Raw genomic sequence first — 144,179 nt, 5'->3', positions numbered from 1 at the left:
CCAGGAAATCTGGAGTGGGTTGTCTTGCCCTCCTCCAGAGGATCTTCCCAACCCAGGGATTGAACCCAGGTCTCCTGCACTGCAGGTGGATATTTTACAGTCTGAGCCACCAGGAAAGTATATATATATATGATACTCGTTTTACTCTTTCCGACTTACTTTACTCTGTACGGCAGTCTCTAGGTCCATCCATATCTCTGCAAATGGCACAATTTCATCCTTTTTATGGCTGATTAATATTCTATTACATATGTGTCTATAACTTCTTTATATATTCATCTATTGATGGACACTTAGGTTTCTTTCATGTCCTGACTATTGTAAATAGAGTGCTACAATGAACACTGGGGTGCATGTATCTTTTGGAACTATGGCTTTCTCCAGATCATGCCTGGGGAAGGGTGGGAGCAGAGTATTAAATAGGAATTGTTTCTCTTCTCTCTCTCTCTGTCCTTCCAGATGTCCTCCTATGTCTAGGAGTGGGATTTCAGGATTATATGGTAACTGTATTTTTACTTTTTTAAGGAACCTCTATACTCATCCATAGTGGCTGTATCAATTTATATTCCTACCAACAGTGTAAGAGGGTCTGGTTTTCTCCACACCCTCTCCAGCATTTTTTGTTTGCATATTTTTTGATAATGGCCATTCAGATCATGAACTCCTTATTGCCAAATTAAAACTTAAATTGCAGAAAGTAGGGAAAACCACTAGACCATTAAGTATGACCTAAATCAAATCCTTTTTGATTATACAGTGGAAGTGAGAAATAGATTCAAGGGACTAGATCTGATAAACAGAGTTCCAGAACTATGGACAGAGGTTCATGACACTGTATAAGAGGCAGTGATCCTCAAGAAAGATCCTCAGGAAAGATCCTCAGATGGTCTGGTATTGCCATCTGTCTAAGAACTTGCCATCTATCTAAGATCCTCCATCCCTAAGAAAAAGAAATGCAAAAAAGGAAAATCATTGTCTGAGAAGGCCTTATAAATAGCTGAGAAAAGAAAAGTGAAAGGCAAAGGAAAAAAGGAAAGATATACTCATTTGAATTCAGAGTTCCAAAGAATAGCAAGGAGAGATAAGATAGCCTTCATCAATAATCAATGCAAAGAAATAGAGGAAAACAATAGAATGGGAAAGACTAGAGATCTCTTCAAGAAAATTAGAGTTACCAGGGAACATTTCATGCAAAGATGGGCTCAATAAAGGACAGAAATGGTATGGACCTAACAGAAGCAGAAGATATTAAGAGGTGGGAAGAATACACAGAAGAATTATACAAAAAATATCTTCACGGCCCAGATAACCACGATGGTGTGATCACTCACTGAGATCAAAACATCCTGGAATGTGAAGTCAAGTGGGCCTCAGGAAACATCACTATGAACAAAGCTAGTGGAGGTGATGGAATTCCAGGTGAGCTATTTCAAACCCTAAAAGATGATGCTGCACTCCATATGCCAGCAAATTAGGAAAACTCAGCAGTGGCCACAGGACTGCAAAAGGTCAGTTTTCATTCCATTCCCAAAGAAAGGCTTTGCCAAAGAATGTTCAAACTACTGCACAATTGCATTCATCACACATGCTAACAAAATAATGCTCAAAATTCTCCAAGCCAAGCTTCAGTAGTATCTGTGGACCAATAACTTCCAGATGTTCAATCTGGATTTAGAAAAGACAGAGGAACCCACAGATCAAATTGCCAACATGTGCTGTATCATCAAAAAAGCAAGAGAGTTCCAGGGAAACATTTACTCTGCTTTACTGACTACACCAAAGCCTTTGACTGTGTGGATTACAACCAACTGTGGAAAGTTCTTAGATAGATGGCAATACCAGACCACCTGACTTGCCTCCTGAAAAATCTGTATGCAGGTCAAGAAGCAATAGTTAGAACCGGACTTGGAACTGGTTCCATATTGGGAAAGAAGTATGTCAAGGCTGTGTATATTGTCACTCTGCTTATTTAACTTACATGCAGAGTACATCATGTGAAATGCTGGGCTGGATGAAGCACAAGCTGGAATCAAGGTTGCTGGGAGAAATATCAATAAACTTAGATATGCAGATGACACCACCCTTAGGGCAAGAAGCGAAGAAAAACTAAAGAGCCACTTGTTGAAAGTGAAAGAGGAGATTGAAAAAGTTAGCTTAAAGCTCATCATTCAGAAAGCTAAGATCATGGCCTTCATGGCAATACATGCTGAAACAATGGAAACAGTGACAGGCTATTTTGGGGGGGTCACTGCAGATGGTGATTGCAGCTATGAAGTTAAAAGATGCTTGCTACTTGGAATAAATGCTATAACCAAACTAGACAGCATATTAAAAAGCAGAGACATTACTTTGCCAACAAAGGTCCATATAATCAAAGCTTTTGTTTTTCCAGTAGTCATCTATGGATGTGAGAGTTGGACTATAAAGAAATCGGAGTGCTGAAGAACTAAGGCTTTTGAACCACGGTATTATAGGAGACTCTTGAGAGTCCCTTGGACTGAAAGGAGATCCAACAAGACCATCCTAAAGGAAATCAGCCCAGAATATTCATTGGAAGTACTGATGCTGAAGCTGAAAGTCCATTACTTTGGCCACCTGAGGCGAAGAACTGACTCATTGGAAAAGACCCTGATGCTGGGAAAGATTGAAGGTGGGAGGAGAAGGGGATGACAGAGGATGAGATGGTTGGATGGCATCACTGACTTAATGGACATGAGTTTGAGTAAACTCTGGAAGTTGGTGATAAACAGGGAAGCCTGGCGTGCTGCAGTCCATGGGGTCACAAAGAGTCAGATACTACTGAGCAACTGAACTGAAGTGATTCTGACTGGTGTGAGGTGGTACCTCACTGTATTTTTGATTTGCATTCCTCAGGATCACTAATTATTACATTAGTGATGTTAAGCATCTTGTCATGTGCCTCTTGGCCATCTGTATATCTTTTTTGGAGAAATGTCAGTTTAGGTTTTCTGTTCACTTTTGATTGGATTTTTTGGGGGAGGCGCTATTGAGCTGCATGAGCTGATTGTATATTTCAGTGATTAATCCCTTTTCAGTTGCTTCATTTGCAAATAATCTATCCCATTCTGAGAGTTGTTTCTTTATCATTTTTTTTAAACTAGTGGAGTTTTAGGCCAGAAATTCAACTGACTTTTTCATAAACTAGTCCTTAATATCAGTTTCATAAACATTCTCATTATTTTATTTCTATATATTACTTTACTTTGCTGTAACCACACTTTAAATATGTCATCAAATTAAAAAAAAATAAACTTTAGAAAGTAAAATCCAAGTTATTTAATAATTTGACATCAATTTTTTTAAATGTACAATTTCTACTTCCTGGAATATAGACGCTCCAGGATGCTTGGGGCTGGTGCCCAGAGATGATCCAGAGAGATGATATGGGGTGGGAGGTGGGAGGGGGTTCATGTTTGGGAACTCATATACACCTGTGGCGGATTTATGTCAATGTATGGCAAAACCAATACAGTATTGTAAAGTAAAATAAAGTAAACAAACAAACAAACAAAAACTAAGGTCATGGCATCTGGTCAAATCACCTCATGAAACAGTTCACTTCCCCCCCCTCAAAAAAAAAAGGAAAAATATATGAAAAATAGCCATAAAATATTGATTTTTAATTTATATCAATGTGATTTCTTAAAAAAATAAACAAAACACAAGATATTTGCATGTTTTCCACCCAGTCTGATCGTATACATCATGGTCAACACCAGAAGTTTATGTTTAAATCTGAGGGAAACTGGAAGAAGCCACTACATTTCTGTTCCTTCCTACAATTACTACATTTTGTCCAGTGCTTTAAAGTGCTCAGGGCCCGTCTTCTCCTAGGTACCCCAAATCTTATTTTAAAATATTTTAATATATCCATATGTCAAAGCACTTAATGAATTAACAGAATTAATTTTCCACATTTCCATCAAAGTGACTATTTTAAGAGAAAGAAATATTACTTGAGAGGTTAAAAGTCAATGATATTCTGAGGTCTTCTAAGGAAACACCTGCTGGGGGATCACCTGAAATTTATCATAACCCCCCACTTAAGCCTTGAACTCTGCCCTCTAAGGGCTAGTTACAGTGGCACTGAGAGAAAAGACCTAGATTTGAAATAACTAAGATATAAACAATTAAACATATAAGCTAATGCTAATTATGCTTATTTTTAAATAGAATGTGTTTACTAAGGAATTCAGAGAAGGAAGTTTTAGAGAAAGAAAAATTTACCTTATAGCTAAAGACTGGATAGGACCTGGAGAAGCAAGGTAAGGCACAGGTGAGTTCAGGGTTGTGTAATTTAAAATAGAGTGATAACATACTTTAAAAAACAAACACATTGTCACTTCAGAATAAGATGGTTTCATCATTTCCTTTTAATAAATTAGAAGACTTTAGAACAAAAAGGTTTGAAAAATCTCCCTATTCTTTTCTCCTTCAACAAGAGTGATGTGTTTATTATCAGAGACAGTTGCAAGGATTTTCAAAAAAAAATAATGTTAATTCATTCATTTTCTTATTGGAATTATCTTTTGCTCCATTCTCACATTTTACTCTGAAGAATCTAGCAGCTAGTACAGTGTAATAAAAGAACTGCCACCCACAAATAGAAACTTACCAGATTAGGAGAAAAAAGATAGATCTTCTACTTTTTGGACAGAACACATTTTTTTTTTTTTTCCCCATCAAATGACTTCTGAAAGAACAGTTTTTCTTGTTGACCTAGACAATATGAAGTAAGATATAATGGAATAACTTTATAGACCCTGAAACAGAGAAATCTTTATAGGAAACAACAAAAGCAAACCCCCAAAATAATACAAAATAACATCACTTCTCCTTACCCCTATCCTTTTGCACTCAGCAGTTCATTCTTTACAATACAAATGGTTTTCCTATGCCTTCTTCCCTAATTAACCTTAGCATTAAATTTAAATAAAATGCCCTATAACAAGGCTAGATATAAGAATATCCATGCTACTTCTCTCAAAATGTAACTCCTAAAACAGTTCAAAAACCATAAGTAAAATCTGTAAAGGTCATTTTATCTTTTAGCAGTAGCATTTTCTCACTGAGCCTTCCGAATTCTCAGACCTTTCTTCCATTTTAGTTTTCTGCCCCTTCAAGCAGGTCACACTGCAAACCTGACAGGAAAAGAAATGGGGTGCTTCGAATTCCCTGTGAGTCTACTTGTATTTCACCTTCTTCACATTTTGCCTTTTGTCAGACTCCGTTTAAAGTCAAATTGCTATTGGCCAAAGCCATGTCCACACAAAAATGGCAAAGTTAGATGTGTCCGAATAAGATCATAATTCTGCTTGGCTATAGCAGTTTACAAGACTATGTGAAATATCTGCACCACAGCTAGAAGAAAAGCCTGAAATAAGCTTTCAGAAATTAGGCCCACCAAACCTATTTTCCTTGATTTGGCCAGTGATATCTGAAATCAAGATCAATTATTATCCATAAACAAACAAAAAATGGTAAAATTTTCAAATATTTTAGAATTCTCATAAGTATGAAACACTTGGAGAGGAAGACATAAGACTACCAGTATATTTTATTACATCATTTAGATTAATTTAGGAGACGGCAATGGCACCCCACTCCAGTACTCTTGCCTGGAAAATCTCATGGACGGAGGAGCCTGGTGGGCTGCAGTCCACAGGGTTGTGGAGTCGGACACGACTGAGAGACTTCACTTTCACTTCTCACTTTCATGCACTGGAGAAGGAACTGGCAACCCACTCCAGTGTTCTTGCCTGGAGAATCCCAAGGATGGGGGAGCCTGGTGGGCTACCGTCCATGGGGTCTCACAGAGTCGGACACGACTGAAGCAACTTAGCAGCAGCAGCAGCAGTTACTCGTATAAACAAGTCTGGGCTTCCCTGGTGACTCAGAAGTAAAGAATCTGCCTGCCAATTCAGGAGATGTGGGTTCAATCCGTGGGTCAGGAAGATCCCCTAGAGAAGAAAATGGCAACTTACTCTACTATTCTTGCCTGGGAAATTACATCAACAAAAGAACCTAGTGGGCTACCATGCATGGGGTCAGAAAAGATTCGGACATGACAGCAGCTAAGCAATAATCAAGTCTAACCATCAATCAATACAGAGAGTATTCTATACATATTGTTGATGATAATTTCCACAAAAGATTTAGTTAGCATATGAGTTTTTCAAAAGGTAGCTAAAGAAGTCATCAGATATATACATAATATCTTCAAGGTTCTTTTCAGTCTAGCAAGACACACTGTATACATAAGTAAAGCATTCCACAAGCAGAGCATGATAAATTTTCTCTGCCTGTAGTCACAGTTACAAATTGTTATTGAAAATCTGTAATCAGAGACAAATATGTATATTTTAACAAAATCCTATAAATCTGAACCCAGTATGAAGAGAACTGATTCTACAAATGTAACCCAAACATGAAATTATAGGAAATAAAAATAGTACTTTCATAAAAAGAAATTCAGAATGATGTATATCTACTAAATTTTGCCTTTAATTCTTCTCACCTTTTACCTTCTATTGTTAAGGAGAGCATGTTCATTTATGTTTTCTCTGTGGCAGATGCATTGATTTTCAGTGAGGCCATGTGCTAAAATTTCAGTTCTTCTGTGATTGAAAGTCTGTTGATGTCAAAAAGAATGCATCTGTTCTACTTTTAGTATAAAGATAAGACATGAAAAATCCAGCTACTGGATAGATCTTCTGTCTACTTCTGGATGCTCTTTGGGAGCAAGTTGGAGCATAGCTATAGAACAGGTCTCTCATACTACTCCGCTGAACCATGGCTACAGCCCTCCCAATGGACTGGACTTAAACATATTCCTATCTGCCTGTGTTGGTTATTTCTGCAGTTGATCCTGATCAGATGTCAACCTCAATCATTAGCTATACTTCTCCTGTTTTTTCATTCTCTGTGAGGTTAGATGATAATAAACCTCTTTCCCTTCTAAGAAAACGGGAAACCTGCCATGGTGAAGTTACCACTGACCAGGCATTTAAGGGCAGCGATATAGTCAAATAACATCCCATTATTTCATGGAAAATAGATGGGGAAACAGTGGAAACAGTGTCAGACTTCATTTTTGGGGGCTCCAAAATCACTGCAGATGGTGACTGCAGCCATGAAATTAAAAGACGCTTACTCCTTGGAAGAAAAGTTATGACCAACCTAGATAGCATATTCAAAAGCAGAGACATTACTTTGCCAACTAAGGTCCGTCTAGTCAAGGCTATGGTTTTTCCTGTGGTCATGTATGGATGTGAGAGTTGGACTGTGAAGAAGGCTGAGTGCCAAAGAATTGATGCTTTTGAACTATGGTGTTGGAGAAGACTCTTGAGAGTCCCTTGGACTGTGAGGAGATCCAACCAGTCCATTCTGAAGGAGATCAGCGCTGGGATTTCTTTGGAAGGAATGATGCTGAAGCTGGAACTCCAGTACTTTGGCCACCTCATGTGAAGAGTTGACTCATTGAAAAAGACTGATGCTGGGAGGGATTGTGGGCAGGAGGAGAAGGGTACGACCGAGGATGAGATGTCAGGATGGCATCACTGACTCGATGGACATGAGTCTGAGTGAACTCTGGGAGTTGGTGATGGACAGGGAGGCCTGGCTTGCTGCGATTCATGAGGTCACAAAGAGTCAGACACTACTGAGTGACTGAACTGAACTGAACTGAAGCTTTTAAAAAACTTCTCTGACAGAAACGTCCACCAAAGTCCCTGGACTAAAAAATCTGGTTTAGGTTTGTAATATATAACATTATCAAAAATACCATTTACCTAATCAGAAACAGAGCTCCAGTCCTAGGAATAATTATGTGGCAGAGTTTTATCATTTATACAGTAAACGAACCTCAAACTAGAATCCAGAACTGCAGCTCACTTGAAAACTAAAACTTTATTTCTGCCACTCAAACTGTCCTTTGAGGTGCATTTTTATTTTATTTTATTTTTTTACTTTACAATACTGTATTGGTTTTGCCATACATTGACATGAATCTACCACAGGTGTACATGAGTTCCCAACCCTGAACCCCCCTCCCATCACCCTCTCCTTATCATCTCTCTGGATCATCCCAGTGCACCAGCCCCAAGCATCCTGTATTCTGCATCGAACCTGATTCGTTTCTTACATGATAGTATACATGCTTCAATGCCATTCTCCCAAATCATCCCACCCTCTCTCTCTCCCACAGAGTCCAAAAGTCTGTTCTTTACATCTGTGTCTCTTTTGCTATCTCACATACAGGGTTATCATTACCATCTTTCTAAATTACATATATATGTGTTAGTATACTGTATTGGTGTTTTTCTTTCTGGCTTACTTTGCTCTGTATAATCAGCTCCAGTTTCATCCACCTCATTAGAACTGATTCAAATTTATTCTTTTTAATTGCCGAGTAATACTCCATAGTGTATATGTACCTCAGCTTTCTTATCCATTCGTCTGCTGATGACATCTAGGTTGCTTCCATGTCCTGGCTATTATAAACAGTGCTGCGATGAACATTGTGCTACACGTGTTTCTTTCAATTCTGGTTTCCTCAGTGTGTATGCCCAGCAGTGGGATTGCTGGGTCATAAGACAGTTCTATTTCCAGTTTTTTAAGGAATCTCCACACTGTTCTCCATAGTGGCTGTACTAGTTTGTATTCCCACCAACAGTGTAAGAGTGTTCCCTTTTCTCCACACCCTCTCCAGCATTTTTTGCTTGTAGACTTTTGGATCACAGCCATTCTGACTGGTGTGAAATGGTACCTCATTGTGGTCTTTATATCACTTGTTTGTGAAAAAGTTGGATAGATGAGTTCGAGCTAGTGGCTCATCTGGTTTGTAGAAAAGACATAACTCAGCTAAAGGTAGAGCTTAGTCTCCTGATAACCGTGACCTATAGAAAGAGAGTCAGTGACTCTTCTGGTCTCTATACCTTTCATAAATTAGGTTAGGTCAACTCTTCCAAAGCCAAAATAAGGCAAATTCTTCCATATTCTGAGAAGACCTAAAATAGGACAAACATAGATGAAAGACTTTCTTTCAAAAAATTTTTTTCAGGGGGGGATAAAATTGACATATAACATTATGTCAGTTTCAGGTGTACAGCATAATGATTTGATATTTCTATATACCATGGAATGATAACCACAATAAGTCTAGTTAAAATCTATCACCATACATAATTATGTTTGTTTTTGTGATGATGACTTTTAAGATCTACTCTTAGCAATTTTTAAATATACAATTCAGTATTATAACTATAGTCACTGTGCTGTACATTACATCCTCAGGATTTATTTATTTTGTAACTGGAGGTTTGTAACTTTGACTATCATCTACTCCCTACCCCTCACTTCTGGCAAATACCAATATGTTCTTTGTATGTGTGAGCTCAGTTTTGTGTTTTTGTTGTTTTAGATTCCACATATAAATGAGGTCACACAGTATTCATCTTCTACTGTCTTATATCATTGAACATGGATGGAGAATGAGGACATTGTGCTGTTGCAAATGGTAATGTTTCCTTTATTTTTCTGGATGTACAATAAATCCCATATAAATAATGTGATATTTTTATGCCACATTTTCTTCATTCATCCATTGATGGGCAGGTAAGTTGCTTTTTTATGTTTTGGCTTTGTATTTGCCAATGATGTAATGGACATGAGGGTGAATATATTTTTCTGAATTAATGGTTTACTTTCCTTGAGATATCCAAAAAGTGAGATTGCTAGATTACATGGTAACTCTTTTTTTTTTTTTTTAATTTTTGGAGGAATGTCCATACTCTTTTCCATAGTGGCTATATGAATTTACATTCCTACCAGCAGATCATGTGTTTCTTTCCTCCACATTCTTGCCAACACTTATTTCCTGTCTTTTTTTTTTTTTTTATCACAGTTATACCAAGAACTGTGAGGTAATAACTCATTGTGGTTTTGATTTGCATTTCCCTGTTGGTTAGTAATGCTGAGCACATTTTCATGTATCCCTTCTCTATCTGTATGTCCTCTGTGGAAAAAAAAAAAAAAGTCTATTCAGATCCTCTGCCCATTTTAAATGGCATCGTTTGGTTTTTGGTATTGAGTTGCATGAGTTCTTTATATATTTTAGATATTAACCTCTTATAACATATTATAAGATGTGATTTACAAATATTTTCCCATTCATTAGGTTGCCTTTCCATTTTATCAATGACTTCATGTCTTGGAAAAAAAGGTTTTTTAGTTTTATATAGTTCCACTTGTTTATTTTTATGTTCTTTTTGACTTATTTTATTGTTTTTAAAGCCAAAAAAGTATTACTATGTTCACTGTCAAAGAGCTTACAACCCATGTTTTCCTCTAGTTTAGAAGTTCTAAGTCTTACATTCAAATCTTTAATCCATTTTCAAGTAACTTTCCTGTGTGTGTGTATATGTCAGTCCCTAAATTGTATATGACTCTTTGTGGACACAAAAATAGTCTGTCAGGCTCCTCTGTCCATGGAATTCTACAGGTAAGAATACTGGAGTGGGTTGCCATTCCCTTATCTGGGGGATCTTCCTGACCCAGGGGTTGAACCTGAATCTCCCACATTGTAGGCACATTCTTTACCATCTGAGTCATCAAAGAAGCCCATAAAATAATGGTGTAATTTCATTATTCTACAGGTGGCTGAACAGTTTTTCCAACACCATATATTAAAGAGATGTTACATCCCCATTTCATTTTCATCTTTCTCATAAATTACTTGACCACAAATATATGGGTTTATTTTGTTCCATTGATGTCTGTTTTATAAAAATACCATGCTGTTTTTATTACTATAGTTAATAATATAGTTAATATCAGAAAGCATGATGTCTCCAACTAGTCTCTTGTTTCTAAGGATTGTTTTGGTTATTCAGGGTTTTTTGGGATTCCATGAAAAATTAAGGATTATTTAATTTCTATAAACTTTTTAAAAAAATACATTTACTTATTTTAATCGGAGGTTAATTACTTCACAATATTGTATTGGTTTTGCCATACATCAACATGAATCCACCACGGGTATACATGTGTTTCCCATCCTGAAGCCCCCTCCCAACTTCCTCCCCGTACCATCCCTCTGGGTCATCCCAGTGCACCAGCCCCAAGCATCCCATATCATGCGTCGAACCTAGAATGGCGATTCATTTCATATATGATATTATACATGTTTCAATGCCATTCTCCCAAATCAACCCACCCTCACCCTCTCCCACAGAGTGCAAAAGACTGTTCTATACATCTGTGTCTCTTTTGCTGTCTCGCATACAGGGTTATTGCTACCATCTTTCTAAATTTTCGTTGAAGTATCAGTTCAGTTCAGTCGCTCAGTCACGTCTGACTCTTTGTGACCCCATGAACTGCAGCACTCCAGGCCACCCTGTCCATCACCAACTCCTGGAATCCACCCAAACCCATGTCCATTGATTTGATGATGCCACCCAAACATCTCATTCTCTGCTATCCACTTCTCCTCCTGCCCTCAATTTTTCCCAGTATCAGGGTCTTTTTAAATTAGTCAGCTCTTCAAATCAGGTGGCCAAATTATTGGAATTTCAGCTTCAACATCAGTTCTTCCAATGAACACCCAGGACTGATCTCCTTTAGGATGGACTGGTTGGATCTCCTTGCAGTCCAAGGGACTCTCAAGAGTCTTCTCCAACATCACAGTTCAAAAGCATCAATTCTTCTGCACTCAGCTTTTTTCACAGTCCAACTCTCACATCCATATATGACCATTGGAAAAACCAAAGCCTTGACTAGAAGGACCTTTGTTGAAAAAGCAATGTCTCTGCTTTTGAATATGCTATCTAGTTTGGTCTTAACTTTCCTTCCAAGGAGTAAGCATCTTAATTTCATGCCTGTAGTCATCACCTGCAGTGATTTTGGAGCCCCCAAAAGTAAAGTCAGCCACTGTTTCCAGCTTTTCCCCATCTATTTGCCTTGAAGTGATGGGACCAGATGTCATGATCTTAGTTTTCTGAATGTTGAGCTTTAAGTGAACCTTTTCACTGTCCTCTTTCACTTTCATCAAGAAGCTCTTTAGTTCTTCTTCACTTTCTGCCATAAGGATGGTGTCATCTGCATATCTGAGGTTATTGATATTTCTCCCAGTAATCTTGATTCCAGCTTGTGCTTCCTCCAGCCCAGCATTTCTCACGATGTACTCTGCATAAAAGTTAAATAAGCAGGGTGACAATATACAGCCTTGACATACTCCTTTTCCTATTTGAAACCAGTCTGTTGTTCCATATCCAGTTCTAACTGTTGCTTCCTGACCTGCATATAGGTTTCTCAAGAGGCAGGGCAGGTGGTCTGGTATTCCCATCTCTCTCAGAATTTTCCACAGTTTATTGTGATCCACACAGTCAAAGGCTTTGGTATAGTCAATAAAGCAGAAATAGATATTTTTCTGGAACTCTCTTGCTTTTTCCATGATCCAGCAGATGTTGACAATTTGATCTCTGGTTCCTCTGCCTTTTCTAAATCCAGCTTGAACATCTGGAAGCTCATGGTTCACATATTGCGGAAGCCTGGCTTGGAGAATTTTGAGCATTACTTTGTTAAAGTGTGAGATAAGTGCAAGTGTGCGGTAGTTTGAGCATTCTTTGGCATTACCTGTCTTTGTGATTAGAATGAAAACTGACCTTTTCCAGTCCTGTGGCCACTGCTGAGTTTTCCAAATTTGCTGGCATATTGAGTGCAGCACTTTCACAGCATCATCTTTCAGGATTTGAAACAGCTAAACTGGAATTCCATCACCTCCACTAGCTTTGTTTGTAGTGATGTTTTCTAAGGCCCACCTGACTTCACATCTATAGTTTCTATATAATATATATGTTACATACATGCAATATAGTGATTCATAATTTTAAAGGTTATTCTCCATTATTATATAATGTTGGCTATATTTTTCATGTTATACAATATATTCTAGTACCTTATTTTATTCTTTTTTTTTATATCTACTTGTTTTTACCTCTTGATCTCCTCTCCCTATATTCACCCCGTCCCCCATTCCTTCTCCCTACCAGTAACCACTAGTGTGTTTTATATATCTGAGTCTGCTTTTTTGTTATATTCACTAGTTTGTTGTACTTTTTAGATGCTACATATAAGTGATATCATACAGTATTTCTCCTTCTCTGATTTATTTCACTTATCATAATGCCTTCCAGGTCCATCCATCCATGCTACAACAAATGGCAAATTTTTACTCATTTTTATAACCGAGTAGTATCCAATCGTGTGTGTGTGTGTACCACATCTTCTTTATCATTTGTCAATCGACACTTCAGTTGCTTAGGTTGCTTCCACATCTTGACGATTGCAGATAATGATGTTGTGAACATTGATGTGCATGTATCAAATGAATAAGTTTGTTGTGTCCAAACTCTGTATTACCCTGCTTCATGTTCCAGTGTCAGAATAACCCCTCACTTTTAAGCAGCAAGAAAATCCATATGACTTCTTTGTGGGGACAATCACACAGCTTGACACTTAGGTTCATTATATTTCATCAATATGGATCCAGCTAACCACTTCACGTCTCTCCTACTCCTTCAACCTTGCCTTATAATCTTGGTCATACCACATCAGGGATGTTAGTTTACACTGGCTTAAATATTGTTTGATTTTAGTAAGGCATATTAAATCTAAAGGAGGCTTTAAGATTCAGGTTAAAAAAATCCCTAAGATATTGAAAAATACAGTGACAACTATTTATTGCCTTCTTAGACTTTCTTACAAGTTATTTCTTGCTAGTCTTAGCTAGGTGTTTCCTCCTGTTATACCTCAAATAATTCTCTTGGTCAGAGGGCCTTAGAAGGAAAAGATGCAAAGATATTCAAGGGGGTTCTATGCTTATTTTAAATTGTGTATATGGTGTCATATGTAGAATGAAAGAAATTTTTTCTCACATACTGCATATTTTATAAAACATTTTACCTTCAATTTTTCATTTTCCTGCATTATTTGTGTCACACAAATGTGCTTACTATGTACTTACTATAACTATGAATATTCTACACTAATAATGTAAAAATTATAATGTACAATTAGCATAATAGTTTCTAATCAATTTCACAGAGCATTGTGCTGAATTATTGTTCAACTTTTGCCTTATTTTACTTATTTATTTATTTATTTATTTTTGCAAAGCATTTGTTTCTGTTAAATAGTAAAAGGAATGAACAAGTTTCAGTATGGAGTTCTAGTACTTCAATTAATTAGGAGCTAGAAATAAAAGTCTTCATTCCTTGAACTTTCCAGTCTACAATAGTATAAGAAAATTATGTATAAACTTAGCTAAGATAAATAAACTCTCAAAGTTAACAAGGAAACTTTCATAATTCTATCAATTAGGTTAAATTATTATCTTCTTATAGACTAACAGTGAATAAGAAGAAACTAAACTTTCGTATGAGGCATCAAAGGGCAGACAGACTGAAACCACAATCACAGAAAACTAATCAATCTAATCACATGGACCACAGCCTTCTCTAACTCAGTGAAACTAAGCCATGCCATGTAGGGCCACCCAAGATGGACAGGTCATGTTGGAGAGTTCTGGCAAAATGTGGTCCACTGGAGAAGGGAATGGCAAATCAATTCAGTATTCTTGCTTTGAGAACCCCATGAAGAGTATGAAAAGGCAGAAAGATAGGACAGTGAAAGATGAACTCCTCAGGTCTGTAGGTGCCCAATATGCTACTGGAGATCAGTGGAGAAAATAACTCCAGAAAGAATGAAGGGATGGTGCCAAAGCAAAAACAACACCCAGTGTGGATGTGACTGGTGATAGAAGCAAGGTCCAAATCTGTAAAGAGCAATATTGCATAGGAACCTGGAATGTTAGGTCCATGAATCAAGCCAAATTGGAAGAGGTCAAACAGGAGATGGCAAGAGTGAACGTTGACATTCTAGGAATCAGCAAACTAAAATAGACTGGAATTGGTTAATTTAAATCAGATGACCATTGTATCTACTACAGTGGGCAAGAATCCCTTAGAAGAAATGGAGTGGGCATCATAGTCACCAAAAGAGTCCCAAATGCAGTCCTTGGATGCAATTTCAAAAATGACAGAATGATCTCTGTTTGTTTCCAAGGCAAACCATTAAAGTCTATGCCTCTACCAGTAATGCTGAAGAAGCTGAAGTTGAACGGTTCTATGAAGACCTACAAGATCTTTCAGAAGTAACACCCAAAAAAGATGTCCTTCATTATAGGATATTGGAATGCAAAAGTAGGATGTCAAGAAACACCTGGAGTAATAGGCAAATTTGGCCTTGGAGTACAGAATGGAGCAGGGCAAAGGCTAATGGAGTTTTGCCAAGAGAACACACTGGTCATAGCAAACACCCTGTTCAAACAACACAAGAGAAGACTCTACACATGGACATCACCAGATGGCTAACACCAATATCAGCTTGATTATATACTTTGCAGCCCAAGATGGAGAAGCTCCATGCAGTCAGTAAAAAAAAAAAAAAAAAAAAGACCAGGAGCTGCCTGTGGCTCAGATCATGAACCCCTTATTGCCACATTAACACTTAAATTGAAGAAAGTAGGGAAAACCATTAGACCATTCAGGTATGACCTAAATTAAATCACTTTCGATTATACAGTGGAAGTGAGAAATAGATTCAAGGAACTAGATCTGATAGACAGAGTGCATGATGAACTGTGGACAGAGGTTAGTGACATTGACAGAGACAGGGATCAAGACAGGGATCATATTGTATTTTTGAAAATCCAACCTCTTCTCTAGATTTTTAATCTTTGCTCTTCAGTTTTTGTTGTCAATTTTGTACATTTAAAAACCCAAACTTCACTACCCAAGTTTACCTGAGAGCGAGATTACAGGCTTGACCACTCTCTCCTCCTTTGGACTCTCCTTTATCTCCACCAGGTGGCCTCTGTCTCTTTCCTCCCCCATCTCTTCTCTATCCAACTCTGTGAATCTCTGTGTGTTCCAGATGGTGGAGAACACCTAAGGAACTGGTTACTGGCAGGATTTGTCTCTGTCCTTCTCATTCCTCTCTCTTATCCTCCTGGTCACCCCTGTCTACTTCCTCCCTCTCCTCTTCCCTGTATAACTCCGTAAATACCTCTGAGCGGTCCAGACTATGGAGCGCACATAAGGAAGTGACTACTGGCTAGCTTGCTCTCTCCTCTTTTGATCTCACCGCATCTCATTCCAGTCACCTCTAACTACCCCCCCCCCTTCTCTTCTCCATGTAACTCAGTGAACCTCTCTGGGTGTCCCTCAATGTGGAGAAACTTTTCGTCTTTAACCTAGATGTTTTATCATTGGTGCTGTATAGATGGAGAAGTCTAGAGGCTACTGTAAAAGTAAAACTGAAAACCAGAAGCAAGAGGCTTAAGTCCAAACCCTGAAAACATCAGAGAACTCCTGAATTCAGGGAACATTAAGCAATAGGAGCTCATCAAATGCCTCCATACCTACACTGAAACCAAGCTCCACCCAAAGACCAACAAGTTCCAGAACAAGACATACCACACAAATTCTCCAGCAACACAGGAACACACTCCTGAGCTTCAATATACAGGCAGCTCAAAGTTACTCCAAAACCTTTGATGTCTCATAACCCATTACTGGTCACTCCACTGCACTCCAGAGAGAAGAAACCCAGCTCCTCCCACCAGAACTCCAACACAAGCCTCCCTAACCAGGAAATCTTGACAAGCCACTGATACAACCCCACCCACAGTGAGGAAGCTCCGTATTAAAGAGAACTCCACAAATTACCAGCATATAAAAAGGCCACCCCAAACACAGCAATATAATCAAGATGAAGAGACAGAGGAATACTCAGCAGGTAAGGGAACAGGAGGGTGTCCCACCAAACCAAACAAAAGAGGAAGAGGTAGGGAATCTACCTGAGAAAGAATTCCAAATATTGATAGTGAAAATGATCCAAAATCTTGAAATCAAAATGGAATCACAGATAAATAGCCTAGAGACAAGGATTGAGAAAATGCAAGAAAGGTTTAACAAGGACCTAGAAGAAATAAAAAAGTCAATATATAATGAATAACGCAATAAATGAGATCAGAAACACTCTGGAAGCAACAAATAGCAGAATAATGGAGGCAGAAGATAGGATTAGTGAAATAGAAGATAGAATGGTAGAAATAAATGAATCAGAGAGGAAACATGAAAAACGAATTAAAAGAAATGAGGACAATCTCAGAGACCTCCAGGATGATATGAAACTCTCCAACATTTGATTTATAGGAGTCCCAGAAGAAGAAGACAAAAAGAAAGACCGTGAGAAAATCCTTGAGGAGATAATAGTTGAAAACTTCCCTAAAATGGGGAAGGAAATAATCACCCAAGTCCAAGAAACCCAGAGAGTTCCAAATAGGATAAACCCAAGGCGAAACACCCCAAGACACATATTAATCAAATTAACAAAGATCAAACACAAAGAACAAATATTAAAAGCAGCAAGGGAAAAACAACAAATAACACACAAGGGGATTCCCGTAAAGACAACAGCTGATCTTTCAATAGAAACTCTTCAGGCCAGGAGGGAATGGCAAGACATACTTAAAGTGATGAAAGAAAATAACCTACAGCCCAGATTACTGTACCCAGCAAGGATCTCATTCAAATACGAAGGAGAAATCAAAAGCTTTACAGACAAGCAAAAGCTGAGAGAATTCAGCACCACCAAACCAGCTCTCCAACAAATTCTAAAGGATATTCTCTAGACAGGAAACACAAAAAGGGTGTATAAACCCGAACCCATAACAATAAAGTAGATGGTAACAGGATCATACTTATCAATAATTACCTTAAACGTAAATGGGTTGAATGCCCCCAACCAAAAGACAAAGACTGGCCGAATGGATACAAAAACAAGACCCCTCTATATGCTGCTTACAAGAGACCCACCTCAAAACAAGGGACACATACAGACTGAAAGTGAAGGGCTGGAAAAAGATATACCATGCAAATAGAGACCAAAAGAAAGCAGGAGTGGCAATACTCATATCAGATAAAATAGACTTTAAAACAAAGGCTGTGAAAAGAGACAAAGAAGGCCACTACATAATGATCAAAGGATCAATCCAAGAAGAAGATATAACAATTATAAATATATATGCACCCAATATAGGAGCACCGCAATATGTAAGACAAATGCTAACAAGTATGAATGGGGAAATCAACAATAACACAGTAATAGTGGGAGACTTCAATACCCCACTCACACCTACGGACAGATCAACTAAACAGAAAATCAACAAAGAAACACAAACTTTAAATGATACATTAGATCAGTTAGACCTAATTGATATCTATAGGACATTTCACCCCAACACAATGAATTTCACCTTTTTCTCAAATGCTCATGGAACATTCTCCAGGATAGATCACATCCTGGGCCATAAACCTAAACTTGATAAATTCAAAAAAATCGAAATCATTCCAAGCATCTTTTCTGACCATAATGCATTAAGATTAGATCTCAATTACAGGAGAAAAACTATTAAAAATTCCAACATATGGAGGTTGAACAACACACTTCTGAATAACCAACAAATCACAGAAGAAATCGAAAAAGAAATCAAAATATGCATAGGAGCTAATGAAAATGAAAACACAACAACCCAAAACCTGTGGGACACTATAAAAGCAATGCTAAGAGGAAAGTTCATAGCAATACAGGCATACCTCAAGAAACAAGAAAAAAGTCAAATAAATAACCTAACTCTACACCTAAAGCAACTAGAAAAGGAAGAATTGGAGAACCCCAGAGTTAGTAGAAGGAAAGAAATCTTAAAAATTAGGGCAGAAATAAATGCAAAAGAAACAAAAGTGACCATAGCAAAAATCAACAAAGCCAAAAGCTGGTTCTTTGAAAGGATAAATAAAATTAACAAACCACTAGCCAGACTCATCAAGAAGCAAAGAGAGAAAAATCAAATCAGTAAAATTAGAAATGAAAATGGAGAGATAACAACAGACAACACAGAAATACAAAGGATCATAAGAGACTACTATCAGCAGTTATATGCCAATAAAATGGACAACGTGGAAGAAATGGACAAATTCCTAGAAAAGTACAATTTTCCAAAACTGAACCAGGGAGAAATAGAAAATCTTAACAGACCCATCACAAGCACGGAAATTGAAACTGTCATCAGAAATCTTCCGGCAAACAAAAGCCCAGGTCCAGACGGCTTCACAGCTGAATTCTACCAAAAATTTCAAGAAGAGCTAACACCTATCCCACTCAAACTCTTCCAGAAAATTGCAGAGGAAGGTAAACTTCCAAACTCATTCTATGAGGCCACCATCACCCTAATACCAAAACCTGACAAAGATGTCACAAAAAAAGAAAACTACAGGCCAATATCACTGATGAACATAGATGCAAAAATCCTCAACAAAATTCTAGCAATCAGAACCCAACAACACATTAAAAAGATCATACACCATGACCAAGTGGGCTTTATCCCAGGGATGCAAGGATTCTTCAATACCCACAAATCAATCAATGTAATTCACCACATTAACAAATTGAAAAATAAAAACCATATGATTAACTCAATAGATGCAGAGAAGGCCTTTGACAAAATTCAACATCCATTTATGATAAAAACTCTCCAGAAAGCAGGAACAGAAGGAACATACCTCAACATAATAAAAGCTATATATGACAAACCCACAGCAAACATTATCCTCAATGGTGAAAAATTGAAAGCATTTCCCCTAAAGTCAGGAACAAGACAAGGGTGCCCACTTTCACCGCTACTATTCAACATAGTTTTGGAAGTTTTGGCCACAGCAATCAGAGCAGAAAAAGAAATAAAAGGAATCCAAATTGGAAAAGAAGAAGTAAAACTTTCACTGTTTGCAGATGACATGATTCTCTACATAGAAAACCCTAAAGACTCCACCAGAAAATTACTAGAGCTAATCAATGAATATAGTAAAGTTGCAGGATATAAAATCAACACAGAGAAATCCCTTGCATTCTTATACGCTAATAATGAGAAAGTAGAAAAAGAAATTAAGGAAACAATTCCATTCACCATTGCAACGAAAATAACAAAATACTTAGGAATATACCTACCTAAAGAAACTAAAGACCTATACATAGAAAACTATAAAACACTGGTGAAAGAAATCAAAGAGGACACTAATAGATGGAGAAATATACCATGTTCATGGATCAGAAGAATCAATGTAGTGAAAATGAGTATACTACCCAAAGCAATTTACAAATTCAACACAATCCCTATCAAGCTACCAGCCATATTTTTCACAGAACTAGAACAAATAATTTCAAGATTTGTATGGAAATACAAAAAAAAAAAACCTCGAATAGCCAAAGCAATCTTGAGAAAGAAGAATGGAACTGGAGGAATCAACTTGCCGGACTTCAGGCTCTACTACAAAGCCACAGTCATCAAGACAGTATGGTACTGGCACAAAGACAGACATATAGATCAATGGAACAACATAGAAAGCCCAGAGATAAATCCACACACATATGGACACCTTATCTTTGACAAAGGAGGCAAGAATATACAATGGAGTAAAGACAATCTCTTTAACAAGTGGTGCTGGGAAAACTGGTCAACCACTTGTAAAAGAATGAACCTAGATCACTTTCTAACACCACACACAAAAATAAACTCAAAATGGATTAAAGATCTAAATGTAAGACCAGAAACTATAAAACTCCTAGAGGAGAATATAGGCAAAACACTCTCCGACATAAATCACAGCAGGATCCTCTATGATCCACCTCCCAAAATACTGGAAGTAAAAGCAAAAATAAACAAATGGGATCTAATTAAAATTAAAAGCTTCTGCACAACAAAGGAAAATATAAGCAAAGTGAAAAGACAGCCTTCTGAATGGGAGAAGATAATAGCAAATGAAGCAACTGACAAACAATTAATCTCAAAAATATACAAGCAACTTATGCAGCTCAATTCCAGAAAAATAAACGACCCAATCAAAGAATGGGCCAAAGAACTAAATAGACATTTCTCCAAAGAAGACATACGGATGGCTAACAAACACATGAAAAGATGCTCAACATCACTCATTATTAGAGAAATGCAAATCAAAACCACAATGAGGTACCACTTCACACCAGTCAGAATGGCTGTGATCCAAAAATCTGCAAGCAATAAATGTTGGAGAGGGTGGGGAGAAAAGGGAACCCTCCTACACTGTTGGTGGGAATGCAAACTAGTACAGCCACTTTGGAGAACAGTGTGGAGATTCCTTAAAAAATTGCAAATAGAACTACCTTATGACCCAGCAATCCCACTGCTGGGCATACACAACGAGGAAACCAGAATTGAAAGAGACACATGTACCCCAATGTTCATCACAGCTCTGTTTATAATAGCCAGGACATGGAAACAACCTAGATGTCCATCAGCAGACGAATGGATAAGAAAGCCGTGGTACATATACACAATGGAGTATTACTCAGCTGTTAAAAAGAATACATTTGAATCAGTTCTGATGAGATGGATGAAACTGGAGCCGATTATACAGAGTGAAGTAAGCCAGAAAGAAAAACACCAATACAGTATACTAACACATATATATGGAATTTAGAAAGATGGCAATGACGACCGTGTATGCAAGACAGGAAAAAAGACACAGATGTGTATAACGGACTTTTGGACTCAGAGGGAGAGGGAGAGGGTGGGATGATTTGGGAGAATGGCATTGAAACATGTATACTATCATGTAAGAATAGAATCACCAGTCTATGTCCGACGCAGGATACAGCATGCTTGGGGCTGGTGCACGGTGATGACCCAGAGAGATGTTATGGTGAGGGAGGTGGGAGGGGGGTTCATGTTTGGGAACGCATGTACACCCGTGGTGGATTCATGTCAATGTATGGCAAAACCAATACAGTATTGTAAAGTAAAATAAAGTAAAAAATAATAATAATAATAATAAAAGAATGTTTAAACATTGTCCATGGACGGACATAAGAGATTGTCACATTAAGTGAAGTAAGCCAGACAAAGACAAGTATTATATGATATCACTTATATGTGCAATCTAAGAGAAAAAAAAAAAAAAGCAGAGACATTATTTTCCAACAAAGGTCCGTCTAGTCAAGGCTTTGTTTTTTCCAGTAGTCATGTATGGATGTGAGAGTTGGACTATAAAGAAAGCTGAGCGCTGAGGATTGGATGTTTTTGAACTGTGATGTTGAAGAAGACTCTTGAGAGTTCCTTTCCTGCAAGGAGGTCCAAACAGTCCATCTTAAAAGAGATCAGTCCTGGAGTTCATTGTAAGGACTGATGTTGAAGCCTAAACTCCAATACATTGGCCACTTGATGCGAAGAGCTGACTCATTTAAAAAGATCCTGATGCTAAGAAAGTTTGAAGGCAGGAGGAAGAGGGGATGATAGACGATGAGATGGTTGGATGACATCACTGACTCAATGGACGTGAGTTTGGGTAAACTCTGGGAGTTGATGGTGGACAGGGAGGCCTGGCATGCCTCCCCTTGTGAACTTGTGTGGTCACAAGGAGGTGGACAGGACTGAGTGAATGAACTGAACTGAACTGAAACTTTAGCATTATTTAGGACTCTTGAATGGATGTAATTAGAATGCTTCTGTGACTAAATTTAGGACAAAGAAGAACTGAACATTTATTGACCTTAACAAGCCAAGAAAGTAAGTCTCAGTAACAGTAAGGCATTTGATACATTTCTTGATGCATCTCTCTCTCTCTCTCTCCCTTTCTCTTTCTAACTCACTTCTAGACAAATTCATTTGGTCTTACTGCCTCTTCTTTTTCCACTTGACAGAAAACATGCTGACCAACATTTCCTGAATATCACAAGTGCCTCTGTTATAGAAGGACACTATTTATAATTTTAGTTTAAAAAAAGAAATAATTGTGAGGAATTACTGTGATTGATTCACCTTGACTTCAGTGCCCACACCAGACAAATCAATAGTGGCCAGAGAAAAAGGAAAGTTTCAAATGGAACCCAAAGTAATGGTTGTAAAGGAATAGAGGTTCTGAAACCCATAATAGGGTGCTATATTCTAATGAAAGGTAGAAATGATTGGCATATAAACTTGTTCAACAACCTACACAGACTATAGCTTAATCAAAGGCTCCTGACTTCAGCTATATATTTCACTCCTTTAACCAAACTATCTACAAGTTTTGAGTCATGTTACAAGAAAACAAAAGAAAGATTTTAAACCTACAAACAAATATTTTGTGTAACAGGATTTGAAAAAGTTCACTATTTTCCTGTAGGTTTTATGTACTATAGGTTTCATGTGAAATTCTGTCCTTTAATTATTTGCATGACTGAGGGTCAATGTAGTTTATTTGTTTATATATTCGGCAGAATATATTACGATAGTATAAATTAAAATCAAGTAAAAATGAAACCACATCTTTGAAAATCAGGAAATTTAAAATCAATTTAGAAATTATGAATAAATAAAAATATATAAAGAATATTGACAATGTATACAATTCTGACCTGAAGTTAACACTTGAACACATATAAAATACCTATGGAGAGTGTTTATTGCACTCAAGTACTTCAGTTTTCAGTGTTTGGGGACAGGGAGAATAAACATGTAAATTTAGACATTTTAATAAGCATCTGCTAATTTCTTTCAAAAAAGAAATTTGTGGCTAATTTGTGTTTTTCCACAGTTGTATGGATAACACAGAATATAGAGTGGGATAAAATTAATGATGCCAAAGGAAAATGTTTTACTTTCCAGAATGTAAATCAGGGAATTTACTGTCCAAAACTTTCCATTACTTTGGCTATTTATTACAGGGAGCATTAAATAACATGAGATGAAAGTGACAGAACAGATTTTTTTGATAAGTCCACACTATTTTAAATAGTAATTTCTGATAAAATGATGTAAATCCTAAACATCTTGAAAATGAACTACACTATTTCAAGTAGCTGAGACCAAAAATGAGACATCTGCCAGAGAATCAGAAAAAGAAAGAGTGACAAGATCAACAGAAGTTGAGTGCCTGCAAGTTGTAAAACATTTTACAACATGATCTAGATGTTATTTTTTTCTTTTTTTTAAGTGAAAAATGGAAAGCAATTCCAGCATACCATATTTCTGGCATGAAGCAAAATTTTAATAGTCTAAACTTTGAAAGCCATCAAAGTGAGAGATTGCATATCTGTAGTGGTATCTTGAAAAAGGAAACAAGTCTCTCTCTCTTTTTTTTTTAATAAAAATCAACATCATTTGACAATGTTGAATAACAGATATGGAGCAAAGAAGGGAGTCTTGCAGTTAATACCTGAGGTGGAAGTGCAGAGGATAAAAGTCAGAGGTTTAGAACTTCCCATTCTGTTCAAGATCCCTTGACCTCTGCTAATTGCTTAATGCAAACTGTATATTTCAAAAGTTCTTGTATATCTCACTGCAATCAGCTAGGAAGTAACTACAGTTAAATTACTCTGGATAAATATAAGGCAGATACTATAAACTCCTTAGATTCTCCAGGCCCTAAAATTACTCTAAAATACTAGAATAAAAATGAAACTACAGAATTGTCTTCCAGATCTCTTCCTTTGCAAAAGGACACCACCATTTTTGATAGCGTAACTGCTACTTCTAATTAAAAACCTTGATCACTGGAAATTATCTCTGATTATCATTGACTGATTACTTCTGCTGAAACTGTTTGTCTCTAAACTTTACTTTGTTAAAAATTTGGCACCTTGCCTTACCACCATGGTGGTGGTGGTTTAATGGAGAAGTCATGTCCGACTCTTGAGACCCCATGGACTGTAGACCACCAAGCTCCACTGTCCATGGGATTTTCCAGGCAGGAATACTGGAGTGGTTTGACATTTCCTTCTTCAAGGGATCTTCCTGATCAAGGAATTGAACCTGGTCTGCACTGCAGACAGATTCTTCACCGACTGAGCTACAGGAAAGCCCTGAGAAACCTAAACCCACTGAAGCTGCTCCTATGTAATTGTCTCCTCCTAGCTCTTCTGTTCTCTGCTTAGACATGGTGGGGATTTGAACCCTCTGATGAGAATATTCCAGTTTTCTTGGTCAATCTATCTCTCAATTCAGTTCAGCTGCTCAGTCATGTATAACTCTTTGTGATCCCATGGAATGCAGCACCCCAGGCTTTCATGTCCATCACCAACTCCCAGAGCTTGCTCAGACACATGTCCATCGAGTCATGATGTCATCCAACTATGTCATCCTCTGTTGGTCCCTTCTCCTCCTGCCTTCAATCTTTCCCAGAATCAAGGTCTTTTCCAAGAAGTCAGTTCTTCACATCAGGTGTCCAAAGTATCGGGAGTTTCAGCTTCAGCATCAGTCTTTCCAATGAATAGTCAGGTCTAATATCCTTTAGGATGGACTGGTTGGATCTCCTTGCAGTCCGAGGGACTCTCAACACCAAGAAGACCAAGGAGTCTTTTCCAACACCCTAGTTCAAAAGCATCAATTCTTTGGCACTCAGCCTTCTTTATAGTTTAACACTCATGTTCACACACGACTACTGGAAAAACTATAGCTTTGACTAGATGGACCTCTGTTGGCAAAGAAATGTCTCTGCTTTTCAATATGCTATCTAGGTTGGTCATAGCTTTTCCTCCAAGCAGCAAGCGTCTTTTAATTTCATGGCTGCAGTCACCATTTGCCGTGATTTTGGAGTCCAAAAAAAAATAAAGTCTGGCATTGTTTCCAGTGTTTCCCCATCTATTTCCCATGAAATGATGGGACCAAATGCCATGATCTTTGTTTTCTGAATGTTGAGCTTTAAGCCAACTTTTTCACTCTCCTCTTTCACTTTCATCAAGAGGCTTTTTAGTTCCTCTTCACTTTCTGCCATAAGGGTGGTGTCACCTGCATATCTGAGTTTATTGGTATTTCTCCCGACAATCTTGATTCCAGCTTGTGCTTCTTCCAGCCCAGCATTTCTCATGATGCACTCTGCATAGAAGTTAAATAAGCAGGGTGACAATATACAGCCTTGACGTACTCCTTTTCCTATTTGGAACCAGTCTATTGTTCCGTGTCCAGTTCTAACTGTTGCTTCTTGACCTGCATACAGATTTTTCAGGAGGCAGGTTAGATGGTCTGGTATTCCCATCTTTTTAAGAATTTTCCACAATTTTTTGTGATCCACACAGTCTTCATATCTGAGCTGGCAGATTCCAAGCCATTTTCACTAACATTGACTGATATAGAATACTTCAAATATCTGCTTGCCTTCTTCCTAAAAGTTCAACTCTTTCTCTGCCCTCATTGTGGTTATGTAACTCAGTAAACAGAAAGCTGGATCAGGGTAGCCCTGGATCCTTAGCATTATTTGTAGCAGAAGGATGTCCACTAAAACTATTGATGATGTCTCTGGTCCCCAAGACTTTCTTAAGCAGCCTCTGATTACTCTACCCACCATTGGTGCATTGTTTAAGTCAAGAGCAAAAAATAATGACTTCATTCTCCCTTATTCTATCTCTTAAAAGGGCTAGTGTTATTAAATATTCCTCATAGTAACCTATAGTGATTTAACTTAGGTTTAGTGACTATAAATTACTTTATACCCTAGAAGAGAATGATGAATATTTGGTACTCATAATATATGTGAAAAGTTAACAGGTTAGAATAAAATTAATTTTGAATATTAACATGAAGAGGTACCAAAATGCAAGAATTACAAAATACATCCCTCAGTTAGCTCACTATTTTGTCCATATTTTATAGTCTGGATCATGATATTTTCAGTGAAAAATGAATAAATATTGAATAAATCCTCCTCATATAACAACTCACTAAGCTAATTTAAGCAGTAGTTGAACTAATTAAAAAGATGTTAAACCAAAGATATCTGTTTAGGTTTCTCACAATCCCATTCGGAAACTGATTACTTTATTCAGAAGATGATCCTAGAAAACTTGATTAAAATATGGCAGCATGGAACTGGAGGAGAAAAGCCAATATGGTATACTACTGAACTAGTAACCACTGCAGGTAACAGGGGCTAAGGTTTCAAACACATCTTAAAATTTCCCTCAAGATTGTGAGGAAATGTGTGTATTTATTTACCATTTCCATTCAGTTAAGATTATTTCTAGATCAGGGTTCAGTAAAAGGCAAATAGTAAATACCAGGGGCTTTGCAAACCACGTGATCTCTGTCACACTATGCAACACTGCTGTTGTAATATAACAGAATCAAACAGATAAGTGGTTAACAAATGGCTATTGCTGCATTCCTTTATTTACTAAAACAAGTAGGGAGCTGCATTTGGCTTGAGAGTCATGGCTTGACAATTCCTTCCTCTTCTAGACCATCCATCACCCTGCACAGCATAGCAGAAGATGATCTTGCAATCAGAAAAAAATCCTCAGACAGAAAGATGCAGGAAGCCATGGGCTTCTGTGGAAATTTCTATAGTGACTTCTTGGGAAATTCAAAGGATATATGTAGTAAAGATTAAGGAGATAATAAAATTTGAAGTCAGAAAAAGAAATTATTTAAAAGAAAATTAGCTACAGAACTATGTTGCATTTTAAAAATCAAGATAAAGAGAGCATCTAAATATTGTTGCTCTTTAGTCATTAAGTCATGTCTGACTCTTTTGCAACCTCATGAACTGTACCCGCCAGGCTTTACTGTCCATGGGATTTCACAGGCAAGACTACGGAGTGGATTGTCATATCCTTCTCCAGGGGATCTTCCCTACCCAAGGATCGAATCTATGTCTCTTAAGTCTCCTGCATTGGCAGATGGATTGTTTAATCACTGAGCCACCAGGGAAGCCCAATCTAAATACTGGTTGTGCCAAAATGTTCATTCAGGATTTTCCATAAGATATTATGGATATACCCAAATGAACTTCTTGGCCAACCCAATACTATGTCGGAAGTCTCAAATTATTTTATTTTAAAGATAAATATCATTATGTTGTACACCTTAAACATGTTTTATGCCAATTATATTTCAAGAAAATTAAGTCCTAGATTATAAGGGAAAGACTTTAGATCTTTTTTATCCAGAATGATTAAGCTGTAATTTTTTTTCTTTTTGATATATATAATCATATGAACACTGTATAGGAAGAATATGTTTCTCAAAACAAAACAAAGCACAGCAGCTATTGCCTACTACTTTGTTCTTTATCTGTACCATGTCAAATTAGCATCATTGCATAAAAGCATCTCTTATGTCTGCAGTGACAATTGCAGATGCTCTTATGTCTGCTGCTGCTACTAAGTCGCTTCTGTCGTGTCCGACTCTGTGTGACCCCATAGACGCAATGACAATGCAATTCTTCCTTGAAAATAATAAATTTGCAGTAAATGTGTGGGGTTTTAAAGACATTTAAAATCAGATAAAATAGGAATTAGTTAAAGATAGTGTAATGAAGCTTGAAATCCAACATCACCTTACCGAACCTCAAATATAAGTATGTGTGACCATTTTGAAATTTGTTAGTCCAAAACTGCAATTCAAGAAACTAAATTATCACTTTAGAAAATGGCTAAATAAATTACAAATTATTTACTTTTTAAAACTTAGCATTCATTTTATAGGTATTTCACATTCATATTACATGTATTTCACAAAGTAACACTTAAAAAACGAGGACTCACACAAATATTCCAGGTCAAACAAATAAAGGAAAGCTGCAGAGATGTAATTTGGGAAATTTTTAAGACACATAAATAAGGTATTTTCATTTTGTGACTTTTCTAATTTGATTTTCAGTTAGTCTCTACCTGAAGAACTTTGACTTCTAACTATATCTTTATTGAACATAATTTTAAGATAAATGAAAGATCAAAACAAAAATGTACATAAGGTAATAGCTTTTCTACTATAGCTTTAGAAGGCTGTATTAGAGTTCAGTCATAACCAACAATATTATTGCCTCATAAAATAGCCCAGTAGAGCTAGACTATTATCCCAATTGTGGCGCTATAAGACTTGATGAAAAATGTGTGCAATAACTATGAATGTAAACATGCAAGTGTATTGGATTTTTCTTTTCTTCCACATCAAGGGGTAGAAGTAGCGATACAAGAGAAAACGAATGAAAAAGTAAAGGAATCAGATGGATGAACCATAAAAACATAACCTAATAGCAAGTATTACAATGTTGCTGTGATATCTAAATAGAGGAAAATATTGGTGTTCATAATATACTTACAAATTATTGGTTCATAGAGCTCAGTAAGATGGAGCCACAACCAAGATGTTATGTAAGTCTAATGGGAAACTAGAATTATACCAAGTTTTGAAGATCTTATACCTTTAAGTCTCTAGTTCATTTACTAGTAGATAGACCAGCAGGGGAGAGATTGTGAAGGACATGGTGTGTGCATATAGACCTTATAAGATGAACTCACCTTAGAAAATAAAAATGGAAGAACAGATATCTATTTAGAATGTATATGCTATATTTTGGGGCTGAAAATACCACTTGGTTTTTGATTGCCTAGAGATTTAGTGTATATATGTATAACATATATATATGTTCGCTTGTTTTCCTAGGGAAAACTCATTCATTAAAATAGGTCTATGCATCTAGAATTTTTCATTATATATATATTGACTTTGCAGCTGTTTTACTTCCTAAAATAGGTAACAATGGCAGACACAATTCTAAAGTGACCCCAGTCACTTTAAAATCACTGAGGCTCTGCTCTCCCTTTGAGTGTGAGTACAACCATTGAATTAGATGTGATATCACTTTGGGATTCACTTACTAGTCAGCTGACTTTTACTTTAAAAAAACGGTATATGGGGGGAGATATCTCAAGTATGCATAACCTAGACAGGTGAATCCTTAAAAGAAGATGAAGCATCAGAGAAATTATCCTTTGGGCCTGAATGGAGAAATAAACCGGCAAGTTGTGAGTAGGCCTAGAGGTAGCGGCACCTAGAAATTGAGACTGACCTCAGCTGACAGCCAGCCAGAAAGAACAGGGACTTCAGAAACTACAGTCTCAAAGCACTGAATTCTGCTACACAATATGAAGGCAAGCACTTTCTAAATATTTTTGGTAATTTTATTTTTTTTACAAATAAATATTTACTCAAGATTTCTAGTGTTTTAAACTGCAGGGTAATAAGTAAATGTTAATAGCACTATTTTTCCTTACACAGCTATAACTGATGGAGAGATTTCAATATTTGACTAATTTTTGAGGACTATAGAACAGTTATACTTTTCCATTGATTATTAAGTCACTCTGCACTGTTTCATTGCTTGTTAGCTATTTGATTATGATGTAAAGTCAGGGTGTGTGTATCTGTGTGTTAAAGAAAGGGATTATCTTTTCTGAATTGTATTGAGTCTCTTGAAACTGGAAGCTTAAAATTTTCATTAAATTTGGAAAAATAATATCATTCCTTCAAATACTTTTATCTGCAAGGATAACTTTGTCTTCTCATTCTGGTACTCAAGTTGCTCATATCTTATACTGCTTGCTCCTATCTTATAAATCACTGAGGCTCTGCTCATTTTTTTTTTTTAGCTTATTTTTTTATACTTCAATTTGAACAACTTTTATTGTACTGTGTTTAAAACTCACTGGAATAGTGGAAATTTGGAGATTCTAATACATTGTTGTACTATTCAGTGAAAATTTTGTTTCTTATATTCTTTTTTTACATTTCTGGAATTTCCATCTGGTTCTTTCTTGTTGGTGGTTCTAATAGTAAATCTGAAATTTCCTCTTTACTCTTCTGTTTTCTTTTTAAATACGTCAAGATATGTCTAATAGCTTTTTAAAATTTATTTGTTTATAAATGAAACAACGGTGATAAAAGGTGCAATGATAAAAGGTACAATTCACAAAGAAGATGATAGTCAAAGTAAAGTCGCTCAGTCTTGTCCGACTCTTTGTGACCCCATGAACTTGTAACCTACCAGGCTTCCACTCCATGGAATTTTCCAGGCAAGAGTACTGGAGTGGGTTGTCATTTCCTTCTCCAGGGGATTTTCCCCACCCAGGGATTTAACCCGGGTCTCCTGCTTTGCAGGCAGACACTCTACCGTCTGAGCCACCAGGGAAGCCCATAAAGAAAATAGACAAGTGTATTTAAAATTTTGCATATTATATGTTGTTATTAGATATCCAAAGGATAAAACATTACTAAAAAATATGAACTTTGCTGAATTTCAAAACATATAATTGTTTAGCTTTTTAAATGAATGTTTTGCTATGTCCATCATTTTTGTTGTTTGTAATTTATTGGTATGGCTTATTTCCATTCCTGATAACGGATGACATTTTTTTTTTCTGTTTCTCTACTACTCGCTTATATTAAAATGTTCATACCTAGTGTGTGCTGGACATTTTGAACACTACATTGTTCAGAGTCTGGACTTTGCTTAATTAAGATAGCAAATCATTTTGTTTGAATTGGCAGTTGCTTTACTGGAGGACCACTTCATCTTTCCGAGACCTATCCTTGAGCTTTGTTAAGGTGGATCTAGAGTAGTCTCTACTTTGGGGTTATGTAGACTAACCCAAATATATGGACTCTCTGGGTTGTCTCATGAATGCCTGGAGTTCTCTATGAGGTTTCTCCAGTCTGACATGTCAGAACTCCTATTTTTCTACTCCTACGTAAAGTTCAATATTTGTTCAGCTCACAGAAATCTGGTAGTTATATTTTCCCAGTCATTATACTTTATCAGGACTTAAGGGCTTGCCTGGTGGCTCAGACAGTAAAGAATCTGCCTGCAATGCAGGAGACCTAGGTTTGATCCCTGGGTTAGGAAGATCCCCTGGAGAAGGGAATGGTTACCCAGTCCAATATTCTTGCCTGGAGAATTCCATGAACAGATGAGGCTGGTGGGGTATGAATCTCAGCCTTTGAATGTACAGCTTAGTTTTTGGCTACAAACACCATGAAGACTCTGGAGTTCCTTCTCTGCATTGTTCTTGCCACTAAAGATCCCTGTGTCCCACTGCCTCAGTGACCCTGAATCCAGTCTATCTCCTCAGCTTGATGAGTCTTCTATGTACTGTTTTGCCTTCATTTCCTATACTACAGTCAAGAAAATGCTTCCAGGCTGGTACTGATACAAGCCTAAAACTTAACTCTCATAATCTCATCCTCAATGGTCACACTCTTTATGTACAACATACAAAGAGTTATTTCATACAACTTATATATACACTTAAAATGTGTTTTTAATAGAAAGGCTAGTCCAGCAGTAGTCATTTCATCATAACCAAAGATGACAGTTCTTATTTTGAAATCTATACTGTCCTAATAGCCATATGAAATATTTCAACCTATCCCACCCCCACCCTATTCCTTTGAAATACTAACCAGCTCTGCCACAATCTTCCCTATCTATAGACCAGATTTTTAATTCACAATCTGTTTAGATCAAAACTAACTAAAGAAAGTGAAGTTTTTGTTGCTTTTCTGAGAAATGCTTCTCAAGCTTGTTTAGTGGCAACTGGGAATTATATTTACATTTGTTTCAGAATTTAAATTATTGCTATGTATCTTTTAGAAATATTTTCTTTATGAAAACTTTGACTTTTAAATCACTTTGAATATATGCATACACAAACACACAAGGCATATACACACCTCATAATCTACAGCACAGGTCCCCAACCTCCAGGATCTAATGATTGATGATCTAGAACTGATATAATAATAAAGTGCACAATAAATTTAATATGTTTGAATCATCTCAAAATCATCCCCCCTCAACCCAGTCCCTGGAAAAATTGTCCTCCGTGTAAATAGTCTCTAGTGCCAAAAAGGTTGGGAACTGTTGGACAGAGAATAACCTTTATACATTTGAATCTTCAGATATTAAAAATCTGGGAGATATTTAAGAATTTTTTCAACCCAAGATTTTATTTAGATATATACATATGTAATATATGCATACATGTGCTATGCTGTGTTCAGTTGCTTCAGTAGTGTCCAACTCTTTGTGATACTGTGGACTATAGCCTGCCAGGCTCCTCTGTCCATGGGAATCTCCAGACAAAAATACTGAAGTGGGTTGCCATGCCCTCCTCCAGGGGATCTTCCCGACACAGGGATCGAACCTGCAACTCCTGCATTACAGGCAGATTCTCTACTGTTGAACCATCAGGGAAGCCCCAATATACATACATGCTATTGTGTAAATATATAAAATATGTAGTGCATATATATTATTTGTTATATATTTAATTTGTTTTAGAATATTGAATGAAAATTGGAAAGCATTATATTGAATTCTATTTTACTAGGAAGAAAAAATTTAAAGAATAATAGAAATATATATTTCATTTTCCTCAAGCTAGATAAAAATAATGAGACTTCTAAAGTTATCTAAAGTTTGTAGAGCAGAAGAGAGCAAATGATAGGTGTAAAAATAATACAGTACTTTGAGACAAATTGAAGCAGAGATAAACAGATTAAAAATTCTGAGTTTGAAAAAAAGATACCTTTAGCAGTACTTTTCATGAAAATGAACCCCCTGCCAAATGTTGCAATATAGTATCAGAATTTGATATTCCATGTGTTAAAACCTTTCTAAGATAAATTATTGGAAAATCCAGCATAGCTAATAGGTCTCCACTGCCTTTGACAACAGAAACTTTTAGAACTGGTCTCAACTAATCCTTCATGGTGTCTTAGGGGTGGCTCAGCTATTAACTACTCTGAGTAATACAGTTTCCTTAAAAGGAGCTCAGTAGTGGGTCCCGGGAGGCAGGCAGATCAAAGGACACAGGGTAGTACTGGTGGAGCATTTTACATCACACTCAGGAGTATTACCTAACCACTTAAACAAAATAAATAAATAAATAAAAACTATCTTTAATCAAAGTCTGCAGTTTTACTGATAACTGTTAAGAAATGAGAGTTGTGATATAAACTTGTTAAAATATCACTATTCTGACAGTTTTTTGTTGCACTGTGATCAAGCTTCTATAGGGAATTGGTAGTCAACATGTTATTATTTTAAGAAATTGCTTTTGTAAGAATATCTTCATAAAAACCTGTTGAGGAGTGGGTAGTTTGAGATCTCACTAATTTATCTTGTCAAACAAGCAGAGAATTTGAAAGAGCAACAGAATTATCTCAGCTATATTTTCTCCATTTGTTTTATTTTGTAATACATTTGGGTCTATAATTAGTCATTTTTATCAACAAATATCCATCTATATTATAACCAAAATATAAATTATAGAAACGTCTTTATCAACCTAATAACAGAAGCTCATTATAGAAGTTTAAACTGTTCCTAAAAAATCAAGTTTTACTACAGAGAACATGCTGTGTTTCAGTTATTACAAAAATTTGCAATAAATTTTAGAATTATCAATAAAACTAAGATTTGTGAATAAAACCCATCATAAATATTCACCATAGTGTTATGTAAGAAAGAAGGCAATGATTTTTCTTTTTTTTTTAATTTTTATTTTTTAATTTTAAAATCTTTAATTCTTACATGTGTTCCCAAACATGAACCCCCCTCCCACCTCCCTCCCCATAACATCTCTGTGGGTCATCCCCATGCACCAGCCCCAAGCATGCTGTATCCTGTGTCAGACATAGACTGGTGATTTTTCAACATTAAGAAACAATTCCTCACATTTAAATTTTTCAACAATAAATACTAAAAAAAAATGAAAAGTATACAATGCTTCATGACATCCCTACATATGTGTATATATATGCATGTATATCTGCATATATATACACATATATTGATATCTGAGATTTTGCAGAGGTGCCAACTTAATATTCAGAATCATATTGCCTAAGTTAACTCAACTCTGTAGAAGCTGAATATTTCATACATATGAAAATGCCTAATGCAAACTGCACTGTTCTGTGTAATTAATGAATGTATAAAAGAAGAGATTGGAAAATGCAAAACATCTCCATAAAGAATGCAGAGGCAGGTGGTTTATTTGTCCATGAAATAAATCTTTAATTAGTGCTCTGGAATATGATTTTGCGAAACAATATTTGTTCCATGTTTCCTATCACTAAAAGAAAAGTCAAGATATCTGCCTTTATTCCTCTGAAATAAATCATTTCTTTATATAATGATAAATGTATACATTAAGAAAATATCACATATATTACAGCCAAAAAATCCCAACACACATGCAAAACGCACCATGATAATCTTCTTGTTATTGAACATGTACTTTAGGCTGCTTTTCTTAAAATTTGATAAACAGGAGGGCAAGAAAAGGGCAGAAAATGTAATTCTGTAGTATGAACCATATCACAAATGAGACTAGGACAGGAAGAGAATGACGAGTTGAATGTGACGGAGATACAAGTTGTAGGTTAGGAAATTCAAACAGGGTAGAGAATGAAGTGATTTAGCAAAAAAAAAAAAATTTTTTTTTTTTGGTAGAATTCATTATAGACGTTTCCACAACTCCTAAAATTTATTGCAAATACACGTTTGTAGGTAAACACTGATTATCCATTTGGTTCCTGATGTTAAAATCTGCAGCATTTAATTAACTATACTCAATCTTGGTTTGCGTGCCACATGTGCTGTTGCTGCTGCTGCTAAGTCACTTCAGTTGTGTCCTACTCCTAGCGACCCCATGGACTGCAGCCTACCACGTTTCTCTGTCCATGGGATTTTCCAGGCAAGAGTACTGGAGTGGGGTGCCATTGCCTTCTCCAGTGCCAAATGTATTGTGTGCCAGTAGTCTCATTGACTATTTGATCTGGGCCATTGCATGCTTTTTATGAGATTAAAACTAGTTGCTGCTAGGAAGACTTGTCATTTAGTAACTGGTGTTAGATTCTAGCTTCCTCTGTGTCATATGACCAAGTTCGAGGTCTGTTGGTCACGTATTTAACATTTTGAAATGAATATGTGAAAGAAGTATATTTCTGTTCCCTGGTGGCTCAGAGGTTAAAGCGTCTGCCTCCAATGCAGGAGACCCGGGTTTGATCCCTGGGTAGGGAAGATCCCCTGGAGAAGGAAATGGTAACCCACTCCAGTATTCTTGCCTGGAGAATCCCATGGATGGAGAAGCCTGGTAGGCTACAGTCCACGAGGTCGCAAAGAGTCGGACACGACTGAGCAACTTCAAGTTCACAAGGAAGACCTACTTATGTGTAATCTAGGAACAGAGTAGGCAAAATGGAGAAAGACAGGTGAAGCAGTAGCCAGCATCAAGAGTCATGAAAAGAAGTAGCAGGGACCCATTTGTGACTCAGATACAGAAACGAAATTTTCTAAATAGGTCTCTCCAATTTTGAGCTGGGTCCTTAAGGATGATTGTCAACTGGTCCCGATTTTGAGGTTGTAGTTCAGTTCAGTTGCTCAGTCATCTCCAAGTCTATGTGACACCATGGACTGCAGCATGCCAGGCCTCCTTGTCCATCACCAACTCCCGGAGTTTACTCAAACTCGTGTCCATTGAGTCGGTGATGCCATCCAACCATCTCATCCTCCGTCATTCTCCTCCTCCCTTGAATCTTTCCCAGAATCAGATTTGTTTCAAATGAGTCAGTTCTTCGCAACAGGTGGCCAAAGTATTGGAGTTGCACCTTCAGCATCAGTCCTTCCAATGAATATTCAGGACTAATTTCCTTTAGAATAGACTGGTTGGATCTCCTTGCTGTCCAATTGACTCTCAAGACTCTTCTTCAACACCATAGTTTAACAGCATCAATTCTTCAGTGCTCAGCTTTATTTACAGTGCAACTCTCACATCCACACATGACTACTGGAAAAACAATAGCCTTGACTAGACAGACCTTTGTTGGCAAAGTAATGTCTCTGCTTTTCAATATGCTGTCTAGGTTGGTCATGACTTTTCTTCCAAGCAGTAAGTGTCTTTTAATTTCATGGCTGCAGTCACTATCTGCAGTTATTTTGGAACTCCCCGCCCCCCAAAATATAAAATCTGTCACTGTTTCCCTGTCTATTTGCTATGAAGTGATTGGACCGGATGCAATGATCTTAGTTTTCTGAATGTTGAGTTTTAAGCTGACTTTTTCCACTCTCCTCTTTCACTTTCACCAAGAGTTTGTGGAGATGTACAGATTAAGTAAGACAACCTGAGAAGTTAGCTGATTCTTACTGGGGTTGAACTCACACTTTCAGGCTTATCATGTTCATCCATTGGTTTTAACTGGATGACCTCCAGTAGCTAGGAGGTGTCCCAGTAATCTTTTTTTTTTTTTCCTAATACAAGAATAAAAAAATACAGAAAGTAGTGATAAAAAATATTCTGTCCTTATTGATATAAAAGGGTCAATTTTTAAATTTTTTTTTCTAATATGATTTTTATAATGGGAAAACTAAGATTGAAGTTGGTTAGATCTACTAGAAATGCCATGGCCAGTGACAAAAGAGTGTACCATTTCTAAGACAGAAGATGAAGCAGAAAAATGGTCATAACACTGTACTTCAAAGAACAAAAGTAAAGAGCTGAATAAGTCATAAGAATATCTAGTAAACAACCAGATGGTTGCAAACACTCAACAATCAACATATTTAAATTAAACTCTTACAGTGAATCAGGTGTTATATTTGTGTAACTATGTGAACAACATATTCTCTGTTCCAAGGAGTTTAAGATATATTAAAATGTTAGCCCAAGTGAAAGTGAAAGTCACTGAGTCATGTCCAACTTTTTGCAACCCCATGGACTATACAGTCCATGGAATTCTTTAGGCCAAAATACTGGAGTGGGTAGATTTTCCCTTCTCCAGGGGATCTTCCCAACCCAGGGATCAAATCCAGGTCTCCCAAATTGCAGGTAGATTCTTTACCGACTGAGCTATCAGGGAAGCCCAAGTAGATGTGACCAAACCTGCCTTGTTTTTTGATGCTCTCCCATGTTCTTATAGCACCCTAGGGATACTGCAGATTTAGAAACCTTCACATTTATTGATGATGACATAAGGATCAAGGCAAGTGTCTTGGATTCTGAGGGTAAAAAGAAAAAGAAAGAATACACTTAGAATGTCCAGCCAATTTACTACTCTGAACTAGTAATGCAACCAGAATGGCAGGCAGAATCATAGCCAAACGTTCTCTGTTAACTAATGCAGATCTAGTTCCTATTTCCCTACTATCCTTGCTTCCCATTTGGCTGCCCATCTTCCCCTAAGACAAAGACTTAAAAATGGAAATGGAAACATAAATGTAAATTTATTCTACACTGGGACTTAGGTCAGTAGTTAAGACTTTGCCTTTCAGTGTGAAAGATGAGGGTTTGAACCGTGATCTGGGAGCTTAAATCCCACATGCCTTGTGGTCAAAAAAACAAATCATGGAACAGAAATTTTGTAAATTTCTTTAAATATTTACAGAAATATTGTAAAAATGTCTCATCTACACACAATAAAAATCTTCCTTCCTACACACATCCACTGATTGTATTTAACTTTTTATCATAACCTTGAAGATAATCTTTAAGTGTTATCCTAATAGGAAATTAGTTATGTTTTGATATAATATTTATTTGAATAGATGTAATGATAGCATTAAGGTTAAAGATGGCAGGAATTTCAAATAAGAAGTTTATGTAAAAAATACAAGCCTATTTAAAATATTTGGAAGGCTTCATTCTAGACATTCACTGCCAAATTCATAGACTGTTTTATTATATGATTTCAAGAAGGAAAGCCATAACTTTAGAATAACAAATTATTTTCATATGCATATAAATATATGTAAAATTATCATTACATATAATTTGAAAGAAAATGTTTTGTTTTATTTTGCTAGTTAATTTTAAATAGTATTAGATCCTTCAATTCTAGTTACTATTGAAGTATATGAACTAAGAGGATATTGATCAAGTGAGTCCCCTTAGACTATGATGTATGAATACTATATAATGGGTAATGCAGCAGCAGACGGCAACTAAAATAGAGTGGGGTAATAGATTTTGAATTTAAATCACTCTCTACATTTCTCACTATTTTTGAGTCTTAATTTTAGTTTGTTTAAGAAAAATGCAAGGACAGATAAAAATATAATAAAGAATGCATTGCAATAGAAACAATTTCCCTAACTCATACCTATAGAACATGAAAAAAAAACCTCACTTATTGTACTGTGGAATGAATTGCAGCTCATAGAGGTAAAGTGACAAGCTCCAGATTATACATATTTTAATAGATTTATAACAATTAGAACCAGAGTTTTTCATACTCTCAGTTCTACAGTCTTTCAAATATTTAAACAATAACTCTTAAATTGCAGAAATTATTTGTATAGAATGATACAGACTCCTCACTGTCTACAAAGCTTTAAAAACCAGTGATTATGCAGGATTTGTTTACATAAATGTAAATTTTATTAGCAATAAGATTATATGAACAATTTATTGGGGTTTTGGGGGATTTGATGAAATTAAAATTTTTATTATTTGTGATGAAGGGTTTATTAATTTTTAAAAATACTTACATATCTAAATCTCAAAGGAATTTAGTCATTGTCAATCTAACCACACAAATAAATGGATTAAATACATGAATGAGTTATTTCTTTCTGTCTGTAATACTGTCTCTCTCTTTCTATTCAATCATCCATCCACCCTAACAATTTATAGTTTTTAGCTTGAGAGAAATTGATTTGTATTCATAATTAATTCCTCACATACATAATTCACATGAAATAGTATCCATTTACTAGAGATGACTATTCAGCATCCTACAGAAGAATATTGTAAGGGCTGTGAGTTTCTTATAAGTTTTTCAAACATTCCATTCTTCTCAAAAGTTCAGAGTGTTTTATCGATATTAGCTCATTAATCTTAACAGCATCCTTGCAAAGAAGACAACAAGTATTATCACTGTTCTATGCAAGCAGTAACAAATAATAGAAAGGTCAGCTGCCTTGTCTCAGGTTTATGGTGGGCAGTCATGAATCGAAGCACAAAATGAATGCAGTGAGTGTATATACACATATCCTGAGCTAAATCCATGGGCTCTGAACTACCTAACTTCCTTAATAAGAATCGTCGGGAACTTTTATTAAAATATACATTCATCTTCAACAAACACATTGCAATGAAAAAAAAAGGAGTTTTGCAAAATATCCTATAGGTTCAGTTCAGTTCAGTCACACAGTCTTGTCTGACTCTTTGTGACCCCATAAGCCGCAGCATTCCAGGCCTCCCTATCCATCCCCAACTCCCGGAGTCCACCCAAACCCATGTCCATCAAGTCAGTGATGCTATCCAATCATCTTATCCTATGTTATCCCCTTCTCCTCCTGCCCTTAGTCTTTCCCAATATCATAGTCTTTTCAAACGAGTCTGCACTTCATATCAGGTGGCCAAAGTATTGGAATTTCAGTTTCAACATATGAACACCCAGGACCCATCCCCTTTAGGATGGACTGGTTGGACCTCCTTACAGTCCAAGGGACTCTCAAGAGTCTTCTCCAACACCACAGTTCAAAAGCATCAGTTCTAAGCTCAGCTTTCTTTATAGTCCAACTCTCATGTCCATACAAGACCACTGGAAAAACCATAGCCTTGACTAGATGGACCTTAGTCAGCAAAGTAATGTTTCTGCTTTTTAATATGCTGTCTAGGTTGGTCATAACTTTCCTTCCAAGGAGTAAGTGTCTTTTAATTTCAAGGCAGCAAGCACCACCTGCAGCGATTTTGGAGCCCTCCAAAATAAAGTCAGCTACTGTTTCCACTGTTTCCCCATCTAGTTGCCATGAAGTGATTGGACTGGATGCCATGATCTTAGTTTTCTGAATGTTGAGCTTTAAGCAAACTTTTTCACTCTTCTCTTTGACTTTCATCAAGAGGCTTTTTAGTTCTTCTTCACTTTCTGCCATAAGGGTGGTTTCATCTGCATATCTGAGGTTATTGATATTTCTCCCAGCAATCTTGATTCCAGTTTATGCTTCCACAGCCCAATGTTTCTCATGATGTACTCTGTATAAAAGTTAAATAAGCAGGGTGACAATATACAGCCTTGACATACTCCTTTTCCTATTTGGAACCAGTCTATTGTTCCATGTCCAGTTCTAACTGTTGCTTCCTGACCTGCATACAGGTTTCTTAAGAGGCAGGTCAGGTGGTCTGGTATTCCCATCTCTTTCAGAATTTTCCACAGTTTATTGTGATCCACACAGTCAAAGGTTTTGGCATAGTCAATAAAGCAGAAATAGATGTTTTTCTGGAACTCTCTTGCTTTTTCCATGATCCAGCAAATGTTGGCAATTTGATCTCTGGTTCCTCTGCCTTTTCTAAAACCAGCTTGAACATCTGGAAGTTCATGATTCATGTATTGCTAAGCCTGGCTTGAAGAATTTTAAGCATTACTTTACTAGCATGTGAGATGAGTGGTAAAAGACATCAAAGATATATAAATAAAGTGAGTTATGTAATGTTTGTTAAGATTATAATTCAGATAAACTGTAAATACATGCATTTATGAAACAATTCTAAATCTGAACAATGACCAGATATTTAACAATATTTAGTGATTATTGATGGATATCTAGGTGTGGTGATGTTATTATGGCCATTTTACAAGAAAAGAACTGTTTATGAGATATATTCTGAAATATACAGTTGAGCCTTGAACAATACATGTTTGAACTGCTCAGATCCACTCATACACAGATTTTTATCAATAATGAATACTATCATACTACACAATCTAAATTTAGTTAAATACCAGATGCCAACCAGGAGGGCAAACAAAGGAAGCACAATTATGGAGGGATGCTGCTGGTGCTAAGTTTCTTCAGTTGTGTCATACACTGTGAGACCCCATAAACTGCAGCCCACCAGGCTCCCCCATCCCTTGGATTCTCCAGGCAAGAACACTGGAGTGGGTTGCCATTTCCTTCCCCAATGCATGAAAGTAAAAAGTGAAAGTGAAGTCACTCAGTCGTGTCTGACTCTTAGAGACCCCATGGACTGTAGCCCACCAGGCTCCTCCATCCATGGCATTTTCCAGGCAAGAGTACTGGAGTGGCGTGCCACTGCCTTGGGCACCCTTAATTCCTGCGTTGTTCAAGGATCAACTGCATACGAGTGAACTGATACGATATCTGGGATGTACTTTAAAATCATACCGAATGTGGTAGGATATGGTGTGTTAAGCATTTTCTAAGCACATTTAAGCATTTCACTAAGCGCAGGTGGCGGCGGGCCGGCACACTAAGTGTGGCCAAGAGTTACCCCACATCCGAAGTCAGGGACAGTGGCCCAGAGTGCCAGGCTGCCACGGCGCAGGAACGGCCAGGAGGAGCCACCCTGCATCCGAGGTCACGGGCAGCGGCTGAGAGGAGCTACCCTGCATCTGAGGTCACTGGCGGGCCGGGAGGAGACACCCCCAGTCCGAGGTCAGGGCGGCGGCCAAGAGGATCTACCCCGCGTCTGAGGTCAGGGCGGTGGCCGAGAGGAGCTACCCCGCATCCGAGGTCAGTGGTGGGCCAGGAGGAGACACCCCAAGTCCGAGGACAGGGGCGGCGGGAAGAAGCCACCTCGTGCCCGAGGCCAGGGGCGGTGACTCTGAGGAGCCACCCTCCTCGCAGCAGCTGGGAGAAGCAACCCTAGAAGCAGTGGCTGAGCAGGCACAGGAGGACCTAGAGGAGCTATCCCACGTTGAAGGTCAGGAACCGCGGGCGGTAAGAGATACCCCTTGTCCAAGGTAAGGCACAGCAGCTGTGCTTTGCTGGAGCAGCTGTGAAGAGCTACCCGACGCCCAAGGTAAGAGAAACCCAAGTAAGATGTAGGTGTTGCAAGAGGGCATCAGAGGGCAGACAAACTGAAACCATATTCACAGAAAACTAGTCAATCTAATCACACTAGGACCACAGCCTTTTCTAACTCAATGAAACCAAGCCATGCCCCCCAGGCAACCCAAGACGGGAGGATCATAGTGGAGAGGTCTGACAGAATGTGGTCCACTGGAGAAGGGAATGGCAAGGCACTTCAGTATTCTTGCCTTGAGAACCCCATGAACAGTGTGAAAAGGCAAAATGATAGGATACTGAAAGTAGAACTCCCCAGGTCGTTAGGTGTCCAATATGCCACTAGAGATCAGTGGAGAATTAACTCCAGAAAGAATGAAGGGATGGAGCCAAAGCAAAAGCAATACCCAGTTGTAGATGTGACTGGTGATAAAAGCAAGATCTGATGCTGTAAAGAGCAATATTGCATAGGAACCTGGAATGTCAGGTCCATGAATCAAGGCAAATTGGAAGTGGTCAAACAAGAGATGGCAAGGGTTAACATTGACATTCTAGGAATCAGCGAACTAAAATGGACTGCAATGGGTGAATTTACTTCAGATGACCATTATATCTACTACTGTGGGCAGGAATCCCTCAGAAGAAATGGTAGCCATCATGGTGAACAAAAGAGTCCGAAATGCAGTACTTGGATGCAATCTCAAAAATGACAGAATGATCTCTGTTCGTCTCCAAGGAAAACCATTCAGTATCACAGTTATCCAAGTCTATGCCCCAACCAGTAATGCTGAAGAAACTTAAGTTGAACGGTTTTACGAAGACCTACAAGACCTTTTAGAACTAACACCCAAAAAAAGATGTCCTTTTCATTATAGGGGACTGGAATGCAAAAGTAGGAAGTCAACAAACACCTGGAGTAACAGGCAAATTTGGCCTTGGAATGCAGAATGAAGCAGGGAAAAGACTAATAGAGTTTTGCCAATAAAATGCACTGGTCATAGCAAACACCCTCTTCGAACAACACAAGAGAAGACCCTACACATGGACATCACCAGATGGTCAACACTGAAATCAGATTGATTATATTATTTGCAGCCAAAGATGGAGAAGCTCTATACAGTCAACAAAAACAAGACCCAGAGCTGACTGTGGCTCAGATCATGAACTCCTTATTACCAAATTCAGCCTCAAATTGAAGAAAGTAGGGAAAACCACTAGAACATTCAGGTATGACCTAAATCAAAACCCTTATGATTATACAGTGGAAGTGAGAAATAGATTTAAGGGGCTAGATCTGATAGATAGAGAGTGCCTGATGAACTATGGACTGAGGTTAATGACATTGTACAGGAGACAGGGATCAAGACCATCTGCATGGAAAAGAAATGCAAAAGAGCAAAATCGCTGTCTGGGGAGGCCTTACAAATAGCTGTGAAAACAAGAGAGGCGAAAAGCAAAGGAGAAAAAGAAAGATATAAGCATCTGAATGTAGAGTTCCAAATAATAGCCAGAAGAGATGAGAAAGCCTTCTTCTGCGATCAATGCAAAAAAATAGAGGAAAACAACACAATGGGAAAGACTAGAGATCTCTTCAAGAATATTAGAGATACCAGGGAACAATTCATGCAAAGATGGGGTCAATAAAGGACAGAAACGGTCTGGACCTAACAGAAGCAGAAGATATTAAGAACAGGTGGCAAGAATACATGGAAGAACTGTACAAAAAAGATCTTCACGACCCAGATAATCATGATGATGTGATCACTCATCTAGAGGCAGACATCCTGGAAAGTGAAGTCAAGTGGGCCTTAGAAAGCATCACTACGAACAAAGCTAGTGGAGGTGATGGAATTCCAGTTGAGCTGTTTCAAATCCTGAAAGATAATGCTGTTAAAGAGCTACACTCAATATGCCAGCAAATTTGGCAAACTCAGCAGTGGCCACAGGACTGGAAAAGGTCAGTTTTCATTCCAATCTCAAAGAAAGGCAATGCCAAAGAAAGCTCAAACTACCACACAATTGCACTCATCTCACATGCTAGTAAAGTAATGCTCAAAATTCTCCAGCCCAGGCTTCAGCAATACGTGAACCGTGAACTCCCTGATGTTCAAGCTGATTTTATAAAAGGCAGAGGAACCAGAGATCAAATTGCCAACATCTGCTGGACATGGAAAAAGCAAGAGAGTTCCAGAAAAACATCTATTTCTGCTTTATTGACTATGCCAAAGTCTTTGACTGTGTGGATCACAATAACCTGTGGAATATTCTGAAAAACATGGGCGTACCAAACCACCTAACCTGCCTCTTGAGAAATCTGTATGCAGGCCAGGAAGCAACAGTTAGAACTGGACATGGAACAACAGACTGGTTCCAAATAGGAAAAGGAGTATGTCAAGGCAGTATATTGTCACCCTGCCTATTTAACTTCAATGCAGAGTACATCATGAGAAATGGTGGACTGCAAGAAACACAAGCTAGAGTCAAGATTGCTGGGAGAAATATCAATACCCTCAGATATGCAGATGACACCACCCTTATGGCAAAAAGTGATGAGGAGCTAAAAAGCCTCTTGATGAAAGTGAAAGAGGAGAGTGAAAAAGTTGGCTTAAAGCTCAACATTCAGAAAACGATCATGGCATCTGGGGCCGACACTTCATGGGAAATAGTTGGGGAAACAGTGGAAACAGTGTCAGAGTTTATTTTTTTGGGCTCCAAAATCACTGCAGATGGCAGCCATGAACTTAAAAGACAGTTACTCCTTTGAAGAAAAGTTATGACCAAACTAGATAGCATATTCAAAAGCAGAGACATTACTTTGCCGACTAAGGTCTGTCTAGTCAAGGCTGTGGTTTTTCCTGTGGTCATGTATGGATGTGAGTGTTGGACTGTGAAGAAGGCTGTGCGCCGAAAATTTGATGCTTTTGAACTGTGGTGTTGGAGAAGACTGTTGAGAGTCGCTTGGACTGCAAGGAGATCCAACCAGTCCATTCTGAAGGAGATCAGCCCTGGGATTACTTTGGAAGGAATGATGCTGAAGCTGAAACTCCAGTACTGTGGCCACCTCATGAGAAGAGTTGACTCAATGGAAAAGGTCTGATGCTGGGAGGGATTGGGGGCAGGAGGAGAAAGGGATGACAGAGGATGAGATGGATGGATGGCATCACAGACTCGATGGACGTGAGTCTGAGTGAACTCCGGGAGTTGGTGATGGATAGGGAGGCCTGGCGCGCTGCAGTTCATGGGGTTGCAAAGAGTTGGACACGACTGAGTGACTGAACTGAACTGAACTGAACTGAACTGATTATATTGGTTTTGCCATACATCAATATGAATCCACCACAGGTGTACACGTTTCCCATCCTGAACCACCCTCCTACCTACCTCCCCGTACCATCCCTCTGGTGGTTCATCCCAGTGCACCAGCCCCAAGCATCCTGTATCATGCATCAAACCTGGACTGGCGATTCATTTCATATATGATATTTTACATGTTTCAATGCAGTTCTCCCAAATCATCCCACCCTCTCCCTCTCCTACAGAGTCCAAAAGACTTTTCTATACATCTGTGTATCTTTTGCTGTCTTGCATACAGTGTTATTGTTACCATCTTTCTAAATCCATGTTTTTTAAATAGTAAAACTATCATATTGCTGATTGAATGCAATTTAATTTAGTTGTTCGTGAACTGTTACACTTTAAGCTGACTTTAACAGATTGAATTATTAGTTAGCTAATGCCCATTTGATAGCAAAATGAGGCCATAGGAAGAACAATTGTAGGAAGATTTCTTAAAGATGATACTGTATTTTTTTTTTAATTCCATGATTATTAGGGAAATCTTTTAAACAAAGAAATATTATTACTATTCCTAAACTTCTTCAGTAACTTTTATAGCATTTTAACTTTAACTTTATATGCTTAAACTTCATATAAATGCCATCAGTTCAGTTCAGTTGCTCAGTAATGTCCGACTTTTTGAGACCCCATGAACCACAGCACTCAAGGCCTCACTGTCCACCACCAACTCCCGGAGTTCACCCAAACCCATGTCCATCGAGTCAGTGATGCCAGCCAACCATCCTCTCCTCTGTTGTTCCCTTCTCCTCCTGCAGTTAATCTTTCCCAGCATCAGAGTCTTTTCAAATGAGTCAGCTCTTTGTATCAGGTGGCCAAAGTATTGGAGTTTCAGCTTCAACATCTGTCCTTCCAATGAACACCCAGGACTGATCTCCTTTAGGATGGATTGGTTGGATCTCCTTGCAGTCCAAGGGACTCTCAGGAGTTTTCTCCAACATCACAGTTCAAAAGCATGAATTCTGAGTTCAGCTTTCTTTATAGTCCAACTCTCACATCCATACATGACTACTGGAAAAACCATAGCCTTGACTAGATGGACCTTTGCTGACAAAGTAATGTCTCTGCTTTTTAATATGCTATATAGGTTGGTCATAACTAACTTAGAGTAAGTGTCTTTTAATTTCATGGCTGCAGTCACTGTCTGCAGGGGTTTTAGAGGCCAAAAAAATAAAGTCTGTCACTGTTTCCATTGTTTCCCCATCTATTTGCCATGAAGTGATGGAACTGGATGCTGTGATCTTAGCTTTTTGAATATTTAGTTTTAAGCCAGCTTTTCCATTCTTCTTTTTCACTTTCATCAAGAAGCTCTTTAGTTCCTCTTTGCTTTCTGTCATAAAGTTTGTGTCATGTGCATATCTCTTGTTATTGCTATTTCTTCCAGCATCCTTGATTCCATCTTGTGATTCATCCAGAAGGTATTTCACATGATGTACTCTGCATGTAAGTTAAATAAACAGGGTGACAATATACAGCCTTAACGCACTTGTACATAACAGAGGGACACAATTCAGTCTATAACAGCTTCCCACCTTTTTATCAGTATTAATATTTGGCCCAATTTTCATCTTCCTTTGTGGTGTAAGTTTGTGTACTGTTTGTAGACTAAGGATTCCAAGTGAAAATTCAGAAAGACCTCGTTGAGTATTGCAGCTCCAATGCTTCACAGTTGTGGGACAAGTTAAATTTACACAGGTTGTTTCCTCTTCTCTAAATGTGGAATAACTATATATAGATGTAGATTTCCTCAGATATTAAAAGCATGTGTTTAATACAGTGCCTAGTTCTTTATAAGTATCTAATTGCTCTTTAAAACAAATTAGCAGTATAATTAACATATAACATATCAATTTCAGGTGTACAACATAATGATTGTATATTTACATATATTGCAAAATGATTGCCACCATAAGTCCAGTTAACATCTGTCACCATGATTTCAACACTTTTTCTTGTGATGAGAACTTTTAAGATCTGCTGTCTTAGCAGCTTTCAAATATGCAATACAATGTTATTAACTATAGCAATCATGCTGTACATTATCATCCCATAACCTATTTATTTAATAAGTGGAGGTTTGTACTTTGTGAACCTTATCGTCCATTTTGCCCATCCATAGCCCCTTCTCCCTCACATCAGGCTACTACTAACTTGTTCCTCTGTATCTCTGAGCTCACTTTTTTATTTGTTTCCTGGTTTGGGGTTTGTTTTGTTTTAGACTCTATGTTTAAGTGAGATCATATGGTATTAATCTTTCTCTAGTTTATTTCATTCAGCATAATGTCACTAAGTTCTGTTTCTGCTGTCATGAATGACAAGATTTTTCTCTTTTCTATAGCTGAATTATATTCCTGTGCATATGTGCATTTACCATATTTTCTTTATCAGTTTATCCATCAACAGGCATTTAGTTTCCTTCTACATCTTGGCTATTGCAAATAATGCTGCAACAAACATAGGAGTTCATACACTTTTCCAAGTGATTAATTTTGTTTTCTCTGAATAAATGCTCAGATGTGAAACTGCTAGATCATATGGTAGTTCTATTTTTAATATTTTGGTGAACACTCAAACTATTTTCCATAGTGGATGCTCCAATTTATATTCCTTTCATAGTGCACTAGGGTTTCCTTTCCTCCATATCCAGGCCAATACTTGTTTTTGTTTTCTGATCATTGGCATTTTAACAGGTGTAAGGAGTTATCTCTTTGTGTGTGTGTGTGTGTGTGTATGTATCATTTCCTTGATTATTAATTATGTTGGACAACTTTTCATGTACCTGTTGGCCATGTGTATATTCTCTTTAGAAAATGAAAATTTATACCCTTTCCCCATTTTTCAACTGATTTTTTTTAATGTTCAGTTGTATGAGTTCTTTATGTATTTTGGATACTAACCTCTTATCAGATCTATAGTTTTTCATTAAGTCAGTTGCCTTTTAATTTTGTGGATGGTTTCATTTCTATTCAGAAGCTTTTTATTTTGATGGAGTCCCATTTGTTGATTTTAGTTTTTGTTGCTTTTTATGTCAAATCCAAAAAATCATCAAGATAGATATTAAGGATCTCACCACCTAAATTTTTATAGGAGTTTTATGGTTTCAGATCTTATATTAGTCTTCAGTTCATTTTGAGTTAATTTTGGGGTATCATGTAAGATTTTGGTCCACTTTTAGTTTCTTTGGCATGTGGCTGTACATTTTCCCAACACTATTCGTGCAAGAGGCTGTTTTTTCCCCAACTGTATATTCCTGAATCCTTTCTCATGAGTTAATTGACTGTATATATGTATATTTGTAAGTTAATTAACTGTATATTTTTATCCATCCCACATTTCACATTTTTGATGCCATAATTTACCACTTTTTTTATTGTCTCTATCCATTGACAAATTATTGTAGTATAGTTGTCTTTACTAAATTTGTCTTTTACCTTTTATGCTAACTTTGTAAGTGATTAGCATATCACCTTTACCTTAGATTGTTCTGAATTTTACTATATGTTTACCTTTACTAGGAGATTTACGTGTTCATTTGTTTTCCTGTTATTGGTGTCCTTTAGTTTCAGCTTAAAGAAGTCTTTTACATATCTTATACGGCTGGTTTAGTGACAACGGATACTTTTCTTCTTTGTTTGGCTAGAAACGCCTTAATTTCTCTGACTCTGAATGTCAATTTGCAGAGTGTTCAGTTTTGGGGGTTTTGTTTTTTGTTTTTTTTTTTGTTTGTTTGTTTGTTTGTGTTTTTAGCAATACCATGTCACTCTCTTCTGGCCTTCAAAGATTCTTCTTTAAAAACTAACAGTTTTATGGCTGCTGCCTTGTATGAAATGAGTTTTTTTCTCTAGCTGCTTTTAAGTTTCTCTCCTTGTCTTTAAATTTTGACACTTTAATTATAATATGTTTGGTGTGGATGTCTTTGGGTTCCTCTTATTTGGAACTCTCTTGCCTTCCTGGATCTTGACATTTGTATTCTTCCCCAAGTTAAAAAAGTTTTTCAACTATTATTTCTTCAAATACACTTTCTCTCTTTTCTTGTTCTTCTAGGACTCCTGTGTTACAAATGTTGCTCCATTTGATTCTGTGCCATAGACGCTGAAGCTACTTTCACTTTTTTCATTCTTTTTTTCTTTCTCTTGTTCTGATAGGCTGAGATCCACTACTCTGTCTTCATTTTCACTGATATTTTTTTTCTTTTGCTTCATCTAGCTTGTTAAGTTCAGTTATTGTATTCTTCATTTTCCATCTCTTTGTTGAAGTTTTCTCTTTGCTCATTGTTTTTTTTTCCCCTGAGTTTATTGAGCCTCTTCACAACTATTGTCAGGTAAATCTCATTATCTGCGTTTCATTAAGAAACTTTTCTGGGGTTTCATCTTCTTCTTTCCTTGGAATATATTCTTCTGTTTTTTATTTTGTTTGGCTCTCTGTGTTGGTTTCTAGGGATTAGATAAAATAACTACATATCCTAGTCTTGATGGAGCGGCAACATATAGAAGATGAATTTTGTTCAACCTTGTCCTAGCACATGATTATTTCTCAAACTTCTGAAATTGTACATGCAGCCTACTTTATTCATAATGGCTCTTTGTAGTTAAGTGCATGTCAAAACACATCAGTATCCCACTGGGGAGGTTCTTAGTCAGCACCTAGATTCAGGCTGATTGAAAGTCAGACCCTCAGGCAACGGATTTTAAAGTATATTCATATATATGGTCCTGTGGGATCTCAGATGTAAGTACCACTGGCTACCTGAGCCGGGCTATCTAGAGGTATTCCTTGAGTTTCAGATGCAAAAAATTTGGATGTCACATATGGGTAAAAGTTCCTTTCTAAGAGATACCAGTGAGAGTATCCACTGACCTTCCTCCCTTGAGAACCCCTTAGTAAGCCTTTAGGTATGTGCCAGACTAGAAATCTGCCCATCAGACCAAAACTACAAAAGAGCAAATAGACTTCTTCACAGAAAAATTAGAGGTATATTTTAGTCTACTGTTTTAACTTTGTCCTATTAGTGGTAGCTGGTATATAACTCTTTCTCCATGTTACAGTCCCATGGGATCCAGGAATGCAAGTTTCACTAGCCACTAGAGCCAGGTGATCTAGCAGGATCCCCTCAGCAGCAGCCACAAAAGCCAGGATGCCAGATCCAAAATCTGGGGCACCAGAACATGCACAGTCTTCCCTCCAGGAGGTTTTGGGTCTCTGCAGTGTGCAGAGAGACAGTGTGTGTGAAGATAGCACCCACCCTGCAAGTCTGGAGGGGATCACAACTAGCCACTAGATACATGTTTAATTAGCAGCCTGACCCTCAGGCCACAGCTTTGAAGATGAGCTAATAGGCCTCTTCATAGAGAGACTGTAACCTCAATCTATTGCTTCTCTGCTTTGCCCTGGGGAGTAGTACCTGATTAAAAACTCTTTCTCTGTTTGATACTTTTCTGTGAGATTCACAAGAATTAATTCCACTGGCCATTAGATTCAGGAGATCTAGTGTTGTCCTGTGGGTGTCAACCACAGAAGTCAGGACACCAGCAGTGAGTATAAGCTCCTTTCTAGGATATACTAGCAATTTGGAGCAAGGCAAAATATCACAAAGATGATGCCAGTTATTATTCATCCCCAGAGTGTATTTCAGTAGGCCTCTACATGTGTATTAAATTAGATGTCTGCCCCTCAGGCCAGTGCTTTAAGATAAGCACATAAACCTTATTAACAGAAAGTCTGGGTGCTTTTCAGTTATCTACCTCTGCAATGGTCCCTGTGAGGGTAGAAACACATGCACAAACTCTAAAAATGTTTTCTTAGCTCACTGCAGCCTTGTTAGTCTTGTGGACTCAAGCCCTGCCATCTTTCAAAGATAGATGTTTTGGGGCTCCTCTCTCAGGTGTAGATCCTAAAATTTAGGGTACCTGATGTGAGGTTTAAACCCTTAACTCCTCAAGGAGAACGTTGGGTTTGGGAGTTCCCTTCTGATTGTGGATCAGTGACTGAAAGTGGGGTTAATAGCAAGATTCTCTCAGCCTTCCTACCTGTTTTAATGTGGATTTTCTTCTTGTTTTTCCAATATGTAGGAGTCACTTAGTTTTTAGTTATCTTTCAGAGTAAATTGTTTATGCATAGCTGTATATTTAGAGTAAGTGGGAGGATGTGAGTTTAAGTTCCTACCTCACTATCTTGAACCTGAATGCCTATATTTATTTGCTACACTATCCGACTGTCTAAGTGTAAGTGAATTATACATGGGGCTCCTTCACTCTGTGTATCTTTGTTAAATGCTCATTTGGTGTCATTCTTTGTTCTCATTGAGGATGCATCAGTGGACAAGAAAAACAATTTTTCCATTATCATCGCTTGTACTGTGAGGAAGAAAACACACAGTAAACATAAAAAGCATCACCTGATAGTGATTATTTGGCAGAAAATTATTCAAATGATGAAAGACTGTGACAGGTTTAGACTAGATAGTTAAAAAGCATCTTTAATATATGAGTACTAGGAATGAATCAATTTTGCAAATATTGGATATGACTTTCAGATAGAAGGAGAATGAATTTAGATAATTCAAATAATGAAAGAAAAGGATCAGTGCCTGAAACAAGCTGGGAATCAGTACTTTGGGAGCCTAGAACTAAACCAGTGGGACTTCAGTTCAGTTCAGACGCTCAGTCGTGTCTGACTCTTTGAGACCCCATGAATCACAGTACACCAGGCCTCCCTGTCCATCACCATCTCCCGGAGTTCACTCAGACTCACGTCCATCGAGTCAGTGATGCCATCCAGCCATCTCATCCTCTGTCGTCCCCTTCTCCTCCTGCCCCCAATCCCTCCCAGCATCAGAGTCTTTTCCAATGAGTCAACTCTTCGCATGAGGTGGCCAAAGTACTGGAACTTCAGCTTTAGCATCATTCCTTCCAAAGAAATCCCAGGGTGGATCTCCATCAGAATGGACTGGTTGGATCTCCTTGCAGTCCAAGGGACTCTCAACAGTCTTCTGTAACACCACACTTCAAACGCATCAATTCTTCAGCTCTCAGCCTTCTTCACAGTCCAACTCTCACATCCATACATGACCATTGGAAAAACCATAGCCTTGACTAGATGGACCTTTGTTGGCAAAGTAATGTCTCTGCTTTTGAATATGCTGTCTAGGTTGGTCATAACTTTCCTTCCAAGGAGCAAGTGTCTTTTAATTTCATGGCTGCAGTCGCCATCTGCAGTGATTTTGGAGCCCAAAAAAGTAAAGTCTGACACTGTTTCTACTGTTTCCCCATCTATTTCCCATGAAGTAATGGGACCGGATGCCATGATCTTTGTTTTCTGAATCTTGAGTTAAGCCAACTTATTCGCTCTCCTCTTTCACTTTCATCAAGAGGCTTTGTAGTTCCTCCTCACTTTCTGCCGTAAGGGTGGTGTCATCTGCATATTTGAGGTTATTGATATTTCTCCTGGCAATCTTGATTCCAGCTTGTGTATCTTCCAGACCAGCGGTCTCATGATGTACTCTGTATATAAGTTAAATAAGCAGGGTGACAATATACAGCCTTGACGTCCTCCTCTTCCTATTTGGAACCAGTCTGTTGTTCCATGTCCAGTTCTAACTGTTGCTTTCTGGCCTGCATACAGATTTCTCAAGAGGCAGGTTAGGTGGTCTGGTATTTCCATCTCTCTCAGAATTTTCCACAGTTTATTGTGATCCACACAATCAAAGGCTGTGGCACAGTCAATAAAGCAGAAATAGATGTTTTTCTGGAACTCTCTTGCTTTTTCCATGATCCAGTGGATGTTGGCAATTTGATCTCTGGTTCCTCTGCCTTTTCTAAAACCAGCTTGAACATCAGGGAGTTCACGGTTCATGTATTGCTGAAGCCTGGCCTGGAGAATTTTGAGCATTACTTTACTAGCATGTGAGATGAGTGCAACTGTGTGATAGTTTGAACTTTCTTTGGCATTGCCTTTCTTCGGGATTGGAATGGAAACTGACCTTTTCCAGTCCTGTGGCCACTGCTAAGTTTTCCAAATTTGCTGGCATATTGAGTGTACCTCTTTCACAGCATCATCTTTCAGGATTTGAAACAGCTCAACTGGAATTCCATCACCTCCACTAGCTTTGTTTGTAGTGATGCTTTCTAAGACCCACTTGACTTCACTTTCCAGGATGTCTGGCTCTAGATTAGTGATCACATCATCATGATTATCTGGGTTGTGAAGATCTTTTTTGTACAGTTCTTCCATGTATTCTTGCCACCTGTTCTTAATATCTTCTGCTTCTGTTAGGTCCAGACCATTTCTGTCCTTTATTGACCCCATCTTTGCATGAATTGTTCCCTGGTATCTCTAATTTTCTTGAAGAAATCTCTAATCTTTCCCATTCTGTTGTTTTCCTCTGTATCTTTGCATTGATCGCAGAAGAAGGCTTTCTCATCTCTTCTTGCTATTCTTTGGAATTCTGCATTCAGATGCTTATATCTTTCCTTTTCTCCTTTGCTTTTCCCCTCTCTTGTTTTCACAGCTATTTGTAAGCCCCCCCCCAGACAGCCATTTTGCTTTTTTGCATTTCTTTTCCATGGGGATGGTCTTGGACTTCAAGAGATAGGCAACACCTTGAAAATTTTCCTCTATCTAAGATGCAAAGGGTTTTACACAAGGAAATGCTGTTATGACAAGTTCATTTAAAAAAAAAATCACTCTGGCGTCTAGGAGAAAAATAGATTATAGACTAAGGATGTAAGAAGAAAGTGCAGCTAAGAGGCTACTGTGGTATCCATAAACATTAATGGATTACAATGAGTGACCTCTTCCAATCTACTTCAGCCAGGTCTCATCAGAGCTGTAAGGATTCTGGGGCCTAACAAATTTGTCTTTAGAAGATTATCATATATAGCACTATTCACAGCTTATAGATTACTTTCTGCTGGTATAGTTGTCAGTAGCTGGGACTTGGTACAGAGCGTGCCTTACCTATAAGTGGTGATCGAATGTTCCTACTGCCAGACTATATGACAATGGGCTCTTTGTTGTTGACTGTTGAAAATGCTATCATTTCTTCTTCATCCTCCACCTCTTCCTCTTTCCTCTTCATATGATCTTAGAAAAAAAAAAAAAACATGATGAGTAACATAGATATACCTTAAAGTTAGGGCTTCTAAGTCTCATGTTCAATCCAGTTACAAAATAATGTACATTTAAATTGTAAAGAGCTGTGACTGAGCCAGATGGTCAGATGAAGGTCATGTAGCAAGATCATTTAAATTCATTAAAATTTCATTTATTTAAATAAAAATGTATAGTATTTATTTAAAATAACAATAATATATTATTTATTTAGAAATACATAGTGTGTGGCAGGCACCTAATATAATGTAGAAAAAAAAAAAAAAAAGGTCCAAAACTTTGAAAGCTTTTACTTATGTTTTGTTATAAACAAGCATTTGCTTTATATTTAGTGGTGCTGATATTGGGGAAAATTTCAGGTGGAAGCATTTTAATTATCTCTCTTTTTTTTTAAAGCTAATAAAGAGAGTAGACACAAAGATATTCCTAGGAGACTTAAGAATTATAAATATGCCTATAGTTGTTAATACTAGTTGATCCTGTTATATTAAAAGCAAAAAATAAAAAAATAATAAAAAAAAATAAAGACACCACAAGCTAAAAGATAATAAGGGTCATTTAGTTTTCCTTCTGATTGATAAGCAACAGATTTTCATCTAAATAGTTTTAACCATGCATATCTTTCTCCTTTCCTTAATATTCACAGAAAACTCATTAAAGACTGAATACTCAACTCTAATGCAAGGTGAAAAGAAAAAGAAAATGTCTTCTACCTTTGACAGGCTGACAGTGAAGGAGTTAGAAACTTCAACAAATTATTTCAATATAATGTTCTTAGATACCTCTTTCTACACTAAACAACCAAACAAACAAAAAACCAAAAAGCTTTTCTTTCTACATTTTCTATGATCCATTGAAACCAGGCCTCTGTTTCCCTTCTAACACATTTACTTTCTGAAGTCACTTAGTACATTTTATTTTCTAAAAGTTATTCATGTCCTACATACCTGGGGAAAAAAAAAAAAAAGTTTTAAGCCCTTATTTTATGGGACCTCAAATAGCTCCTCTATTTGACTTGATATTTACTCCGTCCTTCTTTAAACTCTCAATTTCCTTGTTGTCTCCTTCACGGTATATCACTGAGTTTTGGACTGTTTGTGCATGATCCTTTCATGTTTTCTTCTTCTTTTTTAGTATCCTTTTTCTCCCCCCTACCCATCCTTGAGCTTTGAAATTAAACTTTTGCTGATTTTATTTTATTTTCTAGGCACTCTGGTTCATGAAGACTTGCCTGCAGAGGTCTCCAACATCCTCATCTCCAGCCTCTCTTCAATAAAAAAGCCAAAATAATATGAGTAAGTAAAATCAGAATTTTGTTTAAAGATTTAATGATTTTGAAGTATATATCTGTGATGCAATAGCATAATACAAAATATTAGAATTACTAACATCAAGTATATAATTTTGATTTGCACTTTACTTTTCTAATGGGAAGAAACTGAATTTGGTATATACTTGGCAGGCTTCTCATAACATGATTAAAAGTTAATATTGTGCCTAATCCTAGAAGAAGATAGTGTTAAAAATATATGCTCTATTAGAAGTGTCTCATATTAATAAATTACCATTGTTTAGAACATTACTAATGTTAACTTATGGTCTGCCTTCTTATATTCTGGAAGAAATAATTTACTTTGAGCAAACAAAAATTTACCTTTGAAACTGAGCTTTGTTTTTCTGACTGTAACCGTACCTTATATCAGCTAATTAAAGAGTGGTTTCAATGTAATTTCCTTTGAAAAAATGCTGTGCATTTGCTTAAAACATCATGAGAGTGTGTGTATATATAGGGATTTAAGAGAAAGCTCTCAAGAGAAGATAAGGAAACAGAAATTTGGTGATTATTATGCTTGTCTGTGTCTTTACATGAGTATCATTCCATATTCAGATCTAGATAAACCATTTAGAATGTGTAGATGGTCCTCAATTCAATTTCACAATTTCTCAATTTGTTCACTAAGTTGTCAAACATTTTTGGATACCTATTACTAGCCATAATGATAGTTTTCACATCAAATGTGGTGACAGAGGCCCAGTACTGCAAATGCTGACTGCTGTCACAGTGGCTAAATACAGGAGATCAGTGAGCAGCATCTGACCTGCAGATGTGCTTGTTTAGCCTACTTACATCACCACCATCCCCTTCACTCTTTACTGCTCCTCATTCCTGTCTCGGCCTTATACCATTAAGTTTACAGTATCTAATCATCCTGTGTTCAGCCTTGTGGATGGGCTGAAACATCAGTTCAGTTCAGTTCAGTTCAGTTCAGTCACTCAGTCATATCTGATTCTTTGCGACCCCATGAGCTGCAGCACACCAGGCCTCCCTGTCCAACACCAACTCCCGGAGCCCACCCAACTCATGTCCATTGAGTTGGTGATGCCATCCAACCATCTCATCCTCTGTTGTCCCCTTTTCCTCCTGCCCTCAATCTTTCCCAGCATCCAGGTTTTTTCAAATGAGTCAGCTCTTCGCATCAGGTGGCCAAAGTATTGGAATTTCAGCTTCAGCATCAGCCCTGCCAATGAACACCCAGGAATGATCTCCTTTAGGATGGACGGGTTGGCTCTCCTTGCAGTCCAAGGGACTCTCAAGAGTCTTCTCCAACACCACAGTTCAAAAGCATCAATTCTTAGGCACTCAGCTTTCTTCCTAGTCCAACTTTCACATCCATACATGACACTAGAAAAACCATAGCTTTGACTAGACTGAGCTTTGTTGACAAAGTAATGTCTCTGCTTTTTAATATGCTGTCTAGATTGGTCTTAACTTTCCTTCCAAGGAGTAAGCGTCTTTTAATTTCATGGCTGCAACCACCATCTGCAGTGATTTTGGAGCCCCCCCAAATAAAGTCAGCCACTGTTTCCACTGTTTTCCTATCTAGTTGCCATGAAGTGATGGGACCAGATGCCATGATCTTAGATTTCTGAATGTTGTACTTTAAGCCAACTTTTTCACTCTTCTCTTCACATTCATCAAGAGGCTCTTTAGTTCCTATTCACTTTCTGCCATAAGCGTTGTGTTATCTGCAGATCTGAGGTTATTGATATTTCTCCCAGCAGTCTTGATTCCAGCTTGTGCTTCCTCCAGCCCAGCATTTCTTATGATGTACTCTGCATAAAAGTCAAATAAGTAGGGTGACAATATACTGCCTTGACATATTCCTTTTCCTATTTGGAACCAGTCTGTTGTTCCATGTCCAGTTCTAACTGCTGCTTCCTGACCTGCATACAGGTTTTAACAAGAGGCAGGCCATATGGTCTGGTATTCCCATCTCTTTCAGAATTTTCCACAGTTTATTGTGATCCACAGAGTCAAAGGCTTTGGCATAGTCAATAAAACAGAAATCGATGTTTTCCTGAAACTCTCTTGCTTTCTCAATGATCTAGCGGATGTTGGCAATTTAATATCTGGCTCCTCTGCCTTTTCTAAAACTAGCCTGAACATCTGGAAGTTCATGGTTCACATATTGCTGAAACATACCCTGCAGGAAAAAATAGGGAGAGAGAAATAAACTATCACCAGGTCAGTTCAGTCACTCAATCCTCTCTGACTCTGTGACTCCATGTACTGCAGCACACCAAGCTTCCCTATATATGACTAAGAGCGTGCTCAAATTCACGTTCACCGAGTGGGTAATGCCATCCAACCGTCTCCTCCTCTGTCTTCCCCTTCTCCTCCTGCCTTCAATCTTTCTCAGCATCAGGGTCTTTTCCAATGAGTCAGTTCTTTGAATTAGGTGGCCAAAGTATTGGAGTTTCAGCTTCAGCATCAGTCCTTCCAATGATTATTTGGACTATTTTCCTTTAGCACTGACAGATTTGATCTCTTTGCTGTCCAAGGGACTCTCAATAGTCTTCTCCAACACCATAGTTCAAAAGCACCAATTCTTTGTCACTTGGCTTTCTAAATTGTCATGGAATAGCCCAAATACTAAAGTGAAAGAATATGGTGAATTTGGATTTGATTTATAGATTTTATTTATTCAATTACTTATCTAATTCATAAACCTGAGAGAAAAGTTGCTGCATTTAAACTGATGAAAACGAATGAAATCATCTAGGAGGTGGTGTACTTTTGTTTTTAACCCATAAACTTTTTATGGTAAATACATCTAGAAACAAATGTATAATGCTGGTAAAAGTGAAGTTACCATGATTGAGATGTATTATGGGAGTATGTGCACTCTATGTGTAGAGTCTGGAAACCATAGGAAGAAAAAAATGTCTAGAATGGAGCTTGGGTCTTTCCTGGTGTTCCAGTGGCTAAGACTCCCTGCTCCCAATGAAGGGGGCTAGGTTTGATCCCTGGTCAGGGAACTAGATCCCACATTCTTGGAAAATAAATGATCCCTTATGCCACAACTAAGACTCAACATTTTCTTTTAAAAAATAATGGAACTCTATGGGAGAAGGCAATGGCAACCCACTCCACTACTCTTGCCTGGAAAATCCCATGGATGGAGGAGCCTGGTAGGCTACAGTCCATGGGGTCACTAAGAGTCGGGCATGACTGAGCGACTTCACCTTCACTTTTCACTTTTATGCATTTAAGAAGGAAATTGCAACCCACTCCAGTATTCTTTCCTGGAGAATCCCAGGGACAGAGGAGCCTGGTGGGCTACCGTCTATGCGGTCTCACAGAGTCGGACATGACTGAAGTGACTTAGCAGCAGCAGCAGCATGGGATATCTACATTTGTGTGTCAAAAAGAAAGGAGAACCAGCTGTTGGGGAAATCTGAAAGTGAATGTTCAGTGTAATAGAAAGAAAACCAAAAATTGGGATGGAAGGGAGTTTTGAAAAAAAAAAGGCATTTGATCCGACAAGGAAATTGAGACCTTTGCATTTAGCTATTTATTCACCAAATAAAAAGAGAAAATTAAATGAGATGGAAAGAAATCAGATAGCAATGTTTCTAGGAGTAAAGGAAGTTGAGAAAGTAGAATTTTGTAATAGAGAAGAATTTAGTGGCAACAGCTTGAAGAAAAGTAGAGTCAAGAGACAGGTTTGTTGTTTTACTTTAGCATGTTTATGGTTTGAAGGAAAGGGAAAATATGAAGAATTAAAGCAACAGAAGAAAGGGTGAGAATAAGCATAGCTTGATTAGATAAGAGGTTTAGGGATACACAAAGCAAACAAAGGGATTCACATTTATAAAGGACAGTTATTTATGCATTTATGAAAGAAGGAAATGATGGACAATTTGAAGATCAGAGGAGTTCATAATGGATAGTCTTTATTGTCCTTGTGATATAGAGTACACAGAACTTGTTAGAATGAAGTAGATTCAGTCTATAAAATAACCTTATGAAATTTAGAATATTTAAAATAAGGATTGAGGAATTTCCTGCAATAAAGACACTAAATATTATAGCCTATAATGAAATACTCAGATGGTTAAAGACTGTTCTAGTGAAGCCAAGGTCATAGATCCATATAAAGGACAGTTCAGTTCAGTTCAGTTCAGTCACTCAGTCGTGTCTGACTCTTGTGACCCCATGAATCGCAGCACGCCAGGCCTCCCTGTCCATCACCAACTCCCAGAGTTCACTCAAACTCACATCCATTGAGTCGGTGATGCCACCCAGCCATGTCATCCTCTGTCATCCCCTTCTCCTCCTGCCCCCAATCCTTAGTTTTGCATTAAAGAAAAACACAAAATCCTCCTCATGATAATGGATGCTACTCATAATCAAAATCTTTGCAAAATATGTGCTACAGACTCATTACAAGGAGCAAGAGACTGAATCACCTCAGAGCATGCATATAGAGACCTGGAAAAAGTATTAATAATTTACAGTATTTTTCAGATAGTCATGGTACAATAGTAAAGAATCTGTCTGCTAGTGCAAGACATGCATAATAATCTAATTGAAAAACAAGTCAAGTAACTAAGTAGACTTTTCTTTTTTCCCCCACAGGTAAACAAAAATTTGTTCAAAAAGATATTTGCACCCCTAAATAATAGCAGAATTATTTGTAATAGCCAAAATATGTAAAGGAGCTAAGTATTCATTGATGGATGAATGGATAAAGAGTAGAAGTTATCCTGGATCCCTGGTGTCTCAGCTGGTAAAAAATTTGCCTGCAGAGCAGGAAACTCGGGTTCAATCACTGGGTCAGGAAGATCCCCTGGAGAATGGAATGGCTACCCACTCCAGTATTCCATGGAGAATTACATGAACAAAATAGCCTGACAGACTACAGTCCATAGGGTCACAAAGAGCCAGACATGACTGAGCAACTAACACTACTACTACTACTATTTTCAAGTTAGTGCCTTTATTTCCTCTAGGTAAATACCCCAAAGTGAAATTTCTGGATCATATGGAAATTCTATTTTTAATTATTTAAAGAACCTCCATACTGTTACCTTCAGTGACTAAGCAAATATACATTCTGACACAGAGTGCACAAAGCTCCCTTGTTTCCACATTCTCTCCAGTATTTGTTATCTCTTGTCTCCTTGATTCCATCCATTCTAGCAGGCATGAGATGGTATTGTGCTTTTGAAGACTAGTGATATTGAGCTCCTTTCCATATACCTCATGACCATTTAATTTCTTTGGGGAAAAAAGTCTGTTTAGAATTATTAATTTTCTTGTTACTGGGTTATATGAGTTTTATTATTTTGGATATTAATCTATTCTCTGATATATGGTTTGTAAATCTATTTTCATATTCTGTAGGTTGACTTTTATTTTGTTGATCAGTTCTTTTACTATGCAGAACCTTAGGTTTTACATGAAAGTGCAAGTTGCTCAGCCGTGTCCAACTCTTGCGACCCCATGGACTATACAGTCCATGGAATTCTCCAAGCTAGAATACTGGAGTGGGTAGACTTTCCCTTCTCCAGGGGATCTTCCCAACCCAGGGATCGAACCCAGATCTCTCTCATTGTAGGTAGATTCTTTACCAGCTGAACCACAAGGGGAAACCAAGAATGCTGGACTGGGGAGCCTATCCCTCCTCCAGAGGATCTTCCCAACCCAGGATTTGAACCAGGGTCTCCTGCATTGCAGGGAAATTCTTTACCAACTGAGCTATGTAGTCCCACTTGTTTGTTTTTGTTTGCTTGTTTCTTTAATTGCTCATGCTGTAGATGTCATATCCAAAGAACCATTGCCAACATTCATGGAAAAAAGCGTTTTTCCTCTCTTTTCTTCTAGAAATTTTACGATGTTCAGCCTTACATTTAATTCTTTCATTCACTTTGAGTTTATTTTTTGTGGTGTGATAGGTGTCTAGCTTCATTCTACTACACGTGAATATCTGATTTTCTCAGCACAGTTTATTGAAAGAGCTCTTTTTCTCCATTGAGTAGTCTTTGCCCCCTTGTCAAATATCTGTTGCCCATATATGTATGGGTTTATTTCTGGGCTCCCAATTCTTTCCCTTTGTCTACGTGTCTGTTTTTATGCCAGTACAATACTGTTTTGATTATTATAGCTGTTTAATATAGCTTGATTTCAAGAAGTATGATGTCTCTAGCTTTGTGCTTCTTCCTCAGGAATGATTTGGATATTCAGTGTCTTTTCTGGTTCCAAACAAATTTTAGGATTTTATTTTAACTTCTGTAAGAAAATCCCATTGGAATACAAATCAAGATTGCATTAATTCTATTAACAGCTTTGCATACTATGGGCATTTTAAGAATATTCATTATACCAATTTATAAACATTAGGATTGTTATCATTCAGTCACTAAGCTGTGTCCAACTATTTTTGACTTCATGGATGAAGCATGACAGGCTTCCCTGTCTTTCACTATCTCCTGAGTTTGCTCAGATTCATGTCCACTGAATGAGTGATGCTTTCTAACCATCTGATCATCTGGCATCCTCTTCTCTTTTTGCCTTCAATCTTTCCTAGCACTGGGGTCTTTTCCCATGAATCAGCTCTTTGCATCAGATGGCCAAAGTATTGGAGCTTCAGCATCAGTCCTTCCAATGCATATTCAGAGTTGATTTCCTTTAGAATTGACTGATTTGATCTCCTTGTAGTCCAAGAAAATCTCAAGAGTCTTCTCCAGCACCACAATTTGAAAGTATCAATAGTATATAGGAACCTGGAAGGTTAGGTCCATGAATCAAGGTAAATTGGACGTGGTCAAGTAAGAGATACCAAGAGTGAATATCAACCTCTTAGGAATCAGTGGACTCAAATGGATTGGAATGGACAAATTTAAGTCAAATAAGTATTGTGGGTAAAAATCCCTTAGAAGAAAGGGAGTAGTCCTCATAGTCAACAAAAGAGTCCAAAATGCAGTACTTGCATGCAATCTCAAAATAACAGAATGATCTTGTTTCATTACAAACCAAACTGTTCAACATCACAGTAATCCAAGTCTGTGCCCAAATCACTAATGCTAAAGAAGCTGAAGTTGCCTGGTTCTATGAAGTCCTATAAGACCTTCTAGAACTAACACACACTCAAAAAAAAAGTCCTTTTCATCATAGGAAATTGGAATGCAAACAGTAGGAAATCAAGAGATACCTGGAGTGATAGGCAAGTTTGGCCTTGGAGCAGATATTGAACAGGGCAAAGGCTAACAGTTGCATCAAGAGAACATATTGGTCACAGCAAACATGGGATACATTTCCATTTATTTGTATCTTTAATTTCTTTTATGAGTGTCTAGAAATTTCTGAGTAAAAACTTCTCACTTCCTTGGTTAAAGTTATTCTTAAGTATTTTATTGTTTTTGGTGCTACCGTAAATAGAATTGTTTTTGTTCTTTTTCAGTTAATTTTTTGTTAGTTCATATAAACTGTTGTACTTTTTGTATGTTAATTTCATATCCTGGCGAGTCTTTAGAATCAGTCATCTCCAAATACAGCCAGTTGCACTTCCTTTCCAGTTCGTATCTTTTACTTACCTGATTTTTTCTGGTGGAACTGTTAGTCCTATGTTGAATAGGAATGGTGAAAGTGGGCATCCTTGACTTGTACCTGATCTTAATAATGTTTCAAACTTTTATTGTTGAATATAATGTTAACTGTGAGCTTGTAACATATGGACTTTATTATGTTGAGGTACATTCCTACTACACCTAACTTTTAAGAGTTTTTACAATGAACAATTGTTTAATTTTGCCAAATATGTTTTGTCAATTGAGATGATCATATAATTTTAAAATTTAATTTTGTGAATGTGATGTATCACATTGTATGATTTCTGTATGTTGCATCCTCCTTGCATCATAAGAATCAATTCTACTTGATCATGGGGAATAATCCTTTAAATATGCTGCTTAATTCTGTTTGCTAGTTTTTTATTGAGGATTTTTGCATCTATATTCACCAAGGATATTATTAAGCAGCTTCTTTCTTTTATTATCCTTCTGTGGCTTTATTATCAGTGTGGTAGTGGATTTGTAAAATGAGTTTGGAAATGTTCCCAACTCTTCAACTTTTGGGAAGAATTTCAGAAGGATTGCCTTAATTCTTCTTTAAGTGTTTGGTTAAAATTTCCAAGTACTTCTGGTCCTGGATTTCCCTTTCTTGGAAGATTTTTTATTACAAATTCAATATCCTTTAAGAACATTTCATCTACTGATATTTTCTATATCTTTCTAATCAGTCTTGGTAAATTATATGATTCTGAGAATTTCATTTTATCTAGGTTGTGAAATTTCTTCATAGTAGCCTTTTGCAATTCTTTGATCTTTAATCTGTTTGATCTGTTAGGTTTTGCTATTTTAAGTGATCTAATATCAGTTTCATAAATATTTATAATTGTTATATGTTCTTGATGAATCAGTCTATCATTATATAATGACCTTCTTTTTCTTGTTTTGCCATTTTTAAAGTCTATTTTGTTTGATAAAAGTACAGCTTACAATTTGCTTTAAATATATTTTTCAGTCTTTTATTCTCAGTACATGTGAGTCTTCAAGAATATTTTATACATAGCATATTGTTGGATTTTCCTTTAATCCATTCACCTATTCTATGTTTTCTGATTGGAGAAAACATTTTATATTTCTATTTTTTAATCTTTTTACATTTATAATAGTAATTAATAGGTAAGGGCTTACTATTGTCATTTTGTTCATTGTTTTGGCTGTTTTGAAGATTTATCATTCCTCATTTCTTGCTCATTGTTTTGTGCCTTAATGATTTTTTGGCATCATTATGCTTTACATTCTTTACCATGTTTTGCTACAGATTTTAATTTTGTGGTTACCATCAGGCATACATAAAGTGTCTTATAATACGCTATTTAAACTGACAACAACTCAACTTGAATAGTATTTTAAACTTTCCACTTTTACTTCTCTTAATTTACTTTACTTTACTTTTACTTCTCTCCCAATATATTTTTTGTTATTGCTGTTATAGTTTGCATATTTTACGCTGTGCATCCAGTAACAGATTGTGGAAATTATCACTATTTTTACTGTTTTGTTTTTTTTTAAATAGAGTTGTAAATGAATTGCACACAACTGTTACCATATTTAAAAATCTAACTTTGACTCTATATTTAGCATTACCAGTGAGCTTTATGCTACTTCTTATATTTTTATGATACTAATTATCATCTTATGCTTCGATTTTAAAAATGTTTAGGAATTTTTGTAAGGTTAATCTAGTAGTGATAAACACATTCATCTTTTGTTTATTTGGAAAGACCTTTATCTTTTCTTCATTTTTGAAGGACAGCTTTGCTGAGAATACAATTCTTAACTGACAAATTTTTTCCCCCTTTCAATATATCATTCCATTTTCTCCTGACCTGAAAGTTTCTGGTGTGAAATCCACATGCAGACTTATTGGATTTCCCTTTCATGTAACTTTTGTCTCTTCTCTTCCTGCTTTCAAAGTTCTTTCTTTCACTTTTAACAATTTCTTGTCATCTGTTTTGGTGTAGCCCTGTGAAACTCAGCTGTGTCCGATTCTTTGTACACCCATGGACTATAGCCCTCCATGCTCCTCTGTCCATGGAATTCTCCAGGCAAGAATACTGGACTGGGGAGCCATTCCCTTCTCCAGGGAATCTTCCCAACACAGGGATCAAACCCAGGTCTCCTGCTTTTCAGGGAGATTCTTTATCATCTGAGCCACCAGGGAAGCTGGCCCTAATCAGATCCAAACACTTTGGGGTCCCTAGGGCCCCATGAACCTGGATGTCCATTTCCCTTTTCAGGTTTGAAAAATTATCAGTTATTGTTGCTTTAAATATACTATTTGTCCTTTTCTCATTCTCTTCTGCATCTAAAATTTCCATAATGCATATATTACTTCTTTTGATTGTGCCCCTTAAGGCTCATCAGCTTTCTTTACTCTTTTCAAAAAAAAAATTTTCTCTACTGAATGGATAATTTCAAATGCGTTGTCTTCTAGGTCACTAAACTTTTTGCATAGTTAACTCTGCTTCTGAAGGTTTATATTGAATTTTTTCAGTTCAGTCATTGCATATTTTAACTCCAACATTTATTTACTTTTTTGGTGGAAGTACTTTCTATTTTATTGTTGAACTTATTTGTTGATGAATTATTTTCCTAATTTTACTGAGTTATCTGTGTGTTCTTTTAGTTAAGCAAATTTCTTCAAGAGAATCATTCAGAATTATTTATCTGACATTTAATATAGCTTCATTTTTTTTAAGTGAATTATTGAAATTTCATTAGTTTCCTTTTGTGGTGCCATGTTTACTTGACTTCCCATGATCTTTAATTTCTTACATTGGTATCTGTGCATTTGAGTAAGTGGTTAAGTAGTTTCCTCTTTCGGACTTGACAGTCTTGCTTTAGCAGAGACAGTTCTTCAAAAGTCAACTCAGTTTGGTTTTCTAGATGTGTCCACTGATAATGTTCTTGGGCAGGTAAGCTTGATATTAGGTCCTATTTTGGGGTGAGGCCACCACTGATACTCTGAGGTTAGAGGTGAAGTGTGTGCCACTGGCTGAGAACAGTTTGGTGAGACTGTTGGCTTGGTTCCCTCCTAAGCAAGGATGGGGATGGTATCCACAGTTGCCTGAGTTCTCTGCTGAGGCTTACTAGATGGTCAGACTAAATATTGTACTCATTAGTAGGTTAGACTATAAATTAGCTTCCTTGCTTTGTAAGGGCAGCAAAAGAGTCCCTAGGGCCTACATGGTCCATTGGTTAGGGATGCAAATCAAGTAAGACCATTCACAGACTTCCCTGGCCAGATGGCACATTTGGTTTTGATCTGCAGACAGGGAAAGCTGTGGGTTGTGGTCTCTGTTCAAGTGCCACTGTGTAAGCAAGACTCCTGGATGAGCTAGACAGTTTCCCATGTGCTCTGCTTAAGTTCCTTGGTGGGGTGGACTGAGTACAATATTCAGTAATGGCCAGGGCTAACAATTAGCTTCCCTGACCAGGTTGAGATCGAAAACCATCTCCAAGTTTAACAAAGCTCTTTATATGTGTCTTGGCTCAAACTAACCAATGCTTGAAGTTCATTACTGGACAATGCCGCTAACTTTGTTCTATGGACAACCAGCCCTGCCTATGGTACTCTCTGCTCAAATTTACTGGGCTACATATCTTCCAGGTGTTCTTGCCAGTCTTTACGATTGAGTGGGCCCAGGAATTACATTTAATTATGACCTAGCTATGATTCAGCTCCCTTGTGTTGGCTTCCCCTCCTAAGCAAGAAACAGACCAGGCTCCAAGGTCAACAAGATTCTTCATTTAAGGACACATATCAAGCAGATCTGCACCCTGCTGAGTTCCCTGGTCAGACCATGTCATTGTTTTGACTCTGCAGATGAGCAAAGAAGCTGGCTGGAACTACTACTTGGGTGGTTCAAGGAGGAAATTTATTTTCAAAGATCCAAGTGCTAATGATTGCAAGACCCTCCCCACTATTCTTGTCACAATCCAGTTCTCAGTGGTTAAGCCCTACAGATTGCCTTGAAATCTTCATGAAGTGAGACTGGAATGGGGGCTCCCAAGAAGTGACCAACATGCTTAGAGAGTTAGATCTCCACCTTGTGCTCTTTTGCCACTGAAGGACTCATCATCTCAGAGGAGTTCTCTCCGTGGGGTGGTGCTCCACAATCCTGGGAAAAGAGCAATGTAGTCAGTGTGTAGCCGCTCTTTTTACCCACTAACACAGTCTGTCTTTGTCTCTGTGGTGAAGGGAGGCATGCTCCAGCTTCATTCCATGTTCTAGGATTTATTCAGTGGTGTCTTGTCCATGAATTATAGTTAGTTGTAATTCTTGTGAGAGGAAGCATGTCGAGAATGTCCAGTGTTATCATCATAGTGACATCACTCTCATGCATTTATGATAAGGAGTCTTGGGACAGAACTTTGACTTTGATTCATGATCTTCAAATATAGTATGTGTTATATTTTCTCCATTTTCATTAAATTAATTAGCCCTCTTCCAATAAATACATATTAGAAGAAGTTGTACATCAGCATTTGGTGACTTGCTTATTCTGTTCAGGTGTGTGTTTCCATGGTTTAAGGAAGTTTAATTTTCACTCTTCCTTTCAATGATTTTTATTTAGTGTCTATAAGGCCTAGTACTAGGACTAAGTGTGCAGCACTGAGTAACAAACAATGACTGTTATGGGAATTATAATCTGAACCTTTATTAAGCATTCTTATCCTCTGTTAAGTATTAGAAAGGAAACAAAACAAAAAATATAATGCCTTCAAATTATAATGAGTGCCATGAAGACAGTAAAAATTGTTGGGAAAGAGAGTAAATTGAGTGGCAGTTTACTTGTAGAAATCTTCAAGATGAAATTTCAAAGTGGGGAATGTATTCCTTTCAAAGGAAACAAAATATTGATGCAGTCACTGGAGGTGGAAAAGGACTTGTTACATTAAAGGAAACTGTAAAAATCCAGGATGGTTTTAGGACACATTTTCATGTCCAGGTAGTGACATTTAAAGGCGGCCAGTGGCTAGAATCATATGGCCCATGCGAGTGGTTTTGGAAAACAATCAAGGAGTATTTTTTTTTAATCACATAATGTTCTATAAGGGTACTAAAAGTGTTGTGTGTAAATGGGGACTAGAATCCATTAATCTCAAAAATAACGTCTTAATTGAGATAAAAAAAAATCCAGATATAAACAAATGGCATGATACTCTTAGCTATAAAACTTTAAAAAGGCATGAAAAGACAAATTATATTTAGGGATATGCAACACATAAATACAAAAATATTTTGAAAATCAAAGCAAATTAAGGATGCTGTGTGCTGTGCTCAGTTGTTTCAGTCGTATGAGACTCTTTGTGATCCCACAGACCATAGCCCACCAGACTACTCTGTCCATGGGATTTTCGAGGCAAGAATACTGGTGTGGGTTTCCATGACCTCCTTCAGGGGATCTTCCCCTCCCAGGGACTGAACCCACATCTCCTGCATCTCCTGTATTGCAGATAGATTCTTTACATACTGAACCATCAGGGAAGGCCTAAGTTAAGAATAATGGTAACCTCTGAGAGAAGGCAGGGTGTAGGATAATACAATACTTTTAGTAGCATTTGAGTGCTTAATTTTCGTATCTATTCAATGTTGATTATATTATTTTGATCTCTGATTTTCTAAATTACTATTAGTGTTTTAAATATATCAATGTTCACTTTTAAAGTAGACATTAATAAATCAGTTAGGAGGTCTGTTAATTTGGTCTTGACTAGATTGAGTAGGTGAGGGAGGGGAATGGGTCAAGGACAGTTTCTAGGTATGTGGTTCTATTAACAGGAGGAAGGGTGTCACCTCTTCCTGAAATGGAGAAGATTAAAGGAGGTCTAAGAAAGACAAAATATCTGGTTTGGTTTTGAACATCTTGAACTTGAGGGACCCATCTTAGCAGAGATGTGCAGCAGGAGATGGGGCTTAGAAATCTTTCACTCAGAAAAAATGTCTGAAGATGTACATTCAGAAGCCACAAGTTTATAGAATGCATCTGAGGTCATAAAAATAGATATATAAGAGGGAGAGGAAGAAGAGGAGGAAGAAAAGATAGAGAAGAGAATTCCAGCTTTAGAAATCCTTTGAGGGAGGAGCTGAATTTGAAAAAGAAGACTAAAGGGGTGACCCTAAATACAGGGAGGATTATGCAGAGAGTTTTGTTTCAAGTATTCCAAGGGAAAAGTCTGTCTTAAGAAGGAAGAAGTGTTTAACTTTGTTGAATGCTCTTGATAAATCTAAAAATGACAAAAGTAATATTTCTACTTCATTTTACAGTACTGAAATAAAAATTGTATTACGAGTTTTGGTACAAAGCGAACAGATTCCAGATTGGAATGAGTTGAAGAATAAATGGAACATAAGAATATGGAAGGTGAGCTTTAAAAGCATCTGGAGAGATAGAATAGTAAATGGAATTGTTTTGTTATTGTCATAATATTAGAGATTCTAAATGTGCAATGATAATAGAAACAGGTTGATAATGCCAATGGGTGATAGTCAGTAGTAGTAATTTCTGGAAGCTAATAGGACTGATGGGATATAAATATAATGGGATATAAGTGGAATATCTCATATAAATGGGATATAAATCTTACTGACCTTTGAATAAAAGAGAAATATATCCAGAGTACAATGATGAAAAACTGGGATATATGTGAATATGACTAAATTTGTAGTATTTGAAGCAAAATTTATTATTTGGGGGATATTCTCCTTTCAGTGAAGTAAAGATAAAATTGAGGGTAAGGAAGGAAAAGGAATACAGTAGCTTTGAATCAGTAGGTAAGGCACCGTGGACTAGAGATAAAGAATAAGTTAAACATAGATCATGTAGCACTGTTGCTTGACCTGAAGTAACTTCAGAGCTTTGTGGTTATTCTCAATCCACCTGGTCTTGATGCCTCTCCTGGAATCTCAAATAGTAAGTCATCGCTCATCACGCCATAATAAGCTTTTTATCCTTATCTATCATTTTCTATTAGTACCATCATCATTATCCAAGTCACCCAAATTCCAAACCCTAGAGACACTGATATCTTCACTTACTGGCAGCCAATCAGTTCTTAAGTATAATTGTACCTCAACAACTTGCATGTCTTTAATCTTTTTTTCCTTACACAGGTACCACATCAGCTTAGAATCTTATTAGTTCTTACCTAGTCTCCCAAATTCCATTTAATCCACTTGAATACTGTGTTTATATTGTTTAAAATGCAGACTGAGTAAATTTCATTTCTTTACTGAAAATCTTTCTATGGTTTTCTACATCACCTATAACCCCTTAGTCTTATATACCTGGATCTTGGTGATATAATTCAATTCTGTTTTACAGTCTCATCTTTTTTTCAGTGCTTATACCCCATGATTATGCCAAGTAAATATATATCTTATTACTTATAATATCTGACATTTTTATTAAATAATTTTTCACTAAGTTCTGGGTCTTATAATTGTTATACTCCTACCTTCTAAGCTAATTTTTTCCATCTGTATTTTAAAACCAAATTCAAATCCCATCTTCATTATGCTGTATTTTCTCTACACTTCTATTCCCTTCCCCCAGTTTCCTATAGTCTTAATTTGTGCTTTTGCATGTTTGTTAATTGTCATAATCACCTCCTTCAAACTAGATGAGATGGATTCAAATGTTTTTGTTGTTAAGTCGCTCAGTCATGACCGACTCTTTGCAACCCAATAGACTGCAGCACACAAGGATTCCGTGACCTTCACCATCTCCTGGAGCTTGCTCAAACTCATGTCTATTGAGTTGGTGGCCATCCAATCTTTGAATCCTCTGCTGTCTCCATCTCCTCCTGCCTTCAACGTTTCCCAGCACCAGGGCCTTTTCTATGTCAGCTCTTCACATCAGGTGGCCAGAGTATTGGAGCTGCATCATCAGTCCTTCCAATGAATATTCAGGGTTGATTTCTTTTAGGATTGACTGGTTGGATCTCCTTGCAGTCCAAGGGACTCCCAGGAGTCTTCTCCAGCACCACAGTTTGAACGAACCAATTTTTGGTGCTCAGCCTTTTTTATTGTTCAGCTCTCAAATCTATACATGACTACTGGGGAAACCATAGCTTTGATTATATGGATCTTTGTCAGCAAATTAATGTCTCTGCTTTTGAATATGCTGTCTACTTTGTCATAGCTTGTCTTCCAAGGAACAAACATCTTTTAATTTTATAGCTGCACTCACTGTCTGCAGTGATTTTGGAGCCCAGGAAAATAAAGACTGTCACTATTTCCATTGTTTCCCCTTCTATTTGCCATGAAGTGATGGGACCAGATGCTATGATCTTGGTTTTTTGAATTATGAGTTTGAAGCCAGCTGTTTCACTCTACTCTTTCACTTTCATCATGAGACTCTTTAATTCCTCTTCACTTTCTGCCATTACATTGGTGACATCTGCATATCTGAGGTTATTGATATTTCTCCCAGCAATCTTGATTCCCGCTTGTGCTTCATCCAGCCTGGCCTTTCATTTGATGTACTTTGCATGTAAGTTAAATAATCAGGGTGACAACATATAGCACTGATGTACTCTTTTCCCAATTTTGAACTAGTCCATTGTTCCAGGTCTTGTAATCATTGCTTCTTGACCTGCATACAGGTTTCTCAAGAGGCAGGTAAGGTGCCCTGATATTCCCATCTCTTTAAGAATTTTTCTGTTTGTTGTGATACACACAAAGGATTTAGCATAGTCAATGTAGCAGAAGTAGATATTTTTTTCTGGAGTTCTCTTTTTCTATGATCTGATGAATGTTGGCAATTTCATCTCTGGTTCCTCTGCCTTTTCTAAATCCACCTTGAACATTTGGAATTTCTTAGTTCACATACTGTTGAAACCTGACTTGAAGGATTTTAAGCATTACCTTGCCAGCATGTGAGATTAGTGCAATTGTGCAGTTGTTTGAACATTCTCTGGCATTGTCCTTGGGGATTGAAATGGAAACTGACTTTTGCCAGTCTTGTGGCCACTGCTGTGTTTTCCAAATTTGCTGGCATACTGAGTGCAGCACTGTAATAGCATCATTCTTTAGGATTTGAACTAGCTCAGCTGGAATTCCATCACCTCCACTAGATTTGTTCACACTGATGCTTCATAAAGCTCACTTGTCTTCGCACTCTAGGATGTCTGGCTCTAGGTGAGTGATCGCATCATTGTGGCTACCCATGTCATTAAGCTTTTTTATTTTAAAAAACTTGTTCATGTGTGATGGCTTAATATAGTGTATTTTAGTTTCTTTTTTAAAAAAGCATAGATATTACATTACATTACTCTGAAGATAAAATTAAACAATTCATGAAAACAATAGAATATTATATCTCCTCAATCCTCATTCCCCTTCCATTTATTTTTAATACTCTATTACCTAACACAGTACCTTTCACAAAATATCTATTGGCCAACCTACATTGAATATGTTCAAAGCTGTCTTTTATATTATATAAAAACTTACTTTTAATGATATTTTAAAATGTTAATGCAGAGTTATATATTAAGTCTTTTGAATCTTACTGGTAATTATTTTCATGGAGTTATTTTCACAATAACTTACTGAAATGTAGATAATAAAGTAATAAATTCATGTTTATTTATTTATTTATCTATTTTGAGATAGGAAGGTGGGGCACTATTCACACACACCAAAAAAAAAAAAAAAATAGACCTAGTTGGAATGCCATAGTGAGAATAAAGAAAAGGAATATAATAAATGAAAGGAAGTTTGGAGGGGAGGATAAAGCAAGAAAGATTTTTTTCTCAAAAGTTTATCATTGGGCCAATCCTGAAGAAAGTAAATTTGTAGAAGAAATGCCATGGCTCAAGAACTGAAGTTACAAAATGTAACAACCTTTTATTAGGTCCAATTATTTCCCTTTAGGAGATTAATTGACTGAGATCAACTGTCTAAGTACTAAAATATGTATATATTGAAAACAGAAACCACACATACAAGATGTGATACTCAAATCCTATTTCAAAATTTTCAGAAACATTTGAAGTATATTAAAGTATTTCCTAACATCATTTACAAAATAAAAAGTGTTTTTTCTTTATTGTAAATCACATAGGCATATTTGTGTCATCAGGAACCGCTGGATGGCAACAAAGCTTTGTAACTCATAGATGCCTGTTTTTATTCCACATTTTACCTTGGTTACCAGAAATATTTCTAATTCCATATTAAGTACAAAACCATTATATAATCAGTTTGTTACCTCAAGGTTGGATTATGGATTTGAATTTTTGTGAAGTTTTAACTCATGCTTCAAATAATATACATGCTTAGTGGAAATAATATTTGCTACATTCATTGTTTATCATTTCAGAAAATTGCAAAACCAGTGTTTTAAATCTGTCGTGGCAAGTAAAGGCACCTTGCCAGAGATCCAAGATGCTATAAATGTAGGAACAGGAAGAATAATAACATCTAAAAACCAGGAAAAAGTATTGATATGTGATTATATCACAGGATCAGTAGATGTTTTCTAAACCCCATAAATGAATGCAAGCAGTATTCCATTTTGGTTCAACAAATCCCAAATGTTTGAAAATTACACTAGAATATGGAGTTTTTTTTTCCCTTATGAAACCATATAACAATTAGTAGTAAGTTTCTTTTGACCATGCCCCCCTGACTCCTGAGCTTAATGAAACCAAACTCTCTCTCTCCATAGATGGAGGAAGGAAGACAGATGATGATACCTAGATAGGTAGGTAGAGATAGGGAGATAGACATATATTTGATGCTTAAACAGCACAAAGTTTGAAATACATGAGACTACTTAGACACAGTATTTTCTTTTCAATAAATATACAGTCAGCCCTCCATATGGGCAGTTCCATATCCAGAGATTCAACCAACCTTGGATCTCAAACATTATAAAACATAAAATCCACAGTTGATAGATTCCATGAATGCAGGATCTGTAGATGTGAAGGGACAGCTATGTGAAATGAATATCCATAGAACTTGATATCCATGGCAGGTCCTAGAACCAATTCTCCTCTGATATTGAGGGATGACTTTATGTGTGTGTGTGTGTGTGTGTGTGTGTGTGTGTGTGTGTATGTGTGTGTGTGTATCCATATCTATCTATCTATCTATATAATTTTACACATATAATATATATTATGAAATATAATGGTAAAACAATTTATTGTACTTTAAAGCTACCTTTACTTTTTTATTATATTAATAACCATAATACTATTATATAATAATGGAAAAGTAACTTATAGTAATTTACAGCTTTCTTTATCTTTTTATTTCACATATTTGTGTCTACAATTAGTAGCCTTTGCCGTTCAAAATTCCAACCAGATTCTCGCTATATTTTGGCTAGGGGAAATTGATGTTGAGCCAGGGTCTAGATGCCCACTAAATGTGGCATTTAACATACTTGGAATTATTTTCATTGTTGTTGTTCAGTGTGCTAAGTTGTGTCTGACTTTTTCTGATGCCATGAAGTGCAGCATGCCAGGCTCCTCTGTCCTCTACTGTTTCCAAGAGTTTGCTCAAATTCATGTCCAGAGATGCTACCTAACCATCTCTTCCTCCACTGCTCCCTTCTCTTTTTGCTGTCAATCTTCCCCAGAATCAGGGTCTTTCCCAATGAGCTGGCTCTTCACATAAAGTGACCAAAGTATTGGAGCTTCAGTATCAGTCCTTCCAATTAATATTCAGGGTTGAGTTCTTTTAGAATTGACTGGTTTGATCTCCTTGAAGTCCAAGACTCTCAAGAATCTTGTCCAGCTCTACCATTCAAGGGCATCAGTTATTCAATCAATATTCAGCCTTCTCAATGGTCTAACTCTCACATCTGTACATGACCCCTGGAGAAACCATAGCTTTGACTATACAGACCTTTCTTGGCAAAGTGACATCTCTGCTTTTTAATATGCTGCTAGTTTTTTCATGGCTTTCCTTTCAAGGAGCAAGTGCCTTTTAATTTCATAGCTGCAGTCACCATCTGCAGTGATTTTGAAGCCCAATGTATTAAATCTGTTACTGCTTCCATTTTCCCTCTTCTCTCTGCCATGAAGAGATCAAACTGGATGCTGGATGTCATGATGGTAGTTGTTGTTGTTGTTGTTTTTAATGTTGAGTTTCAACCAGCTTTTTCACTCTCCTCTTTCTCCCTAATCAAGAGGCTCTTTAGTTCCTCTTCACTTTCTTCCTTTAAAATAGTAACATCAGCCTATCTGAGGTTATTGATATTTCTGCCAGTAGTCTTGATTCCAGCTTGTGATTCACCCAGACTGGCATTTTGTATGATGTACTCTGCATGTAAGTTAAATCAGCAAGGTGACGATACACAGACGACTTGTACTTCTTTCCCAATTCTGAACGTGTTAGTTCTTCTATGTCCAGTTCTAACTGTTGCTTCTTAACCCACATACAGGCTTTTCATGAAACAGGAAAGGTGGTCTGTTACTCCTGTTTCTTGAAATTGTTTCCACAGTTTGTTGTGATCCACACAGTCAAAGGATTTAGCATAGTTAATGAAGGAGAAGTACATGGTTTTCTGGAATTCCCTTGCTCTCTACATGGTCCAATGAATGTTGGCAATTTGATCTCTGGTTCCTCTGCCTCTTTGAAACTAGATTGTACATCTGGAAGTTCTCAGTTCACATACTGTGATGTGGAGTTGTTTGCCTTAGAAGCTAACAAAAATCATTTTATCATTTTTAAAGTTGCACCCAAGGTCTGCATTTTGGACTCTTTTGTTGACTATGTGGTCTACTCCCTTTCTTCAATTGATTCTTGCCCACAGTGGTAGAAAAAATGGTCATCTGAATGAAATTTGCCCATTCCTGTCCATTTTAGTTCCCTGGTTCTTAAGATGTCTATGCTTACTCTTGCCATCTCCTGCTTGACTATGTCCAATTTACCTTTATTCATGGATCTGATATTCCAGGTTCCTATGAAGTATTCTTCTGTATAGCATCAGGCTTTACTTTCACCACCAGATGCAACACAAATGAGTGTTGTTTCTGTTTTGGCCCAGCAGCTTCATTCCTTCTGGAGCTATTAGTAACTGCCCTCTACTCTTCCCTAGTAGCACATCAGACATCTTCCAACCTGGGGGGGATCATCTTCTGATGTCATATTTTTTTGCCTTTTCATACTGTTCTTGGGTTTCTCATGGCATGAATATGGGAATGGGTTGTCATTTCTTTCTCTAGTGGATCATGATTTGTCAGAACTCTTCACTAGGACCCATCTGTCTTCATTGGCCTTGTGCAGCATGGTTTATAGCTTTATTGAGTCATCCAAGCCCCTTCACCATGACAAGACTGTGATCCACAATGGGGATTTTTGGCATGATCAGATATTTATATTAGGTTTCATGCAGATGACACCACCCTTATGGCAGAAAGTGAAGAGGAATTAAAAAGTCTCTTGATGAAAGTGAAAGAGGAGAGTGAAAAAGTTGGCTTAAAGCTCAACATTCAGAAAATGAAGACCATAGCATCTGGTCCCATCACTTCATGGGAAATAGATGGGGAAACAGTGGAAACAGTGTCAGACTTTATATTTGGGGTCTCCAAAATCACTGCAGATGGTGACTGCAGCCATGAAATTAAAAGACACTTACTCCTTGGAAGGAAAGTTATGACCAACCTAGATAGCATATTCAAAGGCAGAGACATTACTTTGCCAACAAAGGTCCATCTAGGCAAAGCTGTGGTTTTTCCTACGGTCATATATGGATGTGAGAGTTGGACTGTGAGGAAAGCTGAGAACTGGAGAATCGATGCTTTTGAACTGTGGTGCTGAAGAAGACTCTTGAGAGTCCCTTGGACTGCAAAGAGATCCAACCTGTCCATCCTAAAGGAGATCAGTCCTAGGTGTTCATTGGAAGGACTGATGCTAACGCTGAAACTCCAATACTTTGGCCACCTCATGCGAAGAGTTGACTCATTGGAAAAGACCCTGATGTTCGGAGGGGTTGGGGGCAGGAGGAGAAGGGGACGACAGAGGATGAGATGGCTGGATGGCATCACCGACCCGATGGACATAAGTTTGATTGAACCCCGGGAGTTGGTGATGGACAGGGAGGCCCGGCATGCTGCGATTCATGGGATCTCAAAGAGTCGGACACGACTGAGCGACTGAACTGAACTGAACATAGTTAAATATATACTGATCTTCTTGAACATCAGCTTAAGGAAAAACAAACAGAAGAAACATGTTAATTTCTTTATAAGAAGATCTTCATTAAGAAGAAACTAATAATGATGTCTGTCCTTGAACCTGATTGTTAGGTCTCTTTAGTGTTCAGTGTGGTCTATGGACCTTTCCTGGGGATGAAGTGGGAAAGATGCTTCTGTGAATTGCTGCATTTCCAAAATTTTACCCTCTTCTTGATTACCTTAATCTTTACTTTCTCATTCTACATTTTATTTACTAATTCTTCCATTATCTGCAGATACATCCTTAGAGTTCAGAGATTGATGCTATACTTTTCTTCATATGAATTGTCTTGGTATAATCTTATTCACTTTAAGTCATTCCCACATTGTGCAGCAAATAGATAGATACATAGTCTTTAGATTTTTTTTTCCATTTGATGTTAAGATTTTATGAAACTTTGGAATTTTCATGCTGTAATTTTATACACTGATGTCACTTCCTATTTTATACTCTCTGCTCCCACAAAGCATGTATTTTTATTCTTTCCTACTGAACATAATTAGTTTTCTCTATATTCTTTGTTGTTATAATTTCTAAAAAGATAGGGGCTATGCTGCTTGCCTTTGAATCTCTAATGTCTAACACCATATCTGGTACCAAGTGACTGTTAAAGAATAAACCTGTATAAGGAAACATTTTTAAAAACAAAATATTTATACTATAAATTAATAAGCTAATGGAAGGCCACTAGTATTGTCCTTTAGTAAAATCTATGCTCTGTGTTTTTGATGAATTTGGATTTTGACTGAAATCAATAAGAAAAACCAAATGAGGAATTAAACAATTTAAAAATATTTTAAGTTGCTACCCTGGGGTTGTATCTGGTAAGAGAAACTGACAAGAGTATCTTTTATAGTCCTTAAAAAGTGAAAACTAGAATTGAAATCATAAGTGATAAAAATTACTAGAAAAACTTGCTGCATAACCTACATTGATATAATAGGCATAATCCAACCCTTTGTTCAAGTATTTTTACATGACCAGAATTTGCTCTGATACTTTACTTTTCTTAATAGGCCCATTGTTAACCTGTTTAGGGATCAGGGAAGAGGCAATGGGAATAAATAGTGAGTCTTCATTTTTGTAATGCTGCCCCAAAGACCTTAATCAACAACTATTGATTTTAAGTCTAGACGGAGGTCAGCCACAGACACGCACATTAATATTTATTAAAAGTGGTAGGTGAGGTATAATAAAAATTAGATTTTCTATTTATCTGTACTTAGATGGCAAGGAAATTAAAGCTATAACAGCCCCAATAATTGATTTCAGTTATTTTCTTTAGCTTGGCAAGATTCAGGTGTTTAGTTGTGAGTGAATTCAGAGGAGATGGTTATAAGAATCAGACCTCAGAACAGAGGGCTCCAATACTTTTTTCACAAAATCAAATTTAAGGGACAAGCAGTTATCTATGTAGCAGTAGCAATGCAATCTTAAACTCTCTGTAGTCTACTTTTCCCCCTTCTTATTCCATAGGGGATATGAAACTTATAGAAGACTAGTAAGAGTGACAAAGGGAACTTGGAATGACCCCACATGTTTAGGAATCTTATATAACTTAAAGACAGAGAAGTCAACTGAGAACAATACATTCAAATTAGCAAAGGCTAACTCTATATAATGAGTTGGATATTAGCAGAATTATATTAAGAGAGAGAAAGTAGGAAAGAAAGAAAGATCAAAGAGTTTTATGTATTTCACTTTTTAAATTACTCTGTCCTACATTTTTAGCATCTCAGTATTGATGGATTTGATTATTGCTGAGGTATTAGGGAGGTAGAAGGTATAGTGAGAACAATGGTATGGACAAAACTATATGGTATCATTTCCTGGGCAATCTCACTCTGAGGTTCCATGGGTATTATGACAATACTGGGGCAACCTGCAAAACCATGTATTTGAAACTTTTCTCATTCTTACATTCTAGAGCCTAGGCAGAAATTCAGACTCTGTCCTTGTCATCTGTAACTTTTACCCACAGAGGTCACTGCAGGGGATTATTTTCCCACAAAGGCAACCGAAATGTAAAGTACATGGCAGCACAAGAAGTGATAGCAGAAGGGAGATTAGCACTTACAGTCAAGTTAAAATAGACTTGAAGTCTGGTATAGTTTGTCTTACTATTAATTTGCATTTATATGATTACTTAAGGCCTCTCAAAGCATTTTCATTGTCGTTAGAAATACACAACAATTATCTACAAGCTATACATTGCTGAATGATGTTACGTCTCTCATGATAGCCTCCCTAATATAGTGACACTCATAGTTCAAGCAATCACTGCTGCCGCTGCTGCTGCTAAGTCGCTTCAGTTGTGTCCAACTTTGTGCGATCCCATAGACAGGAGCCCACCAGGCTTCCCCATCCCTGGGATTCTCCAGGCAAGAACACTGGAGTGGGTTGCCATTTCCTTCTCTAGTGCATGAAAGTGAAAAGTGAAAGTAAAGTCACTCAGTCGTGTCCAACTCTTCTGAACTCCATGGCCTGCAGCCTACCAGGCTCCTCCGTCCATGGGATTTTCCAGGCAAGAGTACTGGAGTGGGTTGCCATCAAGCCACCACTGCCAATGGCTTAATCAGTGATCTTCGGGGAAACTAGATATTAGTCATGTCTGACTCTGCAACTCTGTGGACTGTAGCCTACCAGGCTCTCTACCCATGGAATTTTCCAGGTATGATTATTGGGGTGAGTTGCCATTTTGTATTGAAGGGGATTTTCCCAACCCAGGGATCAAACCTATGTCTCTTATATTAGTAGGTGGGTTCCTTACCACTTGTGCCACCTGGGAAGCAACCAAATGGTAAATCCTTGTTGCTTATCTATTTTATGTATAGTAATTTGTATCTGTTAATCCCATACTCCTAATTTCTCCCATTCTCCCTCTCTCTCCTCTTTGGCAACAATTATTTTCTATATCTGTTTCTGTTTTGTATATAGATTTATTTTTACTTTTTAGATTTCACCTAAAAGTGATACCATGTAGTATCTATCTTTCTGTATCTATCACTCAGTTGCTACAGTCATGTCTGACCCTATTGACCCTATTGTGACCCTATTGACTGTAACCTACCAGGCTCCAGTGTTCCTGGGATGCTCCCGGCAAGAATACGGGAGTCAGTTGATATTTCCTCCTCCAGGGGATCTTCCTGACCCAGGGATTGAACCCATGTCTCATGCATCTCCTGCATTGCAGGTGGATTCTTTACCACTCAGTCTCTGGGGAAGTCCCTATCTGACTTATACTTCACTAAGAACATTACTTTGCCGACTAAGGTCCATCTAGTCAAGGATATGGTTTTTCCAGTAGTCATGTATGGATGTGAGAGTTGAACCGTGAAGAAGGCTGAGCGCCAAAGAATTGATGCTTTTGAACTGTGGTGTTGGAGAAGACTCTTGAGAGTCCCTTGGACTGCAAGGAGATCCAACCAGTCCATTCTAAAGGAGATCAACCCTGGGATTTCTTTGGAAGGAATGATGCTGAAGCTGAAACTCCAGTATTTTGGCCACCTCATGCAAAGAGTTGACTCATTGGAAAAGACTTTGATGCTGGGGGGATTGAGGGCAGGAGGAGAAGAGGACAACAAAGGATGAGATGGCTGGATGGCATCACTGACTCGATGGACCTGAGTCTGAGTGAACTCCGGGAGTTGGTGATGGACAGGGAGGCCTGGCGTGCTGAGATTCATGGGGTCGCAAAGAATTGGGCACGACTGAGTGACTGAACTGAACTGAACTGAAGAATATTATATTCTCTATGTTCATTCAGGTTGAGCATCTTTTCATGTGCCTGTTGGCCCTGTGTATGCCTTCTTTGAAAAATATTTATTTAGGTCTTCTGACTATTTTTTGATTGGGGTGTTTGTTTTTCAATATTGAGTTGTATGAGCTGTTTTAGATATTAACCTCTTATTGGTAGCATTGTTTGCAAATATTTTCTCCCTTTCCAAAGGTTGTCTTTTCATTTTGTTGATGGTTTTCTTTGTTGTGCAAAAGCTTTTAAGTTTTATTAGGTTGAATTTGTTTATTTTTCTTTTTATTTATTTTCTTTGGGAGACTGATCTAAGAAAATATTGCTATGATTTATGTGAGAGAAAGTTTTACCTATGTTCTGTTCTAGGAGTTTTATGGTGCCATGTCTTATATTTAGGTCTTTAAACCATTTTAAATTTATTTATTTATGTGGTGTGAGAGGAGTTCTAATTTCATTGATTTATATGTAGTGGTCCAGCTTTCACAACATCACTTGTTGAGACTATCTTTTCTCCATTGTATATTCTTGTGTCCTGTGTCAAGGAGATTAATTGACTGTAGGTTTTTAGGTTTATTTCTGGGCTCTCTATTCTGTTTCATTGATTATTTATTTATTTATTTTGAGAAATTACTAGTCCAGTTCAGACCAAAAACCCCTGCTCATAGATCCAAGACTAATTTCAGACTTTGTAACAAGTGGATATAAGTTTGTGAAATCTTGGTCAGCAATTACTCAGGAAATAAGAGGACTGATCCCATAAAATGAGAGAGAAGCATTTACAGCTGAAAATGGTTGGAACAAGTAGGCTGACAATGATTTTGGATAAATACTGTAGTTTGGATGAATGACTCAATCTGTGGTTTGTAGTGCCTCAAGTTACATTTTCTGTAGGTGAGTGAAAAGAGGAGGAAAAATCCTATTTAACAAATAGATATATTTATCAATCTTCATTTCAACATTTATTGTGTATAGCCAAGCATTTTGAATCTCTTCAGTACATTATACAGATAAATGAAACTGAAGTACACTTAGTGCATTTTTTTTTTTTTAAACTAACTGCTGGGGTCATACTAAGTTCTCTCTTATCACTCTTTTCTCATTCAGTAACCCTCCAGGGAAGACAATTCAGACTTCATTTCTAATAACATATAGCCAACACTCATCTTCTCATTGTTTCATTCAAATAGCAATTTCACAAGCTTTTAATTTTCTGGGATCTGTTTAGTACATTTAAATGCAGATACAGCATAATAGAATTATCACAGACCAATTTGTGTTACTCATTAACAAATGATATTTATTAATCCTCTTTAAAATAGTTTATATCTATAGTAATCTTGGTCTTTTATGTTTTCTTTCTATTCTAAATTATTGACTCCAATTATTCCTCTTTATTGTTATAGCTTTAGAATTTTAAAAACAGGCCTTTTCAAGATTAAAAAGATTAAAAAAAAACAAACAGTCTTCTAAATATATTTTGTTAACATCTCAAATGTGCTATGCTTTAGTATATTTTCATGTGCACTTTTAAAATTACCACTAGTGAAAATATAATAAGGAGGAAATGCCCAATTAAAATTATCATAGCAAACTGGTGAAAATATTATGTAACACTTTAGCAGACAATTGAACTACTGCATGCAAACCATGGTATTTTCCACTTTAAGTTACTAATGAGTGAACTGATATACTCAAAGGAAATATGAAATAATTGATATTTATCTACAATAACAAAAAAACTTTTGAGCAAAACTGGAAAGCAGTAATTTTTAAATTAGGTCATGATTGTCAAAGCTAATACACAGCACTGTATAATCCCTGTTTATCAGTTTTATGATCTCTTACCTTTAATTTCTCCCTAACAATAGGAAGACCTCTGCACATATATTCTATTTTTACATATATTTCTTAAATGAAAAATAATTGCATTCTGATTGAATATATTTTTTAAATATTGAAGAGAATAAATTTCTCTATCATCCCCAAATTAAAATTTCCAGAAAAAAAAAAGTGTAATCAGATTCCTATGTATTTTCCTGATCTTTTCCTGTACATATACAGATAAATAGTGAATTCTTATACATTTGTGTGTCTGTATGTAATTTTATGTGATCATGTTATAAATCCTGATTAGTATTGTGATTTTTTTTACTAAATATATTACTGATAAAATTATCTATATGAGTATGTATTTTTAGTGTTGTTATTCTATATTTCAATGTATAATTATTCATTTTTCCATTTAACTGCTGTTTGAGTTTTCTGTTTCACAATGCCTATCATTCATGCTGCAATGAGTATTCTTAACAAATTGTGTATTTTAAGACAAAATTCTTAAATAATATATGCATTTTAAAAAATAAAAATAACACTGTGTAAATTTAAGGCAGTCAATATATTAATTTGATGTATTTATATGTTATAGTTTATGATTGCCACTGTGATAATAATTAGCACCTCTACCACATAAGCATATTTCTTTTTAATGGCAGAAAAATCATGTTCTAGTCTCTTAGACAGTTTGGCAATTATATTAGAGTATTGTTGTCTATATTAACTGTACTGTGTATTAGATCTCTAGAGTTTATTTACTATTTGTTGCAAATTTGTACCCTTAAAAAAACATTTGTCCTATCCTCTCATTCCCTGGTTACTACCACTTTACTCTCCATTTTTACCAGTTTGACTTGTTTATATTTCACATATAAGTGATACCATACACTTCTTGTCATTCTCTATCCCACTTATCTCACTTAGAATGATATGATCAAGGTCTTTCCATGTGTCACAAATGGCAGAATGTCCTTCTTTCCCATGGTGATGATACTCATATTTATATCACATCTTCTTGTTCATCCTTTGACTAACAGGTATTTGTGCATCATGTCTATTGTCCGATCGACATGTCTAATAGACATGTCATCATGTTTATTGAATAATGCTGTAATAATACCATGGAAAGTTCATATATCTCTTTGATATCCTCTCTTCACTTATTTTGTGTGTATACTAAACAAGTGCAATTGCTGGATCATATGGTAGATCAATTTTTTATTTTTTTAAGAACCTCCATATTTTTTCCATAGTGGCTGAACCAATTTACATTCACACCAGCAGTATATAGGTGTTCCCTTTTCTCCACATCCTCACCAACAATTGTTACTTCTTGTCTTTTTATAATATTCATTCTAATAGGTATGAGTTATGAGGTGACATTTTCTTGTGGTTTTCATTTGTATTTCCCTGATGATTAGTGATTAGTGACACTGCACACCTTTTCACTTACCTGTTGGTTATTTGAATGTCATCTTTGGAGAAATATTTATTATTTCTTCTTCCTATTTTTCAAATCTGATTTTTGTTATTATTGAATTGTATGAGTTCCTTATGTATTTTGGATATTAGCCTTTCATCTAATATATGGTTTGCACATATTCTCTCCAATTCTACAGGTTGTCTTTTCATTTTGTTAAATGCCTATTTTACTGTGCAGAAGTTTTTAAGTTTGATATAGTCCTATTAATTGTTTTTTGCTTTTGCTGTCTGTAGCTTTGCATCATATGCAAAAAATCACCTAAACCAATGTCAAGGAACTTGAATTTTCTTCTAGTTTAATGGTATCTGCTCTCTTGTTGTGAGATAGGAGTTGTTTTATTGTTCTTGTTTTTATTCTGTTTTTCCAATACCTTTCATTGAAAAGACAATTTTCCACCCATTAGGTGTTCTTGGCTTCATTGTCCAACATTAGTATACCTGGTATGCAAGAGTTTAATTCTGGATGCCATTATGTTCAATTTGATCTATCTCTATTTTTGCCAGGACCATGATGCTATATTTCTATAGCGTTTTAGTGTTTTGAAATCAAGAAATGTGATGCTCTCATTCTTCTTTCTCATGACTGCTTGGTAATATGAGTTCTTCTGTGGTTTTATACAGATTTTAGAATTTTTTTTTTTCTATTTCTGTGAAGAATGACACTGAAATTTTGATGTGGTTTCTGTTGAATTGATTTCTGTATATTGATTTTATATCCTGCAACTTTACTGAAATTGTTATTTAGTTCTAGTACTGTTTCAGTCTACTCTTTTGAATTTCTGTATACAAAATCATATTATCTGAAAATAGTGAGTTTTACTTCTTTCTTGCCTTTTGTTTCTTGTTCTTGCCTAATTGATCTAGCTAGGATTTCCAAAACTATACTGAATAAGAGTGGTGAATGTGGGTATGCTCTTGTTTCAAAAATTGTTTCAATTTTTTTCAGTTGAGTATAATGTTAATTGTAAGGGTGTCACTTACAGTCTTTATTATGCTGAGGTATTTCCTCCTAAACCCGCTATTATGACGGATTTTTATCATGAAAGGATGTTGGATAAATAATTATAGTTCAGTTTTTTTAAATACAATTATGATCAACCAAGTATATACCCCTTACCCTATTTGCTGAGCACTATTTTAGGGACTCCTTGGAAGGAAAGTAATGATCAACCTAGATATCATATTAAAAAGCAGAGACATTACTTTGCCAACAAAGGTCCATCTAGTCAAGGATATGGTTTTTCCAGTGGTCATGTATGGATGCGAGAGTTGGACTGTGAAGAAAACTGAGCACTGAAGAATTGATGCTTTTGAACTGTGGTGTTGGAGAAGACTCTTGAGAGTCCCTTGGACTGCAAGGAGATCCAACCAGTCCATTCTGAAGGAGATCAGCCCTGGGTGTTCTTTGGAAGGAATGATGCTAAGGGTGAAACTCCAATACTTTGGCCACCTCATGCAAAGAATTGACTCATTGGAAAAGAGTCTGATGCTGGGAGGGATTGGGGGCAGGAGGAGAAGGGGACGGCAGAGGATGAGATGGCTGGATGGCATCACTGACTCAATGGACGTAGGTTTGTGTGAACTCCGGGAGTTGGTGATGGACAGGGAGGCCTGGTGTGCTGAAATTCCTGGTGTCTCAGATAGTCGGACATGACTGAGCAACTAAACTGAACTGAGCTGAACACTTAGCAACTTTGAGTGTCTTTTCATATGTCTGTTAGACATTGGTATGCCGTCTTCAGAGAAATGTATATTTAGATCTTCTGTTCATTTTAATTGGGCTTTTTTTTTTTAATATTGAGATTTATAAGCTGTTTGTATATTTTGGAAATTAACCCCTTTTTGGCTGCATTATTTACAGACATTTTCTCCCATCCAATAGGTTTTTGTTTCGTTTTATGGTTTCCTTTGCTGTGCAAAAATTGTTAAGTTTAACTAGATCCCATATTTTGGTATCCATTACTCTAGGAGATGGAGCTAAATCATTGCTGTGACTTATGTCAAGAATGTTCCATTTTCCTCTTGGAGTTTTAGAGTATCCAGTTTTATGTTTAAGACTTTAATCCATTTTGAGTTTAGTTTTATGTATGGTGATAGAGAGTATTCTAATTTCACTCTTAGGCATGTAGCTCTTCAGTTTTCCCAGCACCACTTTTTGAAGAGACTGTCTTCCTCTCTTGTATATTCTTGTTTCCTTTGTTGTTGGTTAACTGACCATAAGTGTGTGAGTTTATTCTTGGAAAGTTCTGCAAATTTTCATTTCTAATGAGTTCCCAGGTGGTGCTGATACTTCTGGTCTGAAGACTCACCTGGTGAAATAATGGTGTAGATCTTTGAACACAGGAGAGGAAATCTGCATTTACTGTGTTGTTCCTAAGTGGAATGGAAAGCCATTAGTTAACCTGAAGCATTTGAGCCTGAAAGAAGAATTAATTGGAAGAAGGGATTAAAGAATGAAATCATATTATATTCTCAATCTATTTTTATCTTTGGCTTGAAATGTTAGTGCTATGAGCAGGGAATGACGCCAGGATTCTTGGCCTCCTGAGAAGAGGAATTCAACCTGGGGCCAGTAACAAGGCTTGATCTCTCAGAGTTTTTAGTGTAATAAAGTTTTATTAAAGTATAAAAGAGAGAAAGTTTATGACATAGATATCAGAAGGGGACAGAAAGAATGCCCCCTTGCTAGTTTCTAGCAAGGAGTTACATACCTATTAGCAAGCTGCTACTTAGAGAAAGGAAAAACCTCAAAACTGAGAGAGTGGCACCAGTCCCCTCACACACGACATGCATTTTGAGATAGCATTGGCACAAGGTGAGTCATCCAGGGCTGTAAAACAATTGACATGAATTTGAAGAAAGGCAGATTTTCAAGCAAATACATAGTTCATTAACATAGCTTGAGGAAACATTTCCATAAGAAAATGCATTGTTTAGCTCCAGGTTTGAGATAAAGTTGAGTTCCCATAGAACCAGGTGACTTAGAAGAGAAAAAAAAAAAAATGTCTGCCACTTGCAGTTTTATTTCCTCCTGCCACCTGGGAACCTCTGGCTTCCCACAGTTCAGTTCAGTTCAGTCACTCAGTTGTGTCCAACTCTGCAACCCCATGAGTCAAAGCACACGAGGACCACCTGTCCATCACGAACTCCCGCAGTTCACACAAACCCACATCCATCGAGTCAAGGATGCCATCCAGCCATCTCATCCTCTGTCGTCCCCTTCTCCTCCTGCCCCCAATACCTCCCAGCATCAGAGTCTTTTCCAATGAGTCAACTCTTCGCATGAGGTGGCCAAATTACTGGAGTTTCAGCTTCAGCATCAGTCCTTCCAGAGTACACCCAGGGCTGATCTCCTTTAGAAATGACTGGTTGGATCTCCATGCAGTCCAAGGGACTCTCAAGAGTCTTCTCCAACACCACAGTTCGCACTCAGCTTTCTTCACAGTCCAACTCTCACATCCATTCATAACCACTGGAAAAACCGTAGCCTTGACTAGACAGACCTTTGTTGGCAAAGTAATGTCTTTGCTTTTTAATATGCTCTTTAGGTCGGTCAGAACTTTTCTTCCAAGGAGTAAGCGTCTTTTAATTTCATGGCTGCGATCACCATTTGAAGTGATTTTGGAGACCAAAAAAAAAAAAAAAAAAAAAAAAATCAGACACTGTTTCCACTGTTTCCCTATCTATTCCCCATGAAGTGATGGCACCAGATGCCATGATCTTAATTTTCTGAATGTTGAACTTTAAGCCAACTTTTTCACTCTCCTCTTTCACTTTCATCAAGAGGCTTTTTAGTTCCTCTTCACTTTCTGCCATAAAGGTGGTGTCATCTGCATATCTGAGGTTATTGTTATTTCTCCCGGCAATCTTGATTCCAGCATGTGTTTCTTCCAGCCCAGCATTTCTCATGATGTACTCTGAATATAAATTAAATAAGCAGGGTGGCAATATACAGCCTTGACATACTCCTTTTCCTATTTAGAACCAGTCTATTGTTCCATGTCCAGCTCTAACTGTTGTTTCCTGACCTGCATACAGATTTCTCAAGAGGCAGGTCAGGTTGTCTGGTATCCCCATCTCTTTCAGAATATAGAATTCTGAATAATGATAAGGAAAATGATCCAAAATTTTGAAAACAAAATGGAATCACAGATAAATAACCTGTAGACAAGGACTGAGAAGATGCAAGAAAGGTTTCACAAAGTACTAGAAGACTCTACACGTGGACATCACCAGATGGTTAACACCAAAATCAGATTGATTATATTCTTTGCAGCCAAAGATGGAGAAGCTCTATACAGTCAACAAAAACAAGACCAGGAGCTGACTGCGGCTCAGATCATGAACTCCTTATTTCCAAATTCAGACTCAAATTGAAGAAAGTAGGGAAAACCGCTAGACCATTCAGGTATGACCTAAATCAAATCCCTTATGATTATACAGTGGAAGTGAGAAATAGATTTAAGAGGCTAGATCTGATAGATAGAGTGCCTGATAAACTATAGACTGAGGTTCATGACAATGTACAGGAGACAGGGATCAAGACCATCCCCATGGAAAAGAAATGCAAAAAAGCAAAATGGCTGTCTGGGGAGGCCTTACAAATAGCTGTGAAAGGAAGAGAGGTGAAAAGCAAAGGAGAAAAGGAAAGATATAAGCATCTGAATGCAGAGTTCCAAAAAATAGCAAGAAGAGATAAGAAAGCCTTCTTCAGTGATCAGTGCAAAGAAATAGAGGAAAAGAACAGAATGGGAAAGACTAGAGATCTCTTCAATAAAATTAGAGATACCAAGGGAACATTTCATGCAAAGATGGGCTCGATAAAGGACAGAAATGGTCAGGACCTAAAAGAAGCAGAAGATATTAAGAAGAGGTGGCAAGAATACACAGAAGAACTGTACAAAAAAGATCTTCACGACCCAGATAATCATGATGGTGTGGTCACTCATCTGGAGCCAGACATCCTGGAATGTGAAGTCAAGTGGGCCTTGGAAAGCATCACTACGAGCAAAGCTAGTGGAGGTGATAGAATTCCAGTTGAGCTGTTTCAAATCCTGAAAATGAGGCTGTGAAAGTGTTACACTCAATATGCCAGCAAATTTGGAAAACTCAGCAGTGGCCACAGAACTGGAAAAGAATAGCTTTCATTCCAATCCCAAAGAAAGGCAATGCCAAAGAACGCTCAAACTATCACACAATTGCACTCGTCTCACATGTCAGTAAAGTAATGCTCAAAATTCTCCAAGCCAGGCTTCAGCAATCCATGAACCATGAACTTCCTGATGTTCAAGCTGGTTTTAGAAAAGGCAGAGGAACCAGAGATCAAATTGCCAACATCCACTGGATGATGGAAAAAGCAAGAGTTCCAGAAAAAAACATATATTTCTGCCCTATTGACTATGCCAAAGCCTTTGACTGTGTGGATAACAATAAACTGGGGACAATCCTGAAAGAGATGGGAATACCAGACCACTTTACCTGCCTCTTGAGAAATCTGTATGCAGGTCAGGAAGCAGCAGTTAGAACTGAACAGGGAACAACAGACTGGTTCCAAATAGGGAAAAGGGTATGTTAAGGCTGTATATTGTCACCCTACTTATTTAACTTCTATGCAGAGTACATCATGAGAAACGCTGGACTGGAAGAAGCACAAGCTGGAATCAAGATTGCTGGGAGAAATAACAATAACCTCAGATATGCAGATGACACCACCTTTATGGCAGAAAGTGAAGAGGAACTAAAAAGCCTCTTGCTGAAAGAGAAAGTGGAGAGTTAAAATGCTGCCTTAAAGCTCAACATTCAGAAAACAAAGATATGGCATCCGGTCCCATCACTTCGTGGGAAATAGATGGGGAAACAGTGGAAACAGTGGCAGAGTTTATTTTTTGGGGCTCCAAAATCACTGCAGATGGTGATTGCAGCCATGAAATTAAAAGACACTTACTCCTTGGAAGAAAAGTTATGACCAACCTAGATAGCATATTCAAAAGCAGAGACGTTGCTTTGCCGACTAAGGTCTGTCTAGTCAAGGATGTGGTTTTTCCTGTGGTCATGTATGGATGTGAGAGTTGGACTGTGTAGAAGGCTGACACCAAATAAATGATTCTTTTGAACTCTGGTGTTGGAGAAGACTGTTGAGAGTCCCTTGGACTGCAAAGAGGTCCAACCAGTCCATTCTGAAGGAGATCAGCCCTGGGATTTCTTTGGAAGGAATGATACTAAAACTGAAACTCCAGTACTTTGGCCACCTCATGTGAATAGTTGACTCATTGGAAAAGACTCTGATGCTGGGAGGGATTGGAGGCAGGAGGAGAAGGGGATGACAGAGAATGAGATGGCTGGATGGCATCACTGACTCAATGGATGTGAGTCTGTGTGAACTCAGGAGTTGGTGATGGACAGGGAGGCCTGGCATGCTGCGATTCATGGGGTCACAAAGAGTGGGACATGACTGAGAGACTGAACCGAACTGAACTGAGAAGAACTAAAAATGAGTCAATATTACCGGGGTCCTGCCTCGGTTGGATCCATGGATATCCTCAGTGTGATGGCGTCAGCAAGTGGGTGACAGAGCGAGAGAGTTATAGATAGAGAGAGAAAGAAAGAATGTTGCAGTTAGGAAAGTAAAGGAGAGAAAGAGGCTGATATTCCTTGGTTTACACAGAAAGCCAATAAAGCCCCAGCACGGGACTCACGCTGTTCACGTAGGCCACAGGTGCCCTCTTGAACCACTGAAGGTACTCCACCTTGGGAACCTTCTCGAGTGAGTCTTAGAAGCCCGGGCAGGAAAGTGAATTCGGAGAGCCCCTGAGTTCCAGGGAGTCAACCTGAAAAGGAAAGAGAAAGAGAGAGAAAAAAGAATGACACAGGGTTTGGTGAGCAAGGCCCACAACTTTATTTTCACAGAGAGCTTTTATACCTTAAGTTGTACATAAAGAATGATGGAAGATGCAGAATCATGCAGGGATAGCAGCCCTGACCCTTATAGGAACAAGGCTTTCTTTCTGCATACCTATCTGTATACACAGGTCTTATGTGATTTACATCATCTTCTGGCCTGGAGGCTGTTAACATTTTACTACTCTTTCTTCTGATAAAGGTTAGTTAACCAGAAAGCTTATTTTCTCTAAAAGTGTTTTTTTTTCTAAAGTCAGGTGCCATTCTCCGAAAGCACTATATAAAGTTGAATTCCTACAGGGCAAAGGTGCAGTGGGCTATAACAGGGAAATAATTTATTAACTCAATGTTTAGTGTTGTTAATATCAAGGCCACTAGTTATACTTCTATATATCAACTATGTTAATTAATGCACACAATATGAAAACTTGGCAGCAAACATTGGCTCAACAATGAGACCCTTCACCAATACCATTCTAAAAATTTTAACTCCTAGAAAGGCTTTATTTAAGCTTCCCATACCTCTCATGGTTGGGAGGCTGTAAACAATCACAAGCATAGTTGTTAGGTTCCGGATAAACCTATCAGGGAAGTTAGAAAGCCATCTGAGGGGTTTGAATTGAAACGCTCCCATTATGCCCAGGAGACTTATTCACTAGAGCTTTAAGTTAATTTCCTTTAAATAAAGATGGTTGGGATAGCCCCCTGCTGGTATCGGAGGAGTTAGTGAAAGGCAGAAAATAGTAAGACAGACTCTGATTTTGGGGTAGATGCTCGAACAGGTCCAGGGGGTCCCTCGAGTCCTGATCCACCTTGCCCGTCAGGTCTCTTCCACATGACCATTGTCATAGGTGGGATTTCCCGTGCTGGCTCCTGGCACAATATATAATGAATAATGCAAAAATGATATAAAAAACACTCTGGAGGGAAGAAATAGTAGAATAACGGAGGCAGAAGATAGGATTAGTGTGGTAGAAGATAGAATGGTAGAAATAAATGAATCAGAGGAAAAAGAAAAATGAGTTAAAAGAAATGAGTACTATTTCAGAGACCTCTTGAAAATGTTAAATGCCCCAACTTTTGAATCACAGTAGTCTCAGAAAAAGAAGACAAAAAGAAAGACTATGAGAACATACTTGAGGAGATAATAGTTGAAAACTTCCTTAAAATGGGCAAGGAAATAATCTCCTAAGCCAAGAAACCCAGAGAGTCCCAAACAGGGTAAACCCAAGGTGAAACACTCAAAGACACATATTAATCAAATTAACAAAGATCAAACACAAGGAACAAATATTAAAAGCAGCAACAGAAAAACACACACACACACACAAGGGGATTCTCATAAGGCTAACAGCTGATCTTTCAATAGAAACTCTTCAGGCCAGGAGGGAATGGCAGGACATACTTAAAGTGATGAAAGAAAATAACCTACAGCCCAGATTACTGTATACAGCAAAGATCTCATTTAGAAAGATGGCAATGACGACCCTGTATGCAAGACAGGAAAAAAGACACAGCTGTGTATAACGGACTTTTGGACTCAGAGGGAGAGGGAGAGGGTGGGATGATTTTGGAGAATGGCATTCTATCATGTATACTATCATGTAAGAATTGAATTGCCAGTCTATGTCTGACGCAGGATACAGCATGCTTGGGGTTGGTGCATGGGGATGACCCACAGAGATGTTATGGGGAGGGAGGTGGGAGGGGGGTTCATGTTTGGGAACACATGTAAGAATTAAAGATTTTAAAATTAAAAAAAAAATTAAAAAAAAGAAAAAAAAAAAAACAAATATGAAGGAGAAATCAAAAGCTTTTCAGACAAGCAAAAGCTGAGAGAATTGAGCACCACCAAACCAGCTCTCCAACAAATGCTAAAGGATCTTCTATAGACAAGAAACACAAAAAGGAGCTGTAAACTCAAACCCAAAACAATAAAGTACATGGCAACGGGATCATACTTATCAATAATTACCTTAAATGTAAATGGGTTGAATGCCCCAACCAAAAGACAAAGCCTGGCTGAATGGATACAAAAACAAGACCCCTATATATGTTGTCTACAAGAGACTCACCTCAAAACAAGGGACACATACGGACTGAAAGTGAAGAACTGGAAAAAGATATTCCACACAAATAGAGACCAAAGGAAAGCAGGAGTAGCAATACTCATATCAGATAAAATAAACTTTTAAACAAAGGCTGTGAAAAGAGACAAAGAAGGACACTACATAATGATCAATGGATCAATCCAAGAAGAAGATATAAATGCACCCAACATAGAAGCACCATAATATGTAAGACAAATGCTAACAAGTATGAAAGGGGAAATCAACAATAACACAATAATAGTGGGAGACTTTAATACCACACTCATACCTATGGATAGATGAACTAAACAGAAAATTAACAAGGAAACACAAACTTTAAATAATACAATAGACCAGTCAGAACTAATTGATATCTATAGGACATTTCACCCCAAAACAATGAATTTCACCTTTTTCTCAAGTGCACACAGAACATTCTACAGTATAGATCACATCCTGGGCCATAAATCTAGCCTGGCTAAATTCAAAAAAAATTGAAATCATTCCAACCATCTTTTCTGACCACAATGCGGTAAGATTAGATCTCAATTACAGGAGAAAAACTGTTAAAAATTTCAACATATGGAGGCTGAAAAACATGCTGCTGAATAATGAACAAATCACAGAAGAAATCAAAAAAGAAATAAAAATATGCATAGAAACAAATGAAAATGAAAACACTACAACCCAAAACCTGTGCAACACTGTAAAAGCAGTGCTGAAAGGAAGGTTCATAGCAATACAGGCATACTTCATGAAAGAAGAAGAAAATCAAATAAATAAGCCAACTCTACACCTAAAGCAACTAGAAAAGGAAGAAATGAAGAACCCCAGGTTAGTAGAAGGAAATAAATCTTAAAAATTAAGGCAGAAATAAATGCAAAAGAAACAAGAGACAATAGCAAAACCCAACAAAGCCGAAAACTGGTTTTTTGAAAGGATAAATAAAATTGACAAACCATTAGCCAGACTCATCAAGAAACAAAGGGAGAAAAATCAAATCAATAAAATTAAAAATGAAAATGGAGAGATCACAACAGACAACACAGATATACAAAGAATCATAAGAGACTACTATCAGCAATTATATGCCAATAAAATTGACAACTTGGAAGAAATGGACAAAGTCTTAGAAAAGTACAACTTTCCAAAACTGAACCAGGAAGAAATAGAAAACCTTAACAGACCCATTACAAGCACAGAAATTGAAACTGTCATCAGAAATTTTCCAGCAAACAAAAGCCCAGGACCAGACGGCTTTACAGCTGAATTCTACCAAAAATTTAGAGAAGAGCTAACATCTATCATACTTAAACTCTTCCAGAAAATTGCAGAGGAAGGTAAACTTACAAACTCATTCTATGAGGCCACCATCACCCTAATACCAAAACCTGACAAAGACACCACAAAAAAAGAAAGAAAGAAAGAAAGAAAACTACAGGCCAATATCACTGATAAACATAGATGCAAAAATCCTTAACAAAATTCTAGCAGCCAGAATCCAACAACACATTAAAAAGATCATACATCATGACCAAGTGGGCTTTATCTCAGGGATGCAACAATCCTTCAATATCCACAAATCAATCAATGTCATACACCACATTAACATATTGAAAAATAAAATCCATATGATTATCTCAATAGATGCAGAGAAAGCCTTTGACAAAATTCAATATCCATTTGTGATAAAAACTCTCCAGAAAGCAGGAATAGAAGGAACATAACTCAACATATAAAACCTATACATGACAAACCCACAGCAAACATTATCCTTAATGGGGAAAAATTGAAAGCATTTCTCCTAAAGTCAGGAACAAGACAAGGGTGTCCACTTTCACCACTACTATTCAACATAGTTTTGGAAGTTTTGGCCAAAACAATCAGAGAAGAAAAAGGAATAAAAGGAATCCACATTGGAAAAGAAGAAGTAAGACACTCACTGTTTGCAGATGACATGATCCTATACATAGAAAACCCTAAAGGCTCCACCAAAAAATTACGAGAGCTAATCAATGAATATAGTAAAGTTGCAGGGTATAAAGTCAACACACAGAAATCCCTTGCATTCCTATACACTAATAATGAGAAAATAGAGAGAAATTAAGGAAACAATTCCATTCACCATTGCAATGAAAAGAATAAAATACTTAGGAATATATCTACCCAAAGAAACTAAAGACCTATATATAGAAAACTATAAAACACTGGTGAAAGAAATCAAAGAGGACACGAATAGATGGAGAAATACACCATGTTCATGGATTGGAAGAATCAATATAGTGAAAATGAGTATACTACCCAAAGCAATCTATAGATTCAATGCAATCCCTATGAAGCTACCAGAGGTATTTTTCACAGAGCTAGAACAAATAATTTCACAATTTGTATGGAAATACAAAAAACCTCGAATAGCCAAAGCAATCTTGAGAAAGAAGAATGGAACTGAAGGAATCAAGCTGCCTGACTTCAGGCTCTACTACAAAGCCACAGTCATCAAGACAGTATGGTACTGGCACAAAAACAGAAATATAGATCAATGGAACAAAATAGAAAGCCCAAAGATAAACCCACATGCCTATGGACAGCTTATCTTTGACAAAATATAAAATGGAGAAAAAGCAATCTCTTTAACAAGTGCTGCTGGGAAAACTGGTCAGCCACTTGTAAAAGAATGAAATTAGAACACTTTCTAACACCATACACAAAAATAAACTCAAAATGGCTTTAAGATCTAAATGTAAGACCAGAAACTATAAAACTCCTAGAGGAGAACATAGGCAAAACACTCTCCGACATAAATCAAAGCAGGATCCTCTTGGACCTACCTTCTAGAATACTGGAAATAAAAGCAAAAATAAACAAATGGGACCTAATTAAAATAAAAAGCTTCTGTACAACAAAGGAAACTATAAGCAAGGTAAAAAGACAGCCTTCAGAATCGGAGAAAGTTAATAGCAAAAGAAGCAACTGGCAAAGAATTAATCTCAAAAACATACAAGCAACTCCTGCAGCTCAATTCTAGAAAAATAAATGACCAAATCAAAAAATGGGCCAAAGAACTAAACAGACATTTCTCCAGAGAAGACATACAGATGGCTAACAAACATATGAAAAGATGCTCAGCATCTCTCATTATCAGAGAAATGAAAATCAAAACCACAATGAGGTACCATTTCACACCAGTCAGAATGGCTGCTATCCAAATGTCTACAAGCAATAAATGCTGGAGAGGGTATGGAGAAAAGGGAACCCTCTTACACTGTTGGTGGGAATGCAAACTAGTACAGCCACTATGGAGAACAGTGTGGAGATTCCTTAAAAATCTGAAAGTAGAACTGCCATATGACCCAGCAATCCCACTGCTGGTCATACACACCAAGGACATCAGAATTGAAATCGTAGCACTGTTTATAATACCCAGGACATGGAAGCAACCTAGATGTCCATCAGCAGATGAATGGATAAGAAAGCTGTGGTACATACACACAATGGAGTATTGCTGATGCTAAGTCACTTCAGTCGTGTCCAACTCTGTGTGACCCCAGAGACGGTTACTCAGCCATTAAAAAGAATATATTTGAATCAGTTCTAATGAGGTGGATGAAACTGGAGCCTATTATACCGAGTGAAGTAAGCCAGAGAGAAAAACACCAATATAATATACTAACGCATATATATAGAATTTAGAAAGATGGTAACAGTAACCCTGTATGCGAGACAGCAAAAGAGACACAGATATATAGAACAGTCTTTTGGACTCTGTGGGGAGGGTGAGGGTGGGATGATTTGGGGGAATGGCATTGACACATGTATAATATCATATGTGAAACGAATCACCAATCCAGGTTCAATGCATGATACAGGATGCTTGGGGCTGGTGCACTGGGATGACCCAGAGGGATGATATGGGGAAGGAGGTGGGAGGGGTGTTCAGGATGGGGAACACGTGTACACCCGTGGCGGATTCATGATGTATGGCAAAATCAATACAATATTGTAAAGTAATTAGCCTCCAATTAAAATAAATAAATTTATATTAAAAAATAAATGACATTAACAAAAGTGGCATTCTTAATGTTTATCTCTTCTATATGACATAAATGAACACATTTTGAGCAAAATATACTCAGGTTGTGTTGAAAATTCTTATCTAAAGTAAATACTCTAGAAGGGAAAAAAATATTTTGGAACTGCTAATGTCTCTTAAATTCCAGCTCAAATGTTTTGCTCCAGCTCTTATGCCTGCTTGAAAATGACCATGCATTTGGATAAAAACTGAAAATACCAGAAAATATCAGAAACATGCTACTCTGAAACTTGGTTTTAAAATTTTCTAACTTCTAACAGTATGTTTGATTTAGGTCATACATGAATGGTCTAGTGGTTTTCCCTAGTTCCTCCAATTTAAGTCTGAGTTTGGCAAAAAGGTGTTCATGATCTGAGCCACAGTCAGCTCCCAGTTTTGTTTTTACTGACTGTATATAGCTTCTCCATCTTTGGCTGCAAAAAATATAATCAATCTGATTTTGACATTGACCATCTGGTGTTGTCTATCTGTGGAGTCTTCTCTTGTGTTGTTGGAAGAGGGTGTTGTCTATGACAAGTGTGTTCTCTTGTCTTCCTATTTTTACATTCCAGGACATTACACAGGAGGCTGTGATCAAGACCATCCCCAAGAAAAAGAAATGCAAAAAGGCAAAATGGTTGTCTGGGGAGGCCTTAAAATAGCTGAGAAAAGAAAAGATGTGGAAGGCAAAGAAGAAAAGGAAAGATATACTCACTTGAATGCAGAATTCCAAAGAATAGCAAGGAGAGATAAGAAAGCCTTCCTCACTGATCAATGCAGAAAATCAGAGGAAAACAATATAATTGGAAAGACTAGAGATTTCTTCAAGAAAATTAGAGATAAAAAGGAAAACATTTCATGCAAAGATGGACACAATAAAGGACAGAAATGGTATGACCCCAACAGAAGCAGAAAATATTAAGAAGAGGTGGCAAGAATACACAGAAGAACTATACAAAAAAAGTTTCTCATGATCCAGATAACCACGATAGTGTGACAACACACCTAGAGCCAGACATCCTGGAATGCGATATCAAGTGGGCTGAGGAAGCATCACTACGAACAAAGCTAGTGAAGGTGATGGAATTCCAGTTGAACTAGTTCATTTCCTAAAAGATGATGCTGTGAAAGTGCTTCACTCAATATGCAAGCAAATTTGGAAAACTCAGCAGTGGCCACAGAACTGGAAAAATGTCAGTTTTCATTCCAATCCCAAAGAAAGGCAATCCCAAAGAATGTTCAAACCACCGCAAATTGCACTCATCTCACACACTAGCAAAGTAATGTTCAAAATTATCCAAGCCAGGCTTCAACAATACGTGAACTGTGAAATTCCAGATATTCAAGCTGGATTTAGAAAAGGCAGAGGAACCAGAGATCAAATTGCCAATATCTGCTGGATCACTGAAAAAGCAAGATAGTTCCAGAAAAACATCTACTTATGCTTTATTGACTATGACAAAGCCTTTGACTGTGTGGATCACAACAAACTGATAAATTCTTAGAGATGGGACTACCAGATCACATGACCTGCCTCCTGAAAAACATGTATGCAGGTCAAGAAGCAGCAGTTAGAACTGGACATGGAACAACAGACTGATTTCAAATTGGGAAAGGATTATGTCAAGGCTGTATATTGTCACCCTGCTTATTTAACTTACATGCAGAGTACATCATATGAAATGTTGGGCTGGATTAAACACAAGCTGGAATCAAAATTGCTGGGAGAAATATCAATAACCTCAGATAAGATGACATTACCCTTATGACAAAAAAGCAAAGAACTAAGGGCTTATTCATGATAAAGAAAGGAGAATGAAAAAGTTGGCTTAAAACTTGACATTCAGAAAACTAAGATCATGGCCTCCACCCCATCACTTTATGACAAATAGATGGGGAGATAATGGAAACAGCGATTGACTTTTATTTTGGGGAGCTCCAAAATTACTGAAGAAGGTGACTGCAGCCATGAAATTAAAAGACACTTGCTCCTTGGAAGAAAAGTTATGACCAACCTAGACAGCATATTAAAAAGCACAGACATTACTTTACCAACAAAGGTCTGTCTAGTTGAAACTACGGTTTTACCAGTAGACATGCATGGATGTGAGAATTGGACTATAAAGAAAGCTGACTTCTGAAGAATTGATGCTTTTGAACTGTGGTGTTGGAGAAGACTCTTAAGAGTCCCTTGGACTGCAAGGAGATCTAACCAGTCCATCCTAAAGAAAATTAATTCTGAATATTCATTGGAAGGACCATTGCTGAAGCTGAAACTCCAATACCTTGGCTACCCGATGGGAAGAACTAATTCATTGGGAAAGACCCTGATGCTGGGAAACACTGAAAGCAGGAGGAGAAGGGGATGACAGAGGATGAGATTGTTGGATGGCATCACCGACTCAATGAACATGAGTTTGAGTAAGCTCTGGAAGGTGGTAATGAACAGAGAAGCCTGGTGTGCTGCAGTGCATGGGGTCGCAGAGTCAGATATGACTGAGCCACTGAACTGAACAGTATGTTTAGGGTTTCTCAGGTGGCACTAGTGATAAAGAACCCATCTGCCAATGCAGGAGGTATAAGAAACACAGATTCTGTCCCTGGGTTGGGAATATTCCCTGGAGGGGAGGGCATGGCAACCCACTCCAGTATTCTTACCTGGAGAATCTCATGGACAGAGGAACCTGGCAGTCTATAGTCCATAGGGTCATAAAGAGTTGAACATGACTAAACTGACTTAGCATACATGCACACAGAGGTATATTTGTAAGAAAATCAATGTTTTTCCATGAAAAAATGATACATTATCATATTTGTAGTTTTTAAAAAGTTCTTTTTACCAACTGTATTATTTTTTCCAGGATGAAAACCTCTTAAGTTGCCATAACTACAAATATTGGTTATAATGATATTATCTAAATTATTTATGTTTCAGTTATCTTATGAAACTTGTAAAATACAAGATAGGGAAAAAAAATAGGACATCTACTGTAATTAAGTAGTGAGCAAGTAGACATACTTTCCAGAAGGTATAAAATAACTTTAATAAAGAGAGAAGATCTCAACACAACACAATCCACTTAATGATGCCTCCAAGTAGTTAGATTTCCACAACATTAAATCAAGTATTTAACAAAATTCGAATCCAAAGAGACTATTTTTCTTTTTGATAACTAATTATACTATCATGGAGCAGTTGGGGGAAAAGCCAACCTAAAAATCAAATTTCAAGATAAAATAAGCACATGCTGAAACACATGATACTTTATTTGATTTGTTTTTAAACAGCATCTATATTTTAAAATGGCATAATTATATTTGTTACTGTATTTATTACAGCTAACAATATTGCTTTAAAGTTTTTAACTAACTCACAATAAAAGATTTTCATAATGTACCTCAACTAAACCTGTATATCAAAGGAAAGAGTCATTAACAAATGTTTTTCCATAGCTACAGATTTAATCAATACAGTTCAGAAGTAACCCTAACCCACTCCAGTATTCTTGCCTGGAGAATCCCAGGGACAGAGGAGCCTGGTGGGCTGCCATCTGTGGGGTCGCACAGAAGGGGACACAACTGAAGCGACTTAGCAGCAGCAAGTGGTGTTCAATACATTTTATTTCCATGACTGATTTTCCTTTTCTAACTCCATTCCTAAAAAGTCATAGACTATAATAATAGCTTCAGGAAAATTCTGAGCTTAATATGATCAGATCTATGTGGAACTTCAATGCAATATCTCATACTTTGAATCTACTTGATTGCAGTTAATACCCTCTTACTAATGTAGTTCTGCAAATTCAAATTGTCAATACTTAGCGAGACTGCTGAGCATAGCATCTTTTACCCTATATATATGGACACTGGAAAATAAGCATCAAGAAATATACAGATAAATGAGCGAAGAGCAAAAGAGGATGGGGATGAGGAGGGAAAGATTGCTGTAGCTTGTAGCTGAAAATAGTCATCAGGAAGTATATAACTGGCAAGGAAAAGAGAAGACAGAAACTTAGCTATGGATTTCCTGTAGGAAAATGATGAATATGAGAAAAGGAAAAATAATAAAGCCACATTCTGCAGCATGATTATCTGCTTAGGGGAAAGGTCTACAAAAATCAGAAGAAGATTTAGTTGAGAAAGAATGGAAGATAAGAGGAAACATGAAGAGGAAAAGTGAAAAGAATAGAGAGGTAAGACAAAATTACTTTTCATAATAACTTCTTTAAGAATATTCTTTTGTCTACATAATATTCAGAGTGAATGAATACGTATAAGAATAGGAATGTTTAGCTCTTTTATGGAGTATAAACTACTTGGTGGCAAAGACCTTAACAGATCTTTTAATCAGCATGAAACGCAATTACTTGAACCTTGTAGGGGATCAGGAGACTTGAGGAGTCTGTTGTGGTAACTCTACAGTAGACTTACCATCAATATATTAATATAAAGAAATAGAAATGAATCAGTGACTTCTTTAGTAAGACAACAGGACGCTGTAACCTTTTGCACATGAGAAATGCTGGACTCGAAGAAACACAAGCTGGAATCAAGATTGCCAGGAGAAATATCAATAACCTCAGATATGCAGATGACACCACCCTTACAGCAGAAAGTGAAGAGGAACTAAAAAGCCTCTTGATGAAAGTAAAAGAGGAGAGTGAAAAAGTTGGCTTAAAGCTCAACATTCAGAAAACGAAGATCATGGTATCTGGTCACATCACTTCATGGGAAATAGATGGGGAAACAGTGGAAACAGTGTCAGACTTTATTTTTGGGGGCTCCAAAATCACTGTAGATGGTGATTGCAGCTATGAAATTAAAAGATGCTTACTCCTTGAAAGAAAAGTTATGACCAACCTAGATAGCATATTCAAAAGCAGATATTACTTTGCCAACTAAGGTCCATCTAGTTAAGGCTATGGTTTTTCCAGTAGTCATGTATGGATGTGAGAGTTGGACTGTGAAGAAGCCTAAGCACAGAAGAATTGATGCTTTTGAAGTGTGGTGTTGGAGAAGACTCTTGAGAGTCCCTTGGACTGCAAGGAGATCCAACCAGTCCATTCTGAAGGAGATCAGCCCTGGGATTTCTTTGGAAGGAATGATGCTGAAGCTGAAACTCCAGTACTTTGGCCACCTCATGCGAAGAGTTGACTCATTGGAAAAGACTTTTATGCTGGGAGGGCCTGAGAGCAGGAGGAGAAGGGGATGGCCGAGGATGAGATGGCTGGATGGCATCACTGACTCGATGGATGTGAGTCTGAGTGAACTCCGGGAGTTGGTGATGGACAGGGAGGCCTGGAGTGCTGCAATTCATGGGGTCGCAAAGAGTCAGACATGACTGAGCGACTGAACTGAACTGAACTGAAAAAGTATACTTCTATATTTTTTCCTTTGTACTGCATTTTCTGCATATGTAAACTCATACCCATAATCCACATGGAAAAGTAATGGGAATGCCAAGTCTAGTCATGATTCACTGAATTCAAATGTTGAAGGAGTACTTGCGGTGATTTAACACAAATGTAAATTTTGTCATGATTTCAAGCAGAATGAAGCACTCTGCTTTAAAATTTAGAGATAATTAGGAGGAAATAATTTTAATTAAATATAGACACATATCTGTGTAAGGAGATTTGTGAGTGTTTAAGCAACTAAACTGAAAGATTTTGAGGTCAACTCAACAGTAGTCATATGATAGATGTTATGAGCCAGTTGATAAGATCTCCTCAGTCAGGAAAAAAAGAAAAGAATAAAGGGACAGTGATTTTTAGGAAGAAAATATTCTTACTAATAGTAGGTTTAAGCCACACAGAGCAGCATGGTGACATGACTAACATTGTGGAAGATATTTTGATACATGTGCATAATGAGAAATTCCCTGGTAACTCAGTCAATAAAGAATATGCCTGCAGTGCAGGAGACCAGAGTGCAATCCCTGGGTCAGGACGATCCCCTGGAGAAAGAAATGGCAACCCACTCCAGTATTCTTTCCTGGAATAACCCATGGACAGAGGATCCTGGATGGCTACAGTCCATGGTGGTCGCAAGAATTGGACACAACTTTGCAACTAAACCACCACATGTTGAGAGACATACAGAGAGTATGTGTTATTTTCAGTTTGATACATAATCCTAAATCTATGCAAAGAATAGACTCTTTTTCTAAATAAGTTATATTTCCTCCCGATACAGAAAATACTTGTACAAAAATATCTATTATTGGACAGTTCCATTATTGGAGCTTCCCTGGTGGCTCAGATGGTAAAGAATCTGTCAGCAATATGAGAGACCAAGGATTCATCCCTGGGTTGGGAAGATCCCTGCAGAAGAGAAGGGCTACCCACTCCTGTAATGTGGCCTGGAGAATTCCATGGACATAGGAGTCTGGAAGGCTACCATCCATGGGGCTGCAAAGAGTCGGACACAATTGAGCGACTTTCACTTTTATAATTTTAAGCTAAACACATTGCATTTCTAACTTGACTTTAGTTATTCCTTCTAATGGTTCATGTAATAAAATTACTTTCTTGTCCAAATAGCAGAAATGTGTGGTTTTGATGGGAGTAATGTTTCATTATTCCATCTCTTCCCAACATAGTATCATTAACTGTAAATCACATTACAATGCTTTCCATTCTTCACCATAGGATTTGGCTGAACTGAACACCCTTGCTTTTATGCACTGTGCAAACAAACAGAAAACTTTAAATTTTATTTTCTGAGAATGTTTAGATGTCTATCATTAATTCATGCTAAATGAAGAGCATCAGTTCAGTTCAGTTCAGTCACTCAGTTGTGTCCGACTCTTTGCAACCCCAGTGAATCACAGCATGCCAGGCCTCCCTGTCCATCACCAACTCCCGGAGTTTATCCAAACTCATGTCCATTGAATCGGTGATGCCACCCAACAATCTCATCCTCTGTCATCCCCTTATCCTCCTGCCCTCAATCTTTCCCAACATAAGGGTCTTTTCAAATGAGTCCACTCTTCGCATCAGGTGACCAAAGCATTGGAGTTTCAGCTTCAACATCAGTCCTTCCAATAAACGCCCAGGACTGATCTCCTTTAGGATGGACTGGTTGGATCTCCTTGCAATCCAAGGATCAAGAAGAGTATAGTCTTTAGTTTTTCACTGTGGGTTTCCGTTAACTTCAACTTGAACTTACAGGGTATCAGATTCACCCAAGCTTGAATGTAAGTCCAAAATGTAAATAACTTTAGTCTTTTCTGCTATATGTGTTTTGTTGATGTATGTTTCATACGAATATACATATTTATTTATCTTCACAGGAATTAACTGCATGCATTCACATATATTTATCTATTTCATTGTACTATAAAATTAAATAAAAATAAATTTTGGATAAAATAAATTCACAAGTTTAGAAGGTATTGGCATAGGAAATGACAACCCACTCCAGTGTTCTTGCTTGGAGAATTCCATGGACAGAAAAGCGTGGCATGCTGCAGTCCATGGGGTCACAAGGAGTCAGACACAACTGAGCTATTAACACACACACACAGAAGGTATGTTTATATGATATCCAAAATAAACTATAACATTGTGTTTATGTTCCTGTAACAAAGAAAAGAACTTTGTAAACCAGAGAAACTCTGACAAACTAGGAAAGGTATAAGATATTCAAAAGAGAGTCAGCCCAGATTCATTATTTTGTAGAACACCATTAAAAATTTACTTTGAATGACCTCACTTAACCATCATGTCACTATAGCTGATTGACCTTAGGTAAGTCACATAGTCTCTTTGATCTCAAGTCTCCTTGTCTCTAAACTTAAAAGGCCGAGTTTGACAAACTGCCAGCAAACAGAGCTGAGAAAGGGGGAAAAAAGGAGGTCCAAGAGGCTCCATGACCTTTGCTCTGGAAAAGAGAGTCAGGCAGGTACAGGCTTTCCCAAAAGTGTATTTTATGGTTTGAAAGTGTACTGATAATTTTATATGAAAATCTCAGAAAATTATAATAAAATTAGTACATAATTAGTATCCTACAAAGACACAGGAATGCCTTTTTAACAATAATAAATATTTCAATGACAGATACTATATTAATATAATACATTATTTTAAAAGATAGTCATGGGATAAGAGAAAGAATAAGATTCAGAATGAAATAGAAAAGTTATAGTAGTAGGCTCCTCAAGTAAGATATATTCAGATATCTTCACCTTAACCTTGAACATGTAGTTTCTTATTACCAAAGTTGAACAAAGGCAAACTTGTTTCCTCAACACTAGACGTAAGTTGACTTTATCTGGATTACTTCTTACAGTGACAGTGCACAACAATGCTCAGTAATTTCTTTTTGAATGTATTATATACATTTCTGTAGAACTCTGATAGTGTATTCTTGCTACCCGTGAGAAAGTAACATAATACAGCATGGTGGTTAAGATTATGAATTTTAGAGCCACATTAATTGGATCTAAACCTTGGCTCTGATACTTGCAAGTTGTAGGGCTTAGGGAAGTGACATGAGCTCTTTGTGAGAATTTCTTCATACAGCTTTTGTGAGGGTAAATGGTGGGCTGCATATGAAAGAACACAGACCAGTGTCAGACACAAAATTAAGTACTATAAAAGTGCTAACTGTTTGATATGATAATTATCTTTTTTTGCCATTTTCTTATTATATAAATGAATATATTCAATTAGAATTGTTCATGTGTCATAACCTTACATATTTAGGCTATGGATTTCACTAGTCACACTAAGGTCTTTTTAACAGGAAGAACTGGGATAAAAGGAAATTGACATTTAACTCACCATGAATCATAAAATATACCTCATTTCAAATATAATGGAGGGCAGAATATATTCTTCAAGACTCTGTGTACAATAAATGAAGATATTCTAACAAGAAATAAAACCTGCGTGTTTCAGATGTGGAATAAAGCATTTCATCCACCTGTGAAACAAATATGAATTAAAAGTCTGTCTCCATAACATTGAACATCCTATTCTATAAATATGAAACTGTCCCTGCTCTCAAGGAGTTTATAGTCTCTAGAAAAGATATAATTTATCATATGCAATTATGCTCCAAGCCAACAAGAAACTCAGTGATATTCGAAGAGAGATCATGGGGAGAGGTCACAAGAAAAGCACCATACAGCACATGCTGCTAAGTCACTTCAGTCGTGTCCGACTCTCTTCGAACCCATAGACGGCAGCCCACCAGGCTCCCCCTTCCCTGGGATTCTCCAGGCAAGAACACTGGAGTGGGTTGCCATTTCCTTCTCTAATGATGAAAGTGAAAAGTGAAAGCGAAGCTGCTCAGTCGTACCCGACTCACAGTGACCCCAGTGACTGAAGCACCAGGCTCCTCTGTCCGTGGGATTTTCCAAGCAAGAGTACTGGAGTGGGTGCCATTGCCTTCTCTGATACAGGACATAAGAAGGGGCAAATATGGAGCAGGGTAATGCAGGATGAATAGGATAGAAGATGAACATTCCAGCCAGAAGGAATAGTGTAAGGAAAGGCCAAGAAAAGAAACAGATGATGTGAAGGCAATAACAATTAGATGGTATTGAATTCTCATGAGTGAGAGTGAAGTAAATTCACAAATATGTTTAAATAATTCTCTTATCAAGAAAAACCTAACTATAATGAATGGATTTCTATTTTTTCTCTTATCAAGAATACTAACTCATTATGCCTTACCAGAATCAGTAATTAGTGCTACTTAGAGAGAGGGGAAAAAACAACATGAAATAAAAAACCCTTTGGCTTAGACTTTGTCCAGTTTAAAAGAATTGATGTCTTTTGAGTTGATGGTCTCATAAAAAAATATAAGAGCAGCAAGAGCAAAAGCAGAGAAAGTTCTATTTTCAGGTCGAAGATTAATAATAGAGAGGAAGACTTTTTAAATATGGTTAGAAACCATTTTCTAACTATTGATATATAGTGTAGAGCAGTAAATTGTAGTAGCATGGAATTGCTTTTAGGAAAGTAACTTAATCAGTTTTGTTTCATGCTTAAACCTTTCCTTACTAACAGAAAAAAATCAATGTTAAGTAGGAGAGTATGTGCCAGAGAATACTCAAACTAGCACACAATTGCACTCATCTCACATGCTAGTAAAGTAATGCTCAAAATTCTCCAAGCCAGGCTTCAGCAATACGTGAACCGTGAAATTCCTGATATTCAAGCAGGTTTTAAGCAAGGCAGAGGAGTTCAGTTCAGTTGAGTTCAGTCGCTCAGTCATGTCCGACTCTTTTGGAACCCATGAATCACAGCACACCAGGCCTCCCTGTCCATCACCAACTCCCGGAGTTCACTCAGACTCACATCCATCGAGTCAGTGATGCCATCCAGCCATCTCATCCTCGGTCGTCCCCTTCTCCTCCTCGGTCGTCCCCTTCTCCTCCTGCCCCCAATCCCTACCAACATCAAAGTCTTTTCCAATGAGTCAACTCTTTGCATGAGGTGGCCAAAGTACTGGAGTTTCAGCTTTAGGATCATTCCTTCCAAAGAAATTCCAGGGTTGATCTCCTTCAGAATGGACTGGTTGGATCTCCTTGCAGTCCAAGGGACTCTCAAGAGTTCTCCAACACCACAGTTCAAAAGCATCAATTCTTCGGCGCTCAGCTTTCTTCACAGTCCAGGTCTCACATCCATACATGACTCTAGAAAAACCATAGCCCTGACTAGATGGACCTTAGTTGGCAAAGTAATGTCTGCTTTTGAATATACTATCTAGGTTGGTCATGACTTTTCTTCCAAGGAGTAAGCATCTTTTATTTATTTATTTGTTTATTTATTTATTTATTTATTTTAGCATCTTTTAATTTCATGGCTAAAGTCACCATCTGCAGTGATTTTGGAAACCAAAAAAATAAAGTCTGCTGCTGTTTCCACTGTTTCCCCATCTATTTTCCATGAAGTGATGGGACCGGATGCCATGATCTTCATTTTCCGAATGTTGAGCTTTAAGCCAACTTATTCGCTCTCCTCTTTCACTTTCATCAAAAGGCTTTGTAGTTCCTCTTCACATTTTGCCATAAGGGTGGTGTCATCTGCATATCTGAGGTTATTGATATTTCTCCCAGCAATCTTGATTCCAGCTTGTGTTTCTTCCATCCCAGCGTTTCTCATGATGTACTCTGCATAGAAGTTAAATAAGCAGGGTGACAATATACAGCCTTGACGTACTCCTTTTCCTATTTGGAACCAGTCTGTTATTCCATGTCCAGTTCTAACTGCTGCTTCCTGACTTGCATACAGATTTCTCAAGAGGCAGGTCAGGTGGTCTGGTATTCCCATCTCTTTCAGAATTTTCAACAGTTTATTGTGATCCACACAGTCAAAGGCTTTGGCATAGTCAATAAAGCAGAAATAGATGTTTTCCTGGAACTCCCTTGCTTTTTCGATGATCCAGTGGATGTTGGCAATTTGATCTCTGGTTCCTTTGCCTTTTCTAAAACCAGCTTGAACTCAGGAAGTTCATGGTTCACATATTACTGAAGCCTGGCTTGGAGAATTTTGAGCATTACCTTACTAGCATGTGAGATGAGTGCAATTGTGCAGTAGTTTGAGCATTCTTTGGCATTGCCTTTCTTTGGGATTAGAATGAAAACTGTCCTTTTCCAGTTGATTTCTGCCAAGATTAGAGATTCTAAATCTAGGCTCTCCATGCCCAGAAGGTCTATGGTGAGGCCCCAGTGGAACAATGAGCACCTTAGGTTTACACAAAGTTATGTGCATTTATTGCCATGTTCATCAAATTGCCAAGTGGATCCAGGACACCTGACAGAGGCTACAACTGGCAACCTGATTTTTGGGTGCTATTTGTTTTACAGGCCCATTTCTACAGTCTCCCAATTAATTTTTCATTTTGATCTCTGCTTTTATCCTCTTACTTAGGGTGGCCCTTATAAATGGAAAATTATACCAAGAAAAGCTACTAGCTAATTCATCAAACTGTTTTTGCAGCTAAGAAATAAACTGTATCGTTTTTTGTGGGGAAGCTAACACCTCACTGCCAGTTCCTCCTCTCCCTCACCAACATTAAGATATTCAAATCTAAACCTGGAATAATGTGGTCATGTTTAGCATCTTCAAAATAAAGGCAAACCTGAGACCCTCCCCCCCACCCACAGATTACATTTAAGGTCAGATTTCCAAACATCTAAGGACAGTGTCTGTATGTCTCAGTGGGATTACTAAATTGCGCTCGGCTTTCTGTGATGAATTGTTTTCCTCCCACACCCTGGCAATTACTTGCCAATTAATATAATTGAGTAATGAACTTACAACAACTTTTCTTTTTTCTTTTTCTTTTTTCAGGTTCTTCTTTTATTTTGATTTTATTTTTTTTCATTTTGAATGTAAGTTTAACATTATCCTTACTCTCCTCTACCCACGATTTCCTGAATTTTCAAGGCTTGTGCTGTCTCTCTTTCCCCTCTCGTTCAGCTTAAAACTGGGCAGGATTAGGGGTTGTTGCTCAGTCACTAAGTCGTGTCCAGTTAGTGACCCCTTCAGCTGCAGCACATCAGGCCCCACTGTCCTTCACTGTCTCCCTGAGTTTGCTCAGATTCACATCCATTGAGTTGGTGACACAAGGGAGAGGAACCAGAGATCAAATTGCCAACATCCACTGGATCATGGAAAAAAACAAGAGAGTTCCAGAAAAACATCTATTTCTGCTTTATTGACTATGCCAAAGTCTTTGACTGTGTGGATCACAATAAACTGTTGAAAATTCTGAAAGAGATGGGAATACCAGACCACCAGAAAAACATCTATTTCTGCTTTATTGACTATGCTAAAGCCTTTGACTGTGTGAATCACAATAAACTGTGGAACATTCTGAGAGAGATGGAAACACCAGACCACCTGACCTGCCTCTTGATAAATCTGTATGCAGGTCAGGAAGCAGCAGTTAGAACTGGACATGGAACAACAGACTGGTTCCAAATAGGAAAAGGAGTGTGTCAAGGCTGTATATTCTCACTCTGCTTATTTAACTTCTATGCAGAGTACATCATGAGAAATGCTGGGATGGAAGAAACACAAGCTGGAATCAAGATTGCTGGGAGAAATATCAATAACCTCAGATATGCAGATGACACCACCCTTATGGCAGAAAGTGAAGATGAACTAAAAAGCCTCTTGATGAAAGAGAAAGTGGAGAGTGAAAAAGTAGGCTTAAAGCTCAACATTCAGAAAACGAAGATCATGGCATCTGGTCCCATCACTTGATGGGAAATAGATGGGGAAACAGTGGCAACAGTGGCAGACTTTATTTTTGGATGCTCCAAAATCACTGCATATAGTGACTGTAGCCATGAAATTAAAAGACACTTCCTCCTTGGAAGAAAATTTATGAGCAACCTAGATAGCATATTCAAAAGCAGAGACATTATTTTGCAGACTAAAGTCTGTCTAGTCAAGGCTATGGTTTCTCCTGTGGTCATGTATAGATGTGAGAGTTTGACTGAAGAAGGCTGAGCACCAAAGAATTGATGCTTTTGAACTGTGGTGTTGGAGAAGACTCTTGAGAGTCCCATGGACTGCAAGGAGATCCAACAAGTCCATTCTGAAGGAGACCAGCCCTGGGATTTCTTTGGAAGGACTGATGCTAAAGCTGAAACTCTAGTACTTTGACCACCTCATGTGAAGAGCTGACTCATTGGAAAAGACCCTGATGTTGGGAGGTACTGGGGGCAGGAGGAGAAGGGGACGACAGAGGATGAGATGGCTGGATGGCATCACTGACTCGATGGATGTGAGTCTGAGTGAACTCCGGGAGTTGGTGATGGACAGGGAGGCCTGGTGTGCTGCGATTCATACAGTCGCAAAAAGTCAGACATGACTAAGCAACTGAACTGAGCTGAACTGAACTGAGGAGTGTATGTCTTGAATTCAAACAGATGTTTTTCCTTTTAGGATATTTTCTTACTGCTAAGCAATCCAATAAAACATAGCACCTGAAAGATCAATATTGAATCATTTTCAAACTTTTGGAAGAAAGAAAAGAAGGACTGAGAAGAAGAAAGGAAGGAGTGGGAGTAAGAGGAAAAAGGGAAAAGAGGAAGGGGAGAGGGGAGAGTTTTTCTAATAATTGAGCATTTTTATATCTGGAACAAAAATATTCTCTTTGAAAGATTACTTGCTCCAGGGGTTTTAATGGACATTTTGTAGGGAAGTGGTGACCTTGTTCTCTTACTAAAATTCAAGGCCACTGAGAAAAACATATCTTTTCCCACGGAAATGAGCAATTTCATGAACCTTCTAGGGAGCATATGGTCACCACTAATCTAGTGACTTAATCCTCTCCTTTGGGTCTCTTATTCTATTTCAGGTTATCTATCCTTTGCCTCCAGGCAGGACTGCAACTAAGCCATGTAATATAGATGGGTTTCTAGCTAGTCAAGATTTCCAGAGAAGTCATTTTTATAGCCTCTCAACATGAATCAAAATAACCAGCCAGCCCAAGAATTTAGGAGGAATAGCAAAATGTTCCAAGTAGGCAAAAATTATTGTTACACAAACACAAATTAAATACTTTACATACGATATAAAGGGTCTTTACAGAGCCAGATCCAGGTTTTCCTTTGTTTTTGAATATCTTTTTTGTTACCATCTTCTTAAATCCTTTAAGTCATAGTGGTGATTCACCCCCACCCCAATCAATTTAATACTGAAAAGATTTGAAATTGTATTTTCTAAATAAAAATGTGAACTTTTACAAAGGGAAAGGTAGTTACCCAAAAGCAAAATTTAAATAAAGTATGGAGAATAATCTAAGCTGTTTAACTGACTTTTAGCACTTCCTACAGCTTTGCATTTTTGTATCATCAGGTTTTACAGCTAATTTATTTTGTTCTTCACAATTCTTTGTCAGCTTTGGCAACTCCCTGTATGCCAAACAAAAACACCCATTCTCAGGCTGTATCGACATATACCCTCCATGTCACACAGTATCTCCATTCTTTATCATCATGTCTAAATCTAATGCATCTGTAAAAGTCTCACTAAAAGCGATCCATGCACAATGCTGCCTCCTCCTACAGACTGAAAACAATGATAGCAGTGTTTATTAAACTCTATCATTATTTACTATTTACTAGCTGCTGCTACTGCTGCTAAGTCACTTCAGTCGTGTCCGACTCTTAGTGACCCCATGGACTGCAACCTACCAGGCTCGTCCATCCATGGGATTTTCCAGGCAAGAGTACTGGAGTGGGGTGCCATTGTCTTCTCCGATTTACAAGCTAACACAGTTCAAAAAACTATGAGAATCTTAATGTACAAACTCATCTATTTGAAGAGATATTCAATGAGCTAAGTATTATTAATCCTAATTTAAAACTGGAAGGAAATAAACCTAAAGATGAATAGTAATAATAACACATCGTTGTTGTTTAGTTGCTCATGTCAAATTTTTTTGCAGCCCATGGACTATAGCCTGCTAGGCTCCTCTGTCCATGGTATTTCCCAAACAAGAATACTGGAATGGTTGCCATGCCCTCTTCCAGGGGATCTTCCTGTCCCAGCAATCCAACTCATGTCTCCTGCATTGGTAGGCAGATTCTTTTACCACTGAACAACCAGGGAAGTCCCCAGAGGAAAAAAAAATAGAAATTCATTCATTATAGTTAGGTTGTCCTTGATAAGAGAATTATTTAAACATATTTGTGAATTTACTTCACTCTCACCCAGGAGAATTCAATACCATCTAATTGTTACTGCCTTCACATCACCCGTTTTTTCTCTGCCTTTTCTTAGAAAATCCCTTCTGTCTGGAATGTTCATCTTCTACCCTGCTCATTAGCAGCAGTTTGTTTGACTCTTGCTATGTCTTATGCACTGTTATAACTTAATCCATTTTCCTTTCTTTTTTTTTTTTTTCTATTATAGTAACCTGCTATCAAATGAAATAAATTAGTGGTGAACAAATATTTTCAAAGCAGGATTTTATTTTCAGTGTTTGGCTTGATATTGTTAAAAATTCCCTGTAATTTCAGGACACTCACCAGATCATAAAAAAGTGAAATTTTCTCCTCAGTGATACAGTACTCTGAAAGAGGAACAATATAGAGTACTGATCCATAACTGTCTACTGAAAAGTAATAGAATATTAATATCATATTGACACTTCTAAATAATGTTGATCTCAATGTTAAACAATGTCATGATTCAAAATAGTCACTGAGGGAAAAAATAATCACAAAAGATGGTAGGAAACTTTTGGACACATATTTTATGCCATAAAATATGGTTATGGCATACAAGCATACATTGTGGTGATGATTTCATGGATGTATACTTCTCCCCTAACTCAAATTGTATATATTAAAAATACAGCTTTTCGTATATAAATTATACCTCAAACTTACTTAAAAAAAAAAAAAAGAGCTGGTGTAGAATCTCATAATCTCTGTAACTGACTATATTCTTATAGTATCTCTGAGCAATATATGTATATTTATTATACAATGTATATATACAAATACATGCATTTCTATCCATTTATATATTGTTAGAAGCTGTTCTTGTGTGAATTTAACTTGATGTATATTTTGAAAAAATGTATAAGAATTTTTTGTGCCCTAGCTCAAATAGTTTTTGAACAGACTGTTTTTCAAGACTGTTACCATCTTCATAAAGGAAACAATACAGATGTATAAAAACAAGGTTCCAACCTTAAAGGTTTTACTTATGTAAGGAAAATGTTTTACAATTTAAAAATGATTTTTTCTTCATGCTTTCTATTACTTAAATGGTACATGGTATCCCATATTGAAAATATAAATCTACCTCAGTTTGGTTAGGAAACATTTTTAAAGTGATTTTATATGGGCATGTTTTTCTTCCCCAAAATATCTTGCCAAATCAAAGAACGACCCTCTTTCATCCAAGCATTGAGTAAACAATGTAAACTAACCCTATATTGAAAAAAATATTTTTCTCATTTTTTGTTCCTGCTAAGAATTCTGTATTAAATAGAAATGCCTCACTCTAGGGATGAAGGGATTTCTGTTGAATATGATGCATTTTCTTCTGTGGAAATTGTTTTGGGATTCTTTAAGATAAAAGATCTATACAAAAGTTATTATTATCGGTTACCTGTCTTGGTTCCTTGATTCCTATATTGGCTATTTCCCAAAGGTAATTTTCATTCAACCTTACACTGTAACACTTCTAGCGCTTCATGTCTTTGTGTTTGCTTCAGTCGGTGCTCTCAGACTCAGAAATGTACCAGGAAAGAGAGATTTTTCTTTGATTGATTTAAGGAAGCAGGTGCAAAATTTTGTGACCTGACTTCTTTTCCTGCAAGTCTTCCCTTTCAAGTCACTTAATCTGATATAAAGGACATGGTAGTTTCTAATCACACTCTAATCTCTATTGGTCTAAATCCAAATAATTTCCTTCAGAGCCCTGCCTGGTTGAGACTTAAATCCCTTATTATTCAATGATCCTATTTTTAACTCTGCTTGGGAAAGCAGTGGTGACTTTTGATGCTAATCCTATTCAGTCCACTGACTCTATCCCCTTCAGGGAAATGGCCAAGGATTTTTAAGGGGGTAAATATATAGCCAGCTGCATAATAAGAGAAAGAGGAAGCTAAGTTAGAATTTTGAAAACTACACAGGATAATAAAAAATACAGGCTTGCTATTAAAACCCAAGTATATTTATTCTGATGAGCTATCTATTCATTCCATTGGAAATAACTAGTTAAATCCTTTAGTCACAGTTTTTCATGGCCTAGGAGTTCATAGCTACAGAACTGGAGGATAAGCATTTGATTTTATATTCAAGGCAACAGCACTGACAAGTGCTTAGTCAGATCCTTCAATGAAAACTGAACCTGACCATATTCCATATTCAAATTCTAAATAAATATGTTAATTAATATGATACTAACCCTTAGAGTGTTCTTTTTGGCTTTTTATGGGAATTAAAAGTGGCCAAGAAAACAATAAAAAGAGATACAGCAGAGAAAGCTCTGGACTGAGTATCAGGACACCTTGGATCTGAGTGTGGCCTGAATTACAGAACTGCATAGCAGGCAGAGAACTCTTTAGGGGACCCCTATATCAATCCATAAGACCAAGAAAGGGGGATTTTGAGATCCCAAGGGTGAGAGAAAAATATTTTTTTTCTTTTTTTCCTATTTCTCTCCTCTCACCTCTGCTCTCACTTCTGCCCTAGCTCTGGAGATACACTGCTATTGTGCTGATGATGGCATAGGCTCTTATATACCCTGAAGATTAGGACACACTATCTTAAGCCTAAAAAACCCCTGAGTTCTGAATCACCACTATTTAGCTCTTATTATTTGATACCTCAAGGATGGGCCCAGTCATGTGGAATTGTGTGATAGCACAGTGGCTAAATTTCTGAGAGAAACTGTTTTTCCTTCCAGAGGAGCTGGGGTATGAGACCTGGGAACTGGAAATTGTGGATGGAATACTGAAGAAATGAGAGCTGGAGAAGCAGGTGTCCTAGTCCTGTGTATGATCATCTAATACATGGGCCTGACCACACCCCCAAGGTAAGTACCCAGCTAGTTAGACAGGGCTAAAGATTTTAGAATTGAACTATGATATGGGCTTCCCTCATAGCTCAATCAGTAAAGAATTTGCCTGCAATGCAAGAGACCCGAGTTCAATTTCCGGGTCGGGAAAATCCCCTGGAGAAGGAGATGGCAATCCACTCCAGTATTCTTGCCTGGAAAATCCCATGGACAGAGGAGCCTGGTGGGCTACAGTCCATGGGGTTGCAAGAGTCTGACATGACTTAGCGACTAAACTAAACTAAACTAAACTATAAACCACCAACCAAATATTATAGTCAGAGATAAATTACTAAGTAGCTCATGGATCATGCACTGGTAGACATAAACACATAGCAGAATGTATACAAATACTGACATTGGAGCTTCTGCCCACAGAAGATGAAATAGATGTTGCCTTCTAAAACTAATAATTTTAACTATCTGCTAAATAACAACAACAAGGATTTGACTAGGGCCCATGATCCACCAACATAATATTCCAAATATCCAGAGTATAATCCATAATAACATACCAAAGTTGAAGGATGAGGGAACAAAGGAAAAACTGACTAATCAATCACCAAGTAAAAACACAAAAAAATAAAGTCAACCCAAGATTGCCATGACAGTGAGATTATCATACAAAGATATTATATGTAAGAACTCTTAACACATAATTCATGAAATAAACACATCTGAATGGAAAGTAGAAGTTCATACCAGAAAAAAGGGACATCATACAAAAGATCTAAATGAGAATTTTAAAAAGCAAATATAACTGAATATTTTTAAATATTGGCCTGAATAGCAGAATAAAGATGAAAGAAAAATTAATTAATGAAACTGAACATGAAGCAGTAGAAATTTTCTAATGAGAAGAGACACAAAATAAAAAGAAAAATCAATGAATTAATCCCTCCTGTCCTATTCTATATTATACAAGAAGTTCTAGACAACACAGCAAGGAAATAAAGAAAAATTAACAAAATAGAAGCTAAAAAAAGGTGAACTAAAGCTGTCTCTAGTAGCGATTCATAATTATCTATGGAATCTTAGGAAATCTATACCAAATATTCATAACTGATAGGTGAGTTTAGCAAGATGGCAGGATAAAAGATTAACAGTACAAAAGTGCTCTTTCTAATTAGTGGCACTGAACATTTGGAAATCAAAATTTACAAGACCACATCCACAAAATAAAGTACTGAGCTATGATTCTAGCACTCTGTGGCCTGAATCTGTCTGACAGAAGCTCTAAAACATGGGTGAAAAAAAAAAAAAAAAACAAAGAAGATCAAATAAATAGAAGAGATGTGCTAAGTTAATAATTGGAAGACTTGAGAGTATTATAGCAATATTCCCCCTATAGATCAATGTAATCTAAATCAAAATTCCAGCAGAACTTTTTATAGATATTTAAAAATATTATTCTAAAATTTATGTATAAAAGAATAAAAACAGTTGAACTCACACTGTTCAATTTCAAGACATTATAAAGGAACAGTAATCAAGGCAGTGTAGTATTGCTGAAGAACACTCATCTATGAGTAAAAGAGAATGGTGAATTCAAAAAAAGACCCACCATATATGAATAAATGATTTCAACAAAGTTAAAATGGTAATTTAAAGGATAGTCTTTTCAACAATTGGTACTTACTGAGAAGGTAATATTTTTTATTAATCATAATGAATTCTACACCAGTTGCATTCTGTAGACAACCAAGGAACAATGAGGAAAAAAAAAAATTGTGTTATCCATGATAACAATGTAGAAAAATTAGAGAAATGGTAATGAAAATCCCCTAATTTTAACCATAAGACTTATTTTATCTTTAAGAATCAGCCTAAAAAGCCTTTAGGCAAAGAAGAAAAGGAAAAATATGCCCATTTGAATGCAGAGTTCCACGGACTAGCAAGGAGAGATAAGAAAACCTTCCTCAGTGATCAGTGCAAAGAAATAAAGGAAAATAAAAGAATGGGAAAGACTAGAAATCTTTTCAAGAAAATTAGAGATACCAAGGGAAGATTTCATGCAAAGATGGGCTCAATAAAGGACAGAAATGGTATGGGCCCAACAGAAGCAGAAGATATTAAGAGGACGTGGCAAGAATACACAGAAGAACTATACATAAAAGATCTTCATGACCAGATAACCTGATATAACATATGCTGATATAACATTTACAAGTATTGGAAATAACGTGATTTTTTAATTATTGCATGATAATTCTGAAAGTTAGCACTAGTGATAGTAAGACAGTCATACTAAATATATATGGATAAGAAAAAGCAGAAATTCAAAATGACAGAATCGTGTCTTAATTTGAAGCAGCTGAAGTCTTACTCAAAGACGTCCTGAAAAAAATGGAAGGTATTATTATGGTATAACGGCATTGGAAACATGTTTCCCGATTGAAACATCTATGGAAAAACACGTGGAAAATAACAACTAATTTATTTTAAGTTAATATAATTTGATGAAGGTAATTTCAAGCAGTTATTTAAGGTATAGGTACTTAGTAATACTGTTTTTAATACTTTAATTTTCATTATAAATAAATTATACTATTAAATGTTCATGCCTTTTATTGAAAGCTTAAAATGGTCTTGGTATTTGATTTTCAAATTATAAAACCCTTTTGGCTTATATATTATAGCATTATAGGATAGATTTTTTATAAACTATTTGTACTTTTTATTTTAAATTTTATAAGATATACTTCCATTAAGTGTATATCATAAATTATGGTTTTAAGCTTAAAGTGTGAAAATATAGTTCACCCCTATCTTTAAAAATATAGAGGCTTCTTTATAGAGAATCAATACTGTACTGAGTCTTGTCTCTTAATAGGAGTTAAGTAACAGGTACTTTACATCTTAACTGCCTTAAGAATGCTTTTGGCTTTTCCATTTCTATTCTCTAAATTTTGCCTCATTTTAATTTTCCATCTTTCTCTGTGGAGATAAATTTAATCTTTTATTATTTGTGCTTGTATGTGCTCGAATGGAGGCCCCAAAACCCTTTGCTCTTTTGTACTGTTGTTTCCTTTGAAAACTATTACTGACAATTCTGGGAAATTTTTTCCCTCCCCCCCCCCCCCACCCCATCCCTTTACTATTATAACATCAAAAGGAAAAACTGTCTGAGAAGAAGCTTTGAATATTGGAACTTCTGTACTTGAATACAGCATTATTGTCCACCATGGCCCACAATAATAGCCAGGCTTCATCCAGCGTAGAATAGAAAATTCAAGACCCAGTTGCACTGATCCCTTAAAGGGCTAACTGCTTCTCAGTATCTACAGATGCGGAGGCAGGGCAGAGGGTACATTAAGGTTAGTGATGTCCTCTTTACATCTTACATATTTGTAAATTATATTACAAATTATTAATCTATTCTCATAAAAATCTAAGTAAGTGTTGAGGACAGTCATTTTCCTTTATTACAATTGAGAATGCTAAAGCTCAGAGAACTTAGGTAGAGTGTCAGAAATCACCCAGCAAGAAAGTTACCATGCTATTATTAATGACAGAACTGAAACTCCCCCTCACTTCAGCCCAACACTTTTTTGCAAAACACTACATTTAAAATAAGATGTACTGATTGAGATTGTATCAGGCTCCACCATAGAATAATTCCTGCTCTGATGTTCATGGCAAGAACACTAAACTTGACTTTATTGCTTTATTATATGTAAACTTTCCAAAACATACATGTAATCTGACAATTAAGTGAAATAACAGGGCTGTCAATAAGTATTTTTGGTCAAAATAGCTAGCAAATCAGATTAATCAATGTAATGTAAGTTTATTATTATATCATAAGGTTGTTGACCACAATACTTATAAGTTGACTTTATACACACACCTACACACACGCACATATCCCTTAGTTAATTTAAAATATCATATTTATTTCCATGACTTACACATCAACTTGTATATAACATTATTTATGGAGGGCACTAAAATCACCTAGATATCAATTTTGCTTCACTATTTTTTGACTATTCATTTTTCAACATCTATACTTTCATTTTCTTTCCCACACATTGAATCACAGATACTTGTATTACTGATCTCTGGTATCAATATATTATGTACATAACAAAGTATTAAATTATTTTTAAGAATAGAGATGCCTTTATAATTTCCTTTACATACCTCAAATACATGCTAATTGATTGAAATACAGTAGACACAGCACACACACACACACACACACAGCTATATACACAAATTACATATTTGCCTTAATTCACTATTCACTGTTATTGAGCACAGCATCTCTTATTTATGTTTATATATCTGAATGTTTCTTGTCTTCATTTTTAGAGGTGTTTTCATAACTTTAAGTAACTAATCAATAGAAAAATAAGACAAAATAAGGCAAATTTCTCTATATTTTAATAAGGGTGCTCTTATAGTTGAGGATGTGTGGTAATATAATTAGTTGAATTTTTCCATCTCTGTTACAGTAAACTGCAATTCTTTAAAGCTACTTCTCCTACATAAAGTTATGGTATAAGCAAACAAAATGCCAAATGAAAGTTTTCCTACATATGTTTCACATCTTTTTACTGTTATTTGCTTTATACAGTCTGAACTCACTTTGCATAGTGGCCATTATTCTGTTGCTGCATAGTAAAGGTGTTGCTGTTATTAATTTTATGATATTCCTCACTGAGGTTTAATTTACAAACACACACAAATGCACACAAATATTGTATTGCTAGTATCAGTACTTGGCATTTATTATAAGAAAATGGGATGCCTTTAACAAAACAATTTTTGGTATCTCAAGAATGGATAATAAAATAATTTTTACTATGTTAACAGAAGTCACAGAAGAATTATGTATTTAGAAGACTAAATTTTATATGGAGATTTTAATTTAAGTCCCATTTTAATTATTAATTATCTATAATATTAAGCAATTTAGACTCTAGAAGAGCTCCTTTATTGGCAAAATGAGTATGCTGAGTGAGGAAGAAACAGATTAATTAAAATTAGTATAGGGTAACTGCCTAATTATTTTTAAGAAAATAAACCTGTACAACAAAGTTATTCTCTCTTTAAATTCTAAGTGCTTAAGGATTTAATTGTATATATCAAAACCATTAAAAAAACTATAAGTTTATTTTATTTTAGTTGCTTATTTTAGAATTGTGGAAAACATAACAGAACTCAAAAGCCACACAACAAAAATATAGTTGATAAATTTTAAGTATCCAACTTTTAGCAAAATACAAACAATTATAAAGGCCACAGAATAAATTAGATAAAATATACAGAAAACAACGTGAGCGATAAATGAGTAATGTCCTTAATGTGCCAAAATTTCTTTAAATCAATAAAAATTTAAAGCAATAAAAATTAAAACAAGTTTAATAAAAGTTCAGAGAGAGGAAGAAAAGTGTGTTAAAAAGATGCTTTTCTGATTTCTGGATATGAATCATTTGGCACAAATCTTGCCCATAAAAGCATCTGAAAATTGAAGATAAAATTGTAGAATTATAACTTAGTTTATAAGGTAGAAACAAAGGAGGGAGGAGGAGGAGGTGAGGCAGGTGGGAAGAGGACAAAGAGAGAAAGAAAACAGAAAAGCAGAATGGTAAGAACGAAAGCAGATAAATTAGAGGATTAGCTTTTAACTTCACAAGGATAGAGAACTAGGCCATAAATCTGTGAAAGGTCAAGAATTAGAAATGTGGCCAACTCTTGAAAAGTTCCCAAGTTAAAGAACAGTTGGATTAAAAAGAAAATATACACAGACGGGAAAGGAGACACCAAAGAACCTTGTTTCTTTTTGTTGGAAATCCAAAAACCTGTGCCTCTGTGAATGCTACTTACAGAAAGGGGATAAAACTTCATAATAATTTGCGTTGCCTGAAAATTCCAAGCTAAGAAATCAATGTAAAATTCTAGTCAGATGGTGATGACTAATTGCATGTGTCAACTTGATTAAGCACCCAAACATCTTGGTACCCAGATATTTAAACAAATTTCTCAAAAGACTCTGAAGGTATATTTTGAGTGGGGTTAACATTTTAGTTTTTGAGTAGAGAAGATTGCCTACCATGATGTGAGTGGGCCTATCCAATCAGTTGGAGACCTCTAAAAAAAGAATGGCATATCTTAAAGAAGAAATAAATCTGTCCATAGCCTACCTTAGGTCTTGAACTGCAGCAACTCTTTCCAGAGTCTCTAGCCTGATGGGCTATCCTGGATATTCTGGCCTTACCAGTTTCCACTATCTCATTCCTTAAAATAAACTCTCTGTGTATGCACATCTTATTGGTTCTGTTTCTCTGGAGAACCCTCATACAGCAGGTGAAATATTTGGAAATACTACAAGACAGAACCACTCTGAGGGATGCGCCATGATCAAGTCCAGAAATACAGAAGATAAAACAACCAAATAATAAAAGTCCTCTAAGAACTCAGTTTACCCACACACACACAAAATAAAACACACTAGCTTACAAAAACCGACTTTGAGGTACATAAAAAGTCAGTTTCATAGTAATGTTTTTCCATTCCATATAACATTATATTGAATACTAAGATGAAACAGAAAATAAAATAGGTATATTAACATTACTATGTATATAATATATTATTATTCAGTCATGAAAGAATAACTGAATGATAAGGAAGGTAAAAACTATCAGGCAGATTTGAGACAGACCCAAATATAACAATTAAAAATGAAAACATATGGACAGTAAAGTTAAAATGTGTAAAATTGCTAATTTCTATAAATTAGGAATAGTTGGAGAGAGGACTAGAGAACTGGGTCACTGAATTCATTAGCTATAATGCAGAGAAGAGAGATGAAAAAAATATGAGAGTAGTGAAGAGACAGTGAGGCTTAAATGAGAGAATATAACATACAGTTGAGTTCTCAAAGAAAAGTATGAAAGAGAGGTAACTTTTGAAGATTCCATGAGGATATACACATTGCTTGCTTACATCATATGTCTTGTCACATCATGGTAAAACTGCTGCTGCTGCTGCTAAGTCGCTTCAGTAGTGTCCGACTCTGTGAGACCCCATAGATGGCAGCTCACCAGGCTCTGCCATCCCCTGGGATTCTCCAGGCAAGAACACTGGAGTGGGTTGTCATTTCCTTCTCCAATGCATGAAAGTGAAAAGTGGCAGTGAAGTCACTCAGTCATGTCTGACTCTTAGCGACCCCATGGACTGCAGCCTACCCATCTCCTCAGTCTATGGGATTTTCTAGGCAAGAGTACTGGAGTGGGGTGCCATTGCCTTCTCCAATGGTAAAACTACATAATAATAAAACAAAAAAATACTAAAGCCACTAGAGAGGAAGATAGCTTATTTGCAAAGGAACCTTGGACTCAAACTTGAATTCTCAGTCCTAGCATTCAAAGAACATGACAAATGGAAATAACTTCAACATTTTGAATGAAAGTGCATATAAATCTAGAAGGCTATATTCTGGCAAATTACTACTGAAACTTAAGTTGAGAGTTCTAATGGAAACTGAACAGTTTCTGCTGTTTCTGGATCCTGGCCTATTATTCAGCTAGTATTCATCAGAATAGCCACAGGAGTTGTTAGAACATTGAGATAATTCCATCAGTTGGAAAACAGCTGATGCTCTAAGACTTCTGATTGTCTCTCTGAATGACAGAGTGGAATAACAGAAACAATGGTAGTCAGACAAATCACTAAGCATTTGGTTAAAAATAAGGCAAGAAATGACTGCATAGAATAGGACAATTATACCAACTAATATTTAAATTACAAAAATAAGATGGAATTAAAATGCTGTAAGATGGAAGGAAATGTATTTTCAGTAACAAAATTGGTCAATAATAATTGAAAATATCAATAGTAGTATGCCATTTGAAAATCAAATCATTAGCTAAATATCTTCGATCTTCCTAATCCACATTTGAAAAATACATTTCAAAAATATCTAGGCTCGATTATTTATAAGATAATATATTATTTTTTTTAAACACAGGTATTTTTCTTATTCAAACTATTTGCATTAGGGGCAAAAGGAATAATATAGCAAATAATTGTAGCTCTGAGATAAAAAACTAGGTAAGGACCTAGGACTAAAATTGTGTTTCACTTAAAATATAAGTGTAAAAATTCTAAAGCATAATTTTAAATGAGTAAAATATTCACAAAGCATCAAGTCACAATTATTTAAACGATATAAAAGATTTATATTTAAAATCTTTATAAGGAAAAGAACTAACTCAATAGGTGAAGAAAAGCTATTTTATAACACTAATAAAAAGTAACACTCAAACTTCAGAAGAATATACATAAATGAATTACCATTTTTCATATCTAGTGCTGATAAGAACTCAGAAGAGGAATAAATTGCTATGTTCTTTGTGACTATTATTTACTAGAATCTATAAAATAGTGCATACTCTTTGACTAAACAATCCTTCCTCTAGTAATCTACACTGAAGGAATGATTCAAACACTAATCAACTTCTGTGAAGAAGAATGTTCATTTTGCATTATCCATAATAGCAAATGCTGGAAACAACCTAAATCAAAAAGTGATTATTTAAGTAAATTATGGTTTAGCAATGCAATCATATTATGTAGCTCTGGAATGAGATAGTTCTCTAAGGACCAGCATAGAGTGCAACCATGATATAGTGCTGAGTGAGAAAGTAAGTACCAGAACCATATGAATAGTGTAAAGCAATATGTATTTTAAAAAATCTATCTGTTTATGTATTCATAGAAAAACATCTAGAAGGATACACACAAAACTATTTATAGTGGCTACCTCTGGGATATGGGATTGGAGTGAGTTTTTATGTGAATTTGTTTATTATGCCATACAGACCTTTGCATTGTTGCATTTTAAGCACCAATATTACTTTTAAATAATATTAGAATAAATGATCATTAAATGATTAAATTTACACCTGGGAAATAGATCACCAACCTTTAACTCTCTGCTCCTTTCATATTCATTTATTAAAACCTCATCTCTAGTTAAATAACCCTGTTTATTCCACACTTGCTCCCTATACCTGAACATGGCTAGATAGAAACAATCCATCCTGGTGACCATTCTGACTTTAAGTTCATAATCACAAACATCAAGTGTGGTCTTTAGTGATGCCAATAAATCAAAATTCATTTCCAAAATTCAGTCAATATCCCCGTGCTCCCAAGAAAGCTATTTTCTTTCTTCTTTCTTTTTCAAACTTTTAACTCTATCTTCCATTTCCTTGCTTTCTATTTGAATAAGAAAAGAATGAGCAATCAGGAAAGCCTTGCCACCAGCTGTAACTAAACTCCCTAACCCATCCATGACCCTTCCCTTCTGTTACTATGGCTGAGTTATGTTCTAAAATTAATATTCCTCAAATGCATTGCATTTTCTTCTTTCTCATCTACATGGAAACACAGCTTCTGCATTTCTCTTACTATGTCTAGTACCACACCAATGATAATTTCTCCCATTTTCAAAACAAAAAATCAAAATAAAAATTTCTTGTATCCATCTCCTCTCCTGACAGTGATTTATTTCCCTGCCCTATTTTTACAACAAACATTTCAATATTTTGTTCCCTAACTACTTCTCTACTGCCCTGCTTCCATTTACTTTTGAACTCACTCCATTCAGCAGTGATACTACTAGTGCTTTACTCAAGATTGCTCTTACCAAAATCAGCTATCAATAGTGAATCCTCGTTTGCAATCTAACTTGGCATATCTAGACATATTCTTAACTTTGCTTCCATATTATCCTTCTAATTTCTTCCTACCTTACTGGCTATTTCTTCCCATTACTATTCTTGGTTATCCTTTCCCATTCTCTTGTCTTGCCTATTTGAAGGGCCTTAGGGATTAGTTCTTCTCTGTCTTCACTCATCTCCTTGGTTGTTTCATTCAGTCCCATTGACTTAGGATCTGTTTCCATGCTGACAACTCCCAGATATGTATCCCTAGTTCAGACCTCTCCTCTGAACTCCATATTAAATGTTATAGTTGCCAATTCGATATTTTTTTAGAAGTCCCATAGTCTTCTCACACTTTCCCTTCCACATTCTCCTCCTCCAGTCTTTAACTGATTAAGCTAAAATCCTATGGTCACATCCCACAGCCAGTCTGTCAGAAAATACTACTCTCTTTACTTTTAAGCATGCTCAGAAACTGATCATTGCACACTCTCTCTATCATGAACACCCTGGTTCCCACTATCATTATTATTTATCTAGATTATTTCAATAGATTCCAACTTAAATTTCTGTTTTTCTTTTCTCCCCTACTGCCTCTTCTCAACGCAGTTCAGTGTTCTTTAAAAATAGGTCAGATCATTTTTTTTTTTTTGCCCCCAATCCTCCAATCACTTCCCATTTCACTTACAGTAAAAGTGAAGGTTCTTACAATGACCTAGGGGACCCTACATGATCTGTTTTTCTTTTTATTACTTTTCCGACCCTCATCACCTTCTATCTTCCCCCTCATTCAGTTCATGCCCTGCTACTTACTGAACATGCTAGACAAATTCCCTCCTGAGTGCCTTTGTGCTTGCTTTTTCTTCTGCCTGAAATATTTTTCCACTACATAGGCACAAAAATGGTTGTTTTCTTATCTACCAGCATTTTGTATAAATTCTACCTTTTGATTGGCAATTTCTTTGGCAGCCTTGTTTAACGTTGTAAAGCTGTCTCTCACCCTAGTATTTCCTATTCTTCTCTGCTTTATCTCGCTCCAAGGCATTTATCACCATGAGAAATATTTATTTGCATGTTTATTTATTATAATGCACCCCAAAACCCTTTTATAATATTTGTTGTTTAGTTGCTAAGTTCTGTCCAACTGTTTGCAACCCCATGAGATGTACCACACCAGGCTTCCCAGTCCTTCAGTGTCTCCTGGAGTTTGCTTAGACTCATACCCATTGAGCCAGTGATGCCATCTATTTTATCTTTATAATATTAAGAAATTTTAAATTTATTGTATATGCTCAGCATCTAGGATATGCTTAGAAACAAAAATATTTCAAATATTTCAAATGAATGGATGAATGCTCCTGGTCTATCAGTCTCAAAACAAATCTTTTGAAATGCATTAAAGGACAGAAAATTAAATGACTTAAAACTCAATGTAAAGAAAGTTATAAATCCATTTGCTAAAATTTCCAATAAAATAATACCAGTTATTCTGAAAGTTGGCTACCTATTAAAATCAAACATTTAAAGTCCATAGCATTATTTCTTTTCAGTTAATAGCTCAATACAAAGAAATAGAGGAAGACTATAGGAATGGAAAAGATTAGAGATCTCTTCACAGAGAAGGCAATGGCAACCCACTCCAGTACTCTTGCTTAGAAAATCCCATGGACAGAAGAACCTGGTAGGCGCAGTCTATGGGGTCACAAAGAATCGGACACGACTGAGTGACTTCACTTTCACTTTTCACTTTCATGCACTGGAGAAGGAAATGGAAAGCCACTCCAGTGTTCTCGCCTGGAGAATCTCAGGGACAGTGGAGCCAGGTGGGCTGCCGTCTATGGGGCCGCAGAGTCGGACATGACTGAAGTGACAGCTGCAGAAGCAGAGATTTCTTCAAGAAAATTAGAGATACCAAGGGAATGTTTCATGAAAAGATAGGCTCAATAAAGGACAGAAATGGTAGGGACCTAACAGAAGCAGAAGATATTAAGAAGAGGTGGCAAGAAAACAGAGAAGAACTGTACAAAAAAGATCTTCACCATCCAGATAATCAGGATGGTGTGATCACTCATCTATAGCTGGACATCCTGGAATGTGATATCAAGTGGACCTTAGGAAGCATCACTATAAACAAAGCTAGTGGAGGTAATGGAATTCCAGTTGAGCAATTTCAAATCCTAAAAGATGATGCTGTGAAAATGCTGCACTTAATATGCCAGCAAATTTGGAAAACTCAGCAGTGGCCACAGGACTGGAAAAGGTCACTTTTCATTCCAATCCCAAAGAAAGGCAATTCCAAGGAATGCTCAAACTACTGCACATTTGCACTCATCTCACACACTAGCAAAGCAATGCTCAAAATTCTCCAAGCCAGGCTTCAACAGTGCGTGAAGCGTGAACTTCCAGATGTTCAAGCTGGATTTAGAAGAGACAGAGGAACCAGAGTTCAGTTTGCAAACATCCACTGGATCATCGAAAAAAGGAAGAGTTCCAGAAAAATATCTACTTCTGTTTTATTGACTATGCTAAAACCTTTGATTATGTGGACCACAACAAACTCTGGCAAATTCTTAAAGAGATGAGAATCGCAGACCACCTGACCTGCCGCCAGAGAATTCTGTATGCAGGTCAGGAAGCAACAATTAGAATTGGACACGGAACAGACTGATTCCAAATAGGGAAAGGAGTACATCAAGGCTGTATATTGTCACCCTGCTTATTTAACATATGCAGAGTACATCATGAGAAATACTGGACTGGAAGAAGCACAAGTTGGAATCAAACTGCCAGAAGAAATATCAATAACCTCAGATATGCAGATGACATCATCCTTATGGCAAAAAGAGAAGAAAAACTAAAGAGCCTCTTGATTAAAATGAAACAGGGAGTGGAAAAGTTGGCTTAAAACTCAACATTCAGAAACTAAGATCATGGGATCTGGTTCCATCACTTCAATGCAAATAAATGGGGAAACATTTAAAATAGTGACAGACATTTTTTGGAGACTCCAAAATCACTGCAGATGGTGATGACAGCCATGAAATTTAAAGAAATTTGCTCCTTGGAAGGAAAGTTATGACCAACCTAGAAAGCATATTAGAAAACAGAGATACTACTTTGCCAACAAAGGTCTGTCTAGTCAAAGCTATGGTTTTTCCAGTAGTCATGTATGGATGTGATAGTTGTACTATAAAGAAAGCCGAGTGCTGAGGAATTGATACTTTTGAACTGTGGTGTTGGAGAAGACTCTTGAGAGTCCCTTGGACTGCAAGGAAATCCAACCTGTCCATCCTAAAGGAAATCAGCCCTGAATATTCATTGGAAGAACTGATGCTGAAGGTGAAACTCCAATACTTTGGCCACCTGATGTGAAGAAATGACTCATTAGAAAAGACCCTGATGCTGGGAAAGATTGAAGGCAGGATGAGAAGGGGATGACAGAGAATGAGATGGTTGGATGGCATCACTAACAAATGGGCATGAGTCAGTAAACTCCAGGAATTGGTGATGGAAGGGGAAGCCTGAGTGCTGCAGTCCATGTGGTCACAAGGAGTCAGACACAGCTGAGTGACTGAACTGAACTGACTAATGCAAAAGGACTAATTTTATTCTTAAGACTAGATATGTTTGCTATATTATTAGATCATCATTTAATGAGAGTTGCAACATAAAAATTCATAGATTTATGAAATTGAAAGTGGCTCAGTCGTGTACAACTCTTTACAACCCCATGGACTATACAATCCATGGAACTCTGGTCCAGAACCCCATAGTGGGTAGCCTTTTCCTTCTCCACAGTATCTTCCCAACCCAGGGATCGAACCCAGGTCCCCTACATTACAGGCAAATTTTTTACCAGCTGAACCCCGAGGGAAGCCCTATGATCAATCATTTCAAGTCCAAAGCATAAATTTTTCTCAGCTAATGGCAAATGGGCTAATTTTATTATTAAGACTAGATTATTTTTCTGTATTTTTAGATGATTATTTAATGAGAGTTGCAACATGAATTTGTCTTTGACTGGAACACAAAATGCATTGAAGAAAATGATGTATGCAGTAAATATTTCTATCAGCATCTGACTGCAACACTATAACTTAAAAAGAAAACATTTTCTTATTTTTAGTTACTTATCTAGAAATATGTCTTATAGAAAAAGTTGTTTCCTGGTCAGAAACCTTTGCAAATCTCTAAAGGTATATCCTCCTATCAGAATGTAAGCAAATCATCACATAGTAGACATGGAGAGTCAATATTAAAGTAATCTATTTAACTGCATTTAGCTGATGATTTTGTAAACTTCCTTGAGCATCCATCCCTTTTTTCATAAAACACAAATTAATATGCTAAGGAACTAAAAGGCCATAAAGCACATATGGATATATTGTTTCATTTGGTATCCTGAGCTCTTTATAATCATTTTTTTTTTCCTCAACTGAGTATGGTTTTTGAGAAACAAATCTTTGAGAAAATTGTTTTAGTCAAATATATAATCAGTATCATATTCATAAAATGATGATTTGTGATATTTAGCATTTTATCATGAAGACTTTTCAATATCATGTTATTTATATGTTCCTAAATAATTTCTTAGAGGCTTAATACATCATTTCTGAATGGATGTGCATCCAATAAATCTATGCTCACACATATATCCATAAAAAGAATATATTAACTTACTTTTAAGTATTTAGCAAGTCAATAGAAGAACAAATGTAGTTTTCCAGACATCTTTTCTATAACCAAATAATATCCGCATGATCAAATATAATTTGCTGATTAATATCTTAAAGGGTGGGACTGATAAGACTTTTTAAATAATAAGAGAAGATTCAGATATTTGAAAAAATGAAGAACCATTACTAACTTACCGTAGACAAAATCAGAAACGAAGACAACTCAAACTATGGAAACCAAACTATGTTATAAAGAAACAGTTCCCCCAGGTCATGTCTATTCGGATGAATGCTGTGAATATCTTTTTCTCAGAGTAGTACCCCAGATAAGCCAAGGACCTGTTCAAACTGCAGTGATCTGCTGACTATACTCAGAATAGGGCAGTTTCATTTGTGAGGAATATTAATAAAATGGTGATTATAGTATAATGGAATTGATTTGCTTATGCACATCTAAGTTATTTTGATTAAAAATTGTTTGAATAATAATATTCTGTTTTCTTTCCAACAGTAAATAAGGGTATTTAAATTATCATATTAACCCAAATCTCCTAGGTTTAGAATCATACTTTTTACATACATGTACAATATCTATCTCCACTCACAGTCACTTCTCTTTTTAAAGCCTAAAGTTGAATTTGTAAATCCCCAGAGGCTTTAAATGATTCCCTAGCAAACTTGTAGATATCACAGTAAAATTATAATGTGGCAACAGCAACATTTCTCAAACAGGACCAGCTCTAAACTAAGTCACAGAGAATTCACAGTTTCTATATCATGTTTAAAAATATTTTGTTTTCATTTTGACAGCATCTAAAACACTCAGTATACCTGGACTATCTGAATCACCTGCCCTAAAACCAAGATCTGACAAAGGAATTCATTCCTTGTTTGTTTTTAAATTCACATTGACATCACTTTAAGCTATTTTAATTTGCAGGGTAACAAGTAAAAGAGTAATGGTGACTCAATATGATAAAGATACATTTACCCAAAGAAAATGAAAACACTAATTCAAAAAGATATATATCCCCATGTTCATTGCAGCAATATTTACAGTAGTCAAGTTATGAAAACAATCTAAGTGTCCATTCATGGATGCACAGATAAAGAAAATGTAATACACACACATACATGTGTGTATTACGTGTGGAATCTAAAAAAAAAAATTCCATTATTGCCTTGAAATTAATATCACTGTAGTACACTAGCAAGGTTTTTATATTTTAAATTAGTATGTAACATGTAATATTTTAAGTGGTTTATGTGAGTGTGCATCTGTGTGGATACATGTAGAAGAGCTATAAGCTTGAGAAGTGTATCACTACATTCATACTTGCACATACTTAAGTAGTAACCGTACAATAAATATAAAGCCAAAAAAAAAAAAATAATAGAAATGGTTTGTCCATAATGGAAGACTCCTGACAATGTCTTTTAAAATGAACCTGGCAATGTCTTTTAAAATGAACTCTACATTACTCAGGGATAGTAAAGCTTCTGCCTGCAATGCCGGAGACCCGGGTTCGATCCCCAGGTCGGGAAGATCCCCTGGAGAAGGAAATGGCAACCCACTCCGGTGGTGGGCTACAGTCCATAGGCTCGCAAAGAGTCGGACACCACTGAGCAACTTCACTGTCACTTTCACTACATTACTCAAGAACCATGTCCTGCAACAGTCTAACTTTAGAAGCAAACCATCTGATAAAGTGACCACTCCCATCATGTGTCTGTGGCATGTGAAATGTGACTCCTCTGCACGGAGATGCAATGTAAGTATAGGTAACATTTCAAACTTTAATGACATTTTTTATATGTAAAATATTTCATTAATGATTTTATACCAATGCAATGTTGAAATGAAAATATCTGTAAAATGTCAGATGAATAAAACTTTAGTAAAACTGATTTTACCATTTCCTTTTACTATTTGAATATGGCTTCTCAAAAATTTATTATATATGTGGCCTACATCATATTTCTATTGGGTTCTTGACAAGGTTACCTGCTTCCTAATGTCATGGGCACACTTGCTGTAGACACTTCTAGATTATCTTGAACGTACTACTGCTTTTTATTCTTCTATATCTTTGCATATGATATTACTTCATTTTGGATTGCCCTTATGTTTCTGTTTTTTTAAGAATTCATAATAACTCTTTGCTACTTAATTCAGGCTAATACCTCTGAAACCATCTCTGATTTTTCTGTTGGATTTTTTTCCTCTCCTGAGCTCTTCTAGCCCTGCACATGTCTATATTTTAGCACCTATCACATATTACAACTGTTTTTCTTCATGTTTGTTTCCCTGTGAGATCTTGTGTGCCAAGGTATTGGTTTAGCTAGCTTTTAATTCACAACCATTAGGCCAGCATCTAGTGAATGCTCTGTACACAGTGAATGTTCAGTAGATAATAGTCAAACAAATTATTAAATGAATGAAAGATGAATGATTATAGTGGCAGCTGAAAATGTATACTTTAGATTCCTGTATAACTACCTCTTATGTTAATTGGCTTGTCTTTGCCCTACCATACTATGCAAAGTAGACTAAAGCCAAAGAAGTTTAAAGTCTTCATTACAGCTGTGAATTTATCACCAAAGTTTCTGAGCTCTTGTTTTGTGTAATTTATTTCATCTATGGATTGTCTCTCCTGTCCATAGATGCTATTTCTATCCCTCACTTTATCCACTCATATATGGAATTAGGTCATTTTCTAAATACCCAAAAATCACACAAAGAATTGTGTGTATAATAGATCTTACTTAGGACTTGCTTTGGTAAAAAGAGTTTTGTTTACAATAATAAAACAATTTCAAAAGAAGCATCACACAGAACTACTTAAAAAGTTTTTCCTAGATTGTCCAACACTGGATTTTTTTTTTTTCTCCAGAAAGGATAGCAAACACTTTTTTTTTGTTTTTCTTTTTTTTGTTTGTTTGCCTCCCTTATTTCTTCCCTTTAAAACTCCTGTCCTCTCTCTGTCATTCTTGAATGTCCAATAGGTCTCCTTATACATATTAGACACTTAACTTATTTCTCCTGACCTTACTTTCAGACTCAGCTTCAGATGTATTCCAGAGCTAACAAGAGAATCAGAAGGATAAAAAGATCTCTATTTGCTCATATATACGTCATGGTTATACATTTATACTGGAAAATACAGTTTTATCCTCAAAAACACATAAAAAATATCACCACAAATATAATTATGTTTTTGCTATTGGATTTAGAACCATTGAAATAAATTCAATATTTGTGAAAATAAACATCTAGAAAAAGATTGTAATTTTTGTATTGTATTTTATGGTTTCTAAAACTAATTTGTTATATCCAATTTAATACATTTTGGGGATAAATATGAATTACCCCAGGTTTGGAATCTTTTGTTAGTCTGCAATATAGTCAACATTTTTTAAACTATCAAATGTATGAATATATAGTAAGCAAAGTCTGATAAATTAATCAGCAACAAGGTAAAATAAGAACTATCTTCTTAAAGTAACTGGTATCAAAAATTCCAGAACCACAATACATAAGTAAGTCTGCTACTTCAGCAGAAAATAACCAAGAGCTTAAAAAAATAAACATGAATATTTTGATAAAGTCCATTTAGTGTTAAGTCGGAGAAGGCAATGGCACCCCACTCCAGTACTCCTGCCTGGGAAATCCCATGGACGGAGAAGCCTGGAAGGCTGCAGTCCATGGGATCGCTGAGGGTCAGACACTACTGAGCGACTTCACTTTCACTTTTCACTTACATGCTTTGGAGAAGGAAATGGCAACCCACTCCAGTGTTCTTGCCTGGAGAATCCCAGGGACGGGGGAGCCTGGTGAGCTGCTGTCTATGAGGTCACACAGAGTCGGACATGACTGAAGTTACTTAGCAGCAGCAGTGTTCAGTACTCATTTGGGCTTCCTGGTGGCTCAGATAATAAACAGTCTGCCTGCAATGTGGGAGACCTGGGTTCGATCCCTTGGTTGGGAAGATCCCCTGGAGAAGGAAATAGCAATCCACTCCAGTATTCTTCCCTGGGAAATCCCATGGATGAAGGAGTCTGGAGGGCTACAGTCAGTGGGGTGTCAAAGAGTCAGACATGACTGAGCAAATAACACTTTAACTATAATCACACATTTAAGACAGATAAATATACAAATGTATTGAGAACAATTTCTTATTCAACTACAAAGTAATTTGAACAAACAAACAAAAGTTTAGTTTTAAAGAGCAATTTACCCTCCCACTCCAGGCTTTCTATTCAGCATCTGCTCAATTTTAAGGTTTGTGTCTCACTATTGCCTTCTAGTAGTAACAGGGGTCTAAACTAAATCAAGAACAGGAACCAAAGTGTTGAGGAAAAAAAAAAGAAGAAAATATTCCAAGTTATATTTAGAATGGAGAGTCAATAAGGTATAAAATGAATTGGATGTGGTAGTTGAAGGAGTAATATAGGATGAGTCTCACCTTTTGAGATTCATGCAAATAAAAGACACACTGATACACAGGAGTGGCAGGAAACCAGAAAGTCTTCTTGGTGATCTCTATTTTATGTGAAAATTAGAAAGTAATTAAGAGATAAAAATAATACAACTTGAGGAAAAGAATGTGAAATCAGAATTGATCTGCTAGATTACAGAGAGAATGAAGGGATAAAGGTCCAGGGTATTTCCACACAGCTAAAGAGGAAGTGTGTATTGTTTTTACACCTAAACTTATTTATTTATCCTGATACAAAAACACAAGTTTTCTGGATCAAAACACAAACTGATTATTTACTCGCATGTCAATCATAGTGCTAATTTTCTATGCCCTAATCCTCCAGGTGAAATGCAGCACAAGTCAGATATATCCTTCTTGTCCTTCTCATCAATACTACCGGAGAGCATCTCTAAAATTACACTTGGCACTTAACAGAGGTCAGCTGGCCAATTTAACCCTCAACGTCTCTGGAGAGAGAATGACCTTTGGTTTGGAAAGCAAAATCACCCTATTTGGGAAAAGGAGGTAATGGTTCCTAGATTTATTCTCATTTGATATGTAAATTAATGGTCCACTGGAGTTGTCTGAATCTCTCTCTCTGTAAGTTTTGTAGGCAGAGCAATATTTTTTCTCTACTATCTTGAGGTCTCAGGCTGAACTTGAGAATTAAGTTGACATAGACAGATTAATGGTTCCAAATAGGAAAAGGAGTACATCAAGGCTGTATATTGTCACCCTGCTTATTTAACTTATATGCAGAGTACATCATGAGAAACGCTAGGCTGGAAGAAACACAAGCTGAAATCAAGATTCCTGGGAGAAATATCAATAACCTCAGATATGCAGATGACACCACCCTTATGGCAGAAAGTGAAGAGGAACTACAAAGCCTCTTGATGAAAGTGAAAGAGGAGAGTGAAAAAGTTGGCTTAAAGCTCAACATTCAGAAAATGAAGATCATGGCATCCGGTCCCATCACTTCACGGGAAATAGATAGGGAAACAGTGGAAACAGTGTCAGACTTTATTTTTGGGGGCTCCAAAATCACTGCAGATGGTGATTGAAGCCATGAGATTAAAAGACTTACTCCTTGGAAGAAAAGTTATGACCAACCTAGATAGCATATTCAAAAGCAGAGACATTACTTTGCCAACCAAGGTCCGTCTAGTCAAGGCTATGGTTTTTCCAGTAGTCATGTATGGATGTTGAGAGTTGGACTATGAAGAAAGCTGAGTGCTGAAGAATTGATGCTTTTGAAGTGTGGTGTTGGAGAAGACTCCTGAGAATCCCATGGACTGCAAGGAGATCCAACCAGTCCATTCTAAAGGAGATCAGTCCTGGGTGTTCTTTGGAAGGACTGATGCTAAAGCTGAAACTCCAATACTTTGGCCACCTTATGCGAAGAGTTGACTCATTGGAAAAGACTCTGATGCTGGGAGGGATTGGGGGCAGGAGGAAAAGGGGACAACAGAGGATGAGATGGCTGAATGGCATCACCGACTCAATGGACGTGAGTTTGAGGGAATTCTGGGAGCTGGTAATGGACAAGGAGGCCTGACGTGCTGTGGTTCATGGGGTCGCAACGAGTCAGACATGACTGAGCAACTGAACTGAACTGAACTAAACTGAGACAGATTAATAGGAGAAAGCATACACAGTTTATTTTTACATGTACATGGAAGACTTCACAGGAAAATGAAGACCCAAACAGCGCTTAGGTCCCCCAAGTTCTGATATATTAGATTGAAGAAAGAATAGTAATTGTGAAAAAAGTAAAATATTTAGGAAGACCGAAGGAGGACAAGGGTCATTTTAACAAGATGTGTTTGTACAGATTCTTCTCAGCCTCAACTCCCCTTCTCTGGTGATGAGAATGTCCTTTTCCTCCAGGTTCAGGGATGGCATCTTTTGGATAGCAATTATGTCTCTTGTTTCAAGGAGAAAAGTGAAGGTCAGATGCCTCTTTTAGTACCTTTTCTAAGTACCTTTAGATCAAAAAAGTCAACATATCAAATTGGCCTATTTTGTAGTGGCGTGTTCTGAACACTTTCATTCTGCCTTTAATTTTCAAGACTTGTTTTCCACTCAAACACTTCTTTAACCAAGGATCCAGCAATCTTTGTTCCAAAAGCCCCATTGGTGCAGAAACATGGAAATATTCATGAAGCATTGTTTTCTGACAATGGAGTAGTAATGTGGGTCAAGATGAATAATGCAGTTTATGGATCAGGTTGTTCAAGCAATGACTGAGGATGAGAAAAATTAGGGAGCTAGGTGGATTAACCCCACAGACTTCCTATATCTTGTAAGAACAGAAATCAAAGATTTTCAAAGCCCTTTAAAATCTTGGAATGCCCTAGTATAAAGGAGTGTGGCATGTGTAGAGGCGATGAATCACAAAGAAAGAGGGCACTTTATAATCAGGCAAGAAATAGTTGAAAGCCCATAGAATTTCGATCACCATTCATTTTTGAATCACTGGAAAATAAGTAGCTTTAAAAAAAAAAAAGAACTAAAATAAAAAATGGTATAGAGAGAGCTGGGTTTGAATTGAAGCAAAATGGGGCTGCATGTATTCTGTGATGCGGCTGAGTAAATATTGTTTACCACAAAACTAGCATTTCAGAGACCTCAGGAGAAGGGAATGAGAAGAAAGCATCTTTAGGACAAGAAGTCAAGGTAGATAAATGGGAAAACCTCCTGTTTTCTATATTCTACTACCCTTCACTTCTGACACCAGACATGTTGTTTTTTTCAAACCAAGCAATTTTTCCAGTTCTCTGTAGATACTAACTGGTGTCCCCAGTTCTGGCACTGTTTGGAGTTAGGAAAGACTCCACAGTTGAAGGATTCAGTATCATAGTGAGGCAAGTAGTGGATGGGCCCCCCAGTGTAAAATAATTAGAGATCCATTCTCTGTGGACCAAAACTCCAAGACTAGAATAGCAGAACAATTGAGAGAGGAGGTTGGGTCCTCTCCAGATCACATATTTCTCCTTCTCCAAGCCAGGAGACTTCCCCAATCACACAGGCACAGAAAGTCTCCTTGGAGGTCAAAGGGAAGTGATGCCAAGGGATGCTCTACCCATATGCCTTTTTGGTAGAATCCATTTTGGCTAAGAGATGCATGTGCATACATGGGAATATCCTAAGATATGGACTGGGAACCAGGCAAATCAACATGATTGGCCAAAGGAAACCCAGAAAAGTTGCCGCATGAAAGTGCTTCAAACTGCTATAAGGGTGCAACTCAGTAACTCTCTGAACCCACCTATGTGTCTATCCACACATATTGTACTCTTTTCCTCCTAATAAATACTTTACTTGCTCCACTGCTTTCTATTATGTTTCCCCATTACTTATGCTAATTTAAGCAAAGCTGAAAAGCCAGGGCCCTTGCCACCAACTACTGATCTAGTGGTTAGGACCTGTGCTCTCACCACTGTGACCTGTCTTCAATCTCATGCCAGGGAACTGAAACCCTGCTTTAAGCCACTGCAGGCCAGCAGAGGCCACCTGATATCAGTAAGACTGCCCTACCCCAACCTCAGACACCAATCACAATTTTTAGGTTTCATCTGTATTTCTGATCAAGCAATTATAAATTGGGAGTTCCCACAACCCCTCTCCTGAGGTTCAATAATTTCCTGGAACGGCTCACTGAACTCAGGAAAGCACTTTACTTAGTATTAGAGATGTATAACCAAGAATATACTACAGGATAAAAATGAACAGGCAGGTAAAGAGATACATATGATAAGGTATGTAGGAAGGAGTGACTTGTTTTTATACCATCCCTGGCCAAGCAACTCTTCTCACATCTCCATCTGTACATCAACCCAGAAGCTCCCTAAATCCCTTTGATGAGGGTTTTTAAATTGAGGTTTCATTATATAGGCATGGTTGATTAAATCATTGTCCATTAGTGATCACACTTAGGGGCTTTCAAAGAGTCTTATTGACATAAACTGAGGTCTGCGTTGGTATTTGTTATGCATAACAAAAATATGTATTTCATGTCTATTTTCCTAGAGCTGCTTCAGGAACTCAAGACAGAAACCAAATATTATGATAAAAGTACTTCCATTGCTCTTAGAAAATTAGCAAATTACAATTAGAAGTCATTTAGGAAATTACAAGAATTTTAGAAACTCTGGTCAGGACCCCCAAGAGGGTAAAGCAACTAGAGATTAATTCCCCATAAACCAAAACTCCGAGATAAGAATCAGTTTAGTTCAGTCGATCAGTCATGTCTGACTCGTTGCGACCCCATGAATCGCAGCACCCCAGGCCTCCCTGTCCATCACCAACTCCCGGTGTTCACTCAGACTCACGTCCATCAAGTCAGTGATGCCATCCAGCCATCTCATCCTCTGTCGTCCCTTTCTCCTCCTGCCCCCAGTCCCTCCCAGCATCAGAGTCTTTTCCAATGAGTCAACTCTTCGCATGAGGTGGCCTAAGTACTGGAGACAAAAATAGCAGGACAATTAAGGGAGGAAGCTGGGTTATCCCAAGACCATGTATTTCTCATTCTCAGAGTCAGGAGACTTCCCAGACCATACAGGCATAGAAAGGCTCCCTGGAGGTCAAAAGGAGAGTGATCTCAAGGGATGCTCTATGCATATGCCTTTTCAGTAGAATTCATCTTGGCTAAGATATGTGTATACACACATGAGTACACACCTGAGAGGATTCTCCTGCTGCTGCTGCTGCTAAGTTGCTTCAGTCGTCTCCGACTCTGTGCCACCCCATAGACAGCAGCCCACTAGGCTCCCCTGTCCCTGGGATTCTCCAGGCAAGAACACTGGAGTGGGTTGCCGTTTCTTTCTCCAATGCATGTAAGTGAAAAGTGAAAGTGAAGTCGCTCAGTCATGTCCGACTCTTAGCGACCCCGTGGACTGCAGCCCACCATGCTCCTCCGTCCATGGGATTCTCCTGGCAAGAGTACTGGAGAGGATTGTAGGATGTACCAAATATGGACTGTGAACCAGAAAAATATAAATGACTGGCTAATGGAAACCTGGAAGAGATGCCTATAAAAGTAATTCAAATTGCCATGAGGGTGTGACTCAGTGACTCTGAGTCCACCCCTGTGTCTATCCACTGTACTCTACTTCACCCACCCCCACCCCCCCTTAATAAATACTTCACTTGCTTCACTATTTTCTGTCTTTGTGGATATTCTTTTCTGCAAAGCCAAAGGGCCAGGGCCCTTGTCACTAACCACTGGTCTACTGGCTAGGATCTGGTGCTGTCAGGGCCACAACTCAGCCTCAGTCTCCTGCTGGGAACTAAACGCTGCTGCAAGCCAGTGCAGGCCAACTCCACTCAAGATCAGAAAGAAACTGAACATATTTGCTATTATATAACAATTTTACAGTAGTGAAAGTTCCAGCCAATGCAATAACAGATTTGAAGAAGGGCCAATGAATTAAAGGTGCTTTTTAAACAGACTGAAGACTATAGGAATATTTTATCTCAATTCCTTAGGATAAGGGTCTTTAAAAAAATTAATTTATCTTCTAACATAAACGTAGTACTTGAGTTAATTTTGTTAAGCAGTTATTTGCAATGCCTGTTATTTTTTTCAACTTCCTAATTTATTCGTAACTAAGCTTGAATTTGGAGAAGGCAATGGCAACTCACTCCAGTACTCTTGCCTGGAAAATCCCATGGACGGAGAAGCCTGGTAGGCAGAAGTCCATTGCGCCACTAAGAATCTGACATGACTGATTGACTTCACTTTCACTTTTCACTTTCCTACATTTAAGAAGGAAATGGCAACCCACTCCAGCGTTCTTGCCTGGAGAATCCCAGGGACGGGGGAGCCTGGTGGGCTGCCGTCTATGGGGTGGCACAGAGTCGGCCACGACTGAAGCGACTTAGCTGCAGCAGCAGCAGCAGCAAGCTTGAATGTATTGCTCACAAAGATGAAACAATGGTAGAAATTAGGTGTGAAGAGAATGTGGAAGCATCTCCACGGTAATGTGTATGTGGCAGGGTGTACATAAAGGTTCTGAGAGAAACCATGCCCTACATGCCTGGAGGTGGAGAGTAAAGGAGCAGGGAGTTCTCAGATCAGCCTTAAATAGATACTAACAAAAAACAAAGGAAGCTTTGTAGAGATAAATCACTACTATTTATACCTTCTTCCTGTTTCTCCCTCAATCTTCACTTGCTCTTTCTTTTCCCTTATTTTTTTTTCTTCTTACCTATCACTCTTTACCTGCTTTTTTCCTCCTCATATCATCACCTTTCCACTCTTTTTCTTCTTCTTCCAACTTTTCCTTCATAGTCTTTGGGGTTAACGCATACACACTACTATAAATAAAGTAGATAATCATAATGACCTACTATAGCACAGGAAACTTTACTCAATATGATAACCTTTATGGGAAAATACTCTGAAAAAAAAATATATATATATGAGAATCACTTTGCTGTACCCCTGAAATTAACACCTTATAAATCAACTACACCCCAATATAAAATATAAATAATTAAATAACATCTGCATTTCAATAACTGCTTATTGGTTTTAAATCATGTGACTCTATTTTGAGATATTAGTCAGTAGGTGAAAGAACACTAAATTGTCACGATCTGGCCTATACGTTATTACTCAGACCCAGCTAAAGAGAAATGTACTGCGAGTGCCAGTGTTAGAAAAATAATAATGATATCTGCATTTTTCTGAGAATGCAAGGACATGTGGGAGGTATGATGCATCTAGAGTGGTTATCTGTGACTCTTATACTTTTGAGGATGCAATTTCTGACAATGTGCATCCTTAAAACACTTTCCTTTTCATTAATATTCTTCTCTACACTTTAATTCATACTGCACAATGCTGGGGCTAAGTCGCTTCAGTCGTGTCCGACTCTGTGCCACCCCATAGACGGCAGCCCACTAGGCTCCTCTGTCCCTGGGATTCTCTAGGCAAGAATACTGGAGTGGGTTGCCATTTCCTTCTCCAATGCATGAAAGTGAAAAGTGAAAGTGAAGTCGTTCAGTCATGCCCAACTCTTAGCGACCACATGGACTGGAGTCTACCAGGCTCCTCCATCCATGGGATTTTCCAGGCAAGAGTACTGGAGTGGGGGTGCCATTGCCTTCTCCAATACTGCACAATGGACAGCTATAAATTTATTCAGTTTATTGAGTATTGTTGTTGTTTAGTCATTAAGTCATGTCTGACTCTTTGTGACTCCATTGACTACAGCATGTCAAACTGCCCTTCACTGTCTCCCAAAGTTTGCTCATATTCATGTCCATTGAGTTGATGATGCCATACAGCCATCTCATTGTCTATCGCCCTCTTCTCCTTTTGCCTTCAATCTTTCAAAGCATCAAGGTCTTTTCCAGTGAGCCTGCTCTTACATCAGGTGGCCAAAGTATTGGAGCTTCAGTTGCATCAGTCTTTCCAATGAATATTCAGGGTCCATTTCCTTTAGGATTGACTGATTTGATCTCCTTGTTGTCCAAGGGATACTCAAGAGTCTTCTCTGGCACCACAATTCAAAAGCATCAATTGTTTGGTGTTCAGCTTTCTTTAAGGTCCAACTCTCACATCTGCACATGACTACTGGGAAAAAAAAAAAAAAAAAAAACATAGTTCTGATTGTATGGAACTTTGTCAGAAAAATGATGTCTCTGCTTCTTAGTATACTGTCTAGATTTGTCATAACTTTCTTTCCAAGGAGCAAGTGTCTTTTAATTTCATGGCTGCAATCACCATCTGCAGTGATTTTGGAGCCCGAGAAAATAAAATCTGTCATTATTTTCACCTTTTCCCTTTCTATTTGCCATGAAGTGATGGGACTGGATGCCAGGATCTTAGTTTTATGAATGGTGAATTTTAAGCCAGCATTTTCACTCTTCTCTTTCACCCTCCTTCAAGAGGCTCTATTTGGTTATTTTTATTTCAGAATTTCTTTTTTAACTTAGTCAAGAAACAAGGTGACCCCAATCTTTCATTATAAAAACAGGACATGTGAAATTAGAAGGAAAAAGAAAAAGAGATTTGGCAAAGAATTTTAACTTCTTTCAGGGTCATTTGAGTTCAAGCTTTGGGCAAAGATTCAGGCTAGTTCTTATTTTATCCAAACTAGTGCATTCCTAATCACAATGCTAGCAGCCAGCTGTGTTGATTCATTTGTTTCTAGTACATGTTTTTTTTGTACTACAGAGAAAAAGATCATTTCATTTTGTGCTCAGGCAAGGGTATTTTATCAAAAACATAAGACCGTCTCTTATATTTGCTATATTCCACATGATATTTGTGAATAAGAACACATAAAAAGTTTATTTTTTAAGTTAATATATGACTAATTTTAAGAAAACATTTTGCTTTC

The 144,179-nt window shown here is 37.1% G+C and overlaps 1 non-coding gene across 1 annotated transcript; it reads left to right on the top strand.

Moving 5' to 3' along the window:
* Nucleotides 1-35,945: 35,945 nt before the first annotated feature.
* TRNAW-CCA (transfer RNA tryptophan (anticodon CCA)) lies at nucleotides 35,946-36,017 on the top strand. Its single transcript has one exon. It is a non-coding gene; the product is annotated as a tRNA-Trp (tRNA).
* Nucleotides 36,018-144,179: the final 108,162 nt, after the last annotated feature.

Source organism: Capricornis sumatraensis, chromosome 1, assembly GCF_032405125.1.
Source record: "Capricornis sumatraensis isolate serow.1 chromosome 1, serow.2, whole genome shotgun sequence".
In the NCBI taxonomy this organism is placed as follows: Eukaryota; Metazoa; Chordata; class Mammalia; order Artiodactyla; family Bovidae; genus Capricornis; species Capricornis sumatraensis.
This window is presented reverse-complemented; position numbering and strand designations above follow the sequence as displayed.